The 121,896-nt window shown below is 33.8% G+C and overlaps 1 long non-coding RNA gene across 1 annotated transcript; it reads right to left on the reverse strand.

The window, feature by feature from the left end:
- Nucleotides 1-23,422: 23,422 nt before the first annotated feature.
- Nucleotides 23,423-121,679, reverse strand: LOC126809787 (uncharacterized). Its single transcript, XR_007674950.2, has 3 exons — nucleotides 121,525-121,679; nucleotides 67,903-68,012; nucleotides 23,423-23,460 (listed from the first exon to the last, which is right to left on the reverse strand). It is a non-coding gene; the product is annotated as an uncharacterized LOC126809787 (long non-coding RNA).
- Between the last annotated feature and the right edge of the window lie 217 nt (nucleotides 121,680-121,896).

Raw genomic sequence — 121,896 nt, forward strand, 5'->3', positions numbered from 1 at the left:
AAAATTATTAAATCAAATATAACTTACTGGAGGGTCTTGCGTTAGAAGGGTTTCATGCGGTGTGCCATTAACATTTACCCGCTCAGGGCTTTCAGCACGTCTTTTCCTTCAAAATAAAGATCATAATGCTGCTATAATACTAATATATCAAGCACTAGAAAAACAGTGCATGACGAGTAGTTCATCAATTGTGTAAAAATATCGTGTGCATGTGTTACCATAATTATATACACAATTATTGGATACATGGAGCCATCACAAGAGATTACACTGCAATTACGGTAATGCAGAAATTTATGTAGTTTCTCTTGTCTGCAAGTCGTGTCATATCAGTTGGGGTTTTTTTGGTTTTTTTGCAACGTTTAGTGCGGTCCTCCTGCACTTACTATTTGAGGTTATATGTACAATTAAAGAAGACAGAATTAAGGGATTTTGAAAATATTTCGCCTTACTTTTATGCTCTTAACAGGGTTAAAGAAGAAGGGCTTATGCCATGCAGTTTACTACAAGGAAAGTTTTACCAACTTTCTGTGCTACTGTCTATTCTTATTTCAATTTCCAACTATTAGTGGATCTTTAACTTGCTTCCAAAGGTATACTCGGGAGCTCTGTACACATTAACAACTAAACACTATAACTTGGCAGGCCTTCATCTTGTAACCACTGACAAGGAAGAACAGGACTGGAAAATCGTAAGAACTTTCCTGGCCAACACAGAGATCAAACATAGTTAATGAGAAGGCACCATATTCATTGAGCCACTTTGGTTCACTAAGTGGATTAATGATGTTTATCTTTTCGGAAGAGAAATTAATTACTAGTTGACTTACCGTATTTTAATAACATAATAAACTATAATTATAACTAATATAATAATAACAAGGACGACACCGGCAGCAACACTGGCTGTAACAACCTCTCTTCCAGTTTGTACTGAAATACACAAATAAATAACAAAACATCAGTAATATATCACGTTGTAACAGCACTGAGATTAGAGCTTCAACAAGATATTGTGTTACAATAACACATAGATAGCACCAATGATCATGTTATAATAACACATAGTGTTTATACAACACTATATAACATTATAATTGAACACAGTTATTATGGTACCAAATGTTATAGCACCAAAGCTACAGAATGATATAAAAACACATAGATGTTATAACATCAACACTATATAACATTATAATAACACATAGATGTTACAACACCCAACACTATGTAAATTAATAATAACACACAGATATTAAGGCACCAAAAATATATTGTTATATTAACATAAGCGATTAACAAAGCTAAAGTTATAGATTAATTATTTAAAATAATAAAACATGAATATAAACAACCATCACCATTAGATTGAAAAAAAGATAAAAAATAATTAACAAAATTATCACAAAAAAACAAAAACAAAGATAGTTAATAAATTTTTAAATTATTAATACACAATAATAATGTTATTTGAACTAAATATTTTAGAAAGAACCAGGTATGACTTTAACTAAGTGTATCCTGGGGTTTTTTTTATTTCCATTGAAAAATCTCAATCCCTAACCAAGCAGTGATCTTAAAGAAACGTCTATTTAACAATTACTCTTGTTGACCAAAACTATAAATGGTCAGCAAGTAAAAGGTGTAAATGCCAAGCACAAGAAAGAAGGAGAATATTGCCAGAATAGCAGAATTTTAATTGTCATGTTTTTTTTATGCCAATGTGTACACAAGAGCGGACCAAGGTCCTTCATTCACTTCGGAGAAACTACCCATAATAAGTTCAAACCCAAAGAGATCAGTGCCATGATAGCTTTACTACTATTGGCCCAGTGTTGGAACTGTTCCACTGACAATTATAAAGTTAGCTTTTATCTTCAGTAGAAACACCATTGATGAAACAGTAAATAATTTAAAGCAAGATAGGCAACAATGACTTATAGATATATAAAGCAAATAGAATAATTCTATTCCTACAATATTAAGATATTATTTCATTTTCAATAACACAGATTGTCTGACTTATATTTTATGAGTCGGTTCAAAATTCTGATTTGGACACCATACTTTAAAATAAGAATTTTGTTTATTTTAATTTACTTTTAATTTTATTTTATTTGTGACTTTTGTAAAAAGAGCATTTGCCATTGCCACAGCAGAAAGATGGAATTTCCCACCTGTTGAACTTCATTTTGTGACTTCTTTGTCAATCTTCATATCCCACTTAAAAACTCATCTTTTTGACATTCATTACAAAAATGGATTTGGCGAGATATAAATGAACATATTATCATTAATTCAATCAAATTTTGGTTTATTTATAATTTTGATTGCAGAATTTGTATCCTAACAATCATACAATATTGATAAATTTGTATATCAAATATATTAAATGAGATTCGTAATTTTTTTTAAAATATCGCCCTTTACATTATATGGTCAACAGATTTGGTTTGTTTAACTAACTGAATTGTTAAAATCACTGCAAAATACTTTACTATAAAAACCAGACAAAAAAAAATTAAATTCAACACCAAAGAGAGAGAGAATTAGACAAAATACAATGTTAGAAACTATTATGTCTAGAAGCCAAAAAATCAATTTACATTCACCGAAGATATCATGAGATATTTCTTCACATCGTTGACCCTGATATATCTTTGGACATCTGAAGAAAAAAGAAAAAAAAACAAGATTATATATATCATTATTTAATTTTTACAATGCAAGAGGTTTCAGTTATTAATAAATTACATTAAAATCATTCCATTACATTACATCACTCCATTAAATAATACCATTATTCCACATCACATTTTTCCATTAAATAATTTAATTTAACCATTTCATTTATTCCATTAAATTAATTCATTCCATAACTCAATTCTTTTATTCATTCCATTAAATTATTTCATTCATTCCATTAAATTATTTCATTCATTCCGTTAAAATATTTAAAGATACATTCTCACAAAAGTATTTATAGGGAAGTTATTTCCAATAAAATATGGTAAATTTGGTATAAATGAAAAGTCGTGATGCCCAATCTTACTAGAAAAATACCGAATTCCCTGAAAAACACCCATGAGACGAGCACTGGGCAAAGGGTATCACTAACTGGCAAACCAACGGTTTATTGTCTGTCAGCTCGACTTAGGGAGCGGTTGTTAGTTCTTGATTGAATGGTTAGGCAGTTTGGGGAACATTGATGGGTTTAAACATACAACAGACCCTACAATTAAACAGCGAAAAAGAAGTTGGCAGAAGATAATCCAAGAATTGACTTAGGCTTCAATATGTCTGGCAAATGGACAATAAGTAACAACAAATACACGCTGAAAATGGGCCCCCCACAATCAAGTTATATGACAAACATGGCTTCTAAAAATAGATTTGTTTATATCTTAGGGTATTTCCTCGCTAATACAATGTTTTGAGAGGGATTTCAAGCAAATTTTTGACAGATTAATTAGATTGAATATTTTTAGTCCCAGTTTGTATGTGGGAAGGTATTTTTAATTCATTCCATTAAATTATTTAAAGATACATTCCCGGGTACAAACTAGGTGATTTGATGATATATTTGGACTAAAACATATTCAAACTAATTAATTCATCATAATTTTGATTCAAATCCTTCTCAAAACATTATAATTGTCGGGGAATACCCTGGCTATAAAAAATTGATCAAAAGATGTCATGTTTGTGTCACATGACTTACCTCTCTCGGTACCTAGCAACGCAAGCGAAGTCAGAGGAAAATTCATTGCATACACAAGACGATGTTGTCTTTAATCGCTGACTATTTATTACGAATATCGAAGCCTTATTAAATTTTTGGATTATCCACTGCCCGCATGTTTTTTCGTGATTTTTATCTCAGAAAGTGTTGTACGTCTAATTCTTCATAAAGTTTATCAAAATGTACATCACAGCGCTCAATCTCCGCATGCAACCTTCGACGTCACGCGTGGAGACAGTCCTAACCGTCGGGCTGTCGATTAGGGAAACCCTTACATTTTTGTCCTGTATGTGCTCCATTAGTGTTTTTCAGAGAATCCAGTATTTTTCTAGTAAGATTGGATATTTCTATATACTTTCCATATATACCAAAATTGCCATACTTTTATTGGAAATAACCACCCGCTAAATACTTTTCTGGGAACGTAGCTTTAATTCACTCCATCCATTATTCCATTAAATTATTTAATTCATTCCATACATTATTCAAATAGATTATTTAATTTATCCATTTCAGTACATTATATTCCATTAATTCTTTGATTTGATTAAATTTATTCGAATAAATTTTTTAATTCATTCCATTCCATTAAATTCTTTGATTCCATTACATTATTCCATTAAATTCATTGAATTCCATTACATTATTCCAATAAATTAAATAATTCTATTAAATCAATCTAGTAAGTCATTCCATTAAATCATTCCATAACATTATTACCGGTAAATTAAATTAATGCATTCATGCAAATCATAAATTATAAGCTACATGTAGTATATACTTACTGGCAGTAGACGCTACGGTTTCCACCGTGAAGATCGATGGCGTAACATTCACCTCCATTAAGGCACGCGGACCTCTGGGCCTCCTCATCAGTACACGGATGACGATGGGTGAGGATTTCTTGAGTGACCGAATCTAATGGTGAGGCAGTTGTCTGTGGTTTACTTGGTGTTCTACCACAACCTTCTGGAAAATAAAATGACAGGAATTGATCAGAGCAATGACAGTAATGCTCAGAAACTGATGAAGGCAATGACTGTAATAGTTATATAACAAAGCGTACAAAATAAAAATGTAATTTTAAGGGGTTTAAAGTCTTATCAACAAAATTCTTTGGTGATTTTTAGATTGGTTGTGTGTGCAATGCTCGGGGGAGAATTTTGCCCAGACATCATCTTTGCTTTGAATTCTACCAAGAATACCTTTACGTGCCACGGTGGCTAAGTGAGTAAGACGTTGACTCGCTAGCCTAGAGGCTGCGGATTCAATCCTGGTGTTGGCCAAGAAAGTTCATCAGGATTTTCCGGCATGGTTTAAATTCCCCTTGTCAGTGGTGGAGGTAGGAGGGCCTGACAGTGACAGCTGTCTAGTTGTTCGGATGGGATGAAAAACAGAGGTCTTGTGTACAAATTGGCGTGCACATAAAAGATCCCTTGGCATTTGGAATTCGATATAAGAGTAGGCCGTTGCGCCGCTGTCAGGCAAAATTTCCCTCATAGCACACTATATGGCATATGCCCGTCTTCATTAGCCCAGTCAGAGCACAACAGTAGGATGTTAAACCCCATTTCATTTCATTTCAGCACAGCAATATGTACATGGATGGACCTCATTTTTTCATCCCATGACCAAAGTATTATGTTTATGAGATGTTGAATCCCATTTCTCTAACGTTTTACATACTTTCAAAGATAACTATGCAATATTCTATAATTACCTGTTTCACATTTGTGTTCATATCGAGATATAGTTTCACTGGTATTTACAAATATTTGTATAATACTAAATATTCCATTGAATAACATATTGTCTTTATTTCACTTTCTATAATCCACAATTTTTTAAAACTTTTCTTCACTTAAAATACTACAGTTAAATAAATTTTTCACCACAATTTGTTTGTTTCTTTAATTCATTTCAAACTTCTGAGACTCCAGTAAACCTGAACATACAATACATCCAAGATATTGTCTTTCTTAAACAGTTTTAAATTTTAAACAAGCTTTTTTTCCATCTTAATATGTTTGTATCATGGTTCAGAAACTTGATTTTTGAACTACGAAAAATAACTTAACCTGAGAGAACATTATAATCACAATTTCAAGATCTATTGATTATTGGTGGTGATATAACAAACTATCTACAAAAATGTAAACTTCTTGTTACTATGTATAATTCCTAATACATCAACAACCAGTTAATGATATTGAACACAATTATGCATATTATGGTCGGATCCAGCCATCAACCATACTATCAAAACTTGAGTTGGGATGAAAATCATCCACCCATCATTAACAATGTTTGGTTTTAACGCATGTCCAGCACGAATTGTGCCTGGCACATGTTTGGACAGGTAAAAACCTGAAATTATTTTCAGCCCTGCCTAGGAAATCACCTTTTCATAGGCTGTAAAGTATATTCGTTTGTTCATGAATGCAAAAGTCACTAAAACCTTATTTCCAAGAGAAACAAAACAAACGAAAATCTCCTGTCCCAATCAAACATAAATACTCCTAAAATATAACAGAACCATGTACTGACACCTTGAACATACACTAATGTAAGACAATTCTATTTACAGGAACTAAAATCTTATCTTGAAATCCTATCCAAGGTTCATGAAGCACCTCCCCCATCCTAATATAACATATTGTTTAACCATATCAAGAACAGATAACAAGATCGTATCTTGAAATATCATACTACGCTTCAAACACAAAAAGACATTATATTCAACAACAAAATACAATTGTTATATTTAGGGAAAATTCTATGCAGTCCCTGGATATAATGATTCTAGTTCTACCTGACAAGATGTCAGGCACTATCTATGAACTAGTACATGTATTTTGAACTTTCTGCTTGACATGTATTAATAGTATCAATAAAAACAGGATAAATCTGTGCCAGACAAAATGACCAGGTACCAGAGGGAATGTGTCCGACAAAGCCTGAACTTGTGTCTCACAATGTCTAGGACTGGGGCCTTATTCACGAAAACTTAAACTAAGTTACAACCGAAATTTTAAGAAATACTGCAACTTCATTGGATATATGCAAATTGATTTTACTGGTCAGCCAATCGAATTGCAGTATTTCTTAAAATTTCGATTGTATCTTAGTTTAAGTTTTCGTGAATAAGGGCCCAGGTGCCTTATTTCTAGGCTTGACTATATCCAAGGTGTAACGGTTAATAATATAATTTCTTTCACATCCAGAAAATTTGTCCTGGGTCTAAAAGAAGAATCAAACATCTGGATTTGTATCCTCAAGACCTCAATGCAGACAAAATCCTGCATCCAAGGTCAATAAAGTTGTTCTCAGTAATGTATCTCTCATCCAGAAATAAAGCAACTTTAAATGAAATAGAACCAGATTACTATCTTGAAATACTATACAACAAAAAAAAACAATCTACAGTCCTTAAAATATCAAATATACAAGATGTAAACATTGATCCTAATGGGGAATAATTAATGGTTGTTTTTTTTTAAACCATTGAATAAAATTCCAAATCTTTTAAATAAAAGCAAAAAAAAACCAGACAATAATTTGAGTTTGTGGACTATCTATATGGAATAAAATGGTGTTTAACATCCTACTTTCCTGCTCAACACAGGCTAATGAAGACGAGCATACACCATGCAATGTGCTTTGAGGGAAGTTTTGCCGAGACAGGATGATTCCCACCCACTTTTTATCGAATTCTCACTGTCAAGGTTTCTTTCACATGCACTCAAACTGGCATACAAGTGGACCGTGGTTTAAATTGTCCCATCGGAACAAATACAGCTTGTTTCCTTGCCAGGCCCTTCATCCTGCCCCAATGCCATGGGAAAGTCAAGACTGGAAAATCCCAGGGAAATATTTCCGCCAGCACCATAATCAAGCAGCCACAATCACTCCCTACTTCCTATATGAGACAATATCAATATATAATCAATGCCGAGTAAAATATATGTGGCAGCAAGTGCTCCAGAATCAGTAAGCTTACCCTACCCTAAACATGATGCTAATTGTTCTCCGTTGAAACAAACAGTATCACTCCTCTATCAACAAAAAATCCTGCATAAAAGACAGGAATCAATGGTATCAATTACTTGTCTGTGTCACATCAACAGATAAAACAACAATTGCAGCAATATGTCTCTATTTACCCAGAATGTCAATACACCACAGAGTGATTCACAATACACAAATATTGCGCAATACCTCTCAATATATACCACAATGGCTCTGTATTGTTTTCTAAAATAATTCTGGATTATGTTATTCTTTTCTTGACCAATTGTCAAACACAGTTCATCCTAACTGTTCAGCAGAAAACATAGAAGAGTACAAATCTTCAAAAATGTTAAAATAAGTGAAAAATACCTCAAATACACCTTGTATTTGTACATTTCAGGATAATGTCAATCTGTAGCTCAGCACTAATTTCCCAGCAAAAACACAGAACACAGCATATATTCCTAAATGTTTAATAGTGTGGAAAAACCCTTCACAACAACATAAAAAAAACAAATAAAATTACCAGAACAACAAATGTCATGTACCATACTGAATTGACAGCCATGTTGATCTGTCACAGGACATCATAGATCACAAATATGCCATAAAAAGACAATTGATATCCAGTGTTCTGGGAAGCATGCACATACTGTCTCATGCATGTCCTGCTTCACAATATCAAAAGATACTTTCAAGTTCCACACCTAATTGTTAATAATTATGAAAAATTACAACCAGTTGTGAAATAATAACTGCTAAACACAATTCCAGTTAGATAAGTACCAAATCTATAATTCCAGTTAGAGAAATAATAAACCTTGTCAAACATAACTCCAATCAGGTAATAACCATTGCCAAACCTAATTCCATTAAGAGAAGTAATAACCATGACCAAACCTAATTCCAGTTAGAGAAGTAATAACCACAGCCAAATCTAATCCCAGTTAGATAAGTAATAGCCTCGGGCAATAAGTAATTCTCAAATATAATTCAGAGCAGTAATAACCATTTCCAACTAATACCAGTTAAAAAAAAATAACCATATCCAAAGTTAATTCCAGTTAAGAGAAGTAATCAATGCTGTTCCATCTAATTCCAGTAAGAGAAGTAATAACCACAGTCAAAACTAATTCCAGTTAGAGTAGTAATAACCACTATCAATTCTAATTAAAGAGACAAATTAATATAACCCTTATCTAAATAAAATATTGTCTAAATCCAATCTATTTCTAGTTAGAGAAGTAATAAATTCTGTCAAAACTAATTCATGTTAGAAATGTAATTACCACTGTCAAAACCAATTCCAGTTAGAGGAGTAATAAACACTGTCAAATCTAATTCCAGTTAGAGAAGTAATAAACACTGTCAAATCTAATTCCAGTTAGAGAATTTCAAATCACAGTATGTGAAGCATAATTCTGTAAAATGGCCATGAATCTTGTTAGACAAAAAAAATTACCAATGATTAATGTCAAAGCTCAATGTGTGAAGATAATTCTGTAAACTGAAAAGAAGTTTATATATGAATTAAATTTCATGGGCATCAATAACTCAAAACATGCTCGACAAATCTGAATAAATAATGCCTTAGAGGGTTAATGGTGAAGAAATGACATATGATTGACACTAATTGTCAATATCAATCATTTCGAAGCAATTAAATCTTCTTTGCCTTATCAACTTAAACTTGACTCAAGTCTACAATCCACGAACAAGTCATTTTACACTTTAATTTCATTTTACAACTTCTGATAAAACTAAACAACACAGCATTTTGGAGAAGGTTAAAAATTCTATTTTTCAAGATTTCAGGCAAGGTTTGGTTCATTCAATCAAAATAAAAATAAAATTGTCGTTATTTATTGCAAATAAACTAAACGATTTCATTTTAGGAATAATTTACAACTTAAGTCTTGTATTATATGTATTTGTGGAGAATAAATTTGCATTAAAACTAATCCTGAACAGAAAAAATTTTCTGGTCCTGTGATCAAAAATAAATAAATTCATGATTTTATTGTAACATATGTTCATTGTATATAAGTTAAAACTATAGTATATTATGGTCACCAATCAATAACACATCAATTGAAGAAAAGAAAATTGATCAGTACATGAGCAATAATTTTCTGGTAATTTGTTATGGGACATGCGTAACCATAACCTAAACAAAATTGGATACAGAACTTTTCAATACATCAAATTACCAATTTAGTGGAATATAATCATGAATATATCAGAATTTTGATTACGAGTCAGTTTATAAATCTAACGTGAAAACTTGATTATTTCGTTACTATCATTAACCATCCAAAAGGAGAACATTTTTGGGTGTCTATTCCATTTTCTAGTGGATTGGAATAGTTGTGCAGTTCAAATATCACTAATATTATTGTTATTTTACTAAAGCATTTACCCATTTTTTAATAAGAAACAATTAAAATCATGGTATTTCTTTAATGAATTGTTGGTCATATTGTTTTGGTTTTTAATAATGTAAAGGTTGAGTAAAAAATAGACTTGTTCTAGATCAAACAGAGAATAACTTCAACCTGCAGAATGAAACAGAATTCATTCACCTTACACAGCTTTACTACACCTTATGATGTACATTTCACTGTTGTTCTACCACCACCAAAACCTTACTGATTCCTTATGTCCCAATAATATCTAATTATTTGCCAATAAAATATTTTATCCACATTTTTTACATACTTCTTTTTTTTCCCCACAAACCATTGATTTCCATCTAACAACTTTCACATGAAAAAATACAATCCATACATCTACACAATTTCGCGTTGCAGTCAAAAACCAAAAATTCAATTTTTGTTTCACTGATAAATAAGAACTACCTTGATTTCATCAGTCAGGAAATTCTACAACACAGGAAATTCACAACCATGCGTTATATTCTATTTATATACAAGTTATCTCAGCCAATCAGCGACCTGCCGGTTTTGGCTTCATGAAATCGTGAATATTGCATGCTTGATTCTCGTAAATTTTGTCATTCACATATATTTCCTCAAACTGTAAATAAATTGTTCCACTCTACTGAGTAATGATTAATGTTTCCCTACATTCATGTTGATCTATTTTTAGTAACAATCAATTAATATAGAGTAGTAGAATTCTGTGATCAATGATGACATTATTAAACCTACACTGGTAGTAAAAATCCTTCAACTATATTCAAGTGATCTGTAATTCCACATTCTAATATAGAAATACAGAGTGAAAACATGGAGTATAATGTCCAACCAACTTGGTCATTTTGAGAATAATATATATTCACTTGTGCTCAGGAGCCTTTAGAAGTGAAAGGAAACTGGAGTACCTGGAAAACCCCACATGGTTACATGGTAAATCCCACTGATTGTCACCTACAAACCTGGGATCAAACCCATGACTGTCCATGATTTGTCTGTGCTGTTCAGGTCATGTTTTATCAACTGCTCATGTTTTGTGTACTACCCATGTTTTGTGTACTGTCTATGTGTGATGTTCATGTTTCATTTGTACTGTCCATGTTTTGTCTGTACTGTCAATGTTTTATCTGCACTGACCATGTTTTGTTTGTACTGTCATTTATATTTTGTATATTGTCCACGTTTGATCTGCGCTGCCCATGTTTCATTTGTACTGGCACAGTCCATCATTTTGCTGTACTGTTCATGTTTTGTTTGTGCTACCAATATTTTGTCTGTATTATTGTCCTTGTTTTGTCTGTGCCATGCCATGTACAATTTGTCTGATTTGTCCATGTTTTGTCTAGGATGTCCATGCTTTGTCTACTGTCTATGTTTTGTCTAGTAATGTCCAGTGCTAAGATATATTGAATTCTGTGTTTTACTATCAACAGTTTAAGCCATAACATTAAACTAAAATTAACAAAAAAGAGTTTAAGGTTGTGTGAATGATATCGGGGCTTAGCCTAAGTAAATCCATTTCCATATGACTAAACAGGGGCTGATACAGAGGGAACACCCCCCACCCCTTTTTATTGGCAATTAATTTTAAGAAATACCTTTATTATATAAAAGCATTTCTTGAGATTAACACTGTTTACGATATTATCCAATCATGTTTCCAACCCCTCTTTTCCAAATTCCTATATCCACCCCTATTTGTCACTTTAAGATCAATGGTTAACTATGGTTTTGTACCATTATTAATTGAACTGTTAATGAAAACCAAAGTAGAGTTTATTAGCTATGATTCAATTGATTAAGTACTATAAACAATAACTACTATGAGTTTTATGTACTGTTAGGTTAATACAATAATCATGTACTGTTAATACTACATTCCTAAAATAGTCTGGTCCATTAATGATAACAGAATTTAAGCAGTTCAATAACAGACAATGCCACGTCCATGTTATTACGCTTGACTGTTCTAGAAGATTTTAAAAGATTAAAGGAGTTACAAACTAGTTACCTGTTCAAGCGAGAAGAGATAAGATGGAATGGAGTATTACAACATACTACTTCTGCCATTTTGAGACTAACTTGATAAATATTCAAACTATGGTTACATTGCAAACAGTCAAAGATTCTTTAAGTACACACCAGTATGTATGGGTGGCCCTACATTTCTTTTGTCCAAGAGAGAGAGAAATGGGGTTCAACGTCCACTCCACACAAACCAAGTCATTTCGAGACTAACATATGGTTCAATTTTATTTCAATAATTAGCTTGTGCATAGGAGTCTTTAGCAGTGGGAGGAAACCGAGAGAAAAGCAAAGATGTTGGACAGGCGACCCTACTCCTTGTAACGCACAACCTGGGAATCAAAACCACGTCTGTTGACTCAATGACAGACCTTGTGATACAATATGTACACGCTAACCATTCGGCCACCCAACCCCCTCTTTTGTCCCATACAAATGACTAGCTACAGTCACACTTCTTTAATGAGTGATATTTTGATTTCTTAAAATGATTACAATTTAGCTTGGGTTAAGCCATGATAAATTATATACTGTCTAAAATTTCAAATTACAATCAGCGACTTATACATAAATGTGAGTATTAGCTTATAAAAAATAATTCATATGCAAGAAATAAAATGTTTAAATGATATTAGGATGACGTAGAACAATTGATATTGTTGTAAGCATCAAAGAGAATTAACAATATCTAATGCCATTGTAACACAGATTATGAGAAAACATTAGAAACCATTTTATCAATATTGTACTTGTTGACATTGACTGACTTGATCTGAAAATGGTGGTGATTTCTACATTATGGATGTGGATGGAGGTGACGAAAGACAGAGGGGAGAAATTAAATGGGGCTTATCATCCTACTTTTCCGCACCATCAGGGTAAATGAAGATGTACAATTGGGCATACACCATAATATGAGGGAAATTTTGCCCAGACATTGGCTTTTCCACCTTCTCTTCCTCAAATTCCAACTGCCAAGAATTCTATTACACGCAAGCCGACTTTTAGGAAGGACATCAGTATTTTGTCCCTTTTGAACAACTAGATGTACTTCCTTGACAGTTCCCACCAATGCCTAATTGACTAAACCACCATGGCTCCCAGTTTATAGAGGAAGTAAAAAGCCTGTTCAACAAGATTTATAATACATGCATGATATAACATCAGAGCAAAAAAATATCCTTGAAAGGAAGATAATTGTGTAAAATATTTTTTAAAAAATAATGATTGACTGGTTATTCATATCTGTAAATGCTTATTGTAACTTGATAATAGAAAGAAAAAATCCATCTTATACTATTCTAACATTTCCTATCTATATTAAGAATTAATCATTAATTTTACATGAAAGGTAAATTAGTTCAAATTAGTCAATAAATCAATTGTGTTACATTTAATTGGGCCATAAAAATAGGATGATAATTACTATAACGTATAGATAATTGATCTACATAGAGAGAAAATAAAACATATAAACATGTAAAACGTGAAAATTTGTTGATACAGGTTTCATTTTCAAAAAGGAGTTAGTAAAGCATGTAAAATCCTCCAGTCCTTCGTACCGTTAATTGCTGCTGTCCTTTGTTTCCATTTTCTAGTATCTATGCACTTTATAAATATGTGTAAATACTGGCACTATATATAAATGCTACTTTTATAGACTAGGTGGGATATCTTGGTAATTACAACTTTTATGTATCCATACTAAAATTGTTTCCTTTGAAGATAAAGTTATCAATACTACTACTACTACTACTACTACTTCGAATCCTGATAATAAAACATAATATTTGAAAGGTTTCAAAAAAAAAAAAATCATGCTTTATGTCAATCTAACCTCAACCAAAAGAACTGGAGGTATCAATAAGATAAAATTTTAAAGACTGATCAAAATGTTAGAAAGAACTCGATCAAGGTTGTGCAACTCGGATTTTGAAATATTGACTTTTTTCTTGTGGCCTCACGAATCATTGATGCTCCATATCACGCCAGAAAAAATAAACATATGCCTTAAAAAAGCATTAGCACTTCTGAAATCTTAACCGATTGGATTAAACTATGGTCAATACTGACTGGAATGGATAATATTTTGCTTTTTTTGAGAATAGTACTTTTTATCTAAATGATTAAGTAGGGGAACATTGCCTGGACAGAAAAAATAGAAATCTGTTCTATGAACTCTTTCCTTGCCAGCCTTTTATGTGCCACTTATGACCAATGAAAGCAGGATTTGTTCAATATACATGTACAGTTGCAGTAAGGATGTACTCGTACACACTAGATTGTACATGTATGCAAAAATCTGCTAAATTTTCAAGGCAGTTTAACAAAAGCTTTTGAAAATGCATAACAATAATAAGGTGTTTTTTATTAATTAATTACATAGGAAACATTAAAGCCAATTAATCAACCACACCCATTCACATCCATTAAAACAGGGATTTTTGTCGCTTGTAAATGACTCCATGCATTGTCAGCATTTTCATTTTCCATCATATCTACTTTAACCAAAACCAATCTCTATATTTACATTAAATATTTTATCTCAATCTCTTTGAGGTGGACCATTTAACTTTTTTCTGTACTCGGTCGATAATATGCACGTAATCTGAACGATTTTGATCAATAACTATATCATATTCGATATTTACCTAGTAATTAGAGACTGCAATATACATGACTCTTTTAATTAACTTAATAGCTACAAGGAACAGAAGCTCTCCTCCCACACAATGCTTTAATTCAACAACCATTTTCTGATTATCTCTATTCTATCATCGAGCTATCAACAGTTTCCTTTTTCAAATCACACCATTGGTATGAATCGTGAACAATGCATGAGATCAGGTGTGACGTCAATCTATCAAATAATACTAAATTCATTACATGTAACCACTGAAGGTTAAAACAAAAATCATTGAATAAAGAATCAATTAATAATATTATCTAGTAAAATCACAATACATAACAATTTACACATCACCTCAATACGATACTTCATTCATTTTGAGACTAACATGGTAATTATAATGATCATGATCCATCAGAAAAAAAATTCAGAAAAGACATCCTAACAATGGCAGAAATAGATCGAATAGGTGTTTTAATGTCTTCACTCATTTTGAAACTAACATAATGATCATGAACAGTAAAAACATTCTGAAAAGACATCCTAACCAATACCATAAACCGATTTTCTATCTAAGAATGATGGAATGGAGTCAGCACAACATGTAGGTCATTTTTAGACAAACTTATCGAATTTATATTTCTAAGTTTGTGTGTGCTACCAAGGTAGTAGAATGGTGGCTGGACAGTAGTAGCATTACCTCTTCTTCGATTTCCAACTGTCAAGAGCCTTTTTCTTTAATGCCAAAAAGATTCCCTTTAAGTAATAACATATTGGCTATATCTACTACTGGTTTAATAACATTTTACCATTTTAAAGTACCTTTTGTCCGTCTTGGGACTATTCATGTAACCCCTATAAAACCAGATATTCCATTTATGCCATTGGCTAAACATACCATGTAATCTCTATAAATCAAGAGATTCCCTTTAAGCAATAACCTATTACCTATATACTTGAATTTATTCTGAAGAACTTCTGATAACAATCAAATTGGTTATAGAATTTGACCGACATGGTGCCGCCTCATACATGTAGATTTGATGGAATATAAAGTAAAATACACGGCCAGACACAGAAATCAATGGTAACTAACTTTTATAGCTTTAGTTGTAATAGATCTCCACATTTCATCATCTCCAGTCCAATTAATCAACTTAAAGCCAATCACTGATACATCTACATAGTCCAATTTACATACATCCTTAGGTTAAACCAAACTTTTAAAGGCATATACAACCACAAATTGTATATTTTGGGCTGCCATCCAGGTATTGTACAGATTCTGGGTGCCTTATCCTTTAAAAAGAAATTTTATCCCTGCAGTCATCAACCTGATGTTCTACACCATCCAGGCTAATGAAGACAGCAATATGCCATGCTTTATCGAATTCCAACGTATACATAGGATATGTGTTTTTAGTCAGTTCACACAACTAGACACTCTTCTTTGCCAGGCCCTCCATTCTGCATCACTGACAATGGAAACCAAGATGAACAAGTATGGTTGTACTATGGACCAGGAACTGACCATATTGTTGGATAAAATTAAAAAATCTAATTCACCAAATCGATGCAGATTTGTTAAAAGAAGAATCTTCATGTCGATCGGACTTGAATTGACAAAGCCTGAGGCTTTTTCTTAGAGCGTCGCTAGAATAAGATGAGTGGTGGTTAGCGACCAGTTCCTGTCCAAAAATTCAAAGGAACTTTCTCTGACAAAACCAGGATTAAACCTGCAAATTTCTGGTTATTGAGCTAGCACCTTATTCACTGTGTCACATGAAGGAATGAGCTTGTAGTGACTTGAAAATTAAACCAGGTCTCTCAGTTTTCTTAATTTATATACCAATTTATCATCTTTATTGTGTTTAATCAATTTAAGTTCCTTCACAAAATTATCTCCAACCAGTCAATTTCACTGTTAGTCAGTCAAATAAGAATGAAACCAGAGTCTTATGGGTTATACAAATTATTTGGTTCATGGAATTCATTTTATTTTCTCTGATACGTTTAACTCTTATGAATGCAGCTTTACTTACGAACAGATTTGTTACGAAAAAAACTACAATGCAGCCTATGGTACTGAATTCTTTGATGATGTAACAAACATTATTGCAGATCTATTCCACAAGGAGAAGAATGGTTTACAATTGGAAATAAAACTGAGGATTACTTGCATGACAAAGGATGGTTTATATGACACTAATGCACATGATGTCCCATGAGGAAATGTCCTGGGTGGGACGATGTTCTATTCAAAATATTCCAAGCCAGCTTTCAATATTAATTAGCAATATCCTAGTGTGGGCGATATTTTAACCATTAATGTCTGATTCACACTCGATGACACATATGGTGGTCATGAATATCAGTGCGCACATACTCAAAATGACGAAACACAAATCGCATGTTTTGTAACAAGAGTAGAAAGGAAATTAAAGTTCACACCAATTTCTGACTATATTCTAAAAAAATAAATTCGGGTTCTCAGATACATGTACCATCAATTAAAAAAGGCTAAATGAACCATTTTTATTTGCCAATACATGTACAGTTTTATTAGGCATGAGAGAGAGTCTGTGCCAAAATTATCAAACAAATAAATGAAATGGGTTTAACATCCTACTGTTCTGGTCCAAACTGGGCTAATGAAGACGGGCATACGCCATACAGTGTGCTATGAGGGAAATTTTGACCGGACAGCGGCACTGAGGCCTACTCTTACATGTATATCGAATTCCAACTGTCAAGGGATCTTTTACGTGCATGCCAATGTGTACATGAGACCTTGGTTTTACGTCCCATCCGAACGACTAGACGGCTGTCCTTGTCAGGCCCTCCGTACTGCATCACTGACAAGGGGGAAACACGCCGGAAAATCTGGATGAACTTTCCCGGCCAACGCAGGGATCGAACACCCCACCTCCAGGCTAGTGAGTCAGCGTCTTACACACTTAGCCACCGTGCCCCCCCCCAAACAAATAAAATTGGCACATCAATAGATTTCTGAGCACACTATACTACTAAAAATTTTGGAGAAATTTGCTTAAAAGGATTGAAAAATAATGCGTTGATATGACGTTAACCATGTCACATGACCCTGAAAGATCAAGAATTAACAGAAGTGATCTTTGTTTAGCATGTACATGAATATGACACATGAGACCTTTGCACAACTGTGTACGGAATGCACTGTAATAAATGTATTCCAATTATTGAGTTAAGATCCTGTATATGTCATAAAATTCTGCCAATAATTAGCTTATAAATGTGTAGGCGGACATGAAAGAGAACGATCAGTCTGTCTGTGTTTGTATGGCCTGAAGAACTGACAATCAGATGAATTATTAAAGAAAAGAAAAGATTAGACAAAACTCTATCTTGTTACTCATTAATTATGAACGTAATAGTGATGTTTATTGCTGTACATAAAACTTCACCTTCAAGTTCCACTAAGATAATGGCTTAAAGTCATTGATCTGAATTGAGCATTTTTTGGACAATATCTAGTTTTCATGGCTTAATCCATGCTAAAATTGATTATCTAACATTTAATTAAGAAAAACAATCCAAAATATCAACAGAATATTATCTCTTGACTTGGATTCATCTGGTTTAAAACAAATCCATCATCATATTTTAATGAACACTTAGAAGTGGCGCTGGGCCAGTGAAGACTTATATACTGCTAGCAGTGTGTTATGAGGGAAATTTCGGATTTCAACTGTCAACAATTCATTTGGGTGCACTCCAACATGTACGACTAGGTGCAGAAAATTTCGCTGTTAAACCCCATTTCACTGCTAACTGCAGTCTGTGCAAAGCTTCTATAACCCACACAGTCAGAACTGAGTAAAAAAAAAAAAAGATTTTACCCACAACAAGTTTATCCTTTAACCATTAACTGACAGATGCTGGATAAAAATAACAAAAAAAACATAATTGCAAGCCTGCTGACCAGACATAAAGTAAAACGCAATAAAATGTGAATAATACGAAGTGACGATTACAGTAACTGAATCATTGTATGTTTGTGATTCACATGTTTTTTTATCCCACGCTAAGCATTTCTTTCATTTTTTATCATTATACAATTGGAAAATGGGTATAAAAGTAGCACATAATTATATTATCAATTTGTCCAATTTATCATAAAACACTTAGATTATTAATTTACAAGCTATAGTACATGGCACAAAAAAGACCTAAACAAAACCAGATAATTTGGATGGGTTTATCAAAACGATTAGGTAAACACATGTATTTCTAACTTGAAGGACAGTAACATGAGAGGATTAAGAAGACAGATATTTTTAACTTAAAGAGACAGTGACATGAGAGGGTTAGGTAGACAGAAGTTTCCTTGTCATTAGAAAGACAGTGGTAGTGCATTGATCTCTCAGCCATGACTCCTGGCATCTCATGAAGAGTCTTCAGTATTCTTCAAGCCTGGCTTCTACATGTCAGGGGAGGGGCTGGTTGTGTGCATGTAAAAGAACCCTTAACAGTTCGAAATTGAACAAGAGTAGGTGGATGTGCCGCTGTCTAGGCAAAAGTCTCAAATAAATGACAAAAATATTATGTTGACCTTACTTCAAACCCCATTCCACTCCTTGCTGACAGGGATTTCCTCTGACAAGTAAGAACTGGACCCTGAAAAAAATCCTGGTAATCCTGCATGAGTTGTGACATTCTGATCATTAGTTAAGCTAACATATGGATAACTTCATCTCTATGGTTATGTTTACAATGTGAGGCGAACAAGAATTTAGGCCAAGCTTGGGGTTTATTATCTTGTCAACATAACACTTCAGCCACTTTGGGAATGATGTGTTATTTTATCATTTCTATGGTTATGTGTGCAATGGGAGTGGAAAACATTGCCAGGACAGCAGCATTTAGACTACTCTTCAAATTCCAACAGCAAATGTGTAAACCGGTAAACATGTTTTTTTGTCCCATCCAAGAAACATTCTCCTTATCAGCTACCTAGGTATCACATGACAAGTGAGAACTGGGTTTAAACAATCCCACAGGTTCTTCTTGGTTTGATATCAGTGCCCTATTGCTTGACCCCAACCCACAACGCATTTTATTTTTGAAAAAAAACACGAAAAACAGATTGATTCATGATGTGGTATTGCATCAACTTTTCTTCCATTTGCACTTCATGAAATCAATGCTGAAAAGAACAGAAAACTGATTTGGAAAAAAAGAAAAATAAGTTTTTCGGTTTTATTTAATTTTGGGCAGTTTGGAGACAATTTATTTTTTTATTATTGATTGTGTCTATCTGCCATTTACAACTTTTGATCTCTTCTGTCAGTATACATAATATGAAAGACTATTAATATGCCAGCAAAGTTTCTAAAATCAGAATGTTCAAAAGAGTAGTTTCCCTTGAATTAATATTACCACACAGAAAAGCAAAGAAACTGCAGATTCCAAGAAGTCTTATCAACACATTTAACTAATCAAATACACTGTTTTATTTCTAATCCTAATCAAACTACGGTACTCTATGTTACTTAAAACAGATATTTTTGAAAATTACTCATAATTATAACCTGATAAATTGTCTGTGGGGAGCATTGGATTTCAGGTGCCCCATATCTTCATGGTAAGATAACAACATCAATATTGATTGAAATTGACTCATGTCAAATTTTAATTTGATTTTAATGTCAAAGATTATGGATAATGTTGAGTTAGAGATTTAGATACTTTAAATCAAAATCATATTTCACTTTTTGTATTTTTGGAAAGTGACTCAACTGTAAGCTATCAGGAGTTATATCCCCTTAATTCTTGAAATTATTGGAGTTGACATAAAAGGTTTAGCAAATACTGTGGGAAGACAGCTTCTCCTATAATCTTTATAATTAAAGACTGATTTTAGCGCTACAGAAGTCCTTGCAAACTATAATATTGTATTCTTGTATCCCTGACTGTATTCTTACACAAAATATGAATTGGAATTTCTGCCCTTAGCACAACATTTGAAATAAAGATATCTTATTCAAGAAGGTCATATTTCTTTGCCATTACATATTGATAATAATTGTAGTGCCTGTGAATAGAATACATTATATAGAGTATTTTACAACTTTTAAAATCAAGTTGGCTGTTTTATCAGATATTTCTGACATTAAATTTACCAAATTTTATATGGATACCCAAGTCAAGAAAAAGACAGCTATATTTTCTTTTTATGACTAGTTAATAGAGATAGATTTCAGGCTTATATTTATTAAATGCCCCATTACCATTGATAGCTGTTATGTTAACAATGTATCAGAAAATATAATTCATAAGTGGAGATTAAATTATAAATAGGGCATAAAGTGTTTCTATAGTTTGTTAGGAATTCAGTAGATGCTCAAGCTTAATGCTTTGCTCTCAGTTGGCCAGTGCTTGGATTATCGATACTAAGCATTATTACCGGTATGAACATATTACATATAATATTTAGGGTTTCACACAGTGTTGCTATTGTACTTGTTAGCATAATTTATTTACTTTTTTCCGTATCAAACATGGAAGCTATCTCTATTAAAATGCAGGGAAATAAATACAATCGGTAATCCTGGAATATTCCGGTTGAAACAAATATTTTTATTCAAAAGAGTGTTATTCGTTATCTTTTTCAAATATTTTTCATTAACTGGGCACACAGATATAACAAAAAGTTTCTAAACTAATTCATTGCCAAAATGCCAAGAAATAGATAATTTTATATGTCATTTTTGAAAGTTTTCACAAGTTGATATGGCTTGCAATGGTTAACATCCACTCAACTCAAACTAGGTCATTTCTGGACTAATAAATGGTTCAATTGTATTTAAATAATTTGCTTGCGCGTAGGGGTCTTTAGAAGTGGGAGGAAACCGGACGACCCGGAGAAAACAGACAAGGTTAGGCAATTGACCCTACTCCTTGTCACATCCACCCGGGAAATTGAAACCACGCCAGTTGACTCAATGGCAGAACTTATGATACAACGTGCATGCACTAACCATTCGGCCATCCAACCTCCCTTAAAATTTGTGACATACTTGCATTGGTACAGCTGAAGGCCACAGGTGAAACATATCATAGCTGTGTTTCCAGTCTAAGTTACATTTCATTTCATTTCCTATTTAAAGTCAGTAATCAATTTTTTGGCCTTATGAATTTTGTAAAATATGTACATATACATCAGAATTACAATATTTAATATTAATTACTTTTCTATAAGTTCCAGTTTGATGTAGAAGTAGTAGGAGTAAGTTTATTTCAGTGACTCTGTGTATATAACATAACTATAATAATATTTGAATGAGCCGAAATAATAAAATAAAGAATTTAAGACTATACTCAATCAAAAGAACTTTTATTAAAAAAAACCATTTCAGTCCAAAAATATTTATTGATTTCATACAGCCATCTTTATATGTGTTAGATAAAAGCAAGCCAGCTTATTTTCAATGTATTTTTCATAATAGATTGTTCTTAAAAGCACAATAGCTACATTATTTATTACATTAAACAGTACATATTTGTATTGTCAAGATATATATGAAGAAACTTGATTGTGCCTTTAATGATTTTGTAAAGTATATAACTAAATTACGAGCAGTGTATGTGATTTGGAGACCAAGTCAGGAAAGAACTGTACGCCTACTGTGTATAAATGAGCAGCTGATGGGTTCAATTGAAATCTATATAATACATGTACCAACTGTGGTTTCCGTTATTCTTCTCTTGTTAGTATTGGATCAACTCCAGATCGTAAAAATAACAACTAGGATGATCTTTCTAGTTCTACGTGTTTTTATAAAATATTTATCTCCAAGGGAAACTACCCTAAACGTACATATTGGTTTGTGGCTCGTCCAAATTAGACCAGAATTAACAGAATTAGAACGCAAACATTGAAATATCTACGCTGTTTGATTTACAGAAAATCAGTAGCATCAGCAAGATTGTCCAGTTCTCACCTAACTATATAAATGTACAATAAAAACAAGAGTGGTATCAATATTCTGAAAACAAACAGCATGCTGTAGACCCCAGAAGTTATTGCCTTTGGGAAGTAGGTAATTCTGGCAGATTAAGAATAAAGAAGGTTGTAGCAATTATGACCTGCTGCAAGTTTCAATAAAAACTGACAACATTTTTGAAGAAAAAGCCATATAAGCCAGGTCTTATCAAATGTGAGGGAGAGAGACATTGGGTTCAACATCTGTCGTCCAATCAACACTAACATATGTGTTTTTTTAGCAGTGCGAAGATCTGAAGAAAACCCACAAGGTTAGGCAGACAACCCTACTCCTTGTCAAGAACAAGTGTGGGGATCAAAACCACATCACTTGACTCAATAGTAAATACAGGATGACTGGAGCTAAAGCACACACACACAAAGGTAATGAAGTATTTTACTGAGTGATAAGGATAGTGAAATATTTCACTGTGTGACAATGAAATATTTCACTGTATGACAAGGATAATGATATATAAACAATTCTTACCTGATATATGAGGTGTTAATGTTAAAAGTAACGTTATTATTAATCCACAAACAATATCGAGCATCATGTGACCTCAAGGCTAACTAACACCGTCATGCATATCACCTGAAAAATACACAAATATATTTTTATCATTATTATTACAAAAAATGTATCTTTCAAACAATTTTGAGCCCTCTAGACCCTGTTGTGAGCCCTGCTTCTGGAACACTGGAAATTCACAAAATTAACCATTTGTTTTTTTATTTGTCCATCTAAAACACCAGCAGTTCACAAGGCTAACCCTTGGTTTTGTGCTTTGATTTATTAACAAAATATACCAAAAATACAATCTACCCTCCACTCACATTGTCTATTAGGCCTCCAGTATGGTTGTCATTTCAAAATTTTACTAGCTGATCAAGTTTTGACAGTTTTTTTAAAGTTTTTTCAAGGGAATATTACAATTTTTATCATTATTCCAAATTTTTTTTTTTTATTTTTTCAAATGCTTTTACCGGTACATACATGTATAAAATCTGTTAATTTAACTGTATTTATTGTGTTTCCTAAAACACCTTAAAAGGTTATATTTTTTAAGTGTTTTCATACAAAAAAAAAATAAAACTTTAACTGTATATGTATTGTGTTCTAAGGTTAGATTCTTTTAAATTCTAATTTCTACATATGTTTTAAGCGTTTCCACACATAAAGATAGGTTGCCAGGCAACGAAACATACGCCCATGGCAGCTTGGTTGTCCGAGGAGTTAATAAGGGTTGTTGCAATTTTTTTTCTTTAGTCAGAAATGAAAACATTTACAACACACTAAAATCTGATTACGAGTAACAACCCATTTGGCTTCTAGTTTTGCCCTATTCTAACATTTAACATACAAAACATTTAACATCAATTGCCATAATTATTAGAAATTGTTGGAAATTGATAGGCTTCTTCATCTGATGATATTAAACACTGTATCAGATATTAACTTTAGCCTCTAAAGCGTCCACAAGATTTTTCAAAGTGATCAACTATGACAGTAATTATCAGAAAATGTTGAAAATCAATAGGCTTCTTCGTCTCATGAATTTAAACACTGTGTAAATCGTTGAAAATTAATAGGCTTCTTTGTCTCATTACCTTAAACACTGTGTAAATCAGATATTAACTTTAGCCTCTAAAGTGTCCATAAGATTTTCCAAAGTGATCAAGGGCCATAACTCTGGAAATCGATGAAATCTGATATTAACTTTTGCCTCCAGACTATCCACAAGATTTTTTAGAGTAATCAAGGGCCATAACGCTGGCAGTAATTATTGGAAATCGTTGACAAAAGAGTAGCCTTCTTCGTCTCATGATCTTAAACACTGTGTATAAATTTAAAGTCAATCGGATATTAACTTTAGCCTGGCGGACTGACGGACGAATGGGGGCGACGATAATATACGACCACATACATGTATCAATGTGGGAGTATAAAAACTGTAACTATATAACTGTATTTATTGTGTTTTTAAGGTTAAATTCTTTGAAATTCTAGTTTTATGGCATGACAGGTCAGTTCTTCAGCTGCTTAATTTCACTGCCAATCTACCAAGCAAATATGACTGAAATGAGAGGCCTTGCTGGTAGAAAAAATATGGAAATGTTTGGGGCTTTCTTTCTTTTTTGCTGTGTTTTTACCGATATTATTATTACACACAAACAGTTTAAAATTGTCAGGGACTAGTTCCGTCAGCTACATTCAAGTGCAACTAAAATAGTTATTTCCAGATCAGGCTGTTACATAAAGTATTTGTAATGAACATAGAATAATAAAAACTGATATACCTTTTAAACATTAATTCTTTCACACTATTAAGGAGTTGAAAAATAATATTCACAATTTTTAGTCACATTTTGAAACTTTGGTATATTACTAACAATCTACAAAATTATCCATTTTCATAATTTTTTACTATCATTGGAGATAATACCCACGACTTATTTCAAGATTTAATTGATAATCATTTAGAATAAGCACTCAAAAATCCATTCATTCAGCACAATTTTCTTTTTTCTTCAGCAAGAAAAATATTTTGCGGTTTTGTTGGTCTATTTTATATGTTGTACACACATGTAGATTATATTCATTTATATAGCACTAAAAACATTTTCACTATACCAGTATCACACTGTAAAATATTTTCACTAATCGGTAACACACTGTAAAATATTTTCACTAATCAGTAAAATACTGTACAAAATTTTCATTTGATTTTAAATCTTTATACAAGGTGAAATTTATTTATTTGTCTATTTTATATACTGTATACATGTACAAGTATCCATTTATAAAATTTCTAGCTTCCATACTTTTATTTATTAAAGAAATTATTTGTGGAACTGTGAAACACAAGTCTGATCTATATTTATTAAAAAAACCCTCAAATTTATCACTTGATCAAATTTAGCATTTAAGAAATTGAAGAGATGGCTATAAACAGTGCATTTCTTTCTTCACAAAGTAACTTGCACACCTTAAACACTTCAATTTTTTTTTCTCCAAAAGGTTTCTATATCTTCATTAAGGTAAGAACTTTCAGCGCATGTTCAAACACTTCTAGTGCTACTCATCAACACAAAAATCTATGCATCCTGCTGCTCAACAATAGAAACCAATATACTGCACAACTTGAAAAACATTAATTAATCTTTTATCCAAAGTTTTCCAATGTTAATTTTATAAACTCCTAGTGCTACTCTTAACCGGCAAAATATACAACTTTACGCATACTATAATAAATAGTAGCAACGTAGTAAAATATATAATGGCTAATCGATTGGCCAAGTTTGTTACGGTATATAGCTAACAATAGTTTACGCATAATCAACTTAAAGTCGTTAATTATTAACAGATTCTACAAGAATATAAAGGAAGCGCAAACAAAAGCACTATCCAATCAAACAATCTTTCATTTTTACCTAAAAAACAACTTTTATGAATCTTAAAGGGATATTTCTAGAGCAGATGACATGACATTTTGTTGTTCAGATCTTTGGACTTTTTGTATTTTCAGACTGGCCTAGGAGCTTAGTGAAGTTTATACATTGACAGACTTTGAGTTTGAATCATGGGATTCAAGTTTTTGTGCTCCCTCTCAGCTGAAATAAATGACATTGTTTCAATGTAGTTTTCAACTGTTAACCATGTCCCTGTACTAGCCACAAATGCAGATTTATTGATCTTTACTATTGAGTACTGTATTGGCTTTGTTTTTTTACAATTGCCATTATTTCAAGCATGTTTAGCTTTAGGTACATAGGGTCAAGTTATCAGATTCCCAAAGATCATCTGTGTTATGTTACCGAATTCCAATAGTCAACTAAGGCCAAGTTACCCATGAATTCCAAGAGTCAAGAAACTTTATTCTCAGAGTTCATAACTGTCAAGATACATACATGATTGCCCAAAGTTCAGAAAGAACCTGATACACATCCCTACCATTCACAGGGTTCACGGGTTAATTTACCCATAGATTCTATTGGTATTTTCAGAATTCAAGGAGTTTACTAATAATCTGAATGTAAAACTTTACAACTGATGCATGTATTCCTAGTTTGGGGACACAAAAGGTATTAAACAGTACTCAAAATAGAAGGCATTACACAGTACCCCAAAAATACAGAAGGCATTACACAATACCCAAATAATACAGAAGGTAGTCAAACAGTACAGAAAGTAGTCAATCTATACAGAAGGTATTACAGTACTCAAACAATACAGAAAGTATTACAAAGTACTCAAACAATACAGAAGGTATAACACAGTACTCAAACAATACAGAAGGTACTCCATCAATACAGACGATTGACGCATGATCAATTTTCTCCATCTTGTCTTGTTCCCTTTTACTTCTAAAGATCCTGCATGCAATGCCGAGAAATTATTGAAATACATGTACATACATGTATATACCATATTACTACCAAAATGACCCAGTTAGTGTTAGGTGAGCATCAAACCCAATTTCACTCTCTCTACATGGTTTAATGTCAGCTTCCGCAATAGGTTTATATTTTTTGCCGAATATGGGGATGTGGTTGATGTGGTGAACTATCAAATCCAATATAATGTTTCTGTCAAATTCTATTCTCACATGTTTCAACCTTATATTTCAGAAAAAGGATTATCTGTCCAAAAATAATTCAGTATACTGCTCAGTAGTTCAACATCCTCTGCAGACTGTATAAAATAAGCAATCTAGCCTATATAAGTGTTTGGTCAAATCTTTTGATTGGTCTCTTTTTATTACAATTGAAAGCAAGCCCAAAAATTACATGTACATATTGTGTTTTTTTGTTTTCTTAATTAAATGTTAAATAATCAATTTTGATTAAACCGTGAATAATTAGATATTGTCTAAAAAGTGTACGTCAGGATTGGGATCTGGGTCGGCGGCTTTAACTGGTCTGGTGCATAAAAGGAGTTTAGTACACAAAGAAAACAAAGCTAATCTCTGAGATACATTTCTCGTACAAAATGAATACTATAGACCTAGATTTAAAGACAAAAAGCACTTTATAAATTGTCAACGAACCGCTCATTTACCCATAAGCCACCTGACTTTCCACCGATAAAAGAGGTTAAATGTACCGTGAAAGATGAATATCAAGATCGCATAAGAACTGAACCCAAGGGTTATGAATCATTAACAAGCATTGTTCGATAACCCCAAGCACTAGTGACTTTCTATAAAACAACTTAATGTTTTTATAATTTGAGATACGATAAAAAAAATACATACAATACACGTTTCTAATCTAATCAGTTATATAATTTTACGCTTGTAACATGAACCACAATCAAACTTAATTCTAATTGGTTAATTGTGGTCATGTGATCTAGAACTGGAGGGAAAACAATTAATATTTAAAGGATATTATAATGGGTTATCTACTTTTTAACAAAATTAAACAATGACTAAGTACTCAACTAAACAATAATGGGTTAGACTTTTTCACAAACTTAAACAATGACTAAGCAATATTTATTTCTAATATTAACCTTTTATTTATCGGGAAATAAAATGAGTTTTAACTTCCTACTTTTCTGCACCAACACATTAATAAGATGAGCTTATACTCCATGAACTAGTGTGCTAGAGAAGAAGAGGGCCAGATGAGTTTTAACATGCACTTGACACAAACTTGAAACAAAGGTCATTTCAATTTTATTTCAATAATTTGCTTGCCCGTAGAGATCTTTAGTGGGAGGACCCAGAGAAAACCAACAAAAAGGTTGGATAGGTGACTCGACTACTTGTTACATACAAGATAGGAATCAAAACCACTTGACTCAATTACAGACCTTATGACCTAAAGTATGTGTGTGAAACCATTCGGCCACCCAACACCCCCTTATGCAGTTTTTCTGTGTGTTTGAATGACTAATGTTTTAGTTTTAACCTGTCCTTCATAAATTGACACTTACTTACCATAAGGGAAACCTGCCTGGAAAATCCTGTGGAACTTTCTCAAACAATAAGCGGATCGATCCAGGGACATCCTTGCAAGTGAGCCAGCATAGTTCACATATGAATACTACTTTGATATTTCATTCTCCAGAAAAGTTAAATATACTTTGTCGAAGAAAATAGCATCACTTTTTCTACTTGACAACTACATAATCTGATTGTTTGACATAGTGTTTATATTTCATACTAAAAGATGTCAGGGTTAGGTTAATAAATTATGTCTGTTTTAACAAGATGTTGTTGGTGTTTATTGTCAGATCAACCAGGCTCTAATGTAACAAATGATCTTCTGGATATTGTCATGAATCCGGAACAGTTTGAAAATTAAAAAAATGATTAGTTTATTCTGTAAGTTTTTTGGAAAAGCTCTGGAGAGCATCTTCCCTCTAGAGAACATTATGTCACTATAAACGAAACCTGGTCCACATCGGGTTTATATCACAACAAGTGTTCTATATAGCGTGATCAACCTTTGATAGTTCTCCCACCAGACACCAAATTAGCTTTATGGGGCGTTAAAATCAAATTTCAAGTTCCCGACTTTGAATTTTTTCTATCTCAAAGAGAGTGAACAATATTGGTAAATTAAATTGTCTGGTCATGTCTACGATCATTTACTTGACTTGAAAATAAATTTTCTTCCTTCAAGAGAACCATATATAGCTTGGATTAGTAAAGACATTTGACTGTATGTAAATATCAGAGATAACAGCCATTCACTTGGATCAGATACTGATGTTCAATTTTGTGTCATTGGTGTCATGCTTATCTGGGGATTTTTGGCTTTTTGGAGCCACAGTGGTGAGGTGCAGACTCACTAAAGACGTGGATTCAGGTTCAGTCCAGGTATTGGCCGAGAAAGCTACTCTAGTTCCCCTTGTCAGCAGTGCAGCACAAAGAGTTTGGCAAAGAACAGCATCTAGTTGTTCGGATGGGACAGAAAGCAGGGGGTCCTGTGTACATACTCAAGTGCATGCAAAAGAAACTTTGACAGTTGGAAATTCATGAAAAATAGGCAGAAACTCAAAATTTCCTTCATTGTCCACTTGTATATACCCGTCTTTATTAGTCCTGTTGGTGTAGAAAAGAAGGACATTAAACCACATTTCCTTTCATTTCATTGTTTGCTTATGAGCTCTGGTCCTATTGATTTTGTCTCACTGTCTTTAAATTGTGTGTAGTACACAGAATTCCCAAACGGTGGAGAGGGGCACAGTAGTTTTATTGGTTCATTATTTATTCAAAACAACGAATTACAACATTGTCATTTCAAGTTATATCGATTTCATATTGTTACCTTAAACTCTAGAGAGAGCCACGCAAGCCCAATGAGTCGGCATTGGCTGAGAAAATTCTCTGTAGTTTCCTGTCCCGATTCACCATGTCAGCAGTACAAGAACGATAACCTAGCACTTGCATTGACAGTGCTAGTCCTTCGGAGTAAAAGTCAAAGATCCATTGAAAATATGTCTAATGTCAAAATGTGCTTAATATGAGTTTATGGACTAGTTGTTAATAACCATTAAAATATAATAAAAAGAAATAAACTATGTGTTAGTGTCAAAATGATCAAAGTAAAGTAGAGATGAGACAATAAACCTGATTTCTTTTCCCTACACATCTTTTTCTAACAAGCCATACTCTATTTCCAAGGGCTCGTGTGTTAGTATTTGTTAAAAGAAAAGCAGAAATTAACCATGTGTTAGTCTCAAAAGTAAAGTAAAGATGAGATACCCCCTTTCTTTTCTCCAGATCCTTGTCCTAACATTCCACCCTACTACTCTCCTAGCTGTATGATGTTCAATAAGAGTTTATTGACTGACTGTAACGAGAAGCTTAAACTGTTTATTACCCGACCTTAAACACAATCAAACCATTCGACATCTTCCTCCCGATTCTCACTCAATATAATGTTTAAAACGATGAGCGAGAGACAAGAGAAATTGGAGATAATTTCCCTGTGGCCTGTTGCCTTAGTCACCTTATTACCTGTTATATGTTAGTAAATTTAGCAGAACATATGTGAACGTTAAGGCAATATTGACGAAAAGCTGGATACATAGCAATAAAACTGAAATTGGGTTCAAAACATAGTGATACCATTGCTCAGCCGAGTTGCGCTTTAAAGGCGGGAGCTTCGTTTCTTACATGTATATGCATTAATCTGTTTAATGAAGAGGGAGCAGTCTATAACTCTTATTTCAATATCCAAATGTCAAGGGAACTTTTAGGGGGTGCCAATGGCATTAACGGGGCCTCTATTTTCCATACTATCAGAACGACCAGGCTTTCTAGCCTGCGCCACTGACATGGGGAATCCAGGCTGGAAATACTGAGAGAAATTTTACTGAACAACACTTTGATTGAACCTAGAACCCCTAAAGAAGTGAAACAGTGCCATATCATACTCATCGAGCCACTGCGACTCCGAACAGAATTTTATCTGGCTGGCAACTAATACTTTATATTTTACGTTTTGTAGTTGATAGTGGTGTCAGTTGAATGGAACATGTGTACAATTCTTTCATTAAATATGGTAACTTTAAACTACGAAAACCTCCTTGAAAACCACAACTGGTCACAGAATCCATGCACTGAGAGTACTCAATAACAAATGAATTTCAACCAACCATCATAAAAACCTGTTTAAGTGTTCAAGATGAAATACAGCGTAATGGAAACCATGGCGTTGGTGTTGATTTCAGATCATCTCAGAATAGAATAGGACGCTCAAGTTTCTATCAACCTAAGACTCTTGTCGAGGACACGAAAAGAGTGTCAGGAGTAGATGAAAGGAGAGATAAGGGGATTAGAAACAAAATTAGAGTAAGATGTAATAGAATCTACAGTACTGAATGGGGGAATAGTACAGTCGTTTATTTTAGCAGTACCACTCCAGAGAATACAAGTGTGGAGACTAAATGTCAGATCTTGGTATTAAACAGACAACCATTAACAAAATGTTCCTTCAAGCATAATTAGGTCATCTGGTCAGCCCACAAAAATATCTTTTTATCTGAAACATGTGGGTAAATAGAAAATCACATACAAGAATAGCCCACAATATATTAGTTGGTTAATTAAAACTGAGTGTCAACCTATGGAGTTGCCATAGCTATTTCTTTAACTTCAACAAAACTATTTTTATTGTGACTGTTATGGTCCAACTGGGTACTCATTGCTCTGCATGTGAAAGAACACTTGACAATTAAAATTCAAGGAAAAGTAGCGGGAAATGCTGCTGTCATGGCAAAATGTCCCTTATAACACACTGTATGATGTATGCCAGTATTCATTAGCCCGGTTGGTGCAGATACAATATTTAATTTCATTTATCTCCCTTTAGCTTTTGTTCGTTTTACAACTGATTCACCTGTTACAAAGACTATGTAATAAATTTAAACTTTATGTACATCATATTTGAGAAAAAACCTGTGACAATAATCAAGTGATCTTCATTATGTGTAGTGTGCTTTAGATAAACTGGAAAAACTCTCAGTGGTTGTTGATAAAAAAAGAAACATGCACAAGTATTTGAAGAAAAAAATATTAATTGTACCCTTGTGTAACTTTTTTTTCTTTAAGATCAATAATGTTAAAGTGATTATCTTATTGTGATAATAATGGAAGAGATGAAAAAAATGGAGTCGTCTACTCAACAGAACTGACGGGGAGGAATCCGAGTAACTAACAGAAATTCCACATATATGCCTGTGATTAAAAGCACAACAACTGTACTGGATATAAAAGGGTCATTTCACTGGATGTACAAGAGTCATTTAAACTAGATGTTGAATTGTCATTTTAACAGCCTGAGGTTGAGGCAAATGGATCACCCATCCACACTCTGTCCAACATGTAATGTACACCAAACACATGTTAGCCAGGTGAAATCCTCAAATGATGTGGCATAATTTTCCAGATTGAGTATGCCTATCCTGCCTTATGCAGATCAGCAGAGCCACCACCCATTGTGATTTAAATGCAAAAGTATAACAAAACATTGTCAGTCATATGAACTCCTCAAACAAGAAGTATTTAATTATCTTCATAATGTACACTTATTTTTTTTTTCTACTTCCCCAACCTCTCCATTTTCAAATTTCCTGAACTTGCACTGAACATGTTCAATGCAGACACAAACAAAAGTTTCAATGTTTTGTCTAGACCATTTAAAAGATTTATTTGGTGCTGTTTCCCTCATATATCTTTCTTCATTGGTTTTAAATGATCAAAGTCGAAGATTTATGCTGACGAGCAGAAAAAGTTCAACACCAACCTAATAAACAAATTATCAGAATTTTTATAATACCCACTTTTTTTTTATTATGGTGTATCAATGAATTCGTCTCTTAATGCAGGCTAAAAAAAAAATTATTTTGTGTGATGATTTATATTTCACAATTTTACTGGCTGTTATTCTCTGCCCCCATCTGCGTAAAAAAAACCCGTCCTGCTTCAGATCTTGTCTCTAAATCATTTTTGTTGCAATTTAATTAAAGTGGAACTGGGATTTGCTGCTGTATTACCACGAGGCACATTAAAGCTAACATCAGGCACAATGATTTATCAATCTAAGTCTGCAGGTTGATGGGTTATTATATTTTTATTACTCCTGATGATATTTTTCGATCGCTGTATGATGTAATTATATTGAATTACTTCAGTGAATATAGAGAAACATTGGCTGCAGTCACTGGCCTGATGAATTACTGTCAGCTTGCCAATCAAAACCAGCATGTTCTAAAGTCCAATGGGATTCCAGTCTTAACTAAAATAAATTTGAAGACTTTATTCAACAAACCCCAAAATATCGCCACCAGTAAAAATCCTATTTGGAAAAGGAATAATATTAAGGCATTTTTTAAAAAAATTCCTTGCATCATTTGAAATCATAAAATAGATAATCGAGACTTGGCAAGTATAGTAGCTACGATAATAAACAATCTACATGTATGCAACATTTAGTCAAAACGTCAAAACTTCAAACACTCATACACAGAATAAAGTAATTTGACTAAATTTTAAATATATTAATTTTTCATTATCTATTTTGAGCTATTACAGCAAGAATGGCCAGTTCTTTATCTAAATCTTAAATAATGCATCTTTAATGTGTTCAAGTATGCCTATGAAAGAAGTAATATCCATCCTCTTTCTGCTGCACTTTTATTGCTTTTTATTTTATATTGCCCGGATCTTACTATTTGATAAATACTTAAAATTTGTTTTTTGGACATTTGGTTTTTAACCTCATTCAAATTCATATAACGAACTAAGAAAATAAATATATTATAACTAGTCATAGTGGAGGAGGGTTGAAAAGAGTTTCATACAGGGAAATAAATTAGGTAATTTGAAAATCACTGTTTTTTTTCTATTTATTTCTTCTGAAAATATTCCATTACCCGAACCCTGACTCTACCAATATCAATTAAACCTCAGCTAAACACACAAACTTCAGCTTTCATTCATCTTCCAACCACAGTATTAACATCCAGACACTTGTTAATGTAGATTTGATTGTACCAGCCCAATAAAAAGTTCTATTAGAGTCATGTCTGGATTTTGACCTTTTAAAGTCGAATGTACGAAAATGGAAAAGGAATATTAAGTGAGTCTAATATGGTTGTTCTCTGTAGTCAAACTCCACCAAATGTTCTCACGTGAATTTAAAATCACGTAGTTCCATTAATAATTTCTTTCTGAACACCTCACTATGGTCTTAACCAGATTTGTCTATATTTTTTTTACGTTTTTTATCTATTTTGTTTTCCTCCAATCTCTCTCTTTTTCATCCATTTTTGGGTCTAGTAATTTGAAAATCTAATATAAAATTAGATTATGTATAGACATGTTGACTATCTTTAGTCTGATATTTCATATATAATGTACATATACCAAAAAATACTTATGTTGATAAACAGAATTCTAGGACAGCAAGATAAATTTTTACGACATTTTCTTCTACAACAACTGATAAGTGCTTTAACTTTCTGAAAGGTTTGACAAAAAATAATCTTATTTCAATGTATCAATAATGGAAATTCAAATTGTTATGCATTTATTCATATATCTAAGACATAATAAATTCATAAAATAATCTTTCAAGGTTTTATTTGCAGTGTATTTAATACACTCCAATATTGTTCAAATTCTCATAAGGTTTTGAACCCTTATTTCAATCAATTAATATCCAAACTCCTTGTTTTTGTTTTTATAATACTTATAAACTGTTTTCTTCAGTGTGCTATCATTGTCTTGCAAATACATAGCCATTGTTTACACTTTGAGTGAAGCTTCTATCACTAGCGGCTGGGGATTGTACAGTGAAGAGGTCGCTTACAGTCAGCTGCCCAGATCCATTCACATGATATAATTGTACTTTTGTTGTTTGCTTGCAATATCTGTGTGCTGTGTCTTGTCCACACATTTGTGTTTTCGGTTTCTGTTTATATATTTGAATTTCTCCAACACTTACTATTAAAGGGCAAGTCCCTCCCAGATTTTACAAAGTGGTGTGAATGAAAGTCGGTTCTAGTATGGAAATCAAATGCCAAAATGTAGCAATACACAGGTTTTTTACCTTATCTGAAATTGATTGCTAGATTTACTTTTAATAGGCTTACCTAATTGACTCATTACAGAATTTCATTCTTTATTTGTATGTGTGACTTGACAATCACGATGATTACTTACCAGTATGACTTTTTTTATTTAAAAAAAAATAAGTCATTAAGATTGAAATTTTGTAATTGTTGTTGAAAATTGAATAAAAAGTCACAAAAACAACCATGTTGAAATTTTGAGTTTTGTCATCAAACCACTTGTGCCTGGCAATCTATCTTTAAGAGCATGTATATCTATTAATAGACACATAAAGGCCCTCTGATATCAAAAGAATGTGGTTATTTATGTGAGTTTGTTTTTTTTGCCTATTCTCTTTGATTTTCACTTCTATTAGGCTTCAAAAGTCATTTTTCAATTCATTTTTTCTTGTATCATTTTCATTCTGCACAAAGAACAATGAATTACTAAATTTGTATCAGGTGTTTTAAAAAGGACAAAAAATAATAAATTTTATGTTAATATACTGTATTTTCCGATATAAAGGAGATCAATGTAATTATGTTACTCTCCCAGGCACCATGTAATATGCCAATGAAACCTGAAGGGTCTATATAATGACGCATTTATTTTATCATATTAAAAAAAACATATCCAGTGTAGGAATTACATGTCTAGTTCACATAAATGCAAACAGAACACTTCGACCAAAAGACAAAAAACAAATTTATATCAATGATAATAAATCTAATAACAGTCAGTACATTATACATAATATCATATTAAGTAAAATAAAGGTGATCATCCATCAGGAATATATAAAGCTTATTTTTGAACAAAAAATTGAAATAAAGTGAAGTCAAATGCTGTCATTCAACATTTGACTTTTTGCCCCAACTGGGCTAATACAGATGGGTCAACACCATACAGTGTCCTACGAGGGACCTTTTGCCTGAGCAGCAGTCTTACAGCATATTATTTTAATTACTGAATGTGCTGCCATAGGTATACAAGGGACTTCGGTGTTTTGTCTCATCCAAATGACTAGACACTTTTCTCTATCCTGCAGCACTGATACGGCGGAAACCAGGATGGAAAATACCGAGTAATTTTCTCAGCCATCCTACAGGATTAATTCCAGGAGCTCCTAATTATTCACCAAGCGGCATACTCACCAAGCCAACATGGCTTCAACATAGTTGTTCCTCTTTAAGAAATAAATCAAACAATAACTTTGACCTCAGAGTAATAGATATTACTTCATTATATTAATACACAGACATGATCTGTTCTGAATAAATCTTTGCTTCCATCGCCGTTGAATCCATCAAATAAACATTAGAAATAGCCGAGTTTAATACCATAGATACACTAGCCAACAGACAGACATTGAAACTACATGTATATCCATCTAATATCAATTCATTTCAAGATTCAAACATGGAATGACACACATTTTGCCTTGAATAAAAGAATATGTAGTATAGGACATGCCCACAGAAACTGCACCAATAAAAAAAATGAAACTCCACTGATGTTTGATTACGTGATTATATAAACCTAGTTCCTATTTGAATTTCCATATGTTTTGATTTGAACTCAATCACTCTTAAAGTTTTGGTGTAGTTTCTGGAAATAAAATATGGTTCAATGTCTTACTGTTTTGCACTAACCGTGAGATGACAGGCATGTATTTTTTTAATTTCTAACTGTCAGAAGACCTTTAACATGCTACCAATTGTATACACCAGATCTAAGTTCTTACTCTTGTCCTGCACCACTCACAAGGGGAAACCAGGCTGACAAATCCTGAGGAACTTTTTCAATCAATGCTGGAATCAGACCTCATCCATGGTTCTCAAATTTATATTGGGAAATGAATAGAATATCATGCATTTAATATTTCATCCACAATGAAGGTCTGCACTTCACACAACATCTCAGTTTGAGACTAACATACCTGGGTTTCTTTTTTATTATTTACTGTGATGCATAACCTTTTGCTTTGGAACATGTATATGATTTCAGAAGCACAGGTCTTACATAATAGTGGCAATGCACTGTAGACATATTCAAGTTACCAAAATTCAAACATTTGAAGAATGCAGCTTATTCATTGGCTGAGTGCTAAAATTTGTACTATGAAAACAATCAGTATTCTTAAATTATTTTAGTTTAAGATTTCATGAATGCGCCTGCAGATTTCTAATAAATTAAAATTCATCTGTGCATTTTCTCTCTACTGTACGTATAATTGCAGAAATATTCGATATTGTTCATCATGATTTGTGGATTAGAGAACTTACTGAAGTTATTCAATAATTACCAGGTTTATATTGGACTTTGTTGTCTAATAATTTACTCAATAATTTATGTATATAATTGGCAAATTGAAATCACTTTTGCGGAAGGCTTGGATGTCATATTTTGGTTTTAGTGCCAATATGTCTTAAAGGTATCAATAAAAACACCCCCTCAAAAAAACAATTCTTTGACTAACCCAAAAAATGACAATTCTGTGAATTGCCCCCCCAAAAAAGAAGAAATGAAATGAAATGAAATGAAATGGGGTTTAACGTCCTACTGTTTTGCTCCGAACTGGGCTAATGAAGACGAGCATACGCCATACAGTGTGCTATGAGGGTAATTTTGCCCGGACAGCGGCACTACGGCCTACTCTTATATCGAATTCCAACTGTCAAGGGATCTTTTACGTGCACGCCAATGTGTACACGGGACCTCGGTTTTTCGTCTCATCCGAATGACTAGACAGCTGTCCTTGTCAGGCCCTCCGTCCTGCATCACTGACAAGGGGGAACCACGCCGGAAAATCTGGATGAACTTTCTCGGCCAATGCAGGGATTGAACACCCGACCTCCAGGCTAGCGAGCCAGCGCCTTACCCACTTAGCCACCGTGATCCCCCAAAAAAGAAGAAAATTCAATGACTAAAAAAATGATTGGCACTAGAGGGTTTGTACTTATATCTAAAGTAGATAAAAATGGGTCAAAAAGCACAATAAATGTAATATAAGTGTATATAAACTGATTTACATTCATTTTTAATAACTTTTAGCGTAATTTCAAATCAGTTTTCTCTGTTGAAATAAGCAAGCAATCCAAATTGAATGGCAGTCGCTCAGCCTCTTTATAATTTAGTCTGGTCTCCATCAGAAGTATGGTTTGCCATTTCTCTTGCACACTGGCGTTTAGTCTCGTTCATCAAGGCGCCTCATTACTATTTGACCAAGAGCCTAGAGTACATGCCGATGTGTATTGTTTTTAAAATTGTTTACAGTGTCTTCAATATTTGAAATCTGGAGTCATTGTTTTAGGGTAACCTAATGTCATCAATATTGATTGAAATCAACTAATAATTTGTTTTTATAATGTCAAAGACTCTGAATAATATTAAGTTAGAGCTTTATGCCCATTAATTCCAGACTTGCCAGGGGAACTGTGTACACTGCTGTAGGATTGTCCTCTTTAACTATAAATTGTCTTCGATATTTGTATAAATCTCAAATCTATGAGGATCAATGACAGAAACCAATCAACGTCATCAAGTCTACTTTTAATAATTATGTTCAATGGTTATAATAAGAAGTACAGTGATGTTTATAGACATCAGCTTTAGACATCGTATAACAATATATGATAGATCACTTGCTATCACCCATTCTAATCACAAACTTTAATTTAATTGGACAAGATATAATCTTTGTATCAATAAATATCAATCAATCAAATAAAAGGGTTAATTTCAAAATTTAACCCATTAAACATACAAAATTTAATCCATTAAACATTCAAAACTATAACAGATTTGGTATCAATATGAGACGGAGAGAGAGGAACGGGGGTTTAATGTGAACACAACAGAAACACAATTATTTTGGGACTATCATAACATAAACCTTTATTTTATAATTTACCTGCCCACATGCACAAGTCTTTAGCCATAAGAAACCTGCCAATGTTATGTTGATGACTACTTCAAGTTGATCAAGGGTAATAACTTTAACAGTAATAATCAAAAATCACTGATAATCAATAGGATTTAATGTCCCATGACCATAGCCACTGTGTATAAATTTAAAGTTAATCAGATGATAATTTTAACCTATAGATTGTCTACAAGATTTTTTAATGTGTTCAAGGGTCACAACTCTGGTGGTAATTATTCAAAAAATGTTAAAAATTAAGCAGTGTACTGATGAGATGTCAAACCCCATTCCATTCCTTTTGAAACATTTGAAGATCAATGTGAGCTATCTATTTTACAGAGCCACCTTGCTATAACCAGCAATCTATATAATCAAAAGATGTTCCACACCCTATTTGCTGTTGAGTCTATTATATATAGGGAGTTAATGAGAATATTGAAGAACGGAAATATATATAGAAATCAGTTTCAGACATCATATTACAGTATATCATTCAATATCTCCTTGTATCATTCTCTGGACATTAACTTTAATTAATTCCTTGACGGATAACATTCTTCATCCCATGATTTGACCACGGCTCTGTCCAGTCACAGAATTTACATTGAAATAAATCTGACATTTTGTTCCAACTTTATCACGGATATTACCTTAAAACAATTTGGATACTTCAGCCGCTTCCATCCAATCGTATTGTTATCCACATAAAAGATGTCTGGCTCAATGACGACATTTCGGACATTGCCATTGAAGAAAATTTGTTCAGTCAATATACCCTGGGATTGCCACATTTTAGGAAAATATCATATTGATTCTGGGTCATCATAAAAGTATTGGATAACTCTACAATATGATGAGAAAAAGAAATCAGTCAAACCTTTTATTTTTCTAAATCCACCTTTCTATACCATATAATCAATGTTAAACACTTCTTTTGTTTCTTATCATTTTAATTTTCTTTTACACGTTGTCAAATTGTTAAAGGCACTGGCAGACACACAGGTCCTTCAGTGTTGCTGGTCCTGGCTATTACCGGTAGGTCAGTTAACAGACAATATTATAAACTTTAAAACTCACAAGGATCGCTTCATGAAATCATTAAAAGATACATCTTTCAAATCACCTTCCCAAATTACCTAATCGTATATGTATATAATAAATGATATACAGTGTATCTTATTAACTGTACAGAGCCATTGAATAAATCTATTGCAGTAATGAGAACTATACTTTAATGTAGATTTACTCTACAGTTAGTAAGGTCTAACTACATCTTTGACATCTTTGTGTTCATCTGACCTGACTATTGACTCTTCCTTTAGCCAAGGAGCCACGGTGGCTAGGTGGTTAAGGCGCTGGCTCACTAGCCTGGAGGTCGGGTGTTCGATCCCTGCATTGGCCGAGAAAGTTCATCCAGATTTTCCGACGTGGTTTCTCCTTGTCAGTGGTGCAGAACAGAGGGCCTGACAAGGACAGCTGTCTAGTCCTACGGATGAGACGAAAAACCGAGGTCCTGTGTATATTCTGGAATGCACGTAAAAGATCCCCTGGCAGTTGGAATTCGATATAAGAGTAGGCGATAGTGCCGCTGCCTGGCAAAATTTCCCTTTTCCTTTAGCCAAGGAGTCAGGGTGGCTAGGTGGTTAAGGCGCTGGCTCACTAGCCTGGAGGTCGGGTGTTCGATCCCTGCATTGGCCAAGAAAGTTCATCCAGATTTTCGGACGTGGTTTCCCCTTGTCAGTATTGCAGAACAGAGGGCCTGACAAGGACAGCTGTCTAGTCCTTCGGATGACACGAAAAACCGAGGTCCCGTGTATATTCTGGAATGCACCTAAAAGATCCCCTGGCAGTTGGAATTCGATATAAGAGTAGGCGATAGCGCACTGTATGGCGTATGCCCGTCTTCATTAGCCCAGTATAGGAGCAGAACAGTAGGACGTTAAACCCCATTTCATTTCATTTCCTATAGCCAATGACCAGATGTTGCTCATTTGGCAATAATTGTTATAGCCATTGATAGTGGCACAAGTCAGAGAGAGAGAGAGAAATGGGGTTTAACGTCCACTCGACACAAACCAGGTCATTTCTGGACTAACACATGGTTCAATTTTATTTCAATAATTCGCTTGCACGTAGGGGTTATTAGCAGTGGGAAGAAACCGGATGACCCGGAGAAAAACGAGTATGGACAGTTGACTCAATGCAAGACCGTATGATATAGTGCGCGGGCACAAGTCAGACTTCAAACTAAGTTCACAGACAACAGATAACCAGCAAACAAGTTATAAAGCAGACCAACAACTTATCCAAACTAACAAAAATGTTTTCAAAGTCAACTGCTCACATTTATATAGTGAGAGAAGAGAGAGAAATGGGGTTTAACGTCCACTCGACACAAACTAGGTCATTTCGGTACTAACACATGGTTCAATTTTATTTCAATAAATCAGTTGCGTGTAGGGGGTCTTTAGCAGAGTTGAGGAAACTGGATGACCCGGAGAAAACCCACGTGGTTGGACAGGCGACCCTACTCCTTGTCACGTACAACCGGGGAATCAAAACTACGCCAGTTGACTCAATGACAGACCTTATGATACAGCGCACACATGCTAACAATTCGACCATCCAACTCCCCCATTTATATTGTATATATATTAGTAAAAGCTTATATTAAGATTGCTTTCAAAACATTGATATTTTCTTGTAATTATTTTGCCATTAGTGTTTTAGAAATGTGACTGTCTCCCCCTTGCCACCTGAGCACACCTCCAAATTGGACAGAGTTCTTACTATTATTTATGGAGTATTCAAGTTAGGCTACTTGATATTTCCAGACTATCCTCTCTGATAATTTTTTTTAATTTGAAGATATGTCAGCCACATGGGTCTAAAAGCTCTGCACATATGTCATTAAGAAGAGAACTTCACTAAAATGATTTCCCACTACTTTTTACTCAGTGAGGTCTCAAAGTACCCAATAAAATCCCAATCGATATTGGACGAAAGTATTTCTCATCGTACTCATATTGTAATCAAGCATGTCTATTATTTTTTTCCTGCTATGATATGTTCATATGTTTGTTTATGACCAATAATAAAGATTCGGTGTAACAAATAAAATAAAAGCCGCAGAAACAGATTGGTCATATTTATTTTTAATTTTGTTCGATGGAATAAATCACAGAGTGTCGTCTGCACGTCAATAGAGTTATTGCAGTAACTAAATATTGACTGTAAGATTCATTCCGTGCATATTTTCTTTATTAAGTTAATTCTACTGGATGAATCAATATCTTCGTGTAACGACAGACGAGTCAGAAAGAAAATTAGGATGAAGACAACATTGTATTGTTTTAATCTTAATCATTAAACTGCCAAGAAGTTAGAATCATTAACACAATCAACTCAGCTCTATACAAAATACCCTGACGCTGTGATTGTCTGTGAGAGAGAAATGAAATGAGCTAATGAAGACTGGCATACAGTGTGCTGTGAGGGCACTACTGCCACGAACATTGGCGCGACAGCTTACTCTTATTTTGATTTAATGTGTGGCCAATGGTATACACAGGACATCAGCATTCTGCCCAATATGAATGACTATAGCCACCTCTCCTTGCCAGGCATTCTGTTTATTTCGTCCCATCCGAATGATCAGACACTGTTCTTTTCCAGGCCCTCCTAAGACATGGGGAAACCACACTGAAAAGTCCCGAGTAACTGTATCGGCCAACCCCAAGATCAAATCTGGGACCTCCTTGTGTGTGAGACAGTGCCTTACCCCTTGAGCCATCATTAGGTCCATTAAAGATTAAATTTGACATCACCCAAATTTTAAAGCAACCTTAAAGATATATGTAATCTTATACAAACGGGTATCTTCCATTTCTACATCTCAGTCATAAAACACAAAACAGGAAGTCCGGTCAATTAATGTAATTTAATTAACGACAAGAATTTGAAGAATGTGATCACAAAAGATCCTGTTTTATATCATGCGCTACATGTGTTAACCAATATAAATGAGGTATATTAGTTACACCTATAGATAATGTGGTTATATCCAACAGGTAGATGAGTATTATGAGGTAGCGAGGTCACATTCTTTGGCAGGTTATCAAAACTGGTCTCAAGTCATTGTAACGGATCTCAGTATAACATCTAGAAGAACAGTTCTTCATATCAAGACTTATTATCCAATCTCTATGTAGCTGTTGGATTAAATAGTTTACCTGTAACTTGGAAACAAAAACACACCTTACTCAGTATTCTTTTGATTTCAAAATGGAATGGAATGTGATTAAATATATGATGCCAACCCCAAGCCTGCAAGTATTCCTTTCTCCAGGTTATTACATGCAAGTAACTATTTGATTAAAAACAAAGAGGGATGATTTTAAGATAGAAGTGAGACATCTAGAACGTAGACTTTCAGAAGAAGAAATCCCTGCTATGCTCTATACTGATCCCTGGGTTAAAAGACCCACGGTTGCAAGGGTCGCGATTAGATAACTGAGCAGTCGATCTTTATTTCAAGTTCACCTCACGTCCGTTGTATCCATGACAGATTAGGTAATTAGAAAAATGACGAGATAGAGTTTTATTTATACTCTTTCCTTGTGTCACTTATCCATCAAATAATTCACTGCTACCAGTCATGACCAGCTAAAACAAGCAGTTGCCATGCAAGATATGCCTACATTTTGCACGAAATGGATGGGGAAGAGGTAAAGCTCATCCACTCATTGAAGATCTTTTGATCCTTAACATATTTGTTAAGTTTCATTAGAATGGAAGCCCATCTGGAGAGCCTACAAAATCCATGCATATTTCAAATTTTGCTTAAAAAGCAGGGGCTATAGCTCTAGAATGTAAGGTTTGATTTGATGCATACCAAAGTCGAACTCATCCAAGAACTTTTGATCCCTAACACATAGTTTTAGTTTCAACGTGAAAGGTCTACAAACTTCATTCATATTTCACATTTTGGGTAAAAGGCAGGGACAGATGCGTGCGAAAATTGAACTCACCCATGAACTAGGTGATAATTGTTTTAAGTTTCATCAAAATCGGATAAAATTGTGACCTTTAGATGGTCCACAACCTGGGTATTACATGCTTTTATTATACCATTTATGTAAAGGGGAGTGACTATTTGATAGGAAGTTTGGGTCCGATTTTCAGGAAATTTGGACTCAACCATACTTATGGTGTAACGGTGATATATTTTAACAGTCTTAAAAATTTGATAAAAATTCTATCTCTAGAGGGGCCGTAAGCTAAAAACATTATATTTCGTACAACCAGGGGGGTCATAATCCAGAAAGTTACCATCCAATACGCGCCAATATCGAAAGGAACCCAGATCTTTGGGATATAAATATTTTAAGTTTCATCAAAATTGGATAAAAAATTTGAACCGCTCGATGGTCCACAATCTGGGTATTACGTTCAGATGTAAATATTATGACCATCGGCAGATTTCGTCAAGGTCACGAGATGTATAAACAGGGTTAGGGAACCTGATTGTTGCCAAGGATTGTGGGTTAAGGTAAGGGCTAGGCCTTGGGTTAGGGTTTGTAAGTTTTATCAAAATCAGATAAAAATTGTGACCTCTAGAGTGTCCACAACCTTGATATTATTATGCATATATTTGTCAAGTTCGGCATCACAGGATTAAACTACCTAGGCGGTCCCTGGACCCTCCCCTAAGGACCTAGGACAGACCCCCCCCCCCCAAATCAAGAATTACTTCCGCCAGCCCTGAAGCCTTTTGTCAATTTGCGCCCAACATATGGTAATTGGGCTTCTAGAAGTTTATTACTATATTTAGGACAAAATATTTTTTATCATAAGATAACATATAAGCAGCATATAAGTATACAGACAGTCTATACCATAATTATATCACAGTATTACAACAATCATACAGAAGAAACAATCACAATATTACAACAAACAATCACATTACTAAATAACATACAAATTATTACAACAAATAATCACAATACTGCAACAAACAATCACATTACTATAAGTAACATACAAAATATCACAACACATAAAAAATCACATTAACATACAAATTAATACAACAAACTACATATACATACATACATAAAAGTAAAAGGTGATATATTATAATCTGATTGGATATCCGACTGTTCAACTGCATGGTTTTTTTTTTAGTCTATTTATAAAACTACGATGTAAAAATATCTGCTGATAAACAAATAACCACCTACAAGATTATATAGTATACACACCACAGGAATTCACACACCTTTCATTCACCCACATTCGTTCGTCATTCCTGTTGATAAATTGAATAACGGATGCCATATTAGTTAACTTAGGTAAGAGTATTGTTATCAGAATTTTTACATTGTTTCATGATGTGTGTACAGTACACTTCAGGCGGAAGTATGAAAATAGTCCTTGTGGGCGTTTTTTTCCGCTCAAAAATCGCGGTGTTTTACCCATATACACTCCGCGGAATTAGAGACGTTCTGGGCGGAAAAAAGTCCGCGAAAATATAAAATTCGCGGTGGATTATCGCCCGCGAAAATATGAAATTCGCGGCGGATTATAGTCGGTGGAAATATCAAATTCGCGGCGGATTATAGTCCACAGTGATTTGAAATAGTCAGAGTAATTTAGTCCATATTGCCACAACGTTATTAGAAAGAAACAAATATTTAATGGAACGATATCACGAGTATATTAGTCGTTTTAGTTCACCGGTAATTTATATATTCATAATACTCTTTTCAAATTTCGTTTTGATTATTAACTAAAGTGTACCAATGTATTATTGTATTCATATCCTAAAATGTCCGTTATGTTCTATTCATTTATAATGTACATCTACATCGGTATTTAATTCGTGAATCACACCATAAAGCACATACACATAGCAATTTTCTATGTCATTAGTTGATCCGACAAGCAGACAATGAAACCATGTTTCGTGAATTCTGATAACAATGTCTGAAAATGGACATATATAGAAGGTAGCAATTTGCACGTGGATGTTTTAAAATATGCTGGTTTTTTATATACTGATTTATTATCCGTTTTAATTATGAACAACAATTTAACGATATTCGTAGAAATAAACGAATTAGCATAAATTGCTAGGAAGGAATATTTTCTCCTTTAACGGTAATTCAATTAAAATGACGATTCGGCTCCCAACGTTCAATATATACATGTACTTTATGTCCCCAAAATTAAAAGTCATATTGGATAGAAGCTGGAAGATTGTTTGCTTATTTCAGTTTCGTATTTGACTTTACAGATTCCCCACATTGCAAAACAGATCAACACGTCAAATCGTTTCAGTTACAGGTATAAGGCTTAAAAATATCATGTCTTAAATAGCCCCTTCAAATATTTCTTTTTATACTTTAAACTTATAAATGCAACACACAAACTGCTTACAGTATTTATACAGTTGACGATAAATATCCTAAATAATAATCCGGTTCGGTTTCTTTCCAATAATTATCAATGAACATATCGAAGAACCTTTAATAAAACACCTAACAACCAGATCTTATGAATGAGATCTTGTCCGGACAGAACTTAGAATAATAGTAACTGATCAAAGAGTGAACATCAAACAGAACAAAGGAAATTGCCTAACAAAAAAGCATGCGTTAGTTATAAGGGATGATTTGTATGCCAAATTAAAAATATTATCACCGAGAGGGGTTCACAAGTCCGCCGCTATAAGAAATACTATAATGTGGGTATCAATAAACCTAACCTAACTCAACCCTAATGATAGATATCGGTGGACTAATGAACCCTAACCCAACCCTAACCCTGAAGAAAGATATCGGAACCCTAACCCTAATTCATCGTAGCCTGTTAGTAATTTAGCCGTGACAACCGCACCTATTTAGTGTGAAAATCCAGTTTGTTCGCGTCCCAATTGTAATTATTCTTTATTATTGAGGTCAACTATTTTGGGTAATGATTACTTACTGACAATTCAGAATGAAAGTATTGTCTACAAGACTTCGACATGGTAACAATTTGTTGTTAAAGGGGCTTCTATTATAGTCAATTATCAATTCCTTTTGATGACACGTGCGAATTCACGTAATTTGGAAACTTGATTGACAGTATGCATTGACTCAGACTCTTTGGTGCCGAAATGAATAGGTCATCATGGTATTGTGTACATGTTTGCATCAAGGTTGACGTTGACTTCTGGCGAGGTGTGCATTTAATTCATTTGTGATTTAAATCCTAAGATATAATACTTATTTGTCAGAATGGGAATGGATATTTTAATGGACAAAACTTTCGCCCACGGTAAGACCAACATCTATGTGTATAAATTTTGAAATTTTCGTAATTTGAACGAGTTTGAATGTCTTAAAAATGTCGAACATATTAATGAAGTAATGTATCGTACAGCCATAACTCTGTTTATTATATTATATAAAAGCCTGCCAATTTTTGATATTTGTTATATTTTCAATGTAAGACAGCAAAATCTGCGTGTCTAACCGTGTTAAATTAACATTCTTTATTTTACATGCCGTAGTAGCTGATATTCGACTACGATATGATGACTGCGGTGCAATTGCACTATAAATAAACCTAGCTATTTTAAAACATTTACATGTACGGATGTGCTGACTGTACATGCATGGAAAGTCCGACTTAAAGGGGCACGGTGCGATATAAGGGATGGTTTTTGTGCCAAATTAAAAAAAAATATCACCACCGGTTCAACGAATGATTTTAACAGAATATGTCACCTGCTAATATGATGATTAAGTATTCTTTTCACACGGCGCATACGCTAACCTTTAAGTCTGTACCGATTCAAAAATTGAATTATCTTTTATATCCACATTTTTAAATCCCGAGTTTTATCGTAAATAAAATTAATAGAAAGTATTGTTTACAAGAAAACGACATGGTAACAATTTCTTGTTAAAGGGGCTTCTATTTTAGTCAATTATCAATTCCTTTTGATGACACGTGTGAATTCACGTAATTAATTAGGAATCTTGACTGACAGTATGCATTGACCCAGACTCTTTGGTGCCAAAATCAAGGTATTATCCGACTGATACATGTGTTCAGCAAGGTTGACGGTGACTTCTGGCTATGTGTGCTTGAAAACAGGACATGAAGGCATATATTACTTGTTCGGGTGTGATTTATCAATTTAAAATGCATTGTGTGACATATTTGTCCGAATGGAAATGGCTATTTCGATGGACAAAACTTTCGCTAACGGTAAGACCAGCATCTATGTGTGTAAACTTTGAAATTTTCGTAATTTGAATGAGTTTGAAATAGAAGATCGATGCAAGTCTTAAAAATGTCGAACATATTGATGAAGTAATGTACGGTACAGCCATAATTCTGTTTATTTTATTATTTAAAAGCCTGTTTGATTTTTGTTACTTTTCAATATAAGCCAGTAAAATCTGCGTGTCTAATCGTGTTAAATTAATAATCTTTCTTTTGGCATGCCGATATTCGACTACGATATCACTGCCGTGGAATCGCACGATAAATAAACCCATTTCAAATCAGCTATGGATGTGCCGACTGTACATGCATGGAAAGTCCGACTTGTTAAAATTTCGCGGTGGGCGGCGGTTTAAAATAATCGCGGAGGTCGGCGGTTTATTTAAATTCGCGGAGGAATTTTAGAGCGGAATTTTGAGCGTGGCCAGAGCGGATTGATTAACTGACGCCCGCGATTTTTCATTTCCGCCCAGGTCGGACCTCGGGGAAATTTAGTACTTCCCCTTGAAGTGTACTGTATTTATAAACTCAAGGTGTAAAATAAAACATCTGCTATTAAATAAACTAATAACCACCTACAAGTTTTTATACAGTATATATATATAGCCTACACACATTCTCAGAATGTCTAAAATCTGAAGAACTGTAATAATATAAATTAAGGGTTTGGTATAATTCTAAATACTCCACTGTTTGCCAGATATGCAGTAGTACCCATATTCATGGGAGTGTTTAAACTTGGAAAAATGTTCATAATACAGGGTTAATTTGAGATTAACATTGGGTATTAAAATTCTCATAATTCACCAGAAAACTAAGTCTGATGCAGACAATTTGATTTGTCAGTAAGACAAGTTCATATCCAAGCATGTTACATATATTGTATAGTATAACATTAAAAATAAAAATATAAGATTGCCAGGCAACTAATTAATCAACTAATACACACCCACCAGTAGCATTTTGAAGAATGGTTTTCAAGCTTTACAATTAACATATAAGTCTGGGTAAGCTTGAATTACTATAGGGTTCCTCCTATTTAGCCAATGAAACAATCTCGGCAAGTTAAAAAAAACTATATCACACATTTCAGTGACAGGGGCAGTAACTATGCAAAATATTGTTGCATGTGACTTTTAATTTCAATGGGGTGCTGCCTTCTCCTCAGACAGCAATATACAATACAAGAAAACGTAACTTTTTATTGACATCTGATTTCTGACAATTTGGAACTAGATTTGAAATTCTGATGGTTTTTCTTCAACTGAATTAACTTCTCTTGGTAGAGATTAAGCTGCCACCTATGTACACATTGGCATGCACATAAATATACTCCTCTCTCACATTGCACACATAAACATAGAAAGTATAAAATACATGTTAGTCTCAAAATAACTTAAGTATTCCTTTCCTAATTGCCAGACTTTATTGCTGCACCTACATGTATCTAGAATGTGAATGGTACTTGTTTTCAGCTTTGCAACTTTTAAAGTTTGTGCTGAAAGGATAATATTAATGTCTTTGACTGCAATTTTTTCATCGCCCTAATCATGAAACCACCATTACTCTTAATATTTTACATCTTCACAAGTCGCCAATAACAATCAATGTTTCCACTAATTTACCTAAAACATCTGGTTGTCTCTAGGAAACATGACAACTTTAACAGAGATCCGGTGATTTTTATGTTCAGAGAAATGCCACCGGGGTTAAACGACTCTCTGGAGAAGAAAATCATAGTGAAATTTGACAAGTTGTTTAGCCATAAAATCCACTAAAAGCTAATATAGTGTAGATCACCATATACATAGAACAGCTTGCACTCTGTCCTTATATTAAAGGGACACTATTCCTATACAAGCCAGAATAATTTGTTGCCAATCTTTAGCTTTTGATCATAATAATTGTTGCATATGCATATTAATTTAGAAATTTTATTTTTAAGAGGATAAGCTCTGGTACTTGCAGTATGTTGAACTCTCTACAACCTCAGATTATTTTTGTAGCTAAAGAATTGAAGAATATTGCTACTTTAAAGAAATTTAGAAAGTATTTGCACCTTATGGACAGCTTGTCAATATGTATTATACATTTAACCTACGAATATGCCAAATCGTGACTTCTGCGTTTATTAAATATTATATTGAAAGTGTCAGATCTCTGCAATATACCTAGGACATGGTAAACTTGACATCAGCAACTTGTCAATACCTATGGAATGACAAGCACCTAGGTGCCGATATAAAAAGTTAACAAGAAAATTTGAGGCAAAGCTGTAAATTGTGGTCAGTTGCCATAAATATTTCATGGGGAAAGTGGAAACTATTTTTTTTTGTTTTATGACAAAAGTGCAACATTACTAGATCTCTATAAAGATAGCTTACCAGACAACGAAACATACACCCACAGCAGCTAAGTCGTCCGAGCAGTCAACAAGAGTTGTTGCATATTGTTTCTATTGTCGGTAATAAAACATTGATAATATACTAAAATCTGATTAAGAGTAACAACACATTAAGTAATAATCAGAAAATCATTAGAATTTGTTTGGGTTTTAGTTCTGCCCCATCCTAAAGTTTAATATACAAAACATTTAACATTATGAATTTAGCTGTACAGTTATCAAAATTCATTGAAAATGAATATATTTGTTCGTCTCAAGACCATAAACTCTGTTTATCAAACTAAATTCATTTGGATGATAACTTTGGTCTCTAGCGCATCCACAAGATTTTTCAAAGTGATCAAGGGTCATAACTCTGGTAGTAATTATCAGAAATCATTGAAAATCACTGGGCTTCGTCGTCTCATGACTTTATACACTGTGTATAAATTTAAAGTCAATCAGATAATAACTTTAGCCCCGTAGATCCATAAGATATATCAAAATGTTCAAGGGCCATAACTCTAGCAGTAATAATCGGAAATCGTTGAAAATCAATAGACGTCTTTGTCTCATGACCTTAAACACTGTGTAGAAATTTAAAGTCAATCGTATATTAACTGTAGCCTCTAGAGCGTCCACAAGATTTTTCAAAGTGATCAAGGGACATAACTCCAGTAGTAATACTCGAATATCATTGAAAATCACTGGGCTTCTTCGTCTCATGACCTTAAACAGTGTGTATAAATTTGAAGTCAATCAGATATTAAATTTAGCCTCTAGAGCGTCCACAAGATATTTCAATGTGATCAAGGGCCATAACTCTGGTAGTAATTATCGGATAGGCTTCTTCTTCTCAAGACCTTATGGATCCAACATGCATGTACACTTGAACTCAGGTTTTTCCTCCATCCTGTACTTTTAATGAAAGAGCGATTGAGTAACTGGAGTAATAGACTAGACATTGATTACATAAACCAAAGCTGTTGGGTACTGAGTAAACTCGGGTCAAAGGCCACTAACCACCAGCAGAGTTGTCAGAATATTGAATAATGTGGCATAATTATCAATATATTTGGAGATATTGTTGCACACCCCAAATATGAATGCTAATTAGTTTATCATTATCTATTTTACAATAACACAATAACAATAGTACTGTTATTAGAATTCATATCAAATAACAATAACAAGTATAAAAAATCTTCAAACCTCAGGCCATTTAGTAAAAAAGAACTTTATCGCATTAAAATAAATATTATTAATTTTTAATCTTTTCCTACATAATGTGCTAAAGAGAAACAATATTTTTCTTTTCTTTACTATTATTTCTCCATCAAAGGATTGGATTTAATTGAGAACTTTATAAAAATATTTATTCTTCAAGTCCCAAATCCATACAGTAGACCAATTCAAAAATCCAATAAGTCTGATTCTTAGTGATAGCCACCTATAACTAGCACCATGCTTTTCACTAGGGCTGAATTCTGAAGATCTCACCATAAGAATATCGTTTGATTTTCGCAAAGCAATAATTCATAATACATGTAGGAGTATTGGGCCAAGGAAGCATCAGATTTATATACATGTATATACTTGGTAAATACAAACATGTATTGTCAATGTACAAAATATAAATAGGGCAAATGTTTCCAACAGAAGAATAGCATTTGATTGTTTGGTTTCTTGGGTGACTTATGCCACATATACAGTATATGAGGGACATTTTGCCTGAATTCCAACTCTTATGGGTTCTTTACTTGCACTCCAACAAGTATACAGGTGGAAGTCAGATTTCCATCCCATTCGAGCAACTAGTTACTGTTACTTGAAGAAGACTCTGTCATGCACCATTGACAATGGGAAACCAGACTAAAAAATCTGAGGAACTTTCGCGGCCAACACCAGGATCGAACCCTAGTTGAGTCTGACTCTTTCTCACCAAAACACAGTGGCTCCCATTTTAAAGATAAAGAAAGAACTCTTTTCTCATACCACGAATTTTATTTGTAGCCTAAAATTACTAAGTACTTAATATTTGTACATGAAGAACTAAACTGTAATAAAAACCACAAATTCTCAGAGGAACAATTGTTTAAAACATAGAATTAGCCAATCAGATTACCATACCATGTGACTAATTCTATGTAATTGGAAAAGTTATATACCAGCTGATGGCCAGATCAACCAATGAAAAACATCTCTTGGGAAGCATGATTTAACAACCATAAGCTATAATAAACCTTAAACTCTGAGCATTGGATGAATTAACCACTGAAGAAACAGTAAATGGGTGGAAGAATCCCAGGTAGTGCACACAAGATTGATCGAATCTCACTGACATACATGTACATGTAAATAATCCTCCAAAAACAATATACAGGTAATAATCCTCCAGCTGCAAATTTAATAAGACTATAAAAATTTAATCCAGAAACCTTTTGGGTGCAATCCCCCTTTATCAATGTTACAGGAGTGGTCCTGAAACAAAATTAAATGGGGTTTAACATCCTACTTTTCTTCTCCAACAGACATGCACTGCGCTGTAAGATTATTTATGATATTCAGATTTCTTTTTTTTTTAACTAAATGTTGATAATCAATTCTATTTCATTTTATAGAAGACAATTTTATATTTTATCGAGAAGTGCAAATTAATGCACCAAAAGTTATTAAAGTCTTAAAAGAATTTTAATGGAAATTCTGGTCAAATAAGATCCTAATACATCACCACAAAGTGTATAGAAAACAAAAATGTTGCTGTTTCTATCAAATTTAAAAACTGTTAACATGAGAGTAACATTCTCTTTTATTACATTTTAACTTTGGAATATTACATGGCTTGCTTGTTATAACCATATTTACTGTGATTTATTTTGGCTCAAAAAGAATCAAATGTATTTTTTTAACCACAAAATATATTTTTCAGTCAGAAATAAAATTTAGCCAGGAAGTTTCAGACATTAGAGCCTAATTCATCTCAGTTTTTGAATCATCATCTTCAGGGAAGGTGTTTAATTAAAGGAGCATACCCAGATATGTCACAGAACTATCCTATGGCATTTACTCTACTGGTAATGGCCTTTGCTCTGCTGCCAGTACCCTCTAACAACTTAATTGGTAGTAGTCTCTGAAAACTTAGCTGGTAGTAGCCTTTGACAACTTAACTGGTAGTAACCTTTGTTGATAATTCTACAGGTTGTAGCCCCTGATGATGACTCTACTAGTAGTACCCTCTGACAACTCTAATGGAAGTAGCCTATGACAACCCTATACTACATGTACAAGCCTTTACTCTACTGGTAGTGGCCTTTCACCTTATAACTCTTCTAGTAGTAGCCTATGACAACCCTACAAGCCTTTACTCGGCTGTCAGTACACTCTAACAACTCTACTGTTAGTATCCTCTGAGAACTTTACTGGTACATAGTACCCACTGACAACTCTACTAGGAGTACCCTCTGACTACCATAATCCATATGACACCCTTAACAGTTGTAGCCTTCCCCAACTGGTAGTGACCTTTGACCCTGAGGCTATCTGTTACCCAACAGCTTTGGTTTATTTAATCAATGTCTAATCTATTGTTCCAGTTACTCTTTAGAACAGGAGCCACAGTGGCTTAGTCACTATAGCACTCACTATAGCACTGGCTCACTAACCATGAGATACTGGATCCTTAATGTCAGAGGCAAGGAAATGTGTCTAATAATTCTGATGGGACAAAAAACTGAGGTGCTGTGTATACCACTGGCATCAAAGATACCCAGACAGTTAGAAATTGAAATGAAATGAAATGGAGTTTAACGTCCTACTGTTCTGCTCCTAACTTGGGCTAATGAAGACGGGCATACGCCATACAGTGTGCTATGAGGGAGATTTTGCCCGGGCTATGGCCTACTCTTATATCGAATTCCAACTGCCAAGGGATCTTTTACGAGCATGCCAATGTGTACACAGGACCTCGTTTTTTCGTCCCATCCGAACGACTAGACAGCTTTCCTTGTCAGCCCCTCCGTCCTGCATCACTGACAAGGGAGAACCACGCCGGAAAATCTGGATGAACTTTCTCGGCCGATGCAGGGATCGAACACCCGACCTCCAGGCTAGCGAGCTAGCGTCTTACCCACTTAGCCACGTGATCCCCAGTTTGAAATTGAAATAAGAGTAGGCTGTAGGTTCGCTGTGATAGAAAGTAAGATAAACCCCATGACACTTTTCCTAAGGCACTTAATACCACTTCTCATTTGAAATTTTACATGACAAGTAAAATTTTTGTGTATTTCAACCTAAACTAATGAACGTTTGAAAAAAAATCGATGATTATACAAATTAAGTGACTAAGATTGCCGTTTTAAAGAGGCCTTTACACACAATTAATCTGTTTTATATAATATATCTGAGATGTCTCCTTTAATTTTAAAATGCCAATAAAAAAATAAATTCATACTTTTCAAAATTTACATTAATTCTGACTCCTTTACTTTTAAAATGCCAAAGAAATTTAACATCATATTTTTCTACATTTACATTAAATCCTCCTCATCTTTTCTTTTACATTAAATATTTTCTATACCAAGACATCCATTTAACGTAAATTTTGTGTTCTGTTACAAAAATATTAGTCCATTCAAGAAATAATAACATTTAATCCATTAAACGGTTTCCATAGTAATCCAAAATACTTAAAATGACAGGAAATTATATTTATTACACATTTTCAAGAAATGTTGGGGCTTTTTTTATCTGTCCAAGATCCACAATTTATTGAAGTTTATATTTGCTACTTTACCCAATTTTTATGGGCCAATATTTTCGCCTGATTTGAAGAAAAGTTTTATGTCAACTTCAAATTACTAGCTCTTATGCAAACATATAACATTATTCATATAATAGAAATTGGAAATTTTAGGCCAATCTACAGAAGATTTGATTTCTTTGCCGTTGGTAATATTTTACAGTAAATTGTTTATTGTTTTAGTAGAATTTCTCCATCGTAATGTTAAAGAAATTACTCTTATGCAAACATAGAAATATTATTTGTAGAACAGAAAATGGAGAATTCTAAACAATCCACATAAGATTTGATTTCTTTGCCAATTAGATTTTTAGAGAGAGAAAATGTTTTCTCCATTAATGTATTGTAAAATGTATCTGTTATATAATGTTGAAGAAATTACTCTTATTCAAAGATAGGAACATTATTTGTATAACAGAAGATTGGATTTCTTTGCATTTATTATATGTTTAGATTAAAATGTTTTCTCCATCAGTGCATTGTTTTAGTAAAAAAATTCCATCATAATGATAAAGGAAATTTGGTGAAGAAACTGCTGAGAAGCCAGAATGCCAAATGAACCGCTGGGATTAGAATTCACTATTAATTACCTTCGTCATATTTTATAATTGAGCACTATACGATAATTATGATCTTGGGGATAATACCCTTTCAGACTCCATCTTAGATTGAATAAATCCACTGAGACTGGAATCACTCGTTCGTCTATTATACAACTTCCATTTCCTTTCTAAATATTACCAGAAGAGACGCACACGTCAATACAAATTTAACTTTATATTATGCAGTTGGGTATATATATACATGCATCTCAGATCTTCTGACATCCCAAAACCACAAAAGTCATCACGCAAGACAGTTATTCTCACCAGTGATTCGTAAATTAAAAGAAATGCACTTAAAGGATCTGGCCCAGATATATAAAACCGGTTAACTCTGCTTTGAAGAATGCCCGAATCATACAAACACCTACATGAATCCCTCTGGTACTTTTGGCAGAAATACAAAGTTTCAATTTTCATGTATTGCAAGTGATTAGACCCCAAATTCGACAATCCACATGGATATCCATGCGCTCTTACTTGAATAAATCCAAGTGATAGACATGATTCCTGAATCACACATAAATTAAATGATTACATATATAACTTAAATGATCTGCAAAACCATGTTAACCCCCCCACCCCCAAACTAGTGATCACTTCAAAACAGTTCAGTATTGAGACAAACTTTGTCAGGCACAGATTTGTCTTTTCTTCAGAACATTTTAATGTTCTGAAAAAAAGACAAATTTTAAAATACATTACTACACAAAATCAAAAATTGCAGGTACATGTTTCCAGACCTACATATCTAACAAGTGTGTCAAAGTCACATTTTTTTTAAGGTTACTATTGATGATACAACATTCTAAATATTGCATAATCTGTAAGTAAGCAAAAAGTTGATAGTTGTGACAACCCAATATAAAACCAAGTTCGCAAATCTTAGCCTTCTGCTCCTTTTTGTAATTCCCATTGATAAAGAGTTTAATCCAATGCTGACCAGGGATAAATCTTGACTTCTAGTGGTTACATGTGTAAATCAATAATACGAATCTATTCCATACCTCATAACTTATTTTTTGACAATGTGGAAAAAGTGAACATTTTTCAATCAGTCGGTAATATCTCCATCAAAAGCAGTGATTTTATTAAATCAAATGACAGAGGCAGAGTTGGAGGTTAGCAGTATTTTCATGTAAAGGGTGTAATAAGTAATAATGAGTTTCTGTAAATATTTAAGAAAAAGTTATGGTGGGATAAAAAAAATTACAATATGACACAAAATAAAGTTCAGTTGAACAGAAATAAAATAGGATTATCTTCCTACTTTAGGTCATCTAACTGTTTATTTTAAATTGTTCACAAAGCAAAGCAAGAAAATTTTAGTTTATGATCTATATGTGAAAATTTGATCTACTGATCAATGTCATAGTGAAAATAGTAAGGAGGGGTTTAAAATATTGTTGAGATTTTACTAAGCCATTTTGAGACTAACATAAAGTTAAATTTATTTCTGTGGTTACAACTGGAAGAATTTGATCCAGGCAGTAGAGTTTCTGCCTACTCTCCTTCAAATTTCAACTGCCATAAAAACTTAAATCAAAATAATATTTTACGATGCAGACTTTCCATTGGTTGAGGGTTAAAATTCAGGTACATGTACAATCTTAAGCTCTTAGCCAATGAAAATACAGCATTCTTAAAATATTTTGTGATTAAGGCCCATAGGACTTCATTTTCCTGATATTGATATATATATATATATTTGAATAGAAGAGGTTTTTTAACATCAAACATCTCCGGTGGAACACATCATTTCACTATGTTTACAATAAAATTGGGAGAATTTTGCCCAGACAGCAGATTTCCTGTCTACAATTGCCAACAGCCAAGGTATTTTTTATTTACACAAGACTTTGCTTACCTGATATCTGTATATATATGGCTACACTATAATGTTGTTTTGAGCCATAATGACCAGACTTATATAGTGCGATTCTATGAAAAGTCTCTAAAATAATGAAAATGAAATGGGGTTTAACATCCTACTGGTCTCTAAAATAAGTTTGAACAGAAGAGATTTTGATGAACATGAACCAAGTCCCACAAGACACATCATCTTATGATATTAACAATAAAATCCACTTTATATTATATTAAAAGCATGTTTCTTAACGTATTCCTCCATTTTGTAAATTAATAACATAGTCCTCTCAAATGTCACATTTATTTTATTTCCTGACCCATCAGAAACTCCACCTGGCAAATAAACATATATTCCAAGAATGATGGAATTTAATGACATGGTGTTGATCATTTTGAGACTAACATTTGTATTTCCATGCTTAACATGTACAATGCAAGGAAGAAGAATATAAAGAAATATATATGAGTTTGTAAAACATGTCCATAGCGAAACATGTCCTCATATCTAATAAAAGATGTAATATTCTTACTCTAATTTTTTTCTATTAATGTGTAAAAATGAAAACTTCTGCTTAAAAATATTTTCATTGAATATAGAGTATAAAAACAAATAATAATTCATAGTCCATTATGAGCAGTGCCTTTCACTAATATTATTATTAGATATGGCATAGAATGTATTACCAATAATGATTGTTATGTTTGTATATGGCACCAAAAGCAATGTACATGTATTTATTGTCAAAATAGGAGGAATGGTTAATTCACCATCAGTATATAACCCTGTTCAATGGATTCCCACAAAGAAAAAGTGAATACAGTGATATTTATTGAGATAATATTGGAATGTATACTTAGACTGAGTGATAAGTATAGCAGTATAATTGAGTCATGTTAATATATATTTAATATAAGGAAAGGCATGGTTGATAATGTCTCCTAAATATACTACTTCAGTAACTTTGAGACTAATAAATGGTTAATTTTATTAACAATGGTCACATGTAAGGAGGAGAACTTTGCTTGAAGAGTGGTTTTTCTTTGAATTCCGATTGTCAACGGTTCGCTTAATGTGCATGCCAATGTGCACATATGCATGGGCGTGGATTTAGGGGGGACGGGGGGGACGTGTCCCCCTCTTAGAATCGGAGGGGGGGGGCGAATAGGTCTCTGTCTCCCCCCCCCCATGATTTTGATCGACAGGACAGATTTTCAGGTTTATATCCACATGATGGTGAAATTGTTTCTACGTATCTGGAACTGAATCGGGGCTTGGAACAAGAATTGCCATTCTTCAAGCGCCAGTTTTCGGCCAAATCTATTTCACTTGTGCATGAAGCGTTCCTCAGTGAGGCAGATATTCCCTTCTGTCAAAGCTCTTCTCCGTCTCACGCTGCTGAACCCTGCTAGTTCCTGCTCAGCCGAGCGATCCTTCAGCACTGTGAGCCATATCAAAAGTTGGCTGCGCGACTCCATGAAGCAAAACCGACTGAACCACTTGATGGCGTGTGCGGTGCATAATGACACCCCTCATGTCATCAAATGAACGTCTTTGGACGATTCACTTAACTTCATGAACAATTAATGTTTGTGCAGCTTTGATGTAGGTAGTCAATTTTTCCATAATGTCATCATGTTACCCCTAGTTACAGCCTTCATCGAAATAACACTGGTACAGTAAACTGTTCGTAATTATTTATTTCATTTGGTAATGAAATGTTCCAGGTTCCAGGGTTCGTCCGTCCCCCCCAAAAGTTATGACAAATCCACGCCCTTGCACACATGTACATGTAGACCATGATCTTGCATCCCATCCAAGTGAACCAGGGGATGTCACAACTTACATAATACTGTAAAACATGAAATTATTGCGACATGAAATTATTGCGAGTTGGGGTGGTGAAACATAATTGCGACATGAAATTATTGCAAATTTCTATAGTGGGGAAAAAATTATTGCGACATGAAATTATTGCGAATTTAAATAATTTTTTTTAGTAAATTTGTCTACAAAATGTGGTAAATTGTTAATTTTGAGGTGACAGTCGGCTCTTCAAAACATTGGTTAATTGGTGATCATTAGTAACAGTAAATAAACAACAGTCAGCTCTTCAAAACATTGGTTGATTGGTGGTCATTAGTAACAGTAAATAAACAACTATTGAGGATTATGGCTTTGAGCCTGTATTCAACAGATCAAAGAAAATTAAATACCTGTTATCAAACTCAATTTTTAAATAATTATTGTTAAATTAAATCCCTTGATTAACTCCAAGCTGACGAACGACTATAAAACACATGGCATGCGACATTTTTATTACTTTCAAAATGGCGATGTTTAAATTTGTAACTAAAACGAAACGAAATGTGAATTGTTTTACTGAGGAAATTCTCGGCTTGCCAAATCCTGATAATACAAGCACTGTTGAGGAGCGTGACAATATTACTGCCGCAAATAGTGAGATTGTTGAAGTGTTAACTCCGACTAAATCATAGAAAGATTCAATAACTAAACGCGGTGTTAAACGGAAGGCCGAAAACAATATGTATACATCTGAATTGCGGGCAAAATATGCGACAGAATATGGAAATTCCAAGGCCGCAAGAAAGTTTTCTCAAGATTTAAATTTAGGGGAAAGTACAGTTCGGGCAATGAAACGAAAATATCTAGCTGCATTTCGAATGACCGACAGAGAAATAACCGTTATTGAAAATGAGAACTGTGGTACGCCACTCCTACTTGGAGATTTAGATAACGAAGTGTCGAAACATATCAAGTTGATTAGAGAAGCTGGGGGTATTGTGAATAGTGCAATTGTAATCGCGACGGCAGGGGGAATAGTGAAAATCTTTATTTTTATTTCCTTTACGCCCCAGGTTAATATTGGTACTTATTGGGACTCTTTCTTGTGAAGGGGGGATAATTCAATATGGCCGACATTTTAACGAATTTTCACGAAATTATTGCAAACCTGAAATTATTGCGAGAGGGCCTCGCTCGCAATTTTCGCAATAATTTCATGCTCGCAATAATTTCATGTTTTACAGTATGCTAATTTTTTTATTTTAACATTTCTTTTGCATGCAGGTGTCTTTGAAAGACGGAGGAGACCTGAATTAAAGAGTTTTATCTTCTTCAATAGAGGGGGCCATAATAGGGAAACTACACTCTCGTCTAGAAGGTCATGAGTTCAAATCCTGTAAATCCTTGATCCCGCCTCTCAAGTACAATATCCCCGACAAGGAACATGTGCCAGGTAGTTCAGATGGGACGGAAAAGCAAGGCCAAACAATTGTACACACAGGAATTTTGATGAGACACTGAATTCCATTCCTAGTTGATTTTACAGGAAGACAATCACAGTAGCTTCAGTTCAAGTGCTCTTTCTTTGAACATAGATTTTTCCATATAAAATCATTCTATTAACCTGAACAAGACATTAATCTTAAATGTTGACATAATTATAACTGTTGATTTTAAAATAACGCAGTTCTTAGATTGTACTGAAACATTTCTTGACTAAAACTATTTCAATAACCCAAAACAAAAGATCATTAATTATTCATCAACTGATGAAGACCAGCTTATAATGTCATGTTTTTATTGAATTAATAAAATGATATCTGTTTTTACAGTTGTAAGAAGATCTATTGATCGACTGAGTTCAAATCCTGTCAATCCTTGATCCCGCCTCTCAAGTACAATGTCCCTGACAAGGAACATGTGCCAGGTAGTTCAGATGGGACGGAAAAGCAAGGCCAAACAATTCTACACACAGGAATTTTGATGAGACACTGAATTCCATTCCTAGTTGATTTTACAGGAAGACAATCACAGTAACTTCAGTTCAAGTGCTCTTTCTTTGAACATAGATTTTTCAATATAAAATCATTCTATTAACCTGAACAAGACATTAATCTTAAATGTTGACATAATTATAACTGTTGATTTTAAAATAACGCAGTTCTTAGATTGTACAGAAACATTTCTTGACTAAAACTATTTCAATAACCCAAAACAAAAGATCATTAATTATTCATCAACTGATGAAGACCAGCTTATAATGTCATGTTTTTATTGAATTAATAAAATGTTATCTGTTTTTACAGTCGTGAGAAGATCTATTGATCGACTGTGGTCTCCTAGGACAAGATATTAGTACACACTATTACTATAAAAGTCAACTGGTCGACAAGACAGCTTGGCGTTACAGCTGAAGGTTTATGATTTTCTAACCCCCTTATATTAATTGAATGATGATGGTCTGTAGAGGAACTAGTACAAGTTGAATTACAGTGCCTCAAAGTATTTAATTCACAAAGACTATAAAAATAATTGACCATATCATAATATGTGATTGAAATAAAGAAAACGAATGGAATGGAGTTTACTCCTTTAACACGAATTGGTACAAGTGATATTTTATATAATGGGTTTTTAGATCATTTTTGAGACTGCTCTGGCAGTTTTGGGTAGTCCATGTTCTAAAGGATTAACTAAAGGAGACTCAAAATACTTTTATTAAATTTCTATGGTTACATAATATGAGAACAATGGGTAGTGGTGCATCTACATTTACCTACTCTGGGATTCAACATCTTACTTTTCAACACCATCATGAGGGAAATTTTGCGTGGATTGCAGCACTATGACCTAATCTTATTTTAATTTCCACAGACCTTAAACATGCCAGCCAACACCAGAATAGGTTAGTGAGCCATGTCTTATACTCACTGTTCATGAGCCACCCGGACTCTTGTACTTTAAAGGGTCTTAATAAAAGGTCACCATACAGAAAATATGCCTTTTCTTAGTTATTCCCTCTCCTAGTGCTACACTGCCCAGAAAAATTCCAGCATCAGTGCCAGTCTACAATACATGTACACTTATAACATACTTTCTAATGGTACAAATTCTACATAAGAAATTCCCCCCCATTCATCTTTCAGATTTTATGAACGATTAAATTGTAAATCAATTCTGAGTTAAAAGTTGGTTCCACAATCCCATTAAGGTTATTTATGCAAACAGGTTCACAAATACAGCTAATCATCCAATCAAATCATTGCTTAATAACCTATAAAGTTATCGATTACCTCATAAAATTTACGAATATTTCTTTAATCCGCGAGTAACTTTTTAACAGCAATGAATTTACATGGATATTTAATTCAAGCCAGTCTGGCATGATGAGCCTTAAATTAAATCCGTCATTTGAAGGCTATCAATTCATATTTATTGTCAATCAATTTTAGTAATTGCCGGAATCGATAACTTAATCTTTAATCATTTTAATAAACTTCTTCGTAATATGTGTTCCCGGAAAATATCAATATCCATCGACATCTAACTAGCTTTTTTATCATTGGTAAACAGACAAATGCTGTGGTGAATCTTTAATAATTTTAATATACATCTTCCTAATTCTTGTTTTTACCCAACAGAAAATATCAATATTAACAATATCAATATCCTTCATCGAATTATAAGCACTATACTTTTTATCGTCTGTAAATAATGGAGTGTGGGCAAAAAAAACCCTCTTGGCCTCCGTGACCCATCAAAGCCTAAATGGATTTCACATCTTATGAGTATTTTATCGCAGATTGAGCAATATTCAACATGAAAATATTGACGAGGTTAAATGTAAACTTTGGTCCCGATTGTGAAAGATGTAACATGTTTGATATTCCTTTGTAGCATGTGAAGTCGTCTAGCGTTCATCATGTCCCTTCAGGGGAGAATGTGAATTAATTGGTCAAAATTTATTTCTGATTTTCAAAACAGGCAGATAACAATGAGTTGGGATTAGGTGGGCCAATATTTTTCTGGTTTCTGAAATCGCAGTAATCGAGATGATAATGATTTAGGAGCTGCATTCATCATGGAGAGAGTAAAGAAAATAAGAACTTCATTCCTGGACTGACGTTGGGTTTAATACCATTTCAATGATTTCAATGTCATTGAGTCAACTGGCGTGGTTTCGGATCCCTGGTTGTACGTGACAAGGAGTAGGGTCGCCTGTCCAACCTCGTAGGTTTTCTCCGGGTCCTCCGGTTTCCTCCCACTGCTAAAGACCCCTACGCGCAAGCGAATTATTGAAATAAAATTAAACCATATGTTAGTCCCGAAATAACCTAGTTTGTGTCGAGTGGACGCTAAACCCCATTTCTCTCTCTCTCTTTATTGGCGCTTAGACATGATGACTTTTAAAGGTATATTTTGTTCAAGATTCTTGATTTTGAATTTCAGAATGGGCAGATACTTCTGTTTGAGAGTGAGATGCCAATATTTCAGGGGGATGAGTGTGTATGGTTCATTAGTGTACATGTATATTCTAATATGGTGAACATTTCTCTCTCATTCTACTTTAAGATATCTGAAAGTTCATGCTATTCTAATATGTCAATTACTGTTAAAATCAATCTTGATGGTGACCTATTAAACAAGAGAAAGTAACTCTCGAGGGATATTTTGTTCTGTGTTTATTAAATCAAGTGAAAGGAAACAGGAATACAGATAATCACAATATCTTCAAGGAACGGATTCTAATCTGTCAGTTTTCGGAAATTTGACAAATGATCAGATTGTATGCATTCTGATTTCTTTCCTTTTCCCTTTTCTTTTGTTTTGTATTAGATTTGAAACAGATTATTTTTTTTAAAATACACAATGGTCTGAACCTGTTATATCTTAAGATAAATTTATCTAAGAAGGCAGATCCATTCATGTATTAGGGCCTGCTCTTATATTTTGTATTTCAACAGCCAAGGCTTCTTTTACATGCAAGCCAATATATACATGTGACGACCTCGTCCTATCAGAACAATTACACACTATTTCTTTGCCAGGCCCTCCTTCCTGCACCAAAGACAAGGAGGATAGCAATCTAAATTATTAAAACCTGGGAAATTTCTCACTACCAAAGAAACAATTAATGTAATAAACTGATGTGTGTGCAAAACTTAATAAAGATATCTTGAACGGTTTATGAGATATGGACGGAAGGACAGACGACAAAGCCAATTTCAATATCCTTACAATACAGGCCATTTTTTTAGTACTGTTGAGTGGACGATAAACTGTAATTTTTTCTCTCCCTGTCTTATCTCATAAAAACAAATAATACACAATTTACTGACATAAAAACTTTTATTGATAACTTCAGACAAAAAAAACATGTCATTATGTGAAGGATTAATAAAGGTACAAATTACTTCCTCTCAACTGAGTTGTCTTGGCATTGTGTGATACCAAGAAAATTAATTCCGCTTTGACGATGTTGAGATGGGCAGATGCCTCGATGCAATAATTCTCCTGAATAAAAAGGTCAGTGAATAATCTCGATTTACACATATTGCAGCGAGAGTGTTCGTATTATAGATAAAAACGAACCAACCACGGAGATGGTCCATAACAACATAATACTAACTATTATAAACAGTTTTATGTTTACTGAAAATATTAGTAAAAAAAACTCATTTGAAGCGACGTCAATATTTAATCTATAGTGGGGGGATAATATTATCATGAGACACCATGACATGGCCAACTAGTGTGTAAAACCTTCTAAGCTAAGTTAGTTCACACAATGGCCGTAATAAAGAAGATAATTACAGCGAGGAGGGCAGCATGGCATGAACGATGATAACACGTTTATTATTTAATGAAAATCAAGTTGGACAGTGTTGCATGTGATACATTCTCCAGCGATTAAAATCAAAAGTTGTCTAGAAAAGTTAATCTTTAATGATAATGGAGGCCATTAACGTAAATGATGATAGAAAATCGTGCATCGCTCTTCAATGTACTTAAGCTGAAGTCATACGGATAGGCTATGGGCCATTGTGTGTTTGACCAACCAAAAGGTCAAAGGTCATAATTTGATAATAAAAAAAATTATATTGTGGTATCAAAAGTGTTTCAAATGGCACATTTGAGATTTTTAATGTTGAAGAAGATTTTTTTTTCAGATATCATTGAACAATATACAGATGAGGTATATCCCTTAGGTAAAAGTTGATTGACCAATATTTAAAGAATGTTCACAACCAATATTTCCTTACAGTTTCTTGCTTTTGTCATAGTGCTAAATCCCCTGAAAATCTGTTCTGATAAAGAGTTCACGCTTGCTTGATTGGGCATGGAATATCTCCTTCAGCCGATGTTTGTCTTTCAGTCTGATTTTCTGTTCAGGGTTGGCTAACTGACGTCCAAAAGGAACTGGAAAGCCAAGTTGGCCCAAGTAAGGTGTTTGCTCAGTGAGTAAAGCGTTGGCCCAGTTTTGATTTTGGTATTGGCTAAGATAGTTTCTTTTTTTGGGTTTCCCCTTGTCAGTGGTACCAGACTGACAGCCTTTCACGGAACCGTGCACACATAAAAGAATCCTTGAAAGTTGGAATTCGATCTGGCACAGAATTGTCTTTTTTCAGTGTTTTTATTGATATTTGTAATACATGACTGGCACACAATTCAAAATTTCAAATACTAGCAAGTTTTTTTTTCTATACTAATAAATTATTTACCAGATTCTATTTCATGTCTTGTTGCCCGAGGTGAGTTTCGAACTGCTGTTTAAATTAGATAATTAGCCATTGACAAAACCTGTTTAATTATTAATTTGAAGGTTAACCACTAATTTTTCTCTACAGTTTTCTTTGTGGGCATATCAATACAATTGCTAAATAACACTAGTATGAAATAGGGAGGGAGAGACAGGGGATTTAATTTCCTCTCAACACAAACTAGATCATTTCATGGTATCAGTAATTTTCAGTTAGTCACATATGTGATATGATATGGGACACAAAGCTCCTGTTGGGAATCAAACCTATAACCTAAGATTATACAGCTCTACCTAGGCTTCTGTTTCGTTCATATTTGTCAGGCTTTACTATAGCCTGTGAAATTGACCGACTGTAGAATTCGCCTATCAGTCAAAATATGTGAATATAATCTGTTAAGTTTCAGACTTTTGTCATTCAATTTAGATCAAGTAGGTCACTCCAATCCGAATGCACACTTCTACTGAAAGATGCATTATGTAAGAGCTAAATCTGACCTTTGCAGGTCTTTATTTTGGCTTCAAATGTTACATAAATTATTATATAGACATCTATTCACATGAAAAGCCTACATGTATAATCAACTCTCTAGATAATCAGATGGCAGAGATTTAAACAGATTGAAACACCATTTAATTTAAAAATGGTGAATCGAGGCTAAGTCTCAATTAACAAGTACTGTTGCTACGATAATAAATAATCTATGTCATATCTTGTCAAAACTTCAAACAGTGATACCTTTGCTCAGAATAAAGTAATTTGAATGAAATTTTCAATATGGATTATCTATTTTTGAACTATTATAGCAAGAACTTCCAACTCTTTATCTAAATCTTACATAAAGCATCTTTAAAGGAGTTAAAACTCTCTGATTTAGGACAAAACAAAAGTTTGACCTGGTCTGTCTTTTTGATTAGGTCAAGCTCTATTCAATCAAATTCTTATTTTAAATTATTAAGCAGAATATTAGTTGATATTTTGGCTTACTGAGTCAACAGTAGTTGTAGTAATTATAAGATTACTTGTACATCGTCTTACCTTCAGGTTCTTGAATTGTAAATATTCCATTTAAACACACAGTAAGATTCCATAGCAACACAATATAAGAGAGAAAATCCACAAATAGTTAAAGCACTTGTTGATTCAACCTGAAATAATAATGCAAGACAATTAAAAAAATATATAGATGCTAATGTCGACAGGGATACGCTATCAAGGAAATTCTGCCTGGAAGGTTCTTTTACGAGCATGCCAACGTGTACATAGGATCTCAGTTTTTTTTATCCCATCCCAAGCGGGGTTTTTCCAGGTCTTTCAGTTTCCTCCCATGGCTTCTTTTACTTTCATCATACTTTTTTATTTATTTATTTTTTTTTATTGTTATTGTAAAGCCCCACTGAGCAGTCAAACTGCCTGAATGGTCAGCGCTATAGAAAATGATCTGCATTATAATTCAACAACAAATTTAAAACCACTCTTAACATACAAGTATATAGTGACTTTCAATCCTTCCAGAAACTTAAATACTTTATTGCATTCAGACGTGCAGTTCTCACTGACATCAAACAATTGACAACAAATTAGATTTGGATTTAGAATAGCAATCATTTTTAGTCTGCGATTAATGTCATTGATCAAAAGATCAATGCAGCATTGTCAATTGTAGTACATCAAATAAAATATAAGAAAGGAAAAAAAAGTCACATTTTTTACGACCCCATCTGATCATTTATCACCTAAACAATATGGAAATTATCAATCGCAGAATTCCAGGAATAATTGTTCATTTAACAACTTGGTTACCTTGAGAATTGGAGAATAAATTCTCTATCCATTCAAAAGAGAAGAGGGAATCATGATAAGACAGTTAGCTTTTCATTTAAAACTTATTCATTTCAATTAAAAGTATTTATTCAATGTCACACAATTTCCTCCCGAAACAAAAAAATAATTTTAATAAAATTCAAATAAATCTCCATTAAACAGTTACACTAAGGTGACTTTTGTCTACGTTTAGTTCAAATCTGAAACCATTTGCTGTGCGACATTGAAATGCTTTTAACTGTAAAATTCATCGACAGCTTAATCTTCCCGGACAAATTAGGCTCGCGATCTCGATTGATGGCTTCTATGACGATTGATCATCAGATAAAAAAAGTGAACAAGTAAATCTGTCAAGCCATTATACAATAAAATGATGAAATGATGAAATACAAGAAAAATAAATTTATAGATTTGACAAACTGAAGGATAAACAATCATCATGAATTGGAATGTACATCTCTTTGTGAATGAATGAATGAATGAATGATGTCAATAATGGATATTCAGTAAAAAATTTAATTAGTGTGCAAGTTGAATTCATAATCTTTCTTACAGCCAAATGAACAATCCATTCGAATTTGAAAAAATATATGCCCAACAAGAAGTGTAGTGTGTAGAGCGTTCACAAGAATGATAGTGTGTTCAACACTTGCAAAAACTGTAGTGTGTTGAGCGTTCACAAGAACAGTAGTGCTTATAGCGATCACAGGATGGTAGTGTGAATAGCGTTCATAAGAACTGTAGTAGAGCATTCACACAAGAACTGCAGTGTTTAGCGCGCATTCAAAAGAACTGTAATATGTTGAGCATGCACAAGAACTGATTCATTTGGATTAAAAAAAGAAGCCTGATAAATTTTCAATTCATCATATCTCTGTAAATACAGAATGGAATTGAACCATATTGATTGATATTCCTTTTTGATATTCAAATTTAACAATAATGTAGTTTACAAGACATTCCTCAAGCTCTTAAATTACAATCAGAGACTTTAAATGTGTGTGTATAAAAACTACTTGTATTTTTATTGTGTGTTATTTAAGAGCCTACTTTTTTGGTCATCAATCAATAAAAACAATTTCAAAACCATTGAAATTCAATTTAACTTTACAACACCTTAAAGGTCAACAGGTTTTTCTTCCCCTTTTTTATACTCCAATTACAACAAAATTTTTAACTTTCTTCCTTCCGTAATCAACTTCAAATACACAGACGCGTCAATAATCATTTAAATGTACAAATATTAACAATTTTTCTGGCATAAAATAAAAACTAACTCACAAATTCTTTTGTCTATATTTAAATTATAACAGACAGCTTTATGGATAACATTCACTAAGTTTAACTGTAACGTTTCAATGAGAGTATTCTCATCGTTATCAAGCAATTTAAATAAAAAGATTTTATTTTGCAAATTTATATTTTAATTGACTGATATTTTTGTCAGTGACAGCAAATTTTCCTACTCCAAATTTAACACTGCTTGCAGTACGTCAGTGGTATTGATATTCCAATTCTGCACGAAAAACGGAGAGTTTAAATTACATTTATAAAGCTTTTCTCCTAGCTGATGTTTAAAATATCTTCGAACAGTCTTTGACAGAAATTGATGTAGAAATACTCCAAATAGCAAGAAATTATCCATCAAACTTTTTAAAATTACCACAAGAAAAGGTGATTCCAAACTTCGTACAAACTTTGACAAAAAAAAAAAACATGTAGGCCTAACACACAAACTTTTGAAAAAACATTACAGCATTCTCTGAGTTGACTTAAAATACCTGTGAAGAATATTTGACGACGGATGGATGTTCAGAACTCTAAATAACGTAAAATATTGACACTGTTTCCACGAAACTTGGTTAACTGTAACCTCGAGGTCGTAATTCTTCAAGCCTGTAAACACGTGAAGTTTGCTGCGTAAACATTTAAACAAATCGTAAACGAACGGTTGTTGTTTTGTTTTCACGTTGCTGAGTTTTTGATGGTTTTAGTTTTGAAACAAGTTGATCCCTTATACAAATACCTTCATTAAACAGGTTCGACATACACTTCGACAATTGTCAGTTTTAGTGTTCCGTTAAAAAATCAAAAACCCTATGTTGATTAAACAAAAACTACAACCTTTTTCAAGTTGTTAATCCCGAATTTGTTTTCGTGGTTTACCAAGATGAAATCTGAGGCTGTGCCAAGTAAATTTGGTGAGGTTTGGATACGGAAGGATGGGATGAAAGGTGGATGATATTAAACTGATTATAACCCTTGCCAGAAATCCTTCAGACATAGAGGTCGCAAGGTCAAGACAATCCAACTCAAGATTTTAAATATATATGTCAAGACTTGAAGAAGATATCAGTATTACTGCTAAAGTCTTGCAGATAATTATAATAAATTAAATCTATGTCTGGGGAGAGGGGAGATGGTAAAAACAATAGGCTACTCTTCTCTCCCTTCCAAATCCCAGTTTTCCCTGTACCTTTCCAGCTTACATAAGCTGTGGTTCACTCAAGCATGAATTGAAATAAAACTACTAAAGAGAGAGAGAGAGAGAGAGAGAGAAATGGGGTTTAACATCCACAACACAAACTCTAAGGTCATTTCGGGACTAACATATTGTTCAATTTTATTTCAATAATTCGCTTGTGCATAGGGTTCTTTAGCAGTGGGGGGAAACCGGAGGACCCGGAGAAAATCCACAAGGTTGGACAGGCGACCCTACTCCTTGTCACATACATGTACAACCGGGGAATCGAAACCACGCCAGTTGACTCAATGACAGGCACTAACCATTCGGCAAAACTACTAAAGCATACCTTCTTTACCCGGAGAAAATCCACAAGGTTGGACAGGCGACCCTACTCCTTGTCACATACATGTACAACCGGGGAATTGAAACCACGCCAGTTGATTCAATGACAGGCACTAACCATTCGGCAAAACTACTAAAGCATACCTTCTTTACTATATTTCACCTACAATGATATGTTATTTGTTATGATTTGCAGTGTGGGTTAGTTATTTGGTGTTTAGTACCAATTAGTGCGACCAATTTCAATTGACAATTTACAAGTTGCATTCTGCAACCTTCATTAGTTTGGTAAAACTAATTGTGGGCAATTGTAATTAAAACACACACATCAAAATTAACATGCATTTTTCCTACATTCACAAGGAGAAATGAGAGGGATTTTATTTAATAATATACACACTGTGCATTATTTTTCAAATTTATATTGGAAATGTTGTATTAACAAATAATGTTGAGTATTAATTTCTTAACTACTTTCTGATCAGGGAGGAAAAAAGGGAGTGTGAAATTACAAACCACAAGGAATTGTTGTATTTGCATAATAATTCAAAGTATGACGGCCACACTCTATACAATGAAGAAAATTTGTTTCTCTCTACAGTAGCGTTTCTGTATTCATCAAATTCCATGCAACTGTCAATGTTTCTTTTACGTGCATGTATACAGAACCATGGTTTTTAATCCCATCCGAATTACTAGACACTGTTCCTTGCCAAGTCCTCCATCCTGCTCCAGCACTACTGACATGGAGAAACCACCACCAGGATCGAGTGTGGAACCTCCTGGTTAGTGAACGAGCACCTCACCCACTGAGCCACCAATGACTCCCAGTGTAGGTAAGAAAGTTGTATCATACATGTATGTCAACTATATAGATGTAGGCTATATGTTTATTTACCAAACGCAACATAAATATAGGTTAATATATAAAACATGTTCTATAATGTCTGTTTATTGTACAATAGTATTCAGTGTGTACATGTATATTACTACGGGATAAAATAATTGTTATAAATCTGTTTTTCAAAAGTCAACAATCTTTTGTTATCCAATTCTGTTATTTTAAGAGTAATGCGTGTTAATTTTACATGAGATGATTTTGTGTTTTCCGCCGTGGAGAAGAAGCATTTACCTGTATATAAATAACAACAGGTTATATTTAATATTTAAAATGAGGATATGAAATATGATACAAACAAGGAAGCGGATCAAAATATAATTAAAATGTGAATTAAATAAATTCTGAATCTCATATTTTCGAAACAGGTGAGCCGAATGGGTATTGGCTTCTGGATTAGTATATCCGAATCCCAGGGTGGGCTGAGAAGAACCTTAGGAAGTTTTCAAACCCGGTTCTCAACTGTGGGGCTGACAAGTACGGTAAGTGTTGCCATGTTGTTGAGATGGGACAGAAGAAATGGTATACACATTGGCATGTCTATAAAAAATACTCTAGGTAGAATTCGAAAAACAGTAGATAAAAATTTGCTGCTGTTGGATCAAAATTCTCCTTCTCGCATACATGTATACATAACCATAGAAATGAAAACTACAATATGGATGTCTCCAAATGACAAATGTATGTGTTGATGAGAATTCACATGTATACACCATTTAATTCATTTGTTATGGGTTGTAATATATAGTGGTTTCTGATAGAAGTCACAACAATCCAGGTCAATGACCTATTCTGGTTTTCAAAATTAGAGAGTGACTTATTGAACCAGCCTACAGGATACATGATTTGGCAATGCTTAAATTTTCTGATATAATTCCTATCAAAGGAACAATACAAGATTCTCAAGCAGCTCTATTCATATACTCTACTATAGATTGACATGAAGAAGTAGAATTTCATCACGATATTGGTCAAGTCAATAATCACGTCACTTGGTCTATATAATACAACATACGATGTAAGCCAATATATACAATCTCTTTCCGTTTATTCAATTAATTACATCAATGAATTTATTAAAAATGTTAAAATTTAGACATTGTTTCTGCTTGGATTATAAGACATGATCAAAGTGTATGGCAATTTGGAAGGTATGAAAATACTTACGTCATAATACATGAATGTGGAAAGATTATCAAATAAACAATATAAATTTACAAATCACTGTTTTATACTTAACCTAAAGATACACTATTAACATGTTTGCTTGACATTGGCAAAAATTAAATCATTTCAGAGAATATAAACCCCTTTATAACTATAATAGTGTGAAAGCTGAAGCACTAAAAGGAATATCAATCCATAGTCCTTTCAGTGTACACAGAGATATGATGGATTCAAAGTTTCACAACATATAAGCATCCTCTTCAGACAATTTAAATGGTACTTGTCAAACATGTCAAAATTTACTTTGGTCAAACAAACTTTGCCAAAATCTAGGTAATCATGGGATTTGAATAATATATCAAATATTTAATTGGTTGTTTTCCAGTTTTTATGACCATTTGGACCAAATTTGGGGGAGATCATATCTTTAATCCATAAACAATCCATTGTAACTAATCTATTGTAAGATTTCTCAAAGAATATAGCATGTGACAATAGACTATAAAGACTGCCCACCGACTTGCCTTGCTCTTGCTATTGTTGATGTAGCCAAGCACAGTCCCAATGTCAATTTTTATTAAACGGTCCATATACAATACCATCTCTTTATGTTTTATACGGCCTTCCTACGAGATCTGTTTGGCAGTATAGGTGCCCCGACCCATTCTCTACAAGCCTGAGACCTCTTACAAGAGCATGAAGATTAATGTTGATAGCTTCCTATCCTCCCTGACATCTACATACCTGGGAGAAACTCCAATATACGGTCCAAAATTGATACAATTTCTAGAAGATACCGGAGATAAGAACACTTATATGGGGGAGGAATTAAGGATAGAAAAGGATGACGAGCGCCTGCAAGATGACGTCATCTCTGTTGTAAAAACAGTTATCGATAATATAAACGATAAGTTCCCTGACAATACAAAAATGGCTGCATTCCGTATTTTTTCACCCAAAAATTACCCGGACAATGCCCAGCTGGCAACATTTGGAACAAAAGAGTTATCGATATTATTAGAACATTTTTGCGACGGCAGATAGTCATCTACCACTGGTGTTAGCTCGCCGATAAATCGTCTGGAAGCGGAGGGAGAGTGGTCCGTCTTTAAGACAAAGGTCAAAGAAAATTACCCCACGCTTAGTTATGTTATAGCGACTTGCTCAACCGATTAGCAGATCAGTATCCTAATATGATTCACTTCATGGAGATTGGTCAGTGTTGACTGTGAACAGGGTTTCTCACGCCAGAACGTAATAAAAAACAAGTTACGATGTTCCTTGAGCATGAAAACTCTTTGACGAATTAATGAGGATTTCTATGGAGGGACCTTCCGCCACTTGCAGAATTTCAACCGGCACATGCTTTTACAGACATGGAAATCCTGTAAAAACCGACGAATATATACGGGCAATATTGTAAACAAATTAGGAAAATAGTGTACTGCGATGAATGAATGTATCTTGTTATTGTTATATTTTATGAATGTATAAATAAATAAATGATGATAATTGATTACATGTGTTCTTTTATTTATTAGAGGGGGTGGGTGATGTTGATGTGAGATTGAATTTTTGTATGAATGTCCTTGACCCAATTAAAGTCGATCGACATTCCAATAGCATGTAGTTTTTGGCTTCTTATTATGTGCTAAAAATAGCACCACTTTCTAATGGCATGTAGGTTTTGGCTTCTTATTATGTGCTAAAAATAGCACCACTTTCTACGTGAGAAAAATGACCGGTTCGGAAAATTTTGAAGTGGAAGCCCTGCTGCAGACCCAACTTATGAATGAATGACAACCAATTTGGATGCTATAGGACATTTGCAGCACTACCAAAAAGAAAACATATAAGGAAATGTATAGACTACTAGGGCTATGTAAATATTATATCTGGACTACTAGTTCTATTTGGACTAGTGCTACATGTATGTAAATATTCTATTTGGACTACTACTGCTATTCTATTTAGACTGCTATTTATATGATTTTTATGTGTTTCTATCTTTATGTAAACTACTCTTTTTTTTTGATCTTCTTTCTATATGAATAAATTCTAATTATTTTTTTGTTTATATCTACATGTATATATATTGCTATTTACTATTTTTTTTTTTCTCTATCTATATAATTACTTTTTAATATTTTTTGATTTTCTATCTATATAAATTAATTTTTATATCTTGGGTTTTGGGGTTTCTATCTATATGTAAATTACTTTTTTTTTCTATCTATATAAATTACTTTTTACTTATACGAAATGTTTTACGATTTTTATTTAAATTACTTTTCCTTCATTTTTTTGTTTCAATATTGTTTTTATGGATGAATCAAGACCTATAATCTGTTATAAGAGGGTACCAAAAAAAGTACAATGTACATAAATGAATGAACAGTATAGTATATATATATCATTGGGTGTAGCTAGCTATATCTTACAAACATATATAATAGTATTATACAAGCCAGTACAAAACCACAGCATATCAAAGTAAACTTAACGTACTTGTTATACGAAAAATAATTGACACAAAAAACTAATGGGATATGTCTTATGTAAGTTCACCACTAGACCACAAAAAGTAAATAAATGAATGAAGAAGAGTAAAGTGTATAATATTCTTGTGAAATGTCAATAAGCCAGTACAAAACTTGTATATTAAAACTAATAACACAATAAACTAACAGTAAGTGTAGGAGAACTGCACCACACATGAACAAACAGAAACCAAGAAGAGCAACCATTAAACAAGACACATATAACACAATGAATGAATGAACAAGATTTAGTACAGTAGAGTATAACAATATCTGGTGAAACATCTATAAGCCGGTACAAGACCTGTACATCAAAATGAACTTACCAGTTTCATACAAAAACCTGGAGTGAACAAGACTTATAGTACACAGAATACAATATAAATATGCTATATATCTGAAGGAATGTACTCTATAAGCCAGTAGAAAACTTGTATGTGGGTGTATTAGATTACGCGGTATACTACCACATGTTGTAGTATATCACATTGTTGATAGTAGGAATAGGTAATTACCTGTAAAAATACCTGGTTACATTAATCACTGGTTAAACAAAATAAATGATCCACTCAATTAACATCTTAACATCTTAATATATGGTTCAACATACAATTAACTGGTTAAACATCATTTACATCTTAGAGAAAACTAGATGACACCATAAAATTGAAAGCAATGGGAACATCAGATGACATTGTTCTCTTAATGAGTCATTTAACTACCTGAATGATCCATTCAATTAACCATATACATTTATGTTTTAACATCGAATTAACCATATACATGTATATATGTATGGTTTAACATCCAATGAAATACTTAACACCGACTTGCTTATACCAGTTAATCATATCTAAATGTGCAGGTACCTGTTAATGTAATATATAGCATGTAAAGGGGAAAACACCCTTATCATTAATATTTAAATGCTCTTTTAAATCTAAGATATGGGGTAAACAAGTTGACAAACATGTTAATCACTCATTTCATTAAGTGACTAATCTTCTCTATTAACCATTTAATTTATTTTTAAGCAATCAATTAGCTCCCCTATCTTTACCATATAATAATAGTTTTACCATATATCTACCAACTACATATAATAGCCTACATCTACCTAACAGAGAGACCTAGCTTACAGTAATACTTTATTTAATAATTTGTTTACCTCAAGGTTTTTAACAATGGGAAAAAAACAGATATCTTGCATATGATACCCGAACGATCCTACTGATTGTCACCTACAAACCCAATATAAGTAACAGACCAAACAGCATACTAATTATACCACTTGGCCACCCAACCTCCAGTTTGAACCGGGGGGTGGGGTGGGGGGTCCTGATTCATGAATGATTTAAGAATTCAGCATTCCTTGTAGGAAATTTCATCTATTAGCCAATGACATCCTGAGTTTGAAAAACCTATTAGCATTTACAACATATCATAAAAAAATATATTTTCTTCTAGTGCAGGTATGTAATGTATACAAATATAAATACATAACAAATGTGTGTACATGTCTAAATGCTGGTAACATGCTCAACCCACACAATAAAACATCCACTTCATCTAGATAAACATTCGGTTTTTGTTTCATATATCAAATTTTTATTTAAAGAATTGAATTGCGAGCTGTTCTGGTAAATTTTATGTTTGACATGTGAGGTATATTGAGATATACAATTTAATTAACATTCAAACTTTGTTTCTTCCTAGTTTTAATTTTGTTATGTTCACACCACATGAAGATGTAACTATACTTCTTTATTTTACCAATTCTCAATAAAACACAATTTAAAACATTTTATAATGCTAAATCAAAGAAATTTAGCCTGTTTTAAATTTCTAGTAAACTTTGTTGGATTTCAGAAGTAGAAATTAACTTAAATAAACAATTGATCACTGTGGTAGGGTAGTTAAATATAAACTTGTTTATTTAAATTCCAATGATCTGATATTCTCTAAACAGCTATAGGCAATGTGCATGTAAGTAGTCCGGTCTGGAAATTTGTATTGTACACTGCTACCGGATTTAGGTGGAACATGATATGGCTGTATGGTATATATAAAGTAGATGACGTGGCTGTAAGGTATATATAAAGTAGATGACGTGGCTGTATGGTATATATAAAGCAGATGACGTGGCTCTAAGGTATATATAAAGTAGATGACATGGCTGTATGGTATATATAAAGTAGATGAAGGTGTGGGGAGGGAGGGTTTTGGGGTCATGATAACTGAAATGTAATTGGGATTTACATCCTACTTTTCTGCTTCATCCCATCCTCGGTATCCTCAGTGGTTTCATTCCGTTCTACTCCACGAACCCCTGGCTCTATGGGGGGGGGGGGGGGACACATTTTCAAATTATCCGCCCTTGATGATTGTGCTATTTTTATCAACCAATCCCATACATAGTTAAATGCAAAGGAGCCATCGGACAAGGTTAGGAGTTAGCCTAAATGAGAGAAGTCCAAATTATTCTAATTGCATATTTATTAACCCAGAGTTTTATGTCCATGTGATATCGTAGACAAGTTATTGTGAATCAAACTGCCAAGTATAAGTTCAATAATAATAAACATAACAGAATTAAACATTTCAGACAAGAGAGAGAGAGAGAAATGGGGTTTAACGTCCACTCGACACAAACTAGGTCATTTCGGGACTAACATATGGTTTAATTTTATTTCAATAATTCGCTTGCGCGTAGGGGTCTTTAGCAGTGGGAGGAAACCGGAGGACCCGGAGAAAACCAACGAGGTTGGACAGGCGACCCTACTCCTTGTCACGTACAACCGGGGATTCGAAACCACGCCAGTCGACTCAATGACAGACTTTATGATACAGCGCACGCACGCTAACCATTCAGCCATCCAACCCCCCTCATTTCAGACAAAGAACGAATAGTAATAATAACAACAAAAGTCAAACATATAGATGTTATACATATTTGAAATCAGCGAAACATACTACAGATTTTGATAATACAATTAATTAGAAATGAATTAGAAATATATACATTATTTACATAAATCATTCAGTAAATGGACATGAATATGATTATCTACCCTTATAAAATCAAAGGCGAAACGACTGGTTTGTAAACTGTTTTTTGATTGGTTCGTAGACCTTATCTACAATCAAGGCCAGAGCAGATGATTTGAAATCGTGGAAACCCTATGGATTAACCCAGGGTACATGTATAGTGGAGTAGAACAGAATGAGAACACTGGGGATACCGAGGATGTCTCCATCCAGGCTAATGAAGACAGGCATACACGAAGCAGTGTGCTAGATTTATGGGGCAAATTTTAACCCGACAATGGCACTACAGCCTACTTTCATTTAGAATTCCAACTGTCTAAGTTTTTTTTAATGTGCACGCCAATGTGCATGTAGGACCTCAATTTTTTTTATCCCATCTGCACCACTAGACGTCGTCACTGTCCTATGTTCTGCACCACTGACTAGTGGAAACTGTACCGGAAAATCTTGAGAAACTTTCTCAAGCAACACTGGGATTGAAGTCGAACCATAATGATAAAGCGTCATTTGACCATTCAATTCTTACTGGATATCTAAAAATGTTATAAATTACATAATACTGATATATGCAGGTGTGTAATAAAAAGAGATCAAAGAAAGCCAAGTTGTTTTTTCTGTAGAAATAAATCCATGTCTTATCTTGATTAACACCTGGTACTTAAAGAAATAGCCAATAAAATCATTTCTTTCTACATGTAGCACATAATCAGTCACCTATGTTAAAATTCGATAATATATAGCCAGCTGTATAACACATTATCCATCTCAAACAAGATTAAATGAACATGCTGAATTTGTAAAGGAATACTTTTGAGACTAACATACGATCTTTTTTATGGTCACATTTGCAATGCTAAGGAAGAGAATTTTGATTTGAAAGCATCATTTCCACATATTTTTCATGGAGTATAATAATTAACTATAGTCAACACAACACACATGGCCAGAGCTTTTACTTCAAAATTATGTCAGCCAGTCAATTTTTGACGTATTTTCTTTACTGCCATGTAGCAAGATATTATTTCCAAAGATTTGTATATGACAATTTTCAGGAATTCCTCAATTTATATTCATGTATATCTTTAAGTGCTTTTATACAATTTTTTTTTATAAATTTATTGTATTTCAAGGTTTTTATAATTCTTTTAATTTTTATGGAAAGTAAATTTGCTTACATATAAAGTCTCTATCTCATCAATTTCACAGCATTCAGTAAAAGACTGACAAATATAATTGAAACAAGAGCCCTGCATCCATCATATTGTGCCGAGATTATAAAGTCTATAAAATCATGAGTTCAAGTCTGGAATCCCACTCATGCATCTGATGAGAAAAAGTGTTTTCTTGTGAGCTTTCTTCACAGTCTCCAGTTTCCTACCACTGTTTAAAAAGTTAATTATTGAAATAAGTCAAGCCTGAAAAAACATAATTGGTGCCGACTGGAAATTCGACTCCAACTTGATTTCCAATTGCCAAGGGATCATTAAGTGTACATGCCTTTGAACATTTTGGCAAGTGACCTGGCAATACCATTGGCAGGTCCATACAGATCCCCATGTTGTTGGAAATTAAAACCGGAGTAGATGGTAGGGCCACTGTCTCGACAATGTCGGATATTAAACAGCATTTAATTTCTTTTATTTAATACACATTTTCGACTTTATAATAGCTTAAATCATACTACATTTTGGAAGTGCAAACACAATTAAGCATCACCAGAATATTTCTATTAAACAAGTTCTTTACTAGACACTATGATTCATTCATTTTTAAAACAAATATAAAAAATATAAAACATATTTTAGTTTGAACAAGCCAACAGTGAGGCTGATGTCCCCCGCCGAAATAGGAAAATAATTAGAGGACACATATAAATTTATTACAAATTATCTTTTACAAAGTATTGAACAATCAAACAGTATATCTTTACTTATAGTCTAACAATCAAAGTAGGAGAGTTATTGTTTTCCAAAGTCTCGACCAATCAAATTGCGTATCGCTCTGCTTACCCTGAGCAGAAAATGCTCTACTGTAATGAAACTATACACCAAGTTTCATCAATCTCACTTAATTAGAACTAAAGTTATCGTGTCCCAAAGCATCAACCAATCAAATTGCTTATCTCTGCTTACCCTAAGCGGAAAATGCTCATCTTCGAACTCCATCAAGGCATTGACCTAATCAACACATACACCAAGTTTGAACATTCTAGCTCAATTAGGAAGAGAGTTATCGTGCCCCAAAGTATCAACCAATCAAATTGCTTATCTCTGCTTACCCTAAGCGGAAAATGCTCATCTTCGAACTCCATCAAGGCATTGACGTAATCAACATACACCAACATACACCAACATACATTCTAGCTCAATTAGGAAGAGAGTTATCGTGCCCCAAAGTATCAACCAATCAAATTGCTTATCTCTGCTTACCCTAAGCGGAAAATGCTCATCTTCGAACTCCATCAAGGCATTGACGTAATCAACATACACCAAGTTTGAACATTCTAGCTCAATTAGGAAGAGAGTTATCGTGTCCCAAAGCATCAACCAATCAAATTGCTTATCTCTGCTTACCCTAAGCGGAAAATGCTCATCTTCGAACTCCATCAAGGCATTGACCTAATAAACACATACACCAAGTTTGAACATTCTAGCTCAATTAGGAAGAGAGTTATTGTGTCCCAAAAAGTGTGACGGACAGACAGACAGACAGACGGACGAACCTATTTTAATAGTCCCTTGCTTTCTTCGAAAGGCGGGGGACAAAAATTAACACCATGAATTCTGAATCAGAATATGGAAAAATCTTGATTAGATGGATATTCTGAAGAATGGCAGCTATGAATTGATCAAGGCATACATACTAAGAAGTATAAAGCAATGCTTCATTTTGCATTTTGATTGTTAATACCTTCAGGATTAGAAATAATAAACTTAATACCTTCAGGATTAGAAATAATAAACCGACTATCAAACTTCTTGCTTTTGCCAACTGGGCATCCCTTTGACATTTGATAAAAAGAAGAAAGATGTATTATTATTACAGTAAAATTGGACACAAAACTGGCGAGAATTCACAAACATGTACGCCTACGTTTTGAAAACATAAGATTATGCATTTTATCTGGCATTTACCACCTCAAGATAAATTGATCTACGGCTTTCAAGGTGCTAAGAAGCAAAAACGTAATATACGTCAGCCATATCTTTTCAATTTATAGCTAGAGGATTTCTACCCAAAGAAAAGCAATCACAACTCAAAATATTTTTTTAATACTCGTGTTCTATCTTTGATAAGATTGTTATTAATGACTTCACTTGGCACTGGTCTTCATCCTAAAAGGAAAACTACACTTCACAACTTCTAGGATTTAACCCAATCATTTTAATTTAGAAAGTTGAATAACAGAGCTCTATATTCTTGGGACCGAGAGTAATACATATTGCCAAAAATTGCAAGAACAATTCTGCACCAATCTCCATCCTGAATAGAAAGAAGCTTTTTACAGCATTTTTGGTTGAACTAACCCAATTTTTATAATTAAGTAGTAAAGTTCATCATACATGATACCAGGAGTTGTAAATTCAATCCAATTTTGCTAGAAACATTTTGTACAAGCAATAGCTTATAATTCAGTTCAGTTTTGGTAGGAAATCATTCCTAGTTTCAAATCTCTTCATCACAGCACTCTGATCATTTTGAGACAACGTACAGTAAATTTCATTTCTACAGTTACATGTGCAATGTGGTGGGGGTTGCGGTGGGAGGATTTTGCGGCTTTTCCACCTCATCTTCTTGGAATTCTAACTGCAAAAGGTTCTTCTGTGTGCAATATCTACGCAGGTAAACCTCAAATGACTAGGCAAATTGTTCTTGTCAGACCCATAAGAGTAGAACTGACAAATGAGAACCAAACTTGAAAAATCAGACGTCCCTTCTCACACCCATGTCGAGATTCAATCTCAAAATATTGTCGATTGGAATGATCCTGCTACCACCTCATCAATAGCTGTGAACTATATACTTGTTCTGTTACTCTAGGGAGTCGTAGTTTCGGGCAGTTGCAAAAATAACCTACAAAATTTAGTGTAAAAAGACATCAGTTTTCTCTAATTCTTCTGGATTATAAGGAGAAAATTGAGTTCCAAAATCAATTAATTCCTGATCCACATTAGAGAATTACAATCTTCATTATTAAAGAGAACATTAACCTTTCTATGGTATGCATGTGACTTAAAAAGTAAAACTTATTCACACACTTATCCGTGGCGATCCTTGAACCGTTGAATCATTTACAACTGTAACTAAATATCTCAATAGCTCATGATTGAGAGTGACAAAATATCTGTGCCAAAAAATCTGCCTACTTTAAACACCCTAGATGATCTTATAATACTTTACTAAGTACAATTTTAGTGTTTTAGCAAAACATTTAACCTTTCGGGGCATCAGTATTATGGCAGAAGTAACATGGAAAACACTGATGAACTTTTACCCAATGTTTTGTTCAATGAAGCTGAGGATAAAACAATTTGTCCGGGAAACATAAAACGTAGAAAATATTTAGTAGATCAAAGTGAAGCTCTTGACTCCCAGACGCTTTAATACCCAGGGTCTTTTAGCATCTCTTTACTAGACTTTGTTTTACAGTAAAATTACTACATTTCTACCATCAATGCCACCATGAACAGATTTATATATAGATTGTATAATGTCCTCCTATCTGGATCAGCAATACTCTACCAGTCTGTATTTATTCCTTTCCTATAATGACAACATAATGATAATTACAATCCTGCTTCCAAAAAGTACCGACTCTGTTGGTGGCCTACAGGTTATCTTCCTCAAATACCTTTTGGAAATGAAATGAAATGGGGTTCAACGTCCTACTGTTCTGCTCCTAATGAAGACGAACATACGCCATACAGTGTGCTATGAGGGAAATTTTGCCCGGGCAGCGGTGCTACGGCCTACGCTTACATCAAATTCCAACTGCCAAGGGATCTGTTACGTGCATGCCAATATGTACACAGGACCTCGTTTTTCGTCCCAACCGAACGACTAGACAGCTGTCCTTGTCAGGCCCTCCGTCCTGCATCACTGACAAGGGGAAACCATGCCGGAAAATCTGGATGAACTTTCTCGGCCAATACAGGGATCGAACACTTGACTTCCAGGCTAGCGGGCCAGCGTCTTACCCACTTAGCCATGTCATCCCCAAATACCTTTTGGTATTTGTATCGAAATAAAATGAAATGGGATTTAACGTCATATCTTTCTTCCCCAGCTGGGCTAATGAAGACTGGCATATGCCATGCAGTGTTCTATGAGGGAAATTTTGTCCAAGCAGTAGGAACTGCTCAGTCAATATCAGGATCGAAACCCAGACCTCCTGGTTAGTTGGCTCCTTGGCGTATGAAACCCCTCTCTGGGGAGAGGCAGTGAGTGGCTCTAATTTTAAAGATCTCTAATTTAGTTTCATTTTTTGCTTAACATGCTGACTCAGTAACATGCAATGGATGTAAAATTTTGAATGAAAATACTTTGTCATACCACAAAACAAATCAACACATAAAACTAAACAAAATCAACAATTTTATTTTTGTGTAGGACCAAAGTGTGAGTGCCTATTTCGATATACAGATGACTTTAATTCAAGTTTTCAGGTTCTACCCCCTGAATCAGCCCCGACGAACATCAAATTGGATATATTTATGTAAAATCGATCATCTGCTCCATAAATTTTCTGCAAATCGAAAATGGCAAAAGATTTTAATCTGTGTAGAAGTGGGTTAATTTAATCAAACAATCTTTAGATCTATATTTCAATCGAGTAAATTTATCACAGACGATTAACGAATAGTCTTCCTCTTCATAGACAATATGTACTGAGTCGGAAATCGTATCTATCTACAAGTAGATTGTGGGGATAAATTAGATTATCAGGTTGCGTATCAACAAGTAAAAATCAAACTAGAAAAAGACATACGATAATCGTCTCGTGATAACTAATTATATTGTCCAGACACATTACAAGAAGTAAAGATCAAGCTATAAGATATCTAATGAATAATAAAAACACCTAAGTCGTTAAATCAAATATTTACTGAGATTATCACTATAAACACACTGTTGCCTGACAACATACATATACCCACCAGCAGCTTTGTTGTTTTCAAGTTTTAAACGTCAGGGACAATAACTATGCATTAAAACTGATGGGACAGTCTCAATTTCTACGTGTATCAGTCATACAATCCCACCAATTACGGAACTAGGATTTTAGTAATGTTAGTTCAATAACCCAGCTAGGTCTCTACTTGTAAAATATACTTGAGCTGCAAATACTTGAAGTTCACAACTAGAAAACATGACAAAGATTATTTAATATAACAAATATAATAATTTAAGACACTTTGTTAGCACCATGCATCTTTTGTCAGACGTGGAGAGCGGAGGAACCAACTCTGGTCGCCACATCCTACGTACGACCCATGCATCTTTTCTTACTACATATCTTAGTAGCCTTGTGATTGTCTAGAATTTGTCTCTAGCTGTCTTTGCTTCTGCTTCACGTTGTGTATTTACTTCTTACTGTTTTCTTAAGACGTTTGTCTTTCCAGGAATAACAATGCTACAGTTCGTTTTTACATTTGACATGTATATATCATATAGCTGCTTACATATGGTACAATGCATAATAGTCATTCTCTCAAACCTCATCCTGCCAGACTCGCTGGGCTAGTCAGCTGATAGAAATTGCTACATCTTTTCCCTTCCAGAATCTAGCTGTTGTCTGACAATTGCCCACCAATATGATAATTTTGTAGCTTTGGGCATTGGACCTTCAATAAAATTATCTAAATGGTCAAATATGATGTAAATAATAACAGAGATTGGTCAAACTAAACGAAATGATGCAATAGGTAAATTTCCAGTCACATGTTTTTTGACACTATCTATCCTTGAACTTAGACCCTCTTTCCTGTTGTTTTCACACTATTTCATAAACAATTAATTTGCGTTTTAAATCAACTCATACCATAGCTAATATACTGACAATAGAGAATAATTTGTAAAGATAAAAATATTGTTTAAACCATCTTATATCTCTATTCCTTGTCTACAAATTTAAAAACAATGTCGCAACGACGATATTACTACAACTTATAAAGCACCAACATCCACCTAGAACAGCTGTTCTGTGGTGCTGTTTACAAAGTATAAAATATATCACAAAATCAACAAAAATTATAAGTTAATTTTAAAACCACTCTTCAGGTTTTTCTTTAAAACAGCCGTAATCTTTGTCTTATTTTACTTTGATTAATAGTGAATCCCACAGATCAGGAGCAGCAGATTTAAAAGATTTTTATGGTTCTAAAATTTGTAAACATTCCATCAAATGGCAGGAAAATTCAGAACACAGTTGACATATGTTAGAGAAATTATTTGAAAGTCAATATTGGTAGCCAATAAGGTTCTTTAAGTACAGGTGAGGAAACCCTGATGGATTAGTTTCAGTGATCAAAATGTTACAGCAGAAAGGTTCAGAAGTGATAGATTACAATTAGTCGAATTTGGTTGTTGTCATCAGTGAATGTACAATTAAATTACTTGTTTCCAGATTTCTTGTTAGAAACTCGTAATTACTGTAACTATGGCAAGCTTAGAGCGCTGCAACATTGGCATTGTTCAGGGTGGATCTAGGAAGTCTGGGACTATGATATTATGCCCTTTCTTTCATAGCACATATACATGTATGTGAAAAAAAGCACAAAATCTCTTGATCAGAATGGTTGAAATGGTGATATCATGCACTGTGTCCTATAACAATTATTTGTGGTCATACTGAATACTGATTTTTCTATTCAAATATTATTCGTACACTATTCAAATATTCGACTCAGTTGAAATGATCAATTTTTGGACTGGTTTTGGAGCACTTTCAGATTTTTAGAAACCATAAATCTTTCAAATCAATATACATTGTATACTTTACGTTTTTTGTTTGTTTCTTATTCAGTTTTAGATATTTCTGAGGACTGATCATTATCTCGATAAATTGAAATTCTAGTACACATGTATTTCTAAAGGATGATCCCAGACATTAAGTATCAAGGTCGTCATCGTCTAGTGAATACGCAAAATCACCACGTCTCTGATCCTATATATCATATCATACTGGTACAGTGTGTTCAATATTCACCACTACATCTCAACATTGGATTTCTTGTCCTTTTAGTGCAGCCTCCAGGAATGACTAACAGATCATGGTTCTAGTTAATTGGAATTAAGTATTAGAATGTCATCAGCACATTACCTACAGCATGTCACTGTTTATAAGGAACAAAAACTTTTGGTAAATCATTGTTAGATGAAAAGTATCTCGTTAAACTTTTAGCTAATACATTGTTGTTCATAAACACATACATCAGCTATTTTGAGACTAATATGAATGAATGAATGAATGAATGAATGAAATGGTAGTTTAACCTATTACTTTTGTGCATTAATCAAGCTAGAAAGATGGGCATATGCAATGTAGTGTGATATGAAGGAAATTTTGCTGGTCCACTTTTTCGAGTTCCAACTTTCAGGAAATTATTTTAATTTATTTACATACACGCCGTCATGTACATACATTGTTATGTTCCAAAGTCTTGACCAATCAAATTTGTTATCGCTACTTAGCCTAAGCAGAAAATTCTCATCATCAAACTTAGTCAATGTACATGTATGGATATAATGAATCTAAACTCAGAATTTTATCGCTCTCATCTAATCAAATTGCTCATCTCTGCTTAGCCTTAGTGGAAAATGCACACGAATGAACTATGTCAAGGCATTCACTTAATAGACACCTACATCAAGTTTGAACATTCTACCGTAATTCGCAGGACAGTTATTGTGTTCCAAAATCTCGACCAATCAAATTGCTTATCACTCTGCTTACCCAGAGCAGAAAATGCTCATTTTTGAACTTAGTCAAGGTATTGATTTAATGAAACTATACACCAAATTTCAACACTCTCACTTAATTAGAACTAAAGTTATCGTGTATCAAAGCATCAACCAATCAAATTGAATCAGAAAATACTCATCTTTAAACTCCATCCAGGCATTGACCTAATAAACACCTACACCATGTTTGAGCATTCTAGCTCAATTAGAAGGAAAGTTATTGTGTCCCAAAAAGTGTGACGGGCAGACAGACAGACAGACAAACAGACAGAAGAACGAACAAACTCAATTTAATAGTCCTCTGCTTTCTTAGAAAGCGGGGGAACAAAAAAACAAAATAAAATATTAATCAGATTTTTATTAATAACGACATGTAGCTACTTTATCTATGTATTAACTTTTATCAATATTCAGCATTAATCTTCAATAAACCCCCCGAACAACCGGAAGTCAAGTACCACTCCATTATTAACCACAATAATTGCTTGGCAAACAATTTAAAGGTTTCATCATGCATTTTTGATGACCTGGCACTCGACTTTGACACTTGTCAAACTGACCAATCAAAAGCTAATAAGTTTATCATAAACTCTCTGGGAGCTACACACAAAAGGTTTCAGCTAATCTCAAACAAATTTGTCTTTTTCACACTGTTATACTCTGTTTTGTGTTCTTCAGGGTCAATGAACAAGCAAGATCAATCAGTTAATCATGATTAGTTTACCATTTTATTCAGATTTTAGAGATCACGACATGATTCATTGATTGGACAAATTCCAGATTTTCAGGGTCAGTGAATAAACTGGACACTAGATCTTGTATTTAATTGTATTTTGTTTAGTGAAAGGGATGTACTCTATAATTGAATTTGTCATGTCAGATTGCAATATGACAATTGCTGATTTTCAAAATTTGGAAAACAACCTAACATCTGATCTTTGATCTTCTGTAAAAACTAAAGGAGAAAATCATCAAAGTCATTTGAATTTTTCAGAAAATATAAAAAAAAAATCCATTAATCCATGCTAAAATGTACTCATCATCTAATTCTGAAAACAAAATACATATGTATCATGAGTACATTTTAGCATGGATTAATGGATTTTTTTTTTATATTTTCTGAAAAATTCAAATGATACATCATTTCCAAGCATGGAATCAATCAGATTAAAAAGACACATCAAAAGATTACAGGTATCCCATTTACAGTCTGCAGAGGAGGATGAATGTTAAAGACTTTTCGTTTCATTTTTTTATACTTAGATGGCCTCTACTACATGAAGATCTGACCAGTTGTAGGGGAAGGTTGTGTCAGGGTCCATAGAAGCGACGTCAGACATTGATTAATCAATCAGTGTTGATGTTTCTAGTGGTTTACCCACAGTTCCGTGCACAGCATGCCAAGAACTCACCGTAACAGACTGTTTCATCCCTCACATCAATCAGAACGTGGGTTATATAACAACTCTTCCAGATCCTAGTGTGGTAAGGACAAGTAAAACAAATTTTGAACTATAAAAAACGAAACGAAATAGGATCTTGGTTTAATCAGATTGCAAATTTTCATATCTTTGTAAATATAATGAAACTATTTTCTATTACCATGGGATTAACAATCCTTCAAATGATTTTGTAGAGACTTTAATCTCTACAGCATTATTCTGGCATGACTTAATTAGTTAGAAGTTGCAGTATAAAATTGTCAGATTTTTGTATCCTGGAAAAATGAAAACCAAACAGATTTCCTTGGAAAAGTTTTGAATGTAGCATCAGGATTCTTAAAATATGAAACAATCTTAATTTAAAACCGATTCCAACTTATTTATTGTAAAAACATCATGGCATTGAGGTTGACTAAAACCAGACAATATCCGCAAATTAGTCAACATGAAGCCAGATGATCCCATCTTTAAATCAAACGCAGGAATTAGATTTTTCCGTGGCTCCGAACATCTGCTAACTGTTTCTACAAGTTTAGCATATTGCTCATTCTGTCAAATCATCTGTAATACAAATCCCCGAGGATTTTTGGTTTTAACAAGATTACCATCCATCCCTTCGCAGATTATTTGTGGAACTTGGCCTCAAGGAAATTTGAAATGTAAGTCGAGAAATAAGCAATTACAATGATTCCATGTTATCTTGGTTCAAAAGACGAAAAATCTGAGCTGTAAATCTCAGATCTCATTTAAATTCTTTGCAAATTCTAGGGTTTTGACTTTTTCACATCCAGAATAATTACATGTACAATGAATGTTTAATTTTATTGAGTGAACAACCCAAATTTAATTACATTTGTTAAGAAATTTTCAATTCAATGATAGTTAATTGAAGTTGCTAGAGTGTGTGCCATCTCCCATTAAAAACAGAACACAATACACACCATACATTGTAAACTGTTTAACAGTGTTTTCTTGGAATAAATAAAATGATGTCAGATGTATCCTTCCACTGGCCTGATGGAAAACCACTCTTTTTTTGCCCATGCAGTAGATCCAATTTTTTAATGAGTATGGTGTGAGAGCTACAGGTACATGTATAGGTGAGACTGTCACACAATTTAGGCTTTTATATTATATTCAAATTTAATAGCAATTCAAGAATCTCCCATTGATCTGTATTATACTAGAGTACCTTCTTAATACCAAAAAAAAAAAACCACATATAATAATAATCGTTTTCTATAGCGCTGAACATTCAGTCAGTCTGACTGCACTGTGGCGCTACTATATACTGAAACAATTGGTCTCTTTCTTGTAAAGATCAAAGTGGTCAGAGTCCTAAAGTGTTCAAGGAGGAAAGAGTCAGAAAAAAAACTTTTGCAAATTGCTCCTCCTCCCAAATAATTACTAGATGCAATCCTTCATTTGACTATTATTGAGTGTGGAAGTTATAATAGTTCTGTTATACTAAGTGAACTTGGTTGAAGACAACATTGTTGTAATGATGATAGATTGGTCTACATTTTAATAAATAGTCTTTACTATGAAAGAAACTGGTTGTCTTCTGTCCTCAGTGATATTAACAGTACCTTTACAGAATACTGATAAATTACTTGCTGAAGAATTAATAGAATGACGATCTGAGACTGATCTATTGTTATATGGTACAACGGATTGATCAAAAATATCATGGAATGGTTTAAATAGGGTATTATGGGACTAACATGTAGTTATATTCATTTACTTTCGATGCTGAAGAGACTGATATTATTTAATACACAAGATTTTGCTTTCCAAAATTTATAAGATGATATGAGAGTTGATAACCACTGAAATTTCAAGTTTACGGCCAGGTATTCCATCATTCAGTATCTGAATCACCCAGAAGACAGGTGGGCACAGTTTCATCATGTCTAAAAATAGATGAAAACTGACCCATTCATTTATCCTGGGGGGGTGTTTCTCTAACCTTTGTATTGTTTCAACATGGCTGAAAATAGATCAGAAGGCAACTGACCATTTAATCCTTCCTGTATGTCTCTACAATGATTCACCATGACTATCAATCATATATGAAAATCATGTTGCTGTATTTTGTGTCAGAATGTAATTATGGTTGCATGAGGTCTCATAAATATGGGCCCTTCCATTAGGTGGGTTTTTTTTAAAAATATTAGCAATATTTGGTAATAATATAATAATTTTCATTGACTGCGTCTGTATACCTTAAAAGTATAGAGTTAGGAAAGAAACTGTTTCTCATAAATGTATTAGCATTAAAAAGGATAGAGCAGGAAGTTAAGAAACAACAATTATATTTATAGGCCTATATGTAAATAAAAAAAAATACACTTCTGCTCAATGCGTCAACCATCCCCTTAAACCAGCACTGATTTGTAAACTGTTAGTATAATCAGGACTACTGGTGAGATCAAATGAAAACTGACCATTTCTTGGCATTCTTTTACCTTTCACATAATCTTTGATGCCAGGCAATCAGAAAGGTTAAAGTTTATGGTACCAGGTGTTGGGAGTAATTGATGACAATGTCCCTTGATTAGGAGAGATTTCATGAATTTCTATAGATACACATTTATAAACATCTGATGTTATTATAAGATTAGGGGTCATGAAAGGTCATTAGTTTCCTATCTGCTCAACATGGATTAAAAAAATACAAATTTGCTCATGTCCTGAAACCAGGCTATCCCTTGAAAAAGTTGCCAGACGGTCAATCTTTGACGTATTTTATTTATTTCAAATTGGCAAGATATTTTTTTCAAAGAATGTGACAATATTTAGTTTTATCCCAATTTTTTTTGTTTATTTCTCAGGCTTTTTACACATAAAAACTATAACCATATTCATTGTTTTAAGGTAAATTGATAGACTGTCAGTTAATTAAGGGCCTTTAGAATAGTTAGAGCTGAAGCCAGAAATTTTAAGAAACTCATTGCCACTCTTCCCCCTTCCAAGAAACTCATTGCCACTCTTCCCCCTTCCAACAGACTCACAAGATTCCAAAAGAGATGTACTGTATGTACTTTTCATTCAAAGCTGATTGATGCTAAGATGCAAGATTGTTTGTCTCTCATACAGAACAAACTCAAAATCACACATATGATCTGAAGTTTGGGGAAATTTTCTGGGGGAGGACCCACAAATTACTGGAATATCTTAATGCCAACAAGTGATTTGCTGGTGTTTCTAACCTGGTTTATTTTACCCATTTTTGCATTCAGACAACCAACTTAAGCTTGATTAACAATCTCTTGACTTATCTGGGAAGCATATTATTAGATAATCTTTTTGTATCTTTAAATAAATTCAGTTGTTTTATGAACAAAACCTCTAACTGGTAAGGTAATTTTTAATGAAAGATCAGTGGGATAATAGCACATTCAGACGTTCACATACATTTAGATCTAAACCCACTGCTGGCAAAGTATTTTAAGCTTGGTTTCAAAGATAATTCCATTTCTCTTGTTGTCATTATCTAAAGTTCATCAATCAACACAAAAAATCAAATAGAAAACTTTTTTTCTGAATCAAAATATTGAGTGTAAAAAACAAATCTGCTGGTGTCATTGACAGACGATTTATTAGCTAGCGACAGAAAGCAGTAAAGACTATTAAAGAGATTGCCCTGTAAAACCTAGGATGTTGTCCAACATTTAAAGATCTAATACAAACCTAAATTTCTATGTTCTAAAAAAAAATCATTTTCTTATATAATTGGAGGCAAATTTTATCATCGCAAGAAACATGTGTTAACATTAGTGAGATATAATTTCAATATTATACAGACACTAAGAAAATCCACACAAGAGTTTAGAAATAATTTTGACCTAGGAATTTGTTCCATATAGTTGGTAATCTTCTGGGGGTGGCGCTAATATGAAAAGGTCTAAGGCTTTGTCAATTCAAGAACTATTGAATGAAACTTGGTAAGCTTGTTCTTTCGACACTTATGCATTGACTAACAGACTTCAATATCAGATATGACATCACAATTTCAATATGTCCTGGTCGTTTACTGTTTTATATGGTTGTTTACTATTTTATATGGAACGCCCGGACTTGATATTAAAAGAAGAAGGAGTTTAAGCGAATGGCAGCAATGGAAAATGATGAATTGAATTTGCTTCAGATCCTTCTGACAGTTCAGTGAATCAAACAGGAAAAAATATATAAATAAATTCAATCAGTTATGTGTTGCATTTTGTATAGCAGGGCCACTAATTGGAAGTGAAAAAAAAATGGCACAATTGTTGTTAGCGGTGGAAACAAATTGCACTGAGAATAAGTCACCGTGAATAGAAAACATGCAATAATGAACTTAATATAAACGGAATACTGATCAAAGTGTTTCTATATTCTCACCGTTAATCCCCACTACGGTAGCTCTACTAGCATCTCCTGAATAAATAACTAATTTACTTGCTCTATGCTACCCCGTTAACATTGTTGTTACTGGATAAGATAATATAATTTGTCGGTTTAGACAATGGATAGATTAGTCCAAGTGGACAATCCACTTCTATCAGACTAATAATTACATGTCCGTAGTTGTATTTAAACAAGAAAAAGACTGGTTAAATTTGGCATGATATTTAAATACTAAACACCACTGGGGTTATGCCAAACATTTAACACTAATCCATACCAATTATTGGATAAACATACTATATGTAGTCACATGGGGATAAAAGATGAGCATTATTTGGAAGTACATGTAGTCGATAAACAAACTTCTCTGAAAGGAACAAATTCGAGTCTGGTGACAGAAATCTGCAAGGATCAGATCATCCATCGGATTTCAAAAGATGGTCTTAAATGGAACTGGTTTTAAATATTAACATAGAGAATATATTGAAATAATTTAAGTTTATTTTCTACAAATTAGTATTGTTTAATAGGAAAATGTTTGACATTAAACCCCATTCTCATTCTCTTCTTTCTTTATCTCTTTCAACCCCATTCCCTCAAATATAGTCTACATATACATGTAACTTCTCTGCCCTCTCTCCCCCTCCATCTCTTTTTTTTCTTTCTCTGGTCTCTCCTCCCTATCCCTCTGTCTTCTCCTCTCTATATTCACCTCCACAAAACCCCTTTTATATATACATACATTGTACAAGGAACTTTGTGATGCATTTCTCCTGTTTGCAAATCCAGCATAATCAACTCCCTATTTACCATCATCCACTTCCACTATTATATGACGCTGCAGATCGGGTCTTCCATTTCAAAATTTTCACTGTCAATCATTTTTTATAACGCATGGAAACTGTGCATCTTAATTCATAATTCATGTTTTTTATTTATGGTACACATTATAATGAATTCACCTATCTGTACCACTTTGTCATGCAAACAATAAAAATACAATCTTCTCACATCGCCATTGTTTATACCTCTGATAAAATCCCTTTGATTAATCAAAAACCGCAATTACGCAATTATTTCTTGATTAACAGAAGCCAGATGGCCTTTTAAACTTTTCGTGGAACCTTTACAAATGTAAATTTACACAGCAATATTTTAAGATGATTCCCACTGTTGTCTACAAAGGTCTCATGTGTCAAAATGGTGATGTGGACATCACTTGTGAAAATGTCAAACTATGCTATACAATTAAATTTTGATGACTCTTGGACACAAATCCCATGTTACTCAACCACTAATTCCCTTTCAGCCTGGTATTTTAAAATAAATTCAACATTCATCCACAATCAGCTCACAAGATAAGACATTTAATTTTCACCTAAAGTACTTTATAAATTAAATGGTCTCTGGGTCATCCCTTATACCAACAAAAGATTTTGATATAATTTATTGATAGAAATGAAATCAGCGGATTCTTTGATCATAATTACGATATAAGCGTTTTTGTACTTTCTGAACTATTTAACATACCAGTGTGAATTCATAGTTACTACCTACATGAAAGAGAAATTTATTGTGTAATTTAAAATATCTTACTGAATAATGAATGATTTTTTATTTTTTTTTCGCTATTATTTTGATCAACCCTCAAAAGGTTAATTAGTTCACAGAGATGGTGGGGGTGGGGGAGAAACTGACTTTAATCTTGACTCAACACTAATATATACACCAAACATAACATAATGATCTTTATTTCATTACTGTTAAAGTCTGATGAAACTGCTATAGAAGATTGAAAGCAGCAGTGCTGTAATGTACTGCCAATGGTATACACCAGATCTCTCTCTCTCTCTCTCAGAAGGTGCATGTAAACCTTATGGTCACTTCCCAGAAGATCTTTTTTAATACTAACAAAGTATACATGTCTCAATATGATAATTTAATTTCAGATTTGGGATGTTTTGTTTCATTTCTTTAGTGTTATTTTATAAGTAAAGAGTTGATTACAATAATAGATAATTCTAATTTCTATAATATATAGATCTAAAAGTATCATTATCAAAAAATACCACAGAGATACATAAATAAAATACATTGATTTTATTAAGAAAATAATTTTATAAAACATACAGACACTGGAAATTGATACCAGTAAATAACAAGTCAAAAAAATAAAATTTAATTAATTCTCAGAGTAAAATAAGTTATGGACTAAAACATGAAAACAATCATAAATAAATGTGATTTATTTTCATAAAGAAATTGACTCATATGAGTAAAATATCAATACACATAATAAAAAAATATATAGCAATTCAAAAAACAATTATAGAGTAAAAGTATTTATAGTAGAATACCCTTTAAAATAAAAACTGTCTGATGTGTTATTTTTATCTATTAGACAGTGTTTTGACTGTAGCTATTTCCGAAACATAGACCGCGGCTTGTCAGGTTCCAGGCCAGCAGCAAAGTCATCCGCATTGTGGTTATTTCCAAAAGGATGAAAGTAATTTAAACAAATGTCCACAAAAAATCTTAGAAACAAATCTGATATAATTTGTCTGTGATGTTATGTTATTCATTCAAAAGTTTGGGTTCTTTTTGTTATTGATGCAAATCTTCTCCTTGTACGTACTGATAAAATCTGTGAATGGTCACTGAAGCAGACGTAATCCCATCACACGGGAACAAGACTAGACCGGAAATAACGACCAATCAGATGTCACTTTAATTGCAACATTTCTGCATCGTTTCTTTGAAGTGTCAAAATATCACTCGACATAAAATAATCAATTGATTTCAACTTAACCTGACAAATGACCTTGAGCCTTTTCAATAAATCAGGTCTTTCTAACAATATTCAAAAAGCAGCTACATGTAGCACAAAAAGTTCTGATCATTTACAACTTCTTTTTAGGTTTTGGGCATTATAAGTGACTTGTGATTTGTGCAGGGAATCAAACTTTGAAGGACAACTGGTCAAAGTCGTATGTCTTATGTAAAAAAAATAAAGCTGACAACCAACTTTAATTGTACTGTGATATATTCCCATTCATTCAGGTAGGTTAAGTGTTTACACAGGCCGGCTATTTTGTTATCTCTGCATAGTCATGGGTTTGATCCAAGTCTTCTATATGGAAAAGTCTTAAGTTCAGCGGAACCTTGTTTAGGATTCTCCAGGTACCCCGGTTTCCTATAACTTCTAAAGATCCCTAGAGTAATTGAATTATTGAAATATCAATACACAATGTGTTAGTCTAGAAATGACATAGTGTTGAGTCGATGTGAAATCTATCTCTCTCTCTCTCTCTCTCTCTCTCTCAGGCCTCACAAATCCACTAACAGCAATTCCACAACAGCCCTCTCAAGTCACTTTTACAAATTTCAAAATGGCAGATAAATTATGTTGCCAAAATCCTTAGTATTCTGTCTTCAATTTGGTTGGAATGTTATTTTGGTAAAGCATAAGATCAGTATAAGATCAGCGACTCTCCAAGAAGACTTATAAAATTATCGTTTAATAAAGAGTGTCTGCACCATGCCACAGCAATAAAACCAATCGTAACAAAATTTAGCATTTCAAATGTTCATGAGAAACCAGTCAATCCTGACCAATCATAATGCAATTTGCACTTCAACTGTTCAATGCAGACGGTGTCTTGTCAATTTCTATTGGATAAAGAGTTAAATTCTTTGAGCCAACCATAATCAAGTTAACATTACAACCTGCACGGTCAGAGATGGAAATGTCCTGTTCGTTTTTATTGGATTAAACTTATTTTGTTATTTCTTAGAACCAGTTAGAAAATATGAGTTCAATTATTGTGAAGCAAGTTAGTAGCTGACACCTTGTCACACAGGATGTGATTATAGAGTTTTGTGTTCCCCCTTTTTGTAAATTATCATCTCACTTTTATCAAATTTTGTTTACTACAATGTATCTTTGCAACCTTTTGATACCATCTTCAATTTCTGCTTGGATGCTTTCTAAATTTCATCAGAAATGAAATGAAGCATTATTTAAAGTCACAAGCCATGGGGCGATAAATTTAGGGATATAAATTTGACTAAATCAAAACATGGCAATCTGAAGGGCATAATTAATAAAACAGTAAATGAAACAAAATATTATTGCAATTTAGACTTGTTAACACCAGATTCTTTAAGGGTTTTTATTTATTTATTTGATAGATATATATAGACAATATCATGTCCATTGTCTTTTTTATAAGCAAATTAAGCTACAGCTGGCAATACACATCATTGAACCTGTTCTTGAAGTGATTTAGAAACTGTCATTAGAAGTGTAACATCAAGAGAATTAAGTCCAAATTTTACTAGAGCCCACTTTGGACTGTGTGGGGCAAACTAGAATATGGTATGACTTATTAACACGTTTAAGCAATTCATATGAAATGTACATGTAATGGGGTTTATCTGAACTACTCTTCTGCATCAACCATACAGAAAAGTTTTACCTGGAGAGCACCGTTTCTGCCTACTCTTAAGTCAAATTCCAACTGTCGAGGTTTCTTTTACATACAAGGCAACGTCATGTATACAGACCCATGGTTTTTTGTCCCATCCAAACTACCAGACGTTCTTCCTTGCCAGGCCTTCCACTGATAAGTGGAGACCATGCTGAGAAACAATTCATATAACCCAATGCAATGATGTTTTATTTGTTTGTAAATGGAATATTTTAACCTGAAGTTTCAAATCAATGATGTTTGAATGTTTTATTTGATTCTTAATGAAATATTTTAAACTAAAGTTCCAAGTCAATGGAAAATCCAATGAAGAGATCAAGTGTTTTTTTTTTACTTTAAATTTGTTTATTTTAAACGGAATTCACGGATTGTTTTCCTTCCTCCTACAACAAAGATTTTTCCTGTTAACCAAATATCTAAGCTCATTCAGTACAAAAATTGATTTAGAATGGCATGACACAGAGTGGCATTTTAACATCTGGTGTATCACAATATCAATTTCGATTGGTATCTTTTGTCATATACAGATTGTTTTTATGCACAAAATTAAAAATGTGAGATACAATGCATTTTCAATACTGCATAGTGCCTGCAATATTTTCTGGTAGAACTAAATGAAATGAAATGAAATGGGGTTTAACTTCCTACTGTTCTGCTCCAAACTGGGCTAATGAAGACGGGGTAGAACTAAAACCATTATATTAAAGTTTGAAGAAGTGGTATCAAGTGTTCTAGAAAGACTAGAACTAACTTGGTAATGGAAAGATAGTGTGAATACTTTTATATGCTGTTAAAGCCCTGTTCAAAAGGGGGGTGCTAACATACTAGCCTGGGTTCCATCACCGGGTTGGCAGACAAAGTTTCTCATGATTTTTCATCCCGGTATTCTCGTGTCTGTGGTGCAGGTGAAAAAAAGGGTCTTGTGTATATCGCAGGATGACTAGAGAGGAAAAGCATCTAGTCATTTGGATGGGATAAAAAAAAATTTTTAAAGGTCCTGTATATACAAGCCTGGAAATAAGGCACCAGTCACAGACAATGTCCGGCACTGATTTGTCTTTTTTATTGATATTATTAATACATGTCCGGTACTAAAACCGTTATTTCCAGGCCTGCGTACATGTATATAACAAGGGCCACTCGTTAAAGATCACTTGACAGTATTCAAAATAAAACTAGGCTTCAGTGCCACAATCAGGACAAAAAAATACCTTATAGTTATAGCACATGTACACTGCATGGCATTTACTCATTTTCATTAGCCCGGTTGGTGCAGAAAAGTGGGACCAATTTCATTGTTTCATTTCAAAACATGATGGAAAGAATCCTGTAAAGATTTGTCATGTTCTAGAGCAGCATCTTTAAAGATGACGGAAGGATACTATGAATGATTACTATGACAACAGTAGGCATAAGTACTTGAATATATCTTTATTCCGCCTTCATTATCCTAACAATAGCCGTTCACAACTAAACTGCTGTTCAACTTGACATCGAAAAGTTGAATAAATACTGATGTTCTCGTTCAGTCAACACGTAAATTTACTCAACAATCGACCAATCAAACGATTATGTTTACATGTCATCCACCAATCAATATAAGCCTCTTATAGTCGGCTTTTAACGGCTAACGTTGCTGTGTTGAGAAAGGTGAACCAGTGTTAAGTGACTTCACAACTAAAGGATTTGATGGTTAAAGATTAATCCCAGATTTTACCACGACACGATTTCAACAGCAAAATAATCTTTCACTCACTGTTTTAAAGTTGTATAAAATTCTACATAATTTAAATTTTTTTTTGATACAAAAATCCATTTAGACAAGAAAAGACTAGTTTCAGTCATAATCAAATAAAAGGAAATGAAATGGTATTAATGTCCTTCATCAATTTCGGACTGTACACAGGGCCTTGGTTTTGATCGCATCCGGATGACTAGAAATCATGAGTCTGAAAAAGGGAAAATCAGGTTGGAATATCTTGAACTTTCTTGATCAACACCGAGATCAAATCTGTGACTTCCTGTATAGTGAGCCAGCTTCACAATACAAGTACCTAAATCACTGTGGCTGCAATAATCAAACCACAGCACTAAATAAATTATAGATAGTCACAGACATAAAACAGATAGTTTTCTACATTCTATGCCATACATACATAATCTATTTAAAATCTTTCTTGATGCCTCTGTTGCTTGTTTGAATATTGCATAGAGTGCCAGTAGTCTTGTTTTCTTTGAATATGGCATAACAGAGCATTATCACCCAATAACAAATTCTACTGTAGATATCGCATGTGTGATAAATTTCATATTCTACTGAGCAATATCTCCTTTGGAGATATCACTTTACTTGAATTTGATTGGTCAATCAAAAAGGAAATACTTTTTTTAATTAAAAAGGAACTACTTTTATTTACCGTAGTTTAAATTTTAACAGGACTCCCATTAATATTTTTCACTCTGATGACAAAGTATAGGACCTTATGCAAAAATATATTAACACTCGTTGATAAAGTAAAAAAGAAGACACGGCAAATAAATAAAATCTCCTACAAATTTTTGATATAAAAAAATATTGACTTGTTGATATTTTTTTTGATATCAAAAAAGTTCCGTAGGAGATTCTCTATGTAGTCTGTAAAATTCTAATTTAAATATAGACTATCACTCAGAGCAGTTGTCAGTTTTGTTTGAATATTGTATAGAGTGTGCCACTCAGAGCAGTAGTCTGTCTTGGTTGAATATTGGACAGGGTGCCATTCAGGAGTACATGTAAGTACTGTATGTCTGTTTTGAACATTGTACACATTGTCACTCAGAGCAGGTTTGAAGAAATACTGAATAGAACAGCAATCTGTCTTGTTTAAATTTCATACAGAATACCACTCAGAGCAGTCATCTGTTTTGAATATTGTATAGAGAGAGAAATGGGGTTTAACGTCCACTCGACACAAACTAGGTCATTTTGGGACTAACATGTTTTTTTAAAATTTTATTTCAATAATTCGCTTGCGCGTAGGGGTCTTTAGCAGTGGGAGGACCCGGAGAAAACCCACGAGGTTGGACAGACGACCCTACTCCTTGTCACGTACAACCAGGGATTCGAAACCTCGCCAGTCGACTCAATGACAGACTTTACGATACAGCGTGCGCACGCTAACCATTCAACCCCTTAATATTGTAAAGAGTGTCACCCTGAATGTCATGTAATACACTTTTTGATGGGCAATATGCTGTACATTGCTTAGACTATCAGATCACCATCAGCAGTAATCAATTTAATATTCAATACAGAAGTACGGACGTAGGCAAAAATATGAACTCCATGATGTACAGTACAAGAGCCGATTGTAAATCAGTCAAACAAAATAAAATCCAGTTTTGTCGGTAAAGTTGATAGTGTTCTCCACATTACCGTAATTATCATCATATATTGATTATAGATTATCCAGCCCCAAGTGTTAATATAAATCTTCTAATAATCACATCATACGACATGCTCATCCAGACGGAAAATTACCTTGATATTATCATGTTAATAACTATAAACACATCGTCGGCCGTGGTCATAGAGTCGAGAATTTACACATGCAGTATGAACCTGATGTTTTCATATAAATTAATAAAATCTGGAATTTATCAGAAGATTTTTTTCTCTTAGACAACTTGTCTACTAGCTCGGAGACATAGAGTAATAAACAATGTTTCCTTCAATATGCTGCTCCATATAGAGGGAAAGAAAGAGAGAGAGAAAGAAACTCAACTCAACACAAAATAGGACATTTTGGGACTAACATTTGGTGAACTTTTATTTCAATAATTCACTGTGCATACAGATCTATAGCAATGAGAGGAGACTGGTGGACCAACAGAAAACAAACATTGTTATGCTGGCAACCCCACTTTCTATTAAATGTACAAGTTAGCACTGAGAGACAAATTAGCAGTGGAGACAAGTGAGTGAGAGAGAGAGAGAGAGAAAGAGAGAGAGACTAACATATGGTTTAATTTTATTACGATAATTCACTTTAGCAGTGGGAGGAAACCGGAGGACCCAGGAGAAAACCCATGGTTGCACAGGCGACCTTACTCCTTGTCATGTACAACCGGGGATTCGAAACCACACCAATTGACTCAATGAGAGGCCTTATGATACGTGCTAACCATTCGGCCATCCACCCCCCCCCCCCCTCTTAGCACTAAGAGATAACTTACATGTAGTAACAGAGTATTTTAATTAACTGTGTATAGTGCTTGTAAAAGAAACATAGATGTTAAAACTATTACAAGTATTTTAGCTGAATAAGTCAGAGCTCTTGTATATAGTTTTCTTTTCTTTCATTCATTCAACACAAAGAAATGACTTCAAACTGTTCATCCAACCGCATCCCCACTAAAAAACCTTTTAACATCTACTTAGCAATCAGTTTTAGTTCAATCAAATATTTATCAATACAATAATGGAGCAACTTATTGACAAAACATTAGAATCCTTCTTTGATCTCGGACTGTAAAAATTATAACTGCTCATATAACAATATTTTCTGTAGCATCTGGGGCTGAAGAATGATTACGAGCTATCAACATATGCAATACGGAAGGCTGAATCCTTAGACATTTTCTTAGAAAGATGTTAGCCATACTAGCTCAAGGCTTTTGTTGCATAGGAACGTGTTCTCTAAAGCCTGTTCAACTTAGTTCCAAGCAAGCATTGCGACATAAAATATTTAAACAATTAATAAATCATTATTTTCAAAGAAACCAAAAAGGAAAAACTACCGACCCTAGGCTCTTTCCTTCCACTGCATGCGAGTGGATTATTGAAGTAGGACATTGTTTTTAAAGATCTAAAATACATACGAATGTTAGGGTCGCGTGCAGTGTTTTTATGTACTTCATGGGCATCGGGTGGGGTGGGGGGTCAAACACCAAGGTTTCCACCTACTCTTCTTCGATTTCCAACAGCCATGGGTTCTTTTCCTCATACGCAAATGTTTTTAATCCCAATCCCATCGAAATAATTAGTCACATCCTTCTTAGTCAGTCTCACAGACACCCCCCCTGATAAGTGAAAACCTAGCTTGAAATATCATGATGGTACTTCTTGGACAATACCGGGATTCAACCTGCAATACTACTCAACTGCCACAAACACTCTTCAGGAACACCTTTTAATATTAATATCAAAATATTAGCCATTCAATTCAGTAATTATTTATCCGGATAATTATTGCTTAATCTGCTTCTTTAACATAGTGAATTAGGTCAGCCATCATTGAGAGAGAGAGAGAGAGAGAAATGGGGTTTAATGTCCACTCAACACAAACTAGGTCATTTCGGGACTAACATACATGTATGGTTTAATTTTTTTTTATTTCAATAATTCACTTGCGCGTAGGGGTCTTTAGCAATGGGGGAAACCGGAGGACCCGGAGAAAACCCACAAGGAGGGACAGGCGACCCTACTCCTTGTCACGTACAACTGGGAAATCGAAACCTTGCCAGTTGACTCAATGACAGACCGTATGATACAGCGCGCGCGTGCTAACCAATTGGCCATCCAATCCCCCTAGCCATCATTGAATAGGGAGCCACTGTGAATCAGTACATGTACATGTAAGGCGATATCTCACTAACCAGGGAATCCCAAGTTCAATCCTGGTGCCGGCCGAGAAAGTTCATCAGGATTTCTCAGCATGGCTTCCCCTTGTCAGTGTTGCAGGAGGGAGATCTTAACAAGGATGAGTATCTAGTTATTCAGATTAGATAAAAAAAAAATGGATCCTGTGTACCCGTGTTGGAGTGCAAATAAAAGAACTTTTGGCATTAGGAATTTGAGTTTGACTAGTGGGCAGAAATGGCGCTGTTACGGCAAAATTTCCCATATAATACACTTCATGACGTATGCCAGTCTTCATTAGCCAGTTGATACTGAAAAGGAAGGACATTAAACCCCCATTTCATATCATTCAATATAATGCCACGTTTAATATGAATGTAACAGGAAAATACCGACTAAAATCAATCTATTTTATGAAATATGAATTAGATAAGATATAAAATTCGAAAGTTGTAAACTGACCTGTTATTGATACATGTAGTACATGGAGGTCAATAAAACAATGAAATTGATGGAGTTGAGAATTAATTATTATTTCCATGTATATAACACAAGACTAATTACTTCAACCCTAATGATCTCGGCAGAGAGCAAAAAATGGTGATTTGTCTGATGTAATACTGTCTAAAACTGAAATTAAAAACTGAAAAAAAAAATGTCTGTATAATACACCAGAAAATATGCTAAAAGCACTTTTCCTGCAGCAATCATGTAAAAAACAAGAATCTCATGATCAGGAGCTGCTTTATATATATACATATACAATACATGTAGTATATAAAAGTCAGATCAGTGCTCCGAAATTTATAATCTTGGATAATTCAAATATACATGTAATATTTCTTTTAAGGCTCCCTATATATATGGAATAAGTTCCCTTATTTTATTAGACAAAATATATTGTATCGCTTTTCGAATCACGTTTAAAACCCAGATTTTAGTAACTTTATTCCCCCATATCTTTTATGATTTGTTATTGCATATTCTTTTTGGATTTTAATTTATACATTCTGTATGCATCTCATAAATGTTTTTGGAGGACTAGTCATACAGATGGGACGAAAAACTGAGTTTCACCCATCTAAAAGAAATGAAAATGAAATGAAATGTCCTACTCCTATACTGGGCTAATGAAGACGGAAATTGTGCCTGGGCAGCAGCACTATGGCCTACCCTTATATCGAATTCTAACTGCCAAGGGATCTTTTATGTGTACGCCAAAGTATACATGGGACCTTTGAATGACTAAACAGCTGTCATTGTCAGGCCCTCTGTCCTGCACCACTGACAAGGGGAAAAAATGTCAGTAAATCCTGATAACTTTCTTGGCCAATGCCGGGATCGAACACGCGACTTCCAGGCTAGTGAGCCAGCATCTTACCCACTTAACCACTGTGGCTCCCTTATCTAAAAGTATCTTTCCCACTTGGAATGTGATAAAGAGTAGGTGCAAAAACCTTTGCCCGGACCAAATCTACTGGTGTAGAAAAGTAGAAATGTTAAACCGGTTTCATATCATGACTGAAAGTGATAATGCCTCTTTAAAATAATTAGCCATAAAATCAATAATGAAAAGATCATATCTATCTGAAACCAATTGTATTCCATTATATATATCTGACATAAATATGTTTCAATCTTCTCCCAATATTAATCATTCGTACCTCTCTCTATACACCGTCTGTTTTATCTTAGTTTGATTGGACGCGTCTGCAGCTTCCATTCATGTCTTTCGCATACAAGCATTCAGACGTTTTCTTTCAGACCGATTTTGGCGCCAAGATCAGGAGAGTAGAGTTATTGATATCCTTGTGGCATCTTTGTTACACTTTTCAGGAATCATGTCTTTAAGAAATCTTCCCGATTTAAACGTGATATTTATTTTTAGTCTCGAGTCGAAAAACAGACGGAATCAATGGATGAGATTTTATTTGTAACATTTCAAGAAATTGTCGAAATTTTATGTTTGATTTTCTTTTGATGCCAAGAGTGAGTTCTTTTGACAGCAAAAATATAGAGTAGGATGAACTATTTTCAAAAAGAAATTTTCTTGTATGTTTCTGACATGTATAAAAAGAATAAAGCCAAAATATTGATCATGTTTCTTTTCTTGTATGGTCGTTTGATGCATTATAATTATGTCATCTTTTTAAAGAGCCATTATTTTCTTTTAAAAAGAACTTTATTCACAGAAAAGGACTGAGGAAGAGGATAGGCCTATATTACATGTCTCCAAGACAGGCATTATCACTTCTACAATGATACTAAGCTAATTTTATAAAAGAGAAGGAAATTTGGGTTGGGTTTTTTTGCAGATGAAACTATACTTAGTCACACATAAAAACCTGGAAATGAACTCATGACTTGTGTAGATAACATTTCCTATGATCTGCAATGTGCATTGGACTACTCGCCACTAAACTAGTGATAATAGTAGCTGTTTCTTGAAAATAAAGCAGTGGGACTGGTACCACACATAAATATTATAATTTTAAAATATATTACTCTGATGAACTCCTTGAAACCACAAAATATATTAGCATAAATCATGACAGAGATTTGACCAAGATCACAGATGTTCTTAGAGATTTTTTTAAGAGAAAAGTTGATGAAATAATTTCTTTTAATGAAAAAAAATTGTGATAACTCTATCAATAAACATAATTGAAAGATGTCCGTCATTAGTCACCGATCTCTTCTCCATGGATTCTTTCATCATCTTTGATGCGACATTGTCATTGGAAAAAAATCTGTTTCATGCTTTGTTAGCTGTGCATATTAAATTATTCAAGTGTCATGTAATCAGAGAAATATTTCAACAATTTTACAAAATAAAATGGAATGAAATGAAACAAGTTTCAATGTTTTATCTACAGAACATCTAAAATACAGAGTTTCCATTAGTTGCATCATTGTAATGATAAGGCAATTTTAACACAGAAAATATACAGAAATTTTCATAATTTTATATCTATCACACAGATATGCTGATACAATGCTCTTGAGACGAGAGAATGCCCTTTAAACAAGTCTGTTTGTTGTCATAAATAATTTCAAAAGTCATAAATTTAAAATATGTTTTAATAATAATAATAATAATAATAATAATGTATTTATAAAGCGCCTATTATCCAGTAAACTTCTCAATGGCACTGAGTTGTCTGTTACAGAAAATGATGTTATATTGAAGAAAAGAGATGAGTCTCGTGTCTCATTTTGAATTCTGCAATAGTTCCTTCTTCTTCTTTCACATATTGAGGTAGCTTGTAGTGGCTGCTACAGAGAAATGAAATGGGGTTTAACGTCCTACTGTTCTGCTCCTATACTGGGCTAATGAAGACGGGCATATGCCATACAGTGTGCTATGAGGGAAATTTTGCCCGGGCAGCAGCACTATCGCCTACTCTTATATCGAGGGATCTTTGATGTGCATTCCAATGTATACACGGGACCTCGGTTTTTCGTGGGAAACCACGTTGGAAAATCCCGATGAACTTTCTCGACCAATGCAGGGATCGAACACCCGACCTCCAGGCTAGTGAGCCAGCGTCTTAACCACCTAGCCACCGTGGGTCCCTGCTACAGAGAAAGCCCTGTCACCACGCGATACAAGATTTGTTCTTGGAATATCAAGTTTTTGTATATTTGACGACCTGGATGTTCTTTGATGGAATTTTATTTGAATCTGGTCCTGGAGATAGATAGGGGCTCTGGCATGAAGACACTTGTGTATGTCAACAGTCAAATCTTAAATTCTGACAATGAAGCTCCCTAAGAATTGGTGAAATAGGATCATGAAGTTTGGTTGGAGTAATTCTTTAGACGATTTAATGAAGTTGTTGGGAGACTGTAAAGTAGAGAGTTACAATAGTCCAGGCAAGAAGTTATGGAAGCATTAATAAATAACTGCTTAATAAATGAACCACATTACAGGAAAAAAGGCAATCTTACCGAATTTACATCAGTTTCTACTGCTTTCATACACTTTAGATCATTTGTCAAGTGTAAGGAGTATACAGTCATATATGCCAAAACTTGTGCCAAACCTTGTGAGTTTTCTACAGGGTTTTCCCACTACTAAAGAACCACATGCGCAAACGAATTATTGAAGTATGCCGAGACAGTTCATCACTCAGTGCATTTTCCCCTTGTCAGTGACACAGGATAGAGGGCCTGACATGGAAGAGTGTCAAGCAGTTTGCATGGGACAAAGAATTGAGGCCCTGTGTACCTGTACTTAAAATTTAGAATGCACTTAAAAAAAAACAAAACAACCTGACAGTCTTCATTAAGAATGGCTAGCGTATATACATGTAGCCCTACATCTTAGAGTATACATTTACAGTATATAACTTATTACAAGGACTGTATGTAAAATTCTGGTTTTAGTCTACAGATACACGTACCAAAACAAATAGCCATATTTCTTAATGCTCTAAAGTTTTTTAAAATGGAATTTCAGACATTTTGATAGGTTTTTGACCCAAAAATTCAGAAAATAAAGAATAAAAGAATGATTTAAAAAGCTGGTCTTCATCAATGGAGGTGTTTAGTCACTTGGATGGGACAAAAATGTAAGTATTGGAAGAAGAGCACAGTAATTTAAATTCTCTGTCCTTTTAAGATCTTTACAAAAGAATAACAGCATAATATGTGGTTTGATATGTTTGCTCAACATCCTATGCCGACTATATAAACAAGTCAGCATCACCTACATGTATAAGTATTCGGTAAAATCGGTAGATAAACAACTTTTACATAAGATTGAATCTGAGCCAGGAAATTATCTACAGTTGATAATTTGATATTAATCAATTTACGTACATTTTAGCGTGTATTAAGCTGTAAAAATTAGACGTATCAAAAATACAAATGATGATCAGTGACTTTAAGGAAATGAAATGGGATTTAGCATCCTACTCCGACAGGGCTAATGAAGACAGGCATACGTTATACAGTGTGCTATGAGGGAAATTTTGTCTGGACAGCGGCACTAAGGCTTACTCTTATTTCGAATTCTAACTGCCATGGTATCTTTAGTGTGCACGCCAATGTGTACACAGGGCCTCAGTTTTCCATCCCATCCAACCGATTATACGTTGTCCCTTGCCAGGCCCTCGATGAACTTTCTCGGCCATTGCAGGGATCGATCAGGGGATCTCCAGGTTAGCGAGCCAACATTCGACCCACTGAGCCACTGTGGCTCCTGCAACTTTAAGAAAAAGCATAACATAGATTTCTTACCTTTAATTAAAAAAAAAAGGAAATAGAGAAAGTAGAATTTTTATATTTTTATTAAACAAAGGAAACATACTGTGCAATTTTATCCATTTACCGGCATTTCAAAAAAGGAAAGAGAATATCTAATTTTTAGCTTTTATTAAAAAACAAAAAAAACATAACATTGAATTTTTAGCTTTTACTCGAACTTTCAAGAGAGTAAAAATAAGTAAGTTTCTTGTAAGTAAGATTGTATGAAGAAATGGTGATATTTGGTTCAATAGATTATAAGAAAACACATGTTAGCTGAGACAACAATAAGACAATCAATAATCTTTGTAATATCTTTATAGACAATCAATGTTCAGATAATACAAACATTGACAGAAAAGGGTGTATATGGTTTTACAGTCATTTAATTAAAGTTGTTGATTTTTTCACCTGTTGCCCATTTATAGGAATAAGTCAATATTAGAATGGTTGCAGGCATACAGTACATTAACCAACACAATTACTATTGAAGCTCCCTTCTTTTAAATTTTCTTGAAGTTGTATTTCTCCTCCATTTAAGGCTTATTCTAATACTATTGCAAAGTTCACATTGTCCGGGAGGGCGGGAGTGAGGGGAACGTAGACAGATAGAGTGGAGGGAGCAGCCAGGGAAGTAGAATGGAGAAAAAAGACAAAACCATTGAATGTTGAGAGCAGGCAGGGATGTAGCTTGAAGGGAGTTGACAAAAAGCTGGAGAGGTATACTTCCCATTTTTAATTGTACTTTTGAATTCTAATGTTTGTTGTCCGTACAGAATCAACCAATTTCACTTTGGCAAGATTTAAAACCAACTTATCAGATTGTGATCAAAACTATATGCCAATTTTCTATCACCAATGCACTGAAGTGTAAGTTACTGTAACACAATTACCCAACTACAGTGGACTCTGTCAATTCCAACATCGTACGGGAATGATACAATACGCCGGATTAGACAGCATGTCAGCATACTCAATTGCCTCAATTATACCGAATGTATTAATATTGTACCTTCGAATACCGGAAGTTTTTTATAATGCACCCTCGAATAACCATTGTCGAAATTGATAAAATCTCCTTCTGTTGTGTTATAAGAAGGTACCAAGGATTCGATTTGTTTTGCAAGTGGTATATCATCATCTCCGCCATCAGAAGATACCTCAACCCGAATAAATAGCACTTGTCATCCAAGCCTTATGATTGGCCGACCAGTTAACTGACAGGATGTGTTTGTCCACGCCCTTAAACCACTCAGTTTGAATTCATCTTTTCGCTTTAAAATGTTGGATACTGTAGTACGGCCAATTGAATACTTAACGGCTAATTCCTTCTGTGTAGGTTGTGGAACTTTCTCAAAATCTGCTATAATTTGCTGCTTTACATCCAATGCAGGACGATCGCACATTATGAACACATTATAATGTCATCTTGACAATTTATATATAATGTCGCTGTATTTGACATGAGAAACTTAAATAAAAGAGCAAGAGATTATAAAATTATCAAGATAATCAACAAAGACCGACACATGTTTTATGCTGACAGATAATTGATTGGTGATTGCTTGTCGGTTAACACCCACTGATTGAAGGCCAGATTATTCAATGTTAATTGTATGCAAATCGTGTAACGGGACCGCTGATTGATGTCGTAATTCGGAATAATCAGAATCCAGATTACTCATAACATTTTTGGTTGAAGTAATAAGGAAATAAATTGAGACAAGAAAATGATGATGGATTTCACAGAATGCCGTAGTATTCAGATGTCGGAAGTGACAGAGTCCACTGTATATCCCAAAAATTTTATGTCCATCTTCCATCACCACTAGACTGCAGTGTAACACAAATTACCCAACTCTCTATTTAATCTGACCTTATGATACCAGAATCGGGTTTAAACTTTCAAATATTGTGGAAGAGTAAGAAGTAATTAAGTCTTGCAAAATTGATGTGTAATTTGATGATGAAAGGTGTTCTGGTAGACCTTTAGTTAATTATGAATAGGTCATAGTTTATTCTCAGTCCCTTCTTTAAATTATAAAACACTCGTTAATCGTCGTTTCGCGGAGGAGAAGGTTGAGAATAATTAAAATTTACGCCTCATTAGTTTGACCTGCGGAAGATACTTTATTATTTAACACCTTCACATAACCACACAGTAAACTTATTGAGGTCTTTTTTTTTAAAATTTAAATTCTTACCAAATTAAAGTGTAAGTTATTAGTCCAGGGCAGTTGAACATTACACTCATCCAAATACTTTGTGTTACATGTATATGTGACTGGTGACTACAAAATGAGTTGGATGTTGCAAGTCATTATTTTATAATATAAAAAATATTTTTTTAGCAAATAATAGTGAAAGCAGTAAGAGAGACATTTGGCGGGTTTTCTTACTGAAGAGAGAGATATTAACAGTAACGGACCACGGCAAGAGCAACAGAAGCAAATGCCTCAGGGCCGGCCATTTGTTGACAAAAAAAATGTTTTATATTAATGTAGAAAAAAATAATGAAGACCCATTTCCACAAAATCGTGAAATATAGTGGCATTTTTTTCGATGAGTGTTAAAATTATTAGGTAGGGGGACTCCAAGGGGCATCAGTCAGAAAAAAAATTGATATCAACGATTCCACGTTGCGTGGGTTGACAGGGGGAAGTTGATATCAGGAATGTTTCCATAACCCAAACCCAAAATATTATTTCTGGTTGACAGGTTGCGGTCTTGTTAATTGTCTTGTTAATTCTCACTCGACCAGCTCGCTTGACAACAAGAATCGTGAACCAATGTCATCGGGCCCAGACTGGCATGTGTGCCAATGTTCCAAAGGCACATGGGGGCCCCCCTTCCCACTGGGCCCCTCTCTGCAATAGTTTTCTTCTGCTTAAAACAAAGTATACATGTATGACTTTCCGCCCAGAGTATACTCCACAGACCATCATTTAAGGTCGATTTTTCATAACATTTCTCTGGGAACCCCCGGACCCCCTAAACTCCGAAAGGAGAGAGTCGCCCCACCCTTCACCAGGGTGTCATCTGCCTCATGACCTGGCGACCTCATGATCCGTCACTGGATAACAAATTGTCTGTATGTGACCTGTGACACAATATGATAGTTTACAAGAAATTTCAATGAGGATCAGGGGCTAAAATGATTCGAGTGCTGTAGTTGACTCGTCTTTATTGTTATTTTTTCAAGTACATTTTACTTTTGTGTGAATCACTTTAGTTAGTCTTATATCCTACACTTAAATAATCAGAATAAAACACTACCTTTGGAAGGAAGTTTTAATTTTTTTTTTTCTTTCTGATTTTGTAATAATATTGTGGTTTTTATAACTGTGAGGTAATATAATGAAAGCAGAGAGGCCTACTTTATAAATGTGATATTGTGTTGATATTCTCATGTAAAAATAATAATGTTGCTAAATTAATTACCACTGGGTAAGTAAATAAATACATGTATACAATGTTATCTACTTGTTTTTATGTAGTGAAGCCTACTATATCTTAAAGTGCCCATGTGTAAATAATAATACTGTGGTAAGAATGGCCACTTGTGTTTAAGGACACAACATGGTTGAATTGACAATGTCTAAATTGTTTTTTCCCCAGGAAAGAAGATTATACATTTACTTAAAGTAAGATAGGTTGCCAGGCAACGAAAAATACGTCCACAGCAACTAAGTCGTCTGGCAGTCAACAAGGGTTGTTGCATATTTTTGCTTTTGTCAGTAATGAGAACATTTTCAACACATGAAAATCTGATTACGAGTAATAACCTATTAAGTACAGTTGTAATTATCAGAAATCATTAGAATTTGTTTCGATTGTTTATCTCATGACCTTAAACAATTTATATTTACATGTACTATAGCCTCTAGAGTGTCCACAAGATTTTTCAAAGTGATCAAGGGCCATAGCTCTGGCAGTTATTATCGGAAATCGTTGAAAATGAAAAGGATTCTTCGTCTCATGACCTTAAACACTGTGTATAAATTTAAAGTCAATGGGATATTAACTTTAGCCTCTAGAGCATCCACAACCAAATGTGGACATCGGACCGACAGATGGACGGACAGGGGCGACGACAATATATGACCATGTACATTCTATGTGAGTGTATCAAAATTAGCTATACATGTACAGTGTAATTTGATTTGTCGCAATTTGACTATTTTCTCATTTCATTAGTATATAAAAAGTGGCTTGGTACATGTAAGTCCATATCTGATACCCAAAGTTTTAAACAACAATTTTACACATCAATCATGTCCTTTTACCCACGACATATACAGAGATGAAAATGAGTATTTCCTAATCATTGAGGTAGGTCAAAAATCATGGCCACAAGAATTTCATTTATAAAATGTAAATAAAAAGTATAACGTAAATATGTAAAGATTTATACACCTATATGACAGAAGGCTGTCAAGCTGAACAGAATGTGACACAATTAACATAATAGATAGCTATATATATATTATTACCCACGACATAAAAACTTCACAATAGATTATATATGGTATAAAGAAATTCCTGATTGAATTATTTTATTTGACATCTAGAAAAAACTGGCTAATAATGAAGACAGGGGAATTTTGCCTAGGCAGCAGCATTTCCACCTACTCATCAAATTCCAACTGTTGACGGTTTTTTAACATTAGCTCCAATATAGACACAGGACCACAGTTTTTCACTTCATACGAATGATTGATGCTGTTCCTTGGCAATCCCTCAGCCCTGCACCTCTGAAAGGGGGAAACTACGCTACACAATACTTTGAAACTTTTCGTCTTAACACTGGAATCAAAAACAGGCCCCTCCTGGATTACAAGCCATCACCTTACACATTAATCCACATAAATAACAAGACACACACCCTAGAAAGTGTTCAAATGAGGTGGGGTGGGAAGAGATTGCTACAGAAAGTGGAATAGACTAGGGGGAGGACACTTTTTACATTCTTGATAAGTATTTGATAGATGTCTGTCAAGCAGAACACATTATAAACATTATATATAGTTTTAACATCAAAAGTTTCAATACAAAATGGCGTATCCATTTTAGTCAGTTGGAGTAAAATATCTCATTTTACACAGCGTAACCCACGCTAAAATGTACTCAAATTAATTATGGTATAAATATTTAGTATGACAAATTCTAATAAAATATCTGAAGTTAAATGTAGCATGACCAATTAACATCTGACGATAGTTTAACATGGTACAGGGTTCGATCCTGGTGTTGACAGAGAAAGTTCTTTAGGATTGTCCAGTCTGGTATTCCTGTCAGTGGTGCAGCGGGTCTGGAAATAAGAAAAAAACATCCAGTCGTTCGGACGGAAGAGAACCCATAACAGCTGACATTAAATTAAATTTGCAGACCTCACGCCAAATTTGTCATTGTCTCAACCTTGGACACCCTCCCGTTGCTCAAATTCCTGGACATGCCCCTGTTTATATGATATCTCTTTACAGAAGGATAACCCTGAATAACAACACAGTAACTTACATATCCTACATGTATATATCTGATTATAAACATATACACATATCATCAGGTATAAACAGACAATAATAATAATAATAATAATAAAAACTTTATTTAATGAGGCAACGTATTTAGTTTGCAAAAAAAAAAAACTAATCTTCCATAGGTCCCTCCTAAACTACAAAGACATATATACATGTAATATCAGGATAAATTTAAAATCATTAGAAATGCAATAGCATTTTAAAGTGGGAAGTTTGATAAGTCACTCCCAAACTACAAAACATATACATTATACAAGTAGAATATAGGAAGAACACTATAATTACACACAAAATAAAATATGTATGTCATCAGTTGAATATTATGGTTCCTTCAGTGTGCAAAATAAATGAGTTTTCAGTTTAATCTTAAAATTTTCAACATTTTTACACATCTTTATATCAAAAGGCAGATTGTTCCATAAAAGACATGCAGAATAATGAAAAGTACGTTTCATGGATTCCGTTTTGCATTTTTGAAGAAAAAGAGATTTACTGGTCTGTGAACGGAGCAAGATATCCGTTTTGGAAACAAGAGATTTTTCAATAAAATGGAAATTTAGATAAAGTGGAGTATTAAATGTAATAATTTTGAATGATAAGACAATTTTATTGTAAAGAATCCTCTGTGTAAGGGTAAGCCAACCGAGTTTAGTAAATAAAGAGGTGGACGGAGTTTCAATCGGTGCATCAAGAATAGCTCTTGCTGCCCTCTTTTGTAATTTTAAAAGAATGTCTAATCTACTTTTGGTAGCATTTCCCCAAATAATAGAGCAATAATCAAATATTGGTAGTATGTAACTGTTATAAAACAAAATTCTTGTCTCGTAAGGTAAATGATCTTTTATCTTATTTAGGAGAAATATTTTTGATGCAAGTTTTTTAGACATATCTGCTATCTGTGCTTCCCAATTAAGGTCATATTTTAATATAATGGAACACGTAGTTTATCATAGGTCAGTTTAAACACAATAAAAGACTCGCCTATACATGAGTTAAGCCAACAAATTTATTCATAAATTTGGCTCAATTATATTGCAAATATATGCCATACATCTTGGTGCTATCCGGACTTCTCCAAGCCAAATCAGTCTGGCCAAAATAGCGACTGGCTGTTCACATATACAGTTTACACAGTGTCCAACAGAAAGTTCTAAATCTGAATGAATGAATGAATGAATGAGATATAGCACAATTGGGAGTAGCTGGCCCAATTGGCTTCAAACCTGCACTGGTGATCAGAGGCTAAGTGAGAGGGACACAATGACAAGCTTTGTGTCATGGATTAGAGTTTCTGCACCCCCTTGCAAATGGCAAAAAATCACACTTCCAATGCGGTTTTCAATATTATGATCATATCATAATACCCAACCAGTGTCAAACATATACCGTGGGTCAGATATGCTACAAATCGACTCTAGCATGTTCCACACAGCTTAAAATTACCCGGTGGCACCCCCTCCCAGCACACACACATAAATATCATTTTTTGAGGTCCCGGACGGGATCTTTTTCCTCATGCAAAATAATGGGTCACCACGCCCCATTTTCATTGGTTGTTTACAGTACCCAAGTAAGAACACAAGTCAGTGATATAATTTGTCAGATGTTAAACATAACTGAACCAGATAATATATAAAATACCGAATATAAAACAAGAATATGAAAAAGGAATTGAAAAACATCTGATATTAATCAGATACATTATGTTAAGACCTGTTAGTAGTCTCCATGTTCTTCTATAGGCTTGCCATAAGGTGTTTAACACAATAGTTCATATAACACATGACACTACGGTAGACATACTAAATACAATGTTAACAACATAATTACACCATGTGTTTTTACAGACACTTCTACATAATCTACCGGACTGCATATGACTTCATATTAACAATATCATATAAAAGAGCTTATACCTGTACCTCAACTGATGTAGAGAACATGTATATACCATCAGGTGGGTATAATATCTCAGTCCAGGTAACAGCTGTTTAGGCACATAAAAAGTGCCTCATATGCTTAAAGCAGCATTATGGAAAAATTAGATAAAGAGATGACAGTCCTCGCTATAATAGTTAAAAAATAGATAATGTAAAAGGACTATGCTGAAAATTTCAGTCAAATTATTTCACTCTGAACCGAGAAATTCTCATTTCAATAACACTGTAGCCTCGATTGTCATTGTTACTGTTGTTACAATAATAAACAAAGTCTTCATTTTTACAGTTGATCATCAACTACCGTTGAACCACAGATCGGACTCAAATATTTTTAACACTGGACCCATCAGATGGCATCGAGAGTTGATTATGGTTTTGTCAGTAATAAATGTCTAATACTGTAGTTTACATAACATTTACGGCCTAAAGAAATACCTGCAATAGGCAGATTTAGCTCTTGCATAATGCCTGATTAAGTTAAGATGGTTTTAATGCAAAGGTGAGAAAAATAAACCAGTATAAATATAGCAGATCGCTACATTTGTACCTGTGTTGTCTTATAATTGCCAGCTTCCCATAGCTTTTTGGTGTATGGTTTTGTGGAAATTTGCAGTTTCAAGTAGAATATCTAAAACCTCTGACCGTGGCTGTCAGAATAGTTAAGCTGGTTTAGCTTAAAGTATATATTAACACTACAATCTTCTGAATTCAAGAAGCCAGACATCAGGCACCATATACAGGTTTGGCCAGGCATAGTTCTTCTGGTGCACAGATTTGTTTTTATGTGTGTTTAATCAAGTTTACTACATCATGTACATGTACATAGTCTGGCACAAAATTCTAATTTTGAGGCACCAGTTCATTAATGCCTGACATTTTGTTAAGAACAACTAAAATCATTATTTCCATGCCTGGATTATACATTACATGTACATTGTTTATTTATGGTACTTTTAAAGTAGAAATCATCTGATCATTATTTTGATCAAAAATCATATTTATGTTCACTTTTTATTAAATGCTGCTAGAAAAACGTCCTTTTAAAATAAGAAATATTTTCAATATTGGGAGTACTGTTAACTGTGTAGACTGTGAACCTGCATAGGAATGACACGAACAATATGACATGATACATGTCATTAAATGTAAATGTTATGAAAAATAATAAAAAAAACAATTAAAAATACTAATAAGGTCAATTATATACTTGAATAAAAAGCAAAAAACATTAAAGGTAAAACTGGGACATGTACTAAAATAATACATAATGGTAAATGTTTTAAATTAAACACTTGTTGATCAGGACTAATTTTTCCATTAAATATTAAAAAGATCAAAAGAAAAAAAATTATTTTAACGCAAAAGCAGAAAATTGATAATTTAATGGGCAAAATGGAATCTTTAGGTGAAACAAGCTTTTCACAAAAGAAACGATAAATTATCAAAAATGTTTTCAAACTTCCAAACTGTTGCATAGCATAGCACAAGAAAATTATTTTTTGACAATAGAATAGGCCTTTATGATTAATAAATTATTAAATAATATTAGCTGAGTGACATCTGTTAATATGTGCAATGAAGAGATGTGACGATAGAATGATGTTTTTGTTTAAACTAGATATGATATTATGGTATGGTGAAGGTGAGTTGATTGTTAGAATGCAAGATCTCATATGCCACCTGGTGTGTAATGTAAAAACCTATGATAGTCAAGATGTTATCCTTATCTTATGATCCTACATGTATTAATATTACACTTTAAGTAAAACGAAATGGAATTGAAATTCTCATTTTGACACTAACTTACGGCCTAACTGCTAACAATGAGGTTGATGTCATATTGATCTTTTAAAAAAGCAAGAGAGAGAGAAATTGGATTTAACGTCCACTTGACACAAACAAGGTCATTTCGGGACTAACATGGTTCAATTTTGTTTCCATAATTCGCTTGCGAGTAGGGGTCTTTAGCAGTGGGAGGAAACCGGAGGACTCGGAGAAAACCCACGAGGTTGGACAGGCGACCCTAATACTTGTCACGTACAACCAGGGATTCGAAACCACGCCAGTTGACTCAATGACAGACTTTATGATACAGCGCGCACATGCTAACCATTAATTCATCCAACCCATTTTTTTTTATCTATTTAGCCTAAGCAGAAAATGCTCACCATCGAACTCATCCAAGATATTCACATAATGGATATCTACAATGTACACTAAGTTTGAATACACTACCTCAATTAAAATAGAAGCAGGGTTATTTTGTTTCAATAACCGGATGGTCGATGGACAGTGGTTTAGCATAAGCAGAAAATATTCTTTATCGAACTCAGTCAAGATATTCACCTCATGAACATCCTACCAAAGTTTGAACATTCTACCTCAATTACAACCAGATGTTACAAGATGGTGCTGTCAGGAATCAAACCTGTGACCCCGGGCATTGAATCCAAACACCTTTACTGAGTGAGTCAAACATAATCCCCTCCCCCAACACACCTACAAGACCATAATCAGTATAACTTGAGATTGAGACACCACAGTATAGATCAATCTAGCTGTACCCAGATATACATGTACAAACAATCATACATGTATAGCACACACAGCATACTTACCTCCCTGCTAACCTATTTTCTTAGTCCCCTGCTTTGGGTGAAAGGTGTGGAGCAGGGACAAAAATACCCAAACTAATAAGACATGTGACGTTAAAAACACCTGGTCAAGCCAATACAGGGCCAGTTGAGTTCTGGTTAGACTTGTAAAGCCCCATATTTTATGCAATGTAAACTCATTTTTGCATTCATTTCTACTGGCATCAGTACTTTTACTTATAATTTTGAAGATGATGCATTCAGATTGTGCTGTGCAGGTGTGTGGCTAATTTAGCTGTGTATTGCAGCTTTACAACTTAAAACAATACAGCACAACAGACAAAAAGAGGACCAAACTAGCCTTGATTACGTGTAAACACAGCTTACATGTATGTTTAAGTAGACTAAGAATAAATATGAAGAATATAAGATATATTTGGGTTTTATCTATAAGATATATTTAAGTTATATCTATCAGATATCTGGTGTAAGCCTATATAATGACAACTTCTTATCACGAATTCTACCCAACACTATAGATTACCACGATCAGTATATAATACATAGCAAATACCACACAATAGATATTCTATCAAGATTTATATCATTATGCATTGTAATTGTTATATTATACAAACTATTAACATTATATGCAATTGTACGGCATAATATTCAATAAATATTTCTTTTCATGCAACATGAAATTACAAGACATTTCAATCTTCATTCATCTTATTCTTGACAAGCTAAATGTCAATATAGTGGTGTACAAACTCGATTTTCAGGTCTACAAATCTATGGATGTACATTTATAAAAAAAAATCTTGCTTTTGCCCCAAAATTTCAGAACACTGATTGACAAAGTTTTATTTTCCTGAAAAGTCACACATTTTTCATACTTTTGGAAGAATTGTAGCCCCTCTAAAACCTCTCATACATGTCTATTCATTCATGTACATGCTTTCACTTTAATCACAGCTTAGTGCTAGCAAATAAAACAAACTAAAAAGATGCATTAAATGTACTGTGATGTAGGAATTAAGAGTTTGTGTTTAAAACTGTAACAAAACAGGTTTATTGTGAGTAGCAACAAAAATATTCCATAGACAAAATCTATATAATATATATATGTATTTGGGACAGTCATGTTAACATGTTTAAATGTATAATATATACAATGTACATGTATAAATAATTGCATTGAAAATTGGATACATATATCTATTTAAAATGTCTTCTTTTTATAAACTGTGATTTTTTTTTTTACATTTTTCATTTAAACATGATTTCTCCTTTATAACATGATTTGTTTTTCCTTTATAAACATGATTCTTTCTTATTTTTTTAAACATGATTTTTTATTTTTTTTTAAGCATGATTTTTTTTTTCTTTGTTAAACACAATTTTTTATCTTTTTTAAACATGATTTTTTTTTCTTTTTTAAACATGATTTTTTATCTTATTTTAAACAATTTTTTTGTGGTTTTTTTTGTTATAGGCCTACTACTTGGATACCAGTATCTACGAAGTTGGATTTATACAAATAACTTTTACCGGTAGGCCTTGGAGTAATAATTAAGGGTATGAATGAATGTACCTCTAGAAAATTATAATATATCTCTCTATTGTCATTGATTTTAAAATATTCTATCTCTATTGATCTTTAAAGAAAAGGTAAACATGGGCTTGAATTGGTATTTATTATTGGAAAAGTTTTTAATTACCAATCCAGTTGGTCTCTATATTTTTTCTATTCTCTCAAAAACTGTCTAAACGTTTTTCCACCTGTAAACATTATTGATAAATTTAGTATTTACCGGATCCGCCCAGTTGAGAGTTAATGATAACATGTTCTTAACAATAATAGTATATTGAAACTATTTCAACACCTTGACCTATATACACATCCAAATAACTTTCATTTCAGACATTGCCAAAGCTCAGATTTAACTTTTTTGTCAAGAGACAACCTGCAATTAGTGAAATATCTCATAACATTTGTAAAGAACGTGTCAGACTCGACAGGTTAAGAATAAACTGAACTCTTCGACAAGTTTCGGTATTTTGATCGTTCGTTTGTTCAACACGTGAAAGTCATCCACAAAAATCTTCTCAAAAAAAAGTTACAAAACTAAAATGTCTTACCTCGAATTGGCATCGTACTCCACGGCTGTAATACTCCTTGTATAACAGATAGTCTTAGAACTCCTGAAACCAATATTAGTAGAAGTTTGTGAGAGAATTCCTACACACAGACCGTGTTCGATACTTGACGTTTACTAACGATACGCTACCATAACACACACACACCGAATAGCTCAGACACCATCAGGGGCAGGTAACTCGTGATTAAAAACGGGTGCGAGTCGTGTTTAAGACGTTTTATAAGTTTCCGTTTTTACTGTTCTACAAAGTTTAAATAGAAAAACTATCTGGCACGCTTACCAGCTGACCAATACGCATACACGGGACGAGAATAAACGTTAAGAAAGGTCAAGTTATTGGGGGAAAAACACG

This window comes from Patella vulgata, chromosome 2 (genome assembly GCF_932274485.2).
Source record: "Patella vulgata chromosome 2, xgPatVulg1.2, whole genome shotgun sequence".
Classification (NCBI taxonomy): domain Eukaryota; kingdom Metazoa; phylum Mollusca; class Gastropoda; family Patellidae; genus Patella; species Patella vulgata.